The sequence below is a fragment of the Pomacea canaliculata genome, linkage group LG11 (assembly GCF_003073045.1).
Source record: "Pomacea canaliculata isolate SZHN2017 linkage group LG11, ASM307304v1, whole genome shotgun sequence".
NCBI classification, from domain to species: domain Eukaryota; kingdom Metazoa; phylum Mollusca; class Gastropoda; order Architaenioglossa; family Ampullariidae; genus Pomacea; species Pomacea canaliculata.
This window is the reverse complement of record NC_037600.1, coordinates 5,325,263-5,469,441: the sequence shown is the minus strand read 5'-3', so window position 1 is coordinate 5,469,441 and position 144,179 is coordinate 5,325,263. Positions and strand designations below refer to the sequence as shown.

At 42.3% G+C, this 144,179-nt stretch overlaps 4 protein-coding genes across 5 annotated transcripts in view; 3 read left to right on the top strand and 1 right to left on the bottom strand.

The window, feature by feature from the left end:
* LOC112575513 (folylpolyglutamate synthase, mitochondrial-like) overlaps positions 1 to 7,038 on the top strand; it is a 10,175-nt gene extending 3,137 nt beyond the window's left edge. The window contains exons 3-14 of the mRNA XM_025257435.1: positions 1,008 to 1,136; positions 1,805 to 1,923; positions 2,339 to 2,453; positions 2,694 to 2,936; positions 3,187 to 3,264; positions 3,444 to 3,594; positions 3,896 to 3,979; positions 4,249 to 4,346; positions 4,514 to 4,566; positions 4,781 to 4,856; positions 5,025 to 5,088; positions 5,283 to 7,038. Of these exons, the coding sequence (XP_025113220.1) occupies positions 1,008 to 1,136; positions 1,805 to 1,923; positions 2,339 to 2,453; positions 2,694 to 2,936; positions 3,187 to 3,264; positions 3,444 to 3,594; positions 3,896 to 3,979; positions 4,249 to 4,346; positions 4,514 to 4,566; positions 4,781 to 4,856; positions 5,025 to 5,088; positions 5,283 to 5,737 (1,665 nt within the window). The 3' untranslated portion in view covers positions 5,738 to 7,038. The remainder of the gene's footprint in view (positions 1 to 1,007; positions 1,137 to 1,804; positions 1,924 to 2,338; positions 2,454 to 2,693; positions 2,937 to 3,186; positions 3,265 to 3,443; positions 3,595 to 3,895; positions 3,980 to 4,248; positions 4,347 to 4,513; positions 4,567 to 4,780; positions 4,857 to 5,024; positions 5,089 to 5,282) is intronic.
* Positions 7,039 to 8,100: 1,062 nt separating this feature from the next.
* Positions 8,101 to 14,251, top strand: LOC112575514 (folylpolyglutamate synthase, mitochondrial-like). Its single transcript, XM_025257436.1, has 13 exons — positions 8,101 to 8,154; positions 8,628 to 8,756; positions 9,132 to 9,250; positions 9,512 to 9,626; positions 9,818 to 10,060; positions 10,290 to 10,367; positions 10,599 to 10,770; positions 11,095 to 11,175; positions 11,296 to 11,393; positions 11,564 to 11,616; positions 12,033 to 12,108; positions 12,736 to 12,799; positions 13,176 to 14,251. The coding sequence occupies exons 2-13, from the start codon at positions 8,652 to 8,654 to the stop codon at positions 13,475 to 13,477; spliced, it is 1,506 nt and encodes a 501-aa protein (XP_025113221.1). The 5' UTR covers positions 8,101 to 8,154; positions 8,628 to 8,651; the 3' UTR covers positions 13,478 to 14,251.
* Positions 14,001 to 24,857, bottom strand: LOC112575512 (folylpolyglutamate synthase, mitochondrial-like). Its single transcript, XM_025257434.1, has 13 exons — positions 24,608 to 24,857; positions 21,056 to 21,187; positions 20,750 to 20,868; positions 20,316 to 20,430; positions 19,859 to 20,101; positions 19,500 to 19,577; positions 19,136 to 19,280; positions 18,542 to 18,646; positions 18,217 to 18,314; positions 17,840 to 17,892; positions 17,552 to 17,627; positions 17,069 to 17,138; positions 14,001 to 16,470 (listed from the first exon to the last, which is right to left on the bottom strand). Exons 1-13 carry the CDS (start codon positions 24,845 to 24,847, stop codon positions 16,121 to 16,123), a joined length of 1,824 nt encoding a protein of 607 aa, XP_025113219.1. The 5' UTR covers positions 24,848 to 24,857; the 3' UTR covers positions 14,001 to 16,120.
* Positions 24,858 to 58,710: 33,853 nt separating this feature from the next.
* On the top strand, positions 58,711 to 118,907 carry LOC112575396 (LIM domain transcription factor LMO4-A-like). 2 transcript variants are annotated; one of them, XM_025257249.1, is made up of 4 exons: positions 58,711 to 59,201; positions 83,176 to 83,458; positions 108,302 to 108,539; positions 115,270 to 118,907. In XM_025257249.1, exons 2-4 carry the CDS (start codon positions 83,214 to 83,216, stop codon positions 115,276 to 115,278), a joined length of 492 nt encoding a protein of 163 aa, XP_025113034.1. In that variant the 5' UTR covers positions 58,711 to 59,201; positions 83,176 to 83,213; the 3' UTR covers positions 115,279 to 118,907. The 2 variants fall into 2 exon arrangements, with proteins under 2 accessions (XP_025113034.1, XP_025113033.1); XM_025257248.1 differs by having other exon boundaries at positions 58,717 to 59,934.
* The last annotated feature ends 25,272 nt before the right edge of the window (positions 118,908 to 144,179 follow it).

The window sequence follows — 144,179 nt, the reverse complement described above, 5'->3', positions numbered from 1 at the left end:
TGAAAGAACCAGTCTGATAGTCAGTAAAATAAACGTCTGCATTCCGCTTGCTCTTTGAACCGCTGAGCTGTCTACTGACCTTACATTATAGGGAAAACTTGAAGCTTTTTTCCACTTAAATGAATGATTAATTCCAGCACCAACACTAGCCGACCTCATCCAATTTCAATCCACCCGAGCTTGAAGTAAAATCTTAAAGAAGTCGCCATGCGTGGTGCGGAACACTAACAAGTCTTTAGGAACAGAATCAGCTAAACAGATCCTCGTCCTCGTGCTCTCTGGCGCACAAAGCATGCACAAAGAGCATGTCAGTTTTTACATGGTGTTCTCCACGCTCTGTTTGACCTGAAACACTTCACGACAACGATTTTTTTCCCTTCCATTGCAATAAATGATATAACAGTTATCGTCCAGTCCTTGGCTCCATAATACCTTACCTCTGAAATATTCATCCGCCTTGGAGTCACAAAATGTGTGCAAAGTCGGGACATGGACATGAGACTTTTTATTGACAAATAGGTCATTTGATGATTTTGCTAGAAAGTTTCATAATACTTGTAATTTCGTTTCTCTAAACCATGATTTTATAGCTTGAATCGGATGTTTGTCACTACAATAACTATATTAATAATTAAATTCTAGTTGCGTGTTTTTAAACGACAGGAAAATAGTTTTTTGGCCTTCATCCACATCCTCTTGGACTTGTGATCTTAAGTCATCACTTTAGATAATCTCTGTCAATCCTCATTTGCTTCGAATTTAAACAATAATGAAAATATTCCCGTCCAAACCACAAAGCCCAAAGACACAACGGATTAAGACCTTCTCAGTCTAACATACATGTCCGTCATTTTGTTTGACTGGAATTTAAATAATAGGTCAATCATAACTAAGTTTTGCGATGTGTATTCGGATTGAAGGTGCGCAAGTAGTCTCCAGCCCTGAAAAGCATAGTTGACCTCTGAACCCTTTTAGGTCGTTGATTACCGCCCCTTTGCCTCTTGCAGGCGGCAGTGGCGACACTAAACTCCATGCAGACCGTGGCCACTGCCAGCCTGACCACAGGAAGCACCAAAGAAGACAAGAAAGCTAAGGTCAGCCGTGTGGTCAACTTTCTGCAACGTGTGGGATTGTCGGTGAGTGTCTAGCGGCCTTTAGTCCATACCGATTCCCCATTTCATCCACTTATTAGTCACAGCCCTGCAAATATTGCAGGAAAGATGTGAAGTCTTAGAGGTCATGTTAGAATATGGCTGAGTTTATGTTGTCATTGTTACGGTTAATGGGCAAGTTTCAAGTTGATGTTAATTAGCTGTGTCATTTTTCTGATTCTAAGGATTTGACATATCCTGATTTAATATTGATGAGAATGTTGATTTTTGAAGTTTTATGAATCCAAAGAAAAAGGAAACTAATGCTAACATATTGGCAACTGACATCTTGCAACAAGGAGAAGCGGATAACAAAGCTGCTAATGATGGTTCGATACCCGTTTGGCGCAGGGTTTTCTCTCATATTTGATCCATCTGTTAAATAGGTATCTAACCTCTTAAAGGATTTGAGAAAAACAGCTAATGAGAGAGAGGAGATATACAAGACAGGAACAGCTTCGAACACTTCATATTCTGACAATCGATGTTAAGAAACTAGATTTACCTTATCATGTGCCAAAAGGAAAAAAAAAATGTCACTGGGTCTGAAAGATATTTGAGATAAGGATTAAGAGACATATAGAATAAGAAAATTGGACAACGAGAGAAGGTAAGTCCACATCACTAACTTTTTTATACTTTCCATATCTCAGGTGGATGACATCGACAACCTGTCAGTCATTCACGTGGCCGGCACGAAAGGAAAAGGATCCACGTGCGCCTATGCTGAGAGCATCCTCCGCCATCATGGCTTTAAAACTGGATTTTATAGGTACCAGGAGATAACTCACTGTGCCTGACAGAGTCTCGTCTGAGTTCACCTAATAACTTGTTAAATATGTTCAATTCATATATGACAAGTACATTCAAAATAATGTTTTAGGCTTAGTCATATACAGTAAATAGGGATTCTTTCAGATTAATTAACTCACAAGTACTTAATGAACAGTTTTAGTAAAGTGCTTTGTCATAGTAAATATAAATTATTAGAGAACAAACTACAAGTCGAAATCCAATAAACTTATTGCCATTAAATAATCAAGATGATGTACGTGTAGAAGTAAAGAATTACTAAAAGATGTACTCTACGAGGCTGATTAATTCAATTTTAAAATAAAAAGTAAATGTGATTCAAAGGGACTACAAATCTCGCATATCGACTAAATTCTCTGCCTTAATGGTTTAAGTTCTCCTCACCTGGTGGAAGCCAGAGAGCGGATTCGCATCAACGGACGACCTATAACCAAGGAAGTCTTCACTTCCTGCTTCTGGGATGTCTACACCAAGCTTCTCAACACCAAGGTGAGCTACGATCATTTGGTGACAGCTGGGAATGAACCAAAGCGACACCTGACAGTTAGAATTTCATTCATGCATTTATTCTCTTGGATGCATTCTCATGTCGTCATTGGGAAAGTAAAAGGTTTCTGATGTAATGTCTTCCTTTGTCCTTTCTTTGTATACTCTTTCTGTTCTTTTCTTGAATTTAGGTTGAGGTATGTATAGTGTAAATAAATTTATTTTGGTTTTCTTTTTCCAAAGGATGAGAATGAGGGCACCATGCCTTTGTACTTTAGCTTCATGACCGTGATGGCCTTCACCCTGTTCATGAAGGAGAAGGTGGACGTGGTGCTGCTGGAGGTAGGAATGGGGGGTGAGTACGACTACACCAACTTCGTGCGGACCCCCGTGGCATGTGGCATCTCCTCCCTGGGGCTGGACCACACGGCGCAACTGGGACACACGCTGGAGGAAATCACATGGCATAAGGCTGGCATTTTCAAGGTTCAGATCTTTCTAAATGTTTACCTCCCTTATACCTTCACGCAACGATGCCTCGTCCTATGAGCACAACGACCCCGTCTTCTTTCTCTTCTCCCTACTTCTATAGTCACACCTTATCTTAATATGCGCAGGTGTGTTGAAAAGAAAGGTGATCCCGTTTTCTGCTGTATTTCATTTATCAATTTTTGTATCGACCTCCATTCTTGCATCATAAAGAAAGTTTCATGAAAATGCTGGGTGTCTGGTACAGAAAGGTGCTCCTGCTGTGACAGTTCCACAGGAAGAGTCTGCCATGCAGGTCATCTTGCAGCGTGCCCAGGATATTCAGGTGAACTTTTCAGACACATCACATTTAGCTCATTTCCGTGAACAAAAGTGTGCCCCTCACTTTATAAAAATAATACCCTGATCCATTTTTTTATTTTGGTAATTCTGTTCCCGCCCACTGAAATATCTGTTCGTTCAGGTGGGATGTAAAGATTCCCAGCTCTGGTATCTTTGTTGCAGTGTCCATTGTACGTAGCAGAACCATTGACACAGGAGGACCTGAGAATCCACAACCTGACTCTGGGCATCTCAGGTGACCAGCAGGTGTACAATGCCGCGCTCGCTCTCCATCTGTGTCGGCTATGGTTCAGAAAAAGGGAAGGAAGAGAAGGTATGATTCACAGCTCGGGATAAATAAATATATGTGCCGTTAAACACATCGCAATATAACTTAAAGCTGGAATAACAACAGAATGTCAACAATGGAAGTTTTGTAACTAATTTTATTTTGGTCTGCACGAAATGGAGAATTTGAAACAGCATGAATACAAACTTTTCCAGCATACGAGCAAATACTTCCCCTTAATCTTTCATAGGTGCTTAAACAGTTTGTTATCATTATGTCGAAAGAAAACATGGTTGCTGACCACGTGACCTTGTTTACCTGATGCAACATCCCTTATTTGTCTTAGATAAAGCTTCACAACTCTGCGTTAATACAGTGGCTGCCATACCTCGTCTACACACTGGAGAACTTACACAAAAAGTGGTGACAGGTAAGGAAGAATTGCTGTGAAAAAAATCAAACCTACCCATATAACGATAATCCCTTAGAACTGAATAATAATCATCATCATCATCATCATCATCATCATCATCATCATCATCATAATCATAATAATAGGATTTCTATAAACCTTAACTAACCATCAGGGCTTGTATTCATGGACTTCGTTTAAGTAACCGAATAGGGAAGCAACCGTTAAATCCTAACCAACAGTAAGACTAGGGTGGGATTATTTCTCTTTAAATGTCCTTTACCCAGGTCTGTCCCAGTGCTACTGGCCAGGACGAGCTCAAACCCTTAGAAAGACAGGTGTGACATACTACCTGGACGGCGCTCACACAACAGAGAGCATGCAAGTAAGCATTTAAAGAAAATAAAAGAGCGTGAGTATGTCTATTTTAACTAGGGTAATGGATTAGAAATATTAGATCGCACGATAAACCCTTGGGTAATTTTTCTTGTTCAATGAGAAACACGTTTTGTAAGCAAATATAACTGGGTCAGAATTTCTTTGTGCTTGCAGCAATGTGTTCGGTGGTTTATGCAGGCGGCGAATGAAGAAGCTAAGCAGATCACGTGAGTACCGCTAACGATTGTCAAGTGTTATTTTCTCTTCTTCATTTTGTTGTCCACGTCCTCACCAACCCTGTGACACATCCCTTCTCTTGCTGTGTCTTGATTATTAATTTATAACTACTTTCACAGTTAATGAAATAATTACCACATAGACCATAAACCCTGATGCCACTGTGAACATACATAAAGACAGGTTGTGCCTTTCTTCTCTTAGCGGCAGAGTGTCTCGGTCGCTGGTCTTCAACATGACAGGTGACAGGTCAGCCAGCACCATGCTTCAGTATCTAACGGTAAGATGTCTCACCTGAAACATTATTTCTGATCTGTGCTACGAGGTCTCGCCTACAACATACTTTCGAATCTGTGTTATTTGTTTTAGGATTGTATGCGCGCAGAGTATAACCTTTAGGGTCATTAACCCTGTGTTATCTGACATTTTGTCTTTTGTTCTCCACAAGCTTTGCGGTTTCCATAGAGCTGCCTTTTGCCCAAATATTCCATCCAGCGCCAAGATTATCCCAGGTGAGATATATGTCACCTATACATCATCGTCGCCACTCTCATCGTCTCATCCGTTTGCAAGCGTTGTTGGCTCTTGTTTCTGAAGCGAGAGAGCGTCAAAAGAATGGTTGAATGAGTATATATATCGAGAGCTGCTATTTATTTATTTTTTTTATTATTTTTTTTTTTTACTAATACCACTTTTTGTCTTGCAGATCAGGTCAACTTTAAAGTATCCAAGACAGCTATGCTGGAGAACTGTGTTTCCTATCGCAAGGTTTGGGAGGATCTGCTCTCCACATTAATCGCGAAGGACGTCAAGCATTCTTTATGCGATTCAACAAAAATCATTCACACCTGTCCAGCTTGCCCGCCAGACTTCAGCCACCACACCTGCACCTGCACCTGCACCTGCACCTGCCTCCATCACAAGCAATCATCACCTGTCCAGGTGTCAGGAGGACCTCGCTGCGTGTCGGCCACCTTCCCGTGCATCTCCACGGCCTTGAAGTGGACCTCACACGACAGGGAGCCCTCCTGCTGTGACGTCAGTGTCCAAAACGAGGCTGAAGTGGCAAATAATGTAGACCACGTGCAGGTCTTGGTTACCGGAAGTCTGATTCTGGTGGGGGACGTTCTAGGCATCATTTATCCCACACTCAATGACTGAGTGTACGTGTGAGAGAGGGTGAAGATGATGATGTCTCGTAAAACGCAACATATCAAAAGTAACTGTAGACAAAGAAACATTTAAACACTAGAAGAACATAGAGAAAGATATAATATAGTCTGTATTTGTTTCAATTACATTCTTCATTTTCAAGGTGTAAAAATATTATCCACAAGCACTGATGGTTACTATTGCTCCATGTACAGGCAACTAAATCGACGGTAGTTTAGACATATCATAGTGCATCCTCGCTCAAGATACTCAAGCTAGCCAAGTTTAATATATTTCATTAATATACATTCTCAATATTAATATACACACATGTAAGATTGCCGCTGTAGAAAAGAGGAATAACCGAAGCTATATAAATGGCTATGAAATCACAAACTTTCAGTAGCTCTTGTCACATTTTTATACGCAAGTCTTATTTCCTTGTTGTGATGACCGGCACTAAGTGCACCACCTGAGGTGATTTCAGATGCAGGAAACATACCACTATTGTACAGGTTGCTTTAAAAAAGGTTATGTTTAAAATAACTTCAAAAAAAATTCTTTTCAAGAAATGTTAAATTTTTAAAAATCAGATATGACATCCAGTCTGTGCTTTAATCACACCATTACCTAGTACAAGTGATGCTGATAGGTTAAGAACTAGCCTAGATAGTTAAATCTTATAGATACAAAGATTGACAATCAAAAGTCTAGGAACAAACACTTGCAAAAGCACGATATGCACCTGTGGGGAAGAACACCTCCAGATATTAATGTCATCAGGTGCAGTCAGTCTTTGTGGAACATTTCCAGTAAAGAGTAGTAAATGTTTGGATATACTTTTGGAAAGGTGCCCAAGTCGTACATGCCACCTGGTATCCCACAAGTGATCGTGTGCATACGTGGTAGCAATATACCTGCTGTATATCAGTTTCGATCAAGTGTAATCACTACAGGTGTCTGTTAACAAGTTATAGGCGAAGTCGTAAAATAAGAAATCGAACTCGCAGACTCGTGATTGCTTTCTGGGTGACAGATTGAATTGCTGGGTTGTATCGATGTGTGTGTTTTTATACGTGTGAGTGTGTGAATGAACATGTGAGGTTGTGTGTATTATGTCTATTTATGTCTATAAATGTTCAGCTGCTCAGGATTATCTCTTTCTTGCATTCTCTGTTCTCATGAATAAATGAATGAGTGTGTCTGTACGTGTGTGTAGGTGTTCATGTATTATTGATGCTCTCTGTTTATCTGTTCAATTTACTATTTCTCTCGTTTCCTTCTTTCTTTCTTTTGCTCGTTTTCTTCCCCTGGTTCGTCTCTCAGTTCTCTCCCCTTTACTTTTTTTGGTCCTTTTATCTCTTTTCTATTGCTTCTCTTTTATTTTTCTAACGTGCTCTCTTTCTCTCTCTCTCTCGCACACACACACACATACAACGAAAGAATAAGTTCCACAAATGTTACTCCAATGTTTAGACCTTGATAACGTCAGTGGTTTACCTTAGGAAAGACGATAAATAAGGGTATTTATCCGGGTATAAAAAGTAATTTGATTTTGAATAAGAGGGCTAGCCTCTCTGATAGTTCTGCACTCGTAGAGACAGGTAGGCGACGAGTGGTTTGAAGGCCCAGAACTAGTATCAGAGCTGTCCATGTCCTTTACTTCATCAGCGATATTTTCAAGACAGCTTATCTCAGTTCTCGACCTACAAACACCCGGCTTTTTGCTCCAGGACTCAAGCTTACGGGTGTCATAAATACCCGCACATTCCGTCACGTCCTCACATTTAAAGTGTTAGTGTGTGCGTGTGTGTGTGAGAGAGAGAGAGAGAGAGAACAAACGCGATCTAAAGAAATTGTTCTGCTGTAAATACCAAGCTCTCCTACAGATCAACTTATCAATAATGAGTAGATCAGGTAGACCTTCAGACAACAGCTGGTTCTATTAAGAGATAAAAAGACCAGATGTGTGGAAGGTTTTTATGACAACAGTCACGTGTCCATAGATCGTCTTCTGAGCCCTTGACAACGGTGACGTAATCATAGTGGGATAAACATCTTGACTCTCGGGAATCTTCATTAGTTTTTTATCCGAGCACATTGAAGTGTAACGAGGCCTCGTCGTCTGGATGAGAATGTAAGTAGTCGATAGATGGGTTTTATTGACATATAAACTTGTATGTTTGTACAGATTTTTAGGACAGTTATTATCCGCATGTTTATCTTTTTTTACAAGTTTGGCACCCATGACATCAAGACAAGTATGCTAATCATAAGCCAGGCTTTCATCTCGGGTGTTTGAACCAAGCAGACAGACCTTTGACCTCTCCACATCAGAGCTCATTCATGGCTGCTAATAACCTGCACCCACAAGATGTTTGCTCCAGGCCAAGAGGCTAAGGTTCCAGCAAAAAGACGGTTACGAGGTTGCAGATTTTGTGTTTTGATAATCCTCAAATACTATTTTCCAAAACTAATAGAGTTACTTAAAATTATTTAAACACAGATTAGAAAATGTGTTAAAGTCGAAATAAGAGAAAGTTATACAAATCAGTTACCTTTACATCAGTGTTGTATACATAGGTTAGGTCAGTGTGCGTTGTGTAAAACGAGAAAACAAAAGGAATCGTTTTGCCTCTTTCTACATTCTTGTTGGATTATGATCGCAAAGCAGCCAATCAGCATCTTCATCAACTATATCTCCTTGTGTGTTGCGGATGAATTACTGGTAAAAGAATGATGCTTGTCTATCACTAAAATCGCCAAATAGAGAAAGTCAGAGAGCAGTTGCTGACCGTGAAAGTCTGGAGATAATCTCCTAACCCATAATACACACCAACCAATTCGCAGATTGCCACCTATTTGTATTTGTATTTGTATTTGTATTTGTAAATGACAGATCGCAATCACCATCCTCAACACCATGCAGACCGTCACCACAGCCAGAGAAACCTTGGGAAGCAAACGGGAAGCAAAGAATGATAAGGTCAGACGGATCATGAACTTCTTACAGCGTGTGGACTTGCCGGTAAGTGTGTAGAGGCCTTTAGTATACTCCTCTTCATTCTACCTTCTCACCACTTAAGTTAAGGTCGTTATAAACTGTTATCCCCCAACACTAGGACCAAAAAACCCTATTTAGCTTGTGAGATATCTTCAAACACCGCTAACCACCGAGAGCTCGGGTACTTAATATATTATATATAATGACTATATTAGCATCGTCATGGCTACAGACAATGAAACAGTGAAACTTATGTTTGTTTTCTGATTTGATATCTCGGATATTTTTCCTGTGTTTATGTAAGAATCATGAATTTTTTAGAGTATTGTATCTCTAAATAAAGAAAGTGAACAGGTGGAAAACAAATTTTAATGTTGATTTATGTTATCCACAATTCAGTTAGATGACATCGACAACCTGTCAGTCATTCACGTGGCCGGCACGAAAGGAAAAGGATCCACGTGCGCCTATGCTGAGAGCATCCTCCGCCATCATGGCGTCAAGACTGGCTTTTACAGGTGCGAGTAGATAATTCGGTGTTGTTACCTCCTCAATAGTACATAAAACACACAAGATAAAAACAAACCACCAAACCATGAGTACAATTTTAAAATCGAGGACAAAAGAAATATGCATGGCTGATGATGCATCTGATGTCCAGCTCAGATGACATATTGATAGGAGGGTGAATTACTCTTAGAAGAAAACAGTTAGCCTTACAAGCAATCCTTACTAACTCCATTAACACTAATTCTAATTCACCTGTGTCCCTGGTTAAGTTCTCCTCACATGGTGGAAGCCAGGGAGCGGATTCGAATCAACGGGCGGCCAATAACAAAGGACCTCTTTACCTTCTACTTCTGGGATGTCTATATTAAGCTTCTCAACACCAAGGTGAGCCTCCATGTTCTGTCGACAGACAAGACAAATTAAAGCATTCGGCTGATATCAATGCTGAATTTTATATGTATAATTATTAACAGAACGTGCACTTGCATCCGTCGCTGTTTGTGTGAGTAAATGCCTTTGTTTATTGAGATAAGAGTGGAATGGCTAATACAGAATTTACTTTTTTTATGTTGAAGGAAGATAACGAGGGCACCATGCCCTTGTACTTTAGCTTCTTGACCGTGATGGCCTTCACCCTGTTCGTGAAGGAGAAGGTGGACGTGGTGCTGCTGGAGGTAGGAATTGGGGGTGAGTACGACTACACCAACTTCGTGCGGACCCCCGTGGCATGTGGCATCTGCTCCCTGGGGCTGGACCACACGACGCAGCTGGGACACACGTTGGAGGAGATAGCGTGGCATAAGGCTGGCATTTTCAAGGTTTAAATCTGTTATTCATCACCTCACCCCCATTACCACCACAATCGTAGTCATCATCATGACGAACCTCTTATTTCTTTCTTCCTTCTTTCTTCATGTTTTCGTATTTATGGTCCAATGTTCATGTAATCCTTTCTTCTCAACCACAACTTTTCTCAATATCCGCAGGTATGCTTGCAAAAGGAAGCGATTTTTTTCTAATATTCTTTCTATCATGTCTTTGGAACAGAGAGGCGTTCCTGCTGTGACAATTCAACAGGAAGAATCCGCCATGAACATCATTCTTCAGCGTGCCCAGGAAATCCAGGTTAGTCCCCCCATTATCAGCACGTGACGTCAGATAATGTCCCTTGTGTTTTGATTGGTCCTCGTGTAGTCGTGACGTCAGTCAGGGACTTCCGAGACCAATCAGCCTTGAGTGTATACTATAATCTATTCAGTGTTCTATATTTATTGTGTACATATCACGACACATTACTGTTGCCATAAACAAAGCTACAGTATGTTAAGTTCGTGAACTCTGACCTCCTTGTGACAGTGCCCGTTGTACGTGGCGGAGCCACTGACAGAGGAGGATCTGAGAACCCACAGTCTGACTCTTGGGATATCTGGTGACAAGCAGGTGTACAATGCAGGACTGGCTCTCCACCTGTGCCGACTGTGGCTCAGACGAAGAGGAAACGGAGACGGCACGTTGGGACCAGAAAATGGTAATAAACCTTGTTTAAATCGTAACAACAGATGTTTAAACGTGACTAGAACACCTGATAGAATGTTAATAATACAATTGAATCACGTAACAAGTTTCTGTGTTGACAAATAAGATAATAGAGAATTTAAAAATCTAAGAGAATAACCTCCACCTACCTTCTTTTGTTCACAAGAAACGAGTTCTTAAACATTACATAGAAAGAAGGCCATGTAATTGTTTCCTTAAATGACTTCCTTTGTATTCGAATTTTTAAAAGTTTGGTTTGATTGTTTTTGTCTCTTTTCTTTGTGTTTTTTTGTTTGGTTTTGTGTCCATTTTATAGATGAACCCCACGTTTGCCTTAATACAGTGAAGACGATACCCCGTCTGCACACTGGGGAACTCACACAAGAAATAAAGACAGGTAAAGAAAGAAAATAAAAATACCAGTTATATTGAATGTAAGGGACAATGTGTTTGAGTGAATAGAGGGTGTGTGTGTGTGTATCTGGTTTACTTACCTGTTTAAATTAATTTTATCCAGGTCTGTCCCGGTGCTACTGGCCAGGACGAGCTCAAACTCTCAAAAAGACAGGTGTGACGTACTACCTGGATGGAGCTCACACAATAGAAAGCATGCAGGTAGATTTTAAAAAATAATTTAAATAATAAACTCTATACTTATGAATTCATAATTTTATTAACCAAAGTTTCATCATGAAACCTGCAGCTAAATTCGCATTCTTATTCAGTCACAAACCAGTTCATTTTAACCTAGTTTGATCTGCCTCTCAATTTCCTTGCTTGTGCAGCAATGTGTGCGATGGTTTATACAAGCTGCAGATGAAGAGGCGAGACATATAAAGTGAGTACCGCTTAAGAAGAGAACGAGGGAGGGAGAGTTTGACTAATGTAGAGAGGGAGGTCGGAGGTGGTGTGTTGTGTGTGGGATGATATGGTGGACTATATAAGAGAGAAATAGAGAAACCTGAGGCTTCAGGATAAAAGATTGAAGTACAAAATATTGTCTTTATTGGTAAATTATCTTTTGTCTGTGTGTCCATCTCTCGCCCATCCCCTACAGACCCATGCTTTTTTTTTTTTTTTTTTTTTTTTTTTTTTCTTTTTTTTTTTGCGAAGTGATGACTGTTTGCTGATATCTCTGTTATTCCCAAATATCACTTAGCGGTTGAATGCTGATGTGATTAAGAACTTTTTTTCGAGATCTTACATGAAAGACAGACAACAATTCTTCATTGACCATTTATTTTCTACTCTTAGCGGCAGAGTGTCCCGGTCGCTGATCTTCAACATGACAGGTGAAAGGTCGGCCAGCAGTATGCTCCATCATCTTGTGGTAAGATGTCTTCTCTCAAACATGACATCCACTGCTCAACTTCTAAGATGTCGAAAGCTTAATGAATTGTCATGTTTGTTATGCTGTGAGCTGTCAACCTTTGTCCCTTAACTTTTAACCTTCAAGTTCCTGTAGAACACAAGATCCCCCATTGTACTTGTGGTGGGACGAGTCCGACTGTATTTGATGCTCATTAACTGGTGATTTTCGGGGACATCTTCCATGTATTCTTTGTGTTAGACATCTTCTGTCACCATGGCAGTAACAGGGAAGAGAGATACGTCCTAAGACATACATATCATGGATTTAATAACACTTCTGTACGATCTTTGTTTGTCATGTCCTCATGCCGATGAACAAACGGTGTGTTTCTACTCCATGAGCTTACTCTCAGCTTTCATGATTTTATGGTCAATCTTTATTCTTCCTTTTAATGAATAACTTACTCTAAAGCTATGCACAAAGGAAGTATACTCTTTGGGTCTCTCTCTTTTCAGTGATTTTTTTATCATTGTTGTTATTTGCATGTAGTTACTGAGAGCAGAGTTTTCCAAGAATTGTTGCTAAATATGTTTTCCATGATTCCTTGCAACAGTACCTAATGTTTAGTATTTTATTTTTCACAAGCCTTGCGGTTTTCACGTGGCTGCCTTCTGCCCAAATATCCCATCTACTAAAAAGGTCATAGCAGGTGAGATATTTATCATGTGTGCATCATCATCTCCCCAGCTACCTTATCGTTGTCTTCATTAAAACCATTTTCATGTGTTACAGAGCTTGTTTCTAATTTTAGAAGTATGCACAAACCTAAATTTTGGAGACATAATTAAGGAATCCTCCCAAACAAGTTGTACTTACAATGGCAATTTTCTTGATGGTACACAATGCGACGATTCAGCCATAAACTCTTAAAAACACACAATATGTAGCAGTTTTAAAAAAAGGAAAGATCGGTAGAAACAAAATTATTTTTTGATAAAATATTCTTGATTTACGAATGATTTCTACCCTTGGTCTCACCAGCTGATACCTTTGGGGAGGTTTTTATTCGCTGGTCTGTTTTGTAGACCAGGTCAGCTTCAAGCACCCAAAGACAACGATACTGGAAAAGAGTGTTTCCTACCGCCAGGATTGGGATGACCTGGTCTCCAAAGCAGAGGAAGGGACTAGCTGCCAGTCGGCCAACTTTCCGTGCATCTCCACGGCCCTGAAGTGGGCCACACACGACAGGGAGCCCTTCTGCTGTGACGTCACGGCCACCGTTCAGGTAGCAACAGGTGACCTCCATCACGTGCAGGTCTTGGTCACCGGAAGTTTGATTTTGGTGGGGGACGTTCTAGGCATTATTTATCCCACACTCAATGACTGAGATTGGTACAGGAACTATGGAAAGGCCTCTACACCTCAGTGAGTTGATGGCAGGCCAGAAGGAAGGTAGGGGCTATACAAGAAAATGCCATCCACAGGCAGAAGGAACAGAAAATTATTCACGAGCAGCAGAAGTATTAAGTGTATTTTTTTTTTATTCATTTTTCATAGTGTGAACATTATGTATCTTGTTTCCACTTTTTTTTTTTTTGATACTTTTTTCTTAAATGTGTTGCTGGTTACTATTTTCTCTATAAACTCATTTTCTAATGTTTTGCATTCCAAATGTACATAAAAAGTTACTTTATAAGACTGGATAAGTCTTTGATTTATGATTTATTTCATTAGCCTTTTCCTATTTGTCTTTTTGTTCTGTTGTTTATGCTTCATCTCCTTGTAAGTTTTGTTCTTGTCTCAAGTGGTAAGAGCAAGCTCGCTTATGGGAATGAGCTATATAAATCTTGCATTTATAACAAGCAGAAAAAAAAATATTTAAAAGTACAGAATATGACAGACTTTACTAGTAATTTTTCAATATTTCTTTTATTTTAATCTTTCCACTCATCCTTTCTCTCTCATACACTTTTATTTTATGTGAAACAATATTTCAGATAAATAATAAAATAACGAAATGGAGCAGTAAGAAAGCATTTAAACCAAGCGCATGTGCGTGTAGAATTATATAAATATAATCTTGATAAAAATTATTCAGTTAAGTCCTGCATCAGAATGACAGCTTAACTGTCTCATCATTAATTCCAGTACTGGCCACAGGAAAAAAACATGTTTAAATTGACTGATCTTTTCCTTAGGTCGCTGCTAAATATAGCCATCAATGTTTATGAGTTATATGCAATAAAAATGCATAATTCATTTCAAGAATACAGTACATATAGATCAAAATTAATGAGAACATATTATGAACTAAAAAAAACATGTTTATGATACAGAAGGCCATGATCCTGTTCATAATCATTGTAATTTGTACCTGAAATTTACACCTTGCATAGGATGTAAGCTTTCATCTAACAGTTAACAAGCAGACATTAGGAAAATCATGTTAAACATAAAAATGTTCTATGCTGGACTGTGATCCTTGCTCTGATAATGCTACTTCTGTTAAACATTCGTGGCATGAAAACAATAATAAAAGCATGACAACCTTTGAAGTTTTAATTCTAGCATGGTTATTACTTTTAACAGCCATTATTACTTAAATATAATTAAAAACAGCATCAGTAAACAGTTAATAATATTAAAATGTTTAGGTAGGCTGAAATATTCAAGATGCTGTTTCTCTGAACACCACTGAAAATCAAATCTGATTTTCAATAGTTTCCTATAAAATCATTCCAGTCATCAAACCAAGTGCTGTAAAGGTTCAAATTTTTTAAAAAATTATTTTTAATATAACTTATTATACATATTATACAAAACAGTCATCTTCTATTTCATGAAGATTCAAATGTGCAGACACACAGATGGCTTTTTAAAACTGCCGGTTACAAGATCTTTACAGTTGATTGGCAAAACACAATTTAAGCATTATTTCATCATATGGACTCTTATTTTATGCCACAGATCTTTCTTCTACAGTCTCACTCAATCAAACACATGCATACACAAACATGCACTCCTGCATTTATTTTCCCACAGACTACAAAATGATAATATCCACCAAATATCACATTTGTACTTGAACCAAGCAATAAAATCATACAGAAGATCACTGAAACAACATTATTTGTTTTAACATATTTGTTATTCACACTGTTACTGAGCAATGTTTCATAAACATGCACAGTTCAAAATAATAAAATGAGTGTGCGAGATCCTTTTTATGTAACCTGTTCAATATCATTTTATTAATAAAGAAACAGGGTTGTGGAGATATGTACAATATTTGCACCAGACAAATCAGGTATAAAAAGTCAATAGATCACCTGCATACAATGACATGAATGACAATGGGGCATATTAACACAGACTGAGTAAAAGACAGGCAAAGGCCACATTTTAGGTAAACTGGATGGAACGACATTTCACATTTACAATAAACAATGACAACAGTGAAGCTGCAGTTTATTGCTGATGGTAATACCACTGATCACAGGCAAAATTTGATGAAGTTTTTAAAATTGTCACATCTTATAAGCTGTACCATACCAAGCATGTTAGCGACAAAGAACTTGGTAAGGGAAGGGAAGTAACCTACAAGAGCAATCTGAAATCCAAACAATTAGCTGGTACTACAATTGTCAACATAATGATTTTTACTTTTAAGAAACATTCATCCTGCATTAGACTTGGAAATAATCATGTTCATTGTTATAAGCCCTGTGCTAAAGTCTCCTTCATTTGCAAATTTATTGAGATGAGGATCATCTTTCTTTTGTGTGTAGTTCTGCTCCTTTCTGTGCAACAGGTTAACACTGAAGAAGCCCTGCACTACATTAAAACTTAATCCATAAGTCATATGGATGTGTACAGCAAGTGGCTAGTGACAACAAACAATACTGTTAATCACCTTTTAATATCTGTGAAACAATTAAGATACAACACCCAAGAAGACACCCCTGAAATTTATTAATCTGCATATCGTTATGAATATTATGTTCAGCAGTGTCAATATTGTGTTGCAATATCACTGTGCATCATTAAAGTTTGGATAGATAAGCTCCAAAACACCCCCCACGAGGTGTAGGCTGCCTGTCACCAGAACCTGAACATGGTCAGGACTCTCATCAGCTCTCAACTTGGAGTCATCTTTGTTTCGTGAATCAGCTGCTGCAATACTTGAGAAAGACATGTCTCTGTTGAGAGTGGCCCATTTGAGGGCTGTGGATATGCAGGGAAAATTGGCTGAAATGCACTGGGCTGCATTACTGGCAGCCGAGGGTAATGAGTCGGGCCTCATAAGATCATCCCAGGTCATTCGATTGCGTGCACTCGTCTTCAACATGGTGTTTTGTTCCACAGTCAGATTCATTTGGTCTGCAAAATTCAGGTATTTAAAACATAGCTGATCAACATAATGGACCAACGCAGGTTGGGGAGCAGAAGCAGGGAAGAAAAACTTGTTTTATGTGGCGCTAGCACCAACAGATACATAGCAATAATGCAGACAGCTCTGTAAATATTTGCCACATACAGTAAAAGAACAGAGTGCTCAAAATAAGATCTGAAGCTAGGACAACCAGTCGTCACTGAGCTGGTGACAAGTGCTTAACTGTTGTGTCAGAGGACCACACCACATAATGGACCAATCAGATGCACACATATAGAGAAATGAAATGCTCTAAAAGGAACCATCTTCACACATCTAAGCATCAAATATGTTTGTTACCTGCAAAGTAATACATTTCTAAAGTAGAACCCTCATAATTAATTCAAAGTGGGATTTCAGTACCAAGTGCATTTCAAACTAGGTTAACAAATTTGCACTTTATTACATCACCAGAATCATTTATAATATTGAACTAAAGGTTACTCAATGATTAATATTTTTTATATAACTGAAATTTCCTTTGGGAATATGTCCTCACAATTTTCTTTTAGTCAAGAAAGAATAAAAGTGCATGTTAAAACTCACCAGGAATGTTTTCACTGGCAGTTGTAGACAAAATGTTTGGGCAAAATGCTGCGCTATTAAAGCCACATCCCTAGAAATAAACGATACAAAAATGAAAAAAAATCCATAAGCAATTTTCTGTGTACAATGATACTTTATTGCTAAAACTAAAAACAGTATGACCAACACACATTCAAGTGGACACAAACTATGAGAAAGTGCTTTGTGATAAGTAAGTTTTCTTTAATAATCTCAATCCAGTAAGACTGAAAATCCATGCATTGATTTTTTTTTTTTTATTTCTAGCTTTTGTCTTTGTCGTTCTTTGTTAATTTTTTTCTCTCCATTCATCCTCTTTTCTCACATACTCTCTAAAATATGCAATATAACATGCATATACATTGAAACATGTAATATACACATTCCAAAAAACTTAATATTATTTCTCACCCTCTTCCTATTAACAGTGAACACGTTTTTTTTTTCAAAACATCCAATTCTCACCTTTAAATATTCGAGTAATGTTGACACAGGCCGATCTCCTGTCATATTGAAGACAAGGGAACGATATACTTTGCCCCTGTAAAATTAAATACAGTATTATTAAATAGAATTATTAAACAGAATATTTCTGGTTATTTAGTAACTTCTGTGAAAGATTTAGCTGTGATCTGCAAAGTATAACGGGAAAGAAATGAGTTTTAACATTCTGCTCATTCATTGAATAGGCAACAAGCAAAACAAGCTTAGCCTTCATTAAGGTTGCCTAAATAATGACAAAAGTATTTTTACCCAACAACTTCTTTTTCAGTGTCTGCTGCCTGCAAAAACCACCTCACACATTGCTGCAAATAGAGAAAAAAAATGCAGATAATCATTTTTCAGTAAACATCAAAATGATCAATTCTTACTGTCTCTGGCAGGGGTGAAGCTGGGGAAACAACAATTTTTCTGGCAGCGATCAGATCACTGAAGAATAATTTAGTCCAACAAAGATCTCTTAAAAATGATTCTGCATGCACATGAAAGCATAAAACTCAAAACAAAAACTAAATTCTAAGAAATGTACACTCGTAAAAATAAATACTAAAGAAAACCTTCTAGATCATAAAGTAAATTAAATAAAAGACATCTTTATCAAGGTAAAATTAGAATAATTTTTATATTACCTGCATGCTGTCAGTGGTGTGTGCACCATCAAGGTAGTAAGTAACACCTGGTTTACGAACTGTCTGATTACGACCAGGCCAACTACACTGGGACAGACCTGCCAAACAAAAAATTGAAAAACCCTTATTTTATCATTATGTAAATGCATCAAGCATGCAAGAAGCTACCCATTAAAATAAATAACTCTTACATGTCAGTTCCTTTGCAATTGACAATGTTTTTGTTTAACCTCCCCACCATCCTATTCCACACAGTGAAGAATGTATGGTAAAGCAAGATGTTTGCAAATAAGAGGATGCACACATGCACACAAACACATCTTACCAGTTATCATCTCTCTCGTAAGCTGATGTTTGTTTAAACGAGGAATGCTGGAGATAGATGTCACTTGTGGTTGGTTTTTCAAGTGGTATATCTGACCTCCGAGACCTGAGCCAAAGAATGTAATCGATTATATGACTCAGAATTTCTAATGGCTACTGTCCTTAACTGTGAAATACTCAAAATACTTTTCTGAATGAAGTAAAATAGGATTTTGTCATTTATGTAAGTTTCATAAGTATTACCCTATATATTAACAATGTGTGTGTAAACTTGATCATTGCAGCAGACACAGAATTAAAAAGAAACACATGACTCTGGAAATAATCATGATTTCTGGATGACTTATCCTGTACCTCTCCCTGTTATATGAGTTAACACTAAAAATAATAGGCATTACTATAGACTTTACAGGACCTCAAATCCTCAAATTTCCCAAGCCTCTTTGGGTTGTGGGGCAAGGGAGATAATTTCCAAAGTAGGTGAAGGATCGAATTTCTGTAGTAACTGCCGATTTGTTCAGATGCAAAGAAACTTCAATTTTTTACATATGGGTGCACACCTAAGGAGAGAGCCAAAAAAAAAAGAGCTCATTACCTGGATTTCTGCTGTTCAGCCACACCTGGCAAAGATGAACAGCTAATCCTGCATTATACACCTGTCTGTCCCCAGCTATCCCTAGCGTCAACTTGTAAGCCATCAGATCTTCTGCAGTTAAGGGTTCAGCCACGTATAAGGGACACTTTAACACAGCACATGCAAGGAAAACATGTTAGATGATGTAACAGTTCAGTAACACAGACCTTTGATATGATGCCAGGCAATTTGTTAGTTCCTCGTCTCACTGGTGCCTTCAGTACTGATGGCACACTATCATCCATCTAAGATGCATCAACAAAAGACCACTATGCAAAATTCACTGAAGTTTTGTCAGGTAAGGGTGCAAATATGAACAACATACCCCAATCTCCTGAGAGCGCTTCAGGATCACATCCAGAGCCAAGTCAGTCTGTGGCACTGTAATACCTGTGATTCCAGCCTGTTGCAGAATTATCACATAAAGTACATATTATATTTATTTGCCCTATTCAAAACCAAAATTAAAACAAGACAAAAACAAAAATGCAAGAGCTACCCCTTTTGACTGCAAATAAAAGTTAAAAACATGCAAGGTCAGCAGATTCAAAGCCTACACTCAAGCCCCAAAGCAAAAATTTTAACAAGCAGTTTTATTTTTAAAAGTAAATAAAGTTAATATGTTTTAAGATGGAGATAGGTATTCTCTACAATACCTTGGATTGCATACTAACTAGCACTCACCTTAAAGATTCCAGCCTTATGCCATGCTATCTCCTCCAGTGTACTACCCAATAAGTTGGTGTGATCAAGGTCCAGCGATGAAATACCACAAACCACTGGTCTGCGGACTACATTGGTGCTGTCGTACTGACCACCAATGCCAACCTCAAGAAGAACTACATCCACTTTTTCAAGAACAAATATATGAAAGGCCATTGTAGTCAGAAAACTGAAATAATGGGGCATGATTCCTTCATTTTGTTCCTGAAACAAAGCAACCTCTCGATAACAATAAAAAAAAAGAGGTGGGGGTGGAAGATAAGAAAGCCAAGAGGAAATACTGTCAAGCTTGTTTTTGATATACATGTACAACAGAATAACATAGAAAGTTTTTTTTAAAAAGTGACTTAAAGAAAACTAGTGTGAGTGGAACAGCGGAAGGAACCGTACCAAAAATGAAAGAGAGAGGAAGATTTACCTTTGTTTTAAGAAGTTTTTCATAAACTTCCCAGAAACAGGAGCTGAAGGTGTCTCTGTCTACGGGAGATCCATTGATGCGTATCCTCTCTCTGGCTTCAATCAGGTGTGGGGAGCTAATGGGTAAAAAAGAAAACAGGCAAACCGTCTATCATTCACAGATGACAAACAGGTGTCTTATCTGCTGCTAAACACTGCTCCCGTTTTGAAGAATGTGGTACTCCAATATTTAAATTCGATCAGAAAATGATAGGGAAAAGAGAGTTCTTTGATGCTTTAAAGTAACAAGTACAATATAACAGTATTCTTTGTCTCTTTGTTCATAACAATATCAACAATGCATTACTGCAAACTTTTTTGCTGCAGCAACTTAATCACCCCACAGAAGACTGCGATGTTTGCGACATGTGACACCAAATGGCTAATAATAATTACCTGAAAAATCCTGTTTTGTAACCATAGTGACGCAAGATGCTTTCTGCAAAGGCACATGTTGATCCTTTGCCTTTGGTGCCAGTGATATGGATTACAGACAAATTGTCAACAGCATCCAGCTGAAACATTAATTAATTTGTCATTCATCAGCCTGTATATTTACATTATATATGAATGAATAAAAAGATGTTTTATAAAGGTTAACAAAACTCCTCCTTTACTAGTCAGTCATCTCAGTAACAAGAAGAAAAAAGTTATTTTGTCAAGTAGGACCACGAACTTATAAGTTTACTTTACGAAACTCACAGATAGTCCTACACGGTGCAGGAAGTTAATCATCTGTGGAATGTTCTGCTTTCTTGCTTCATTGCGGTTTGCAAGAGACTTGCGTATTGTTTCTGCATTTGACTGTAGCGAGTTTAAGGCCACAATAGCTTCCTGGAAAAATCAAAGACAACACTGGCTTATAACACCCTTATTAATTCTACGCTAATACCTTTAGGAGCTGAGAAACAAATTTGAAAACACAAATCAAATCTAAGCAAAAAAAGAAAGAAAAGATATCAGTAAGAGTAAGGCACATAACTCCTTAAATACTCACTTTTGCAGTTTTCTGTAAGCTATTCTATTCTTTGTCTCCCTTAATTTAATGCGTAAAAATATCTTATTAGGGATTAGATGAAAAATTTATAATATACATAGAAAAATGGTTCTTGCATTTTTAAGCACACTGTATTTTGTCATGCAAGCCTCAACTATCTGACACACTGGTACATCTTCTGATTTGCTTCTCCAAAAATGATACTCAGGATGGTCACTGCTGGCCGGAAGCTGATTTTCCACACCGGACAGGATGAGGAGGGGAATGGGTATCTGTTCTAAGGAAAACACTTCCTGGCTGGCTGACGTGCTAGAAGACTTCACCTCTCTTTGGCCAAAGTGGGTCAGAAATGACCAGTCATTCACTCATGTAAACAACACACCAGTCCCTCAAAATAGGCTTGCCATGACCAAAAGCAGCTAGATTGCTGATGCTTTAAAATGGAACAGATTAACAGTTTAAATTGTTTTGTTAAAATCAAAAACGAATTAATTTTTTTTTTTAATTTTCAAACTGTTTCATTGATTATTAACAAAGGCTAAATTTTGACAACACATTAAAACTTCAGCATAACTCTATGATTACATAGCAAATCAATTGTAACTAGGATAGTTAAGCAGTTATCCAAAATTAACCATTGAGTGTTTTTCTAAGTTCTACAAGGGCACAAAAAAGATTTCAAGCTCAAGACTTGCATATGTCCTTATTCTGCAAGTGCTCTCTGTCTCATTTATTTATTCTTATCCCTTCATGCACCAAACTTATACAGCAATACACTCAAAGTAACTGAGTCACCAACGAAAGCCACACATACAGGCAGTTTACAAGAAACTGGAAATTTGCCAGTTCTAAGATTCTTTGATGAGTCGTGCACCAATAAATCAATAAAAAAAATGTTGAACAAAACCACCATAAAGTTAGACAGAGATAAGAATTTTTTCTTTCCAAACCAATCAAGTGTCTGCAAATTAGAAAAAAAAAACTACCACTATATATCATGCCTCCCTTAACAACCACACAAAACAAAACACACAATGAAGCTCAAACAAAAACACAGATTACATTTCTGAAAACTTGAATATATAAGTATTGATTAAGCAATGTAACTCGTTGTCTGTTGCTGTTTATCTATTGCAATTCAATTCTGCTAAATGTAGCTCTTGGTTTATTCCTGCTAGTAACCAATGAAGCACAATTAAAGCAAAATTATCACATAATTATTCACATGCTCTTCTAGAACATTTTGCACCAAAAGAATGATTCTGCCTTTTGATAATTGATCATAATTCCATACTCACTAATACAAATTAATATGCATGCAGTACAAAATACAAGTAGGCATTATGTGTTCAGACACTTAAGAATGCACCACCTAATGACAAAACAAGGAAGCTTTCTTGACAAGTTGCCTTGTGTTGAATAACAGTCCTGATTCTGTATTGCTTCTATTTGAGGATCCCATATTTAATTCCATAAGGCATTTAATATTACTTTGTCTATGATTTCAACAATGCTTTTTTAAACCGCACAGAGCATTTAATAAACCAATAATTTGATGAAAGCTAAGTACCAAAGTCCCATTCTGTACTTATAATGAAATGGTGAAATAAACTATCCCAAGACTGATAAAAGTCCTGCACTTTTTTCTTCTCTACTTTGTCCATTTGGAGAAATAAAGCACACAAGACATACACACATGCAAGTAAACAATTCCATCTTATCTGACTAGATGAAAGAAAAACCATAAGAAATATTGATGAAACTAAGAGTGACCCATGCTCATCCACTTGTATACATTCTAAATGTGCTTATGAAAAATATGGAGCTGCACACCAAACAGATACCTACCAGGATGTGATCAAAGGTCAGAATTTAAGAACTACACTTTTGTATAACACAACACTTCACTACTGTCCTCTCTCAGCATCCCTTGCCCCACCAGCCTCCTTCCAGCACCAGCTTTCCCATTCTAAAATTATTGTGACAAATGCCTAACCTCGACCTTATGTAAGTCGAAAATTGGGTCAATGGCATCACATTTCTCTCCATTTCAAATGCACTTCATTGCAAACTCACTTTAAAGTCCAGGTGGTTAACAGAAGAATTTAACAAAAAATGTTGATTCTAGATGCTACATTTACCTAAAGTATCTTTTCTCCAATTACACTAATAATCTATCTTGCACTACTGCTTTAACTTGGAGGTCAATTTACACTTGTTTGCCACTTTAAAATACTGTTATGACCTAATGACAATTTGGCTGTAGTGACTGAAAATGTTTAACAAGTCTAAGTTTATGTGAAGTTTATGTGAAGTTATTCCATTAAATTTAAAACACAATGTTGGTATAAGGTCAAGCAATTGCCCTTTTAAAGTGTTCCTTTTAATGAAATGTCCAAAAGCAAAGTATATACAATTTTCTGAAAAATTAATGCTGTCTCTCTGTCATTACATTCTTCTACAAGGAAAAAAATTATGCGTATACTTATTGATATCTTTGAAAGTCTTAAAAGACCTGGACATACATTTAAGCAAGCATTCAATAATGGCCTATGTTTACATATGCACAGTAACCATGCTATTTTAGTATTGTATAATCTCCTTTTTATTAAGGGCCCTGGGTGTAATTAGCGACAGTCTTGGTAGCCAAAAAAAGAAAAAAAAAATAGAGGAATGGAGCCACCGTCCCCTTCACTCACAGGGTATAGCCTGTATGTGAAGTTACAAAAGCCTTCATCTCAAGCAGGATGAATGCTGTTGCACTAAACAGATATGGCATGTGTTACTTTGGATGTCAGTGACATTTCCTATCTACACTAATGAAGATAATGTCAACAGAAGTGTATCTTTACAGGGAATTTGACAGCTGCGATAGAGAATGTATGTAAACAGGATGAAAATTCCAAAGGTGAGGTTCATAAACTAAGATTAGTTTCCATTCAGTTAACTCAAAAAATCATTAAATAAGACGTTTTAGGTTTTTCTGTTTACTAATGAAAAATGTGAGCATAAATAAATGTTAAGAACTAACAATGCCTAAACTACGGTGAATGAAGTCTGGAAAATTTAAGTTGGTACTGAATCACACACACAAAATCACTGTTCGTGTTGAAACACAAAACACAATCCTTAAAAAAATCCACACACACACGCGCGCGATTTTTTTTTAAATGCCTTCACGTGTTAAAAGCGACTGCAGCACCCTGGTTGTCAAGCACTCAGACTAGTTTCACTCAGTAATTCCTGCGTTTGTTTACCTCGTATTTTGACGTACGCTGTAAAACTGTCAATCCATTGGCTATTCTGGCGTCTGCTACGGGACCAGATGCCATTCCTCGAATAGATGATTCACGAGGTGAAAGTGATCGCTTCAGTAGCAGACGATTCTGTGTGTTCGTTGTTGGCACGACAACGCTGTGCCTAACGCAATCAGTGGAACTTCCCGCCAGTTGACGACCATAGGCGAGAGCCGAATGAAAACACCCACGTGCCGCCATAGTATTTATACCAACCAAGTAGAGCCCATCAAAAAACAAGTTTCGTAAAATAAATGATGAAAAAAATGTCACAGTGGTTCATATTCCTTCAAATATTTATATTTTACTTATACGCATGACGTATAACTCAAGTTTAAAAGAGTATTTAATCACATTAGGTATTTCTTCTAAACTATCAAAACCGAGAAGAATATTAACGTAACAAATATGATATAAATATATAAATAAAACAAATGAGTTTATTTGGAAGAAAGAAGCACTAGAAAATTTTCACAATTTTTAGCGGATCAAACACTGAACAGTTTCAAATTGTTCAAATGGAATGTACACTCTATGGCAAAATTACTGAAAGGGAAGCTACTACTAAAGAATAATGCCAAGAGCATTACGTGTACAGTCCCTTGCACTAGAAACTAAATAGGTTACACCGGAAATATTTATATTGATTTGCAGTTGCTTTAAGAAGTATACATTTTCGTAATTCAGATTTAAAAAATAGCTTAAGAGGTGAATATTTTCAAATGACATAAAAGAAGTAGTGTTGATAATAACGACAGCATAGTAATCGATATAAATTCAGCGCTCAGTTAAAATGTAGGGGAGATAAAGGGATTGATCCCTAAATGCAAACATTAGAAAGGCAGTAGTCTACCTTACACTGCATGCACTCTGCCATGGGGTCAGCGGGGATCTGCCGGACATTTCGACATCATGACTGTAAGTAAATCTAGGTGTATGAATATCAATAAATACTATAATCATGATCTATTGTACACTTTCTTTTAATTATTCATATCTTAGCGATCCTTGCATTTTGTTTTGTAGTTCTTTATTGATTAACATAGCTTTCCCATCGTTAGGGCGATCAGAGAAATCAGGGCTCTGTGCCACAAACAACATTGTACTTCACATCATCCAGGTTAATAAAAACGCATATTATTGTTATTGTTTTTGCCGGTTTGCTCGCTCTGTGCATGCATATGTGCGTACGAATGCGTTCAAGATTTAATGCAAACAATATTTTAACTCGTTGAAGTCGAGTTTGTAATTTTGTAAAGATTTTAGCGACACATTTGTGACTAGTGGCACCCATATTATTATAGCATGTCATTTAAGCCGTGGTAGATATTTGTGTGAAACGTTTGGTCTTTTTTATATGATGACGATGCGTATGACGATAATAATAGTAAACCTATTTTATATCTTTCTTTCTGCTAGTCTTTACACTCACTCACTCACTCGCTGACTCGTGCACGAGTGATCAAATGAACGAACAAATTGCTCTCTCTCTCGCCCACTCGCTTCCTCGCTCATATCTCTCTCGTTAAAGAGTCAGTCACGTTCGCTTTTGCACCGTCTCCCACAAAATTATCGACAACAAATCACGCAGCCTCGTCAATTAATAATCAGTAACATCGATAATTACGCTCCAAAATGCCTTCAATTACAGCAAACATCCGTTTTAATGCCCGATCGTATATTTTCCCGACTCTGTCATTTTAAGAGCCATGCCAATGATGCAACATGCTAGTACTGCGATCTCAGGCCCAAGCAGGGCCTCCAAGACTTGCGGGTCAACTTCCTGGCACCAGGGGAACTCAGATTTCTGCATGCGATGACATTTAGAATTGATGATAAGCGCTACCGCGGTCATTTACGTGTCGTGGATGAAAGTAGAAGGCCGCCATTGCTGGGTGGTTTATGGCGCAGAATGTTCGCTGACCGGTTGGTTCTCGCGAGCAAACGCGCGATATTATCGTTGTTTTGCTGTGAGGAATGAGCGACAAACGACGCGTGCCTTTGCATTGATCTAATTTTGATTCTTTCTTTGAGGAAGGACAGACGATTAAAAACTTTTGATCAGAATGAGGCAAAGAAAAGGGAGTTGGGGTTTTTTTTTAATGGTGAAGGGCTTCAGAAGATAAGGGTAGAGAAGGGGTATAGGGAGAGGACAGAGAAAACAATACAAAACAAAAAAAAGGATAATAGGATAGATGTATGGAAGAGTGGATGTTTGATAGATAGAAAAAACTCATCTACTGAGAATTTTCTGGGCAAGCTGCCAGACATTTTTTTTCAGTAATTTTTAAAAGGGGGAAAAAAGTGTGGGCGATAACAAAACGACGATCTACATAATGATATGTCAAAGCTTTTCGCCAGTGACGTCCCCTGTCCAAAGTATGATCGCTGAGTGGCTTCCCTGCTTTTGTCGATGTGAATCCATTATTGATAACAAGAATACGCACATTACACAGTCTGCGTGTCCGTCTCATCATACTATAACCAACTACATGATTAAGCTGCGCCTGTAACAGCCGTTTGAAGAGGGAGGCTGTCATTCCTTTGTGGGTCCTGTGAGAGCCAACTACAATACGAATAGCTAATCGATAAAATTGTTCATTATTTTTTAATTGTAAGGATGGCTGGCGGTAGTTGTGCAGAATTTTCTAACGGTACTGGCTTGGTATTGAGTTTCGTTGAATCATAAAAGTATCCATCGTTGTTGGAGGGGAAAACGTCATTCTCGGACTGAAGAGCTCCACAAAGAAAAACCAATTTCCGCCCAACATCGTCGTGGACTCAAGGGAACTAACCCTCTTTGCCAGCCTTGACCGTTGCCGTAGCAATGGCTTCGCGAAAAGGTCGTCGCTGCAAAGGGAGAAAAACGGGATGAGCCCGTCGCAACATCAACTCACAGCACTAGCATCAACACCAGCACCAGCACCGCCGACAATTGTGATAATAATATCCATTCACCATCAAAAGCGACAACTTTGTTCGCAACCATTCGTTCAAAAACAAAATCGAATAAAAACTTAGAGGATTAAATCCTCCCGTTGTTGTCCTACCCATCGAGAGACTTGCAGCTGTTGGTTGCCTCCATCACCCCGATACGTCCCAATGGAGGAACAGAGTAAATACATGAATATTAAGGGAACAAGCTAATCTACAGATGGCTCAAAACATGAAAAAACATCGAATGAAAGAAAAATGGCAGATGCTTCCACCAGCACTAAATTCTCAGGAGACAGACTCATAAATTCCCCATCACACACGGAACACAGCGGCGTGAAATTGCAAACAGGCCGAACTCGCAGACCGCCAGACTTCTGTGGGTGCGGAATGTACACTGGAGGACCGTGCGTGGGCAACTACAGGATCTGATACATCTATCAATCTAGTTCAGTATCTACCCAGTCACGGAGCTATCTAGTCAAGTATCTCCCTAGTCAAGTGTCTACCTAGTCTATATAGTCACCTATCTATCCAATGGTCGCATTCTATTACGTTTGTCTGCTTGCCTGTCTGTGGTTTGTTTGTTTTGGGGGGTTTTGTTTGTTTTTTTGGTTTGGGTTTTTTTTTTCTTTTGTGGGTGTTTTATTAGTTTTTTGCTTTGTTTTTTGTTTTTGTTTTTTGTTTTTTTGTTTTTGTTTTTTTTGTCTCTCTATCTCTCCGTTTGTTAATCTTCTTAGTTTTCTTCCCATGTGTATGTCCGCTCGTTTGTCTCTTCGTGTGCCATACGTACACGTCGGCTCAATCAGGTCCCTTAATTTTTATATCCTTACCAATGTTGATTTCCAAGATAATTTAATCTGCTACTTCCGCTCATCACCCGGCATAAACAGTGGCTGTGCGCGTGCTTAATGCCGGGCTGGAAGCTATAATAAACAATCAAGCACGCGTAGACACAAGCCGAGACAAAACTCATCAACGTTGTCTGTTTACTTTTCTAATCAAAACAGCAGTTACCTTACAGCAAGCCAGGTAATCCTCCACAAACTGCCTCGTTTTCCTGCATTGCCTGAAAGTTCATATCCCGTCGATGATGCGTTAAAGTGTACATAAAAGCCTGTTTCCGTCTGTAATGTATAGGCGCAAGATGTACTGAAAAGATGATACAAGCCCTCGTGTAAGCTAACCCACATTAGAACTATTTGAGGGTGTGGCACGTGCCTGAAGAGCGGGCTGGTGGCAGTGTTTCGTGAAAATAGTCATTATAGCTTGCATCATTGCCATAGTCCACGAAAAGGGACATTGAAGACTTAGGTCAAACGGAACTCTGGCAGAACAAAGGATCTCTCTCTTCAAAGTCCTCTTCCCCCCTTTGAAGGCTGAATAATTTGCACGGAATACGAATTGGGAGCTGGATGGGATGGACGGGAAAGCGGTTGTCTGAGACGGCAAGGGAGGGCACTCTAAGCAAGGGTCGAGGGTATTTGATGTGATTAAGTTTCAAGAAGGTAAACAGCATCTGTAATGAGCTCACAGATGCACAGCGAACGGCGCTCTCGCAGAACTGTTGCTATGTGAATGAAGCTCAGCTCCACCCCCTGACCCTCTTTGGTCTCCGGACCTCGCAGACCAGAAACCCTGGAAATTGTTTCTCTCCCCTCCAGCAATTCTGTGTAATTGAGGTTCAATGCAAACTCACCAAGAAGCGAGTAACAACAGTCTTTTCCCCTTCAATTTATTTTCTTATTTCCTGCCTCTGCTCTGGCCGTAAGTCGCCCTCGTCCCCCCTGTCCTACGCCTGTTGCGGGACGTTGAATGGTGGACGCTTTTCCACCGGCCTTCTGTGAATACCTCCGGGGCTCTCCAATTTTCTCTTCCTGGTTCTTCCTCCGTTCCGCGGCCCCGCACAACACTCTTCAAGCAACTTAATTAACCAAAGACCCCTATTGCCCAGAATTCCAATTTTACTGCCAACCCTACCTCTAAATCGTTCTTTCCTTCTCTGAACCCCCACGCGCGTGTTACCTCAACCCTTATACCCTCGGTTCCACCCCGCTCCACCCCACCCTTAACGCTCGGCTCTAACGTTTTCGTCCAACACTCGTCGTGGAGTGCGTCAGCTACACGTTTCGCAAGCCGTCCTTATCAAGCACAGAGGCAGAGCAGCCTTCATTACGGCGGGCTCGTGTTGATAAGGAACCGGCCACGGTGCTGGGCAAGTTTTGTCAATAAAAGCTTTAATCTAATCGACAGAAAATGGAGTGTAATTGCTTCGACCGCGTCCAGCCTCTAATCCATAGCCGTCTGTCCTGCAGGCGGCCAGCGAGGGGGAGGCACGTGGCAGATGAACACGGACAGAATGCGCGGCTTTCTCGCCTGGTCTGCTCCCTTTCTGGCTGGATTCTTTTTAATTCATTTCCCCTTTCTCTTGTCTTTCTCTTTCCTCTTGGTCTTGTCCTTCATTTTCTTATTGTCCTCCTACTTCTTGTTTTATTACCTTATTACCTTTCGGTCTCTTCTACTTCGATTTATTTGTGTCCTCTTGCTATTCTCTCCTACTTCTTTGTTTTCTTGGTCTTCTTTTTCTTGTTGCCCTCTTCTTTAACTTTTTTACAAGTTTTCTCTTGTATTTATTTAAACTCAATACGTGTCTTTTCAGAATAGAGCATTCATACCCTGTCCCCTGGACGTGCAGAACGTGTCTGTGTTTACCTGTTGTAGGTAGAAGTGCGCATGTCTGGTATATCTGATTATCAATGCATGGCTGCTAGTTATTCTGTTTACTTTAGTATATATACATATATAAAGCGTTCTGAGAATATTATTGAAAAAGAGCTTTATAAATGTTCATTATTCGTGTCCTTCTCTTGCACTTCTCTTTCTTTTACCGTTGTTTTCTTCTACTGCTCTTTCTTACTTTCCTTATTCTATTTTTCCTCTTTATTGTCTTTTTTCTTCTTTTCTTCCTTTTCTATTCCCCTTCTCTTTCTCTGATCTTATCTTTCGTCTCCCTTTTTTTTTTCTTCTTTTATGTATGTGTGTGTGAGAGAGAGAGGGAGATGATCACTCGATGTGACCTGAGAAATGTGTCGCTCCACATATTTTGCCCCAGCAATGTATCTTGACAGCGTGCATTGAGTAACCCTGTCGTTAACATAAAAATAAAATAAACATAAATTTGCTGAGAATTTAGCGGAACATAGCGCTCTGTCCATTAGCTTTTTACAATGCCTCATGGCTCGACCATGTGTGCAAATTTCAGAAGCCATGTGCAAGGTGAACCTCACTCTCCTTCTCAGGCTTATACTTCAGACTGTTGTTCACCCAGCAAAAGACAGTTTTCTCGGGGGTTGAAAACAATCTAAATAAATTAACCTATTGAATATACAATATATATTGCATAAAACACTTCATTTCTTTAGTTAAGTAAGCATCTTGTTTACTTGTTCCATCTCGTCCGTAATTTGTATTCAAAAATGAATTGTGTCCTTTTTTTAAATTTCTTTGCTGTTTGACCACGTGATAGCGGTGAGATCAGCAAATTACTATATATTCCTTCAGAGTATACATATCTGAGATAAAATTACCCCAACAGTATCCATTCCAATTCCTTCGGTTGAAGACCACCTAAACGGGAAGAACTCTTTGGCTCCTTTGGCATTTAGAGAAACAAAACTGACTATTCTCGCATTCCGTTTTAATTTGAATTGGTTAACAAACAGCACATTGGTAGCATTTTACTTTTATATACCCTGTCACTGAAACAGTGTCGTTGTTGTTATCTAAACCAGTCAGAAGTAAGTAACAACAAGCTTACTATGCTTTGGCTACCTAGAAAATTGTATCTCCTTCCCACCATCTTCCTTGTCATCAGCCTCAATCCCAAGTTACTCAACGCAAAGAGAATCAGTAATTTGTTGGGGTGAGAAAGGAAAGACAAAGAATAAGTGTGTGTGTGTGCGTGCGCGCGTGTGCGTGTGTGTGCATGTCCGTGTGTGTATTGCATGGATGGAAGGGATCGGAGGACATGCCAATGATTTTGTCGGATCCGCTGCATTTAATTCGTGACAGCAGCCCTCTGAATTGTTCGCACGTGCGTGCGATTCCACGCGTGCTGGCGTTCGCACGCGCTCTTTCACAGATGGCGCTGCTAGAGCATTCAGTGACGCGTGCCGCGAGCTGCGCGTTCTGCGAGTCCTCGCGACACCTGACTGACGCCACTTCCTCCACCTAGGAACGTCAGCAGGGGAAATAACTGTGCTACGACTTAATCAAAGCTGTCTTTATTAAAAACTAACGGACGTTTGTTGTAGGGACTTGTCTCTAAATAATAATGTCACGTGACATGACTGTCGTAATGGAATGAGGTGTGGGAGGTGTGACCGCCCTTGCTTGATTCGGAGCTTGCTTTAGGGATGGAGCCCATCTCCTCTCACTTGGGCGGTCAGGTGGTACAACGGTTAGCGCCTGTCACCAATACACCGAGGATTAGTTGGCGTCGGTTCAGATCTCGTCTCGGGTACTTTTTTTTTTTTATCTACATGTGGTACCTGTTTACGAGCCCGTCTGCTTTGCCGTGGAATAGCTACTGGCTCAGAATAAAACACTAATAACCCTCATCTATCTTCTCTTCCTCTTTTAGTCACCTTCCCAACCTTTTATGAAGTCGATTAAGTAGCTGCTCCACAGCTGGATTTAGTAGGAGAAAGTTCGCTGCGTCCGACGGATATCGAAGTAGATTATATCTATCTCTTCGGGTTTGAACCCCTAGCTTTTCCTTTAAAAAAATAACTCTGCTCTCCCTAGCGAGTTAACCGATTTACACGGCTAGAGCACGATATCGAGTAAACAGGTTTATGAGTTAAAATATCAATACGTACGGTAATATTTATAAACTTTTTAGGATTAATATATTTCATTTTTAAAAGAAATTTACAGAAAACAATGTAGATACAATGGTGTGTGTAAAGTGAGAATGCGATCAACAGACCAGGGAAAGCGAACGAGGAAGCGAGCAAAGAAGTCGTTGATCTCTTGTTTCAGCCATGGAAGTTGAGTAACCTGAGTCAGACCTTCATTATTAAACATCCTGAGCGCGGTCCTGTCCTACTTTTTACCACAGTTACCACGAGAGTGGCACACTTTCTGCAAACTGAAGCCACCCAACTCGACACCCGTCCGAATCTTTCTTTTCACAATTTATTCTAATTAGTATTACTGCTCGTCGTATGGCCCTCGGTAATAAAGTATTGTCATAGACATTGTCGTTGACATTGACTTTATCATTGCTTTCATCATTGCAATTGTTTTCATGTTTGTCATTGTCGTTTTTGTTTTCCTTGTCCCGGTTAACACCTTTTTCGCTGTCACTGTCTCTGCTTACTTCAAGATAAAGCAGAATAGAATTACAGCTACACGTTAGGCAACCAAGACCCACAGCTTCTACCCTCGCCATCTTTTTCATCCTGCCAGTCATCACGCTTTTCTGCTCCTAGCGGCTAACAGCAGTGAACAGCCTGCGTGCTAACCTGGTTGATATGGGCAATTATCAAACTCTCCCGCCAGCGCCACCTTCATCCCCGCCAGCACCTCCACCACTACTAATTTTTCTCCCCTCTTTCGATTTTTCCTCTCGAACAATCGAATTAACTCGAATCGCAAGTTTCGTCAAGGGTTGGTAGTGGTGGTGGTGGTGATGGTGGTAGTGGTGGTGGTGGTAGTGATGGTGGAGGAGGAGGAGGAGGTGGGACGGAAGTGGAGAGCGTGAGTAAAGGGACGCTACTCTCGCCGCAGCGCACGCCACCGCCCGCGTCAAGTCTATCCAAACAGCCACAATTACCCGCCCGTTCTGGGCTGCGTGTAATTAGCGGTAATCGAGTCAAGCGCGGGGGTTTTATTAGCCCGCGGGCTCGCTTGATTTACCGTTTGGATCGGTTCTGGCGTCTGATCCTTCTTGCCAGACCTGTCAGAAAATCAAAGAACCAGGCACGCTCGCGCGTGGGTTACCTCCCTTCCCCTAACCCGACCCCTTCTCTTTTTTTCCTCCATTTCTCTCTGGCCATTCTCACTTCCAGAAATGCGGGCCCGCATGTAAGCTTTTGAAACGAAAATTCTGGAAGCCCTACAAAGCCCGGCTCACGCCGATGCAGGGACAGGAGGAGAAATGAAAGGGGTGGAGGGGTGGGTGGGGTTGAGGGTTGTCGGGCCAAAGAGAGAGCAGTCAGAATAATTACCGCCTCGATTCCGCCATCGGTCATGGGTGGATTTTTTCTTTTTTTAATTTACGGACCATTCGCTCAAAGAGTGTCAATGTCGGATGAATATAGTTAATCAATGGCGGCGATACAGAGATTAGCGTTGTGTTTGAGTTACCTGACTCTAGTCGTTCGTCGCAAATTATACGGCTGGCCTTTCAGCCCAGGACCACACCAAAGCTGGTAATGACCCACGTGAAAAGGAACTACGCCAAGAATCATGCTGGTTGTTCGATTCCACTGCGAGGGTGGAAGGGAAGAGAGGTGCAGGAAAAGTTTGGGAAAAGGGAGCGAAGCAACCGGAGGCGGAGGTGGAGAAAGGGGAGGGAAAAGAAGGAAAAGGTGAGGATTCAGGTGGAAGACCGGCGCCAGGTAAGAGATCTGTGATGTTTCGACATCAAAAAGATGATGACAACGTTTTGTCCACAAGTGTCTCTACGCACAATGTCAAAAAAATTTTCATTCTGAACTGGTGATGTGACTAAGATATTTACCAAACCTAGAAAAGGCGTTTGGTGGTCTCCCTTTGTACACTGACTCTCATTATAGGTAAGGAGAAACGAACGGGTTATCTCCCTTAGTGACCGCAAACTGTAATCTGTGACAGTAAGTGGTGCAGCGTGTAAAGTGCCTTCTGCTGTCTTTTACATTTCCTGATAATTTTTATTCCACATCTTCAGGGTGAGCGTGGACAATTTGTCCGTGTAAGCTTTGATTGAATCGGCTTCAAAGTTCTAACCACCTTTACCTCGACCGCTTTTTTTTTAAACTTACTTCAAAGAAAAGGGAAGAAGTGGAAAGTCTGAGATATGTAGTTCTTCCACTAATCACACAACAGTTAAGTGAAAGACTTTGGAGATATAATGCCAAGCTAAAGTGTAGAGATGACTTTATGCTTCATTTCTGTTAACAGAAACATATCTTGCTTTCTGATGATTATACCTATCTACGATGATGTTAAAGGGCTAGACACACCTTGAGGTCCCGAGACACATGCGCATCTGTATATGTCTTCTGTCCAGAGGTTCTATACTTGCGGTAAGGGCTTCATATTTCGGTTTTTCCCTTCAGACCTCCACTCCTTGGGTTCCAAAAACATCTTATTGCAAGATACCATGGCTTGAACGGTATGTGATTCATAAACAAAATCTCCGCCTCGCATTTTATATACTGCTAGCAGAGGTGACCCCAAGCGCCCTCCTCCTCAGCCATGAAAGTGACAAGCGAGTTTCGTTTAGATTCTCCTCTAATCATCGTCTCTGATCGCCTCCTTGTCACGCGGCATCTCGCGATACTAAACCTCAGCACCGTTAGGCTCGGCTGATACCTCGTCACATCGTAAACTCGTCCTCCGACCGTCAAAGTCTTCACGTGACTGCCTAGCATGCAAGGTGTGATCTGTAGCCTCATAACATAGCATCACCCTCCCCCTCTCTCTCTCTCACATACACTCTCTCTTTCTCTCTCTCTCCACCCCTCCCTGTTCTACCTACAGAGGTCGCCTGTGGGGTCTTGTTTATTAGCAGTACCAGACGATGACAAGATGCACCCGAGGCATTTCGCCTGGCTCCTGTCGCCTTCTTAATGGCTTCATTGGAATCATTGTCTAAACATTATCGCCGACACACTGCCGGAAGTCAGAGCCGAGAAAAACCTTCCAGATACATCCCACATGGTCTGTTGTTAGCTCCTCACCGATCCTGGGGAAGCCAGCTGCTTGATTCTCTTCACCGCCACCACATCACCTCCCCTCCTCCTCATCCCATCCATCTCTCAGAAATCGGTTGGCAAGGTATACAAGCTGCATCTGTCTTTATCTTAGCTTGCGGCCACCAGTTTGGAAACAATATTTTGCATTGAACACTCTTCTACAAACCATTACCACAGCTTTTTGCTGTATTTAAATGCATTGTGCAAGTGTAATTTATACAATGGGGAAACTCTTTAGACAGATCATGGAGAACAATGGGACAGGTAGGTTAGAATAAATTATTTGTGAAATGTTTACATTCTTAAAGAAACTTTCAATAAGTTCCACCTGTTGTACTTAATCTTAATCCACGCAAGATAAAGTTAACGGTTTATTTTTTTTTTAATTAGAATTTGTTGATCAATTCCAACCAATTAATCCCAACCGCATTTAGTCATTCAGGGCTACTGCGGACATTTTGAAAACAAAGTTTTGTAACTACTCAAAGTTATTCACATCATGAACGCTTACATAAAGCATTTGGCTGGTCCTATCTGATCCGTTAGATGTCAATCAAAACCCAGTATTCAAAGGTTCCAGTGTAATCGTCATAAACCCAGCCCATGCCACGTAGCACTTGCCGATCACTTATCAGCGTCCGTGTCATCAACGTTACGCAGTCATCCAAACCGCAGACCCATGTGCGCATGCGCGTACAAGATGGGGCAGCGATAACCAGCTCTGGCTTCATGTCCTCCGTTCTTCAATAATAAAAAAAAAAGGTCTTGATTGACGGGACGGATCATTCGCTCGAAAAAAGATGATCGTTAAACTGTAATTGGGCTGATTTAATCGGCCATTTCATTAGACATGTCGACCTCCATCAGCACGGACCTTGCCTTTGGTTCTTGTCCATCCCGTCAAAATATTTAGTGGGCTATCGATGATGGATGGCTGGTCTGCGCAGGCGCACTTACGAGTGTTTAACCAGGCCACTACATCCGGGTTCGGATCTCGTTAGGCGCGGCAGCTGTGCCCACAGACTGCAGACGACAGACGCCAGGCTCGGCGACGAGAACAAGGAAACAAGGGATTAATTATTTGCCTCCAGTATCGCAACTTTTATCTGAATTCTTTCACGGGAAGAGGAAAAAAGGGAGATGACTTTCAAGTTACTTTTCGGATCTGATCATCTTTCATCTGGAAAAATCTGCGAAACGAAGAGATTAATCCAGAAGATAGGAGGAGACAGACGAAGGGACAAGAGGAAAGCTAAAAAAAAGAATCAGACACACGAAAAATAAATGCAAATGAAATCTCTTACATAGATAAAGTAGGATTTAAAAAAGCAAAAAAAAAAACTAAATATAAATTTAATTTTGAAATATTACTTAGGAAAATCGGCCGAAAAGTAGAGAACCGTGATTAAAGATTAATGGGATACATTTTTCCCTAATGATTGGGTAAAGTTTAATGAGAGATACTACTTCTCCAAGGTTTTAAAAACGCTGACAACACAGGTGTCAGAACTGTGAATTAATATGTTTGGGTTGTCACAGGTGATGGGAGAGCTGTAGGTTAATTACAGGTATATAATTAACCCATACGAAGCATCTTAGGCGGATTTTGTCGTGACATTTAGTTTGAGAAAATATAACTTGTTAATATTCAGGACATAAAATGTAATTCACCATCTGGAAAGGAAAAGGAATTCATAAGAACAAGCTTCAAAACAAGCAAACAAACAAACACACATAAGCAGCAACCATCTGTATAACACAATATACACACACACATATACAAAGAGAGTGATATCACATAGAGTCATCGCAAGTTAAAGGGAAAAAGGGAGTTCACAAAACAACTCATAAATATTTCTGTCTTATCTGATATATACTGCCACCCTACTGCGAAAACTTTGAAGCAAGTGCGCTTTTAAAATACCTTGGCTCTCTGATTACAGTTGTTATCGTGGGTACTGGCATCTGACATTGACAGTATAACAGTTTTTCTACCCCACGGAAAAAGGAAATCCATTTGTAACTGTCAGCGACACCAGCCCTCGGCTATCTCTATGGCCAGGTACCTAGCTCTGGTAACTGTAAAACCTCGGATCATCAACCCCCAAACCTCCTCTAGCTCCCTTCCCCAAAAGAAATTGTCAGGGTGTAACGAAGCTGTGGATTTACGGGTGTACATAAACCCGATTATACCAGCAAGAATACGCGCTGTTTTTCTAATAGTATGATAACATCGCAGATAACAAAGGTTGGGGATGGTCTTGATGAGAACAAAGCTCATGAGGGTGAGATACTCAGATCTTTTCGGCTCTTCGCTGATAGGAGAGCTACCAAGCGGAAAGCTGCTGCCAGAGCATGGAAGCAAGATGGCTGCTCAGATTTCCAGTGATAAAGAAAACTGCAAGAAGGCGAGTAGTGATGGTGGTGGAGGTGATGTGGGATTTCGTGTTCATTCGCAAACTGCTCAACTCACCCACCTATCTCAAAACAGAAAATCTAACAATCACTCCAAAAGTGCAATGAAGGCAAATACATGACAACGGTTATAACAGACATTTCTTTGGTTGCTGACGGACTTGTCCAAGAACAAACTAGAAGTCTTCTTTGACACTTGGCTAAGTTTTAAATGTTGGTGTATTTTTCTTAACGGCAGAGTAATGTTCAATGCAAGATTTCTCTCTCTCTCTGTTTCCCTCTGTCTTTCTCTCTCTCGAGGTGGGTGCGTCTTGGTGGAAGATGTCCAACTGTTTAAGAAAGTTTTATCTAAACACTTGTCGAACTGTTAATGTCCCACAGCATCAACAAACGCAAACAGAAATAAAATAAAAATAAAATATTAAAAATAAGTAATTCACTTGATTTTGCCAGCAGATTCGAAACTGCTGAAAAAAACTAGCTTTTTTACTCTTTTTTTAATTTTTTTTTTTTTTTTTGCTGAAGCAGACTTTGCTCTCTGAGAAGCATGCAGCTTTTACCATTACCACGGACATTCAAAGCATTTAGTTGACGGCAGTTGTAGAGTTCCTGGAGCCATTTGTGCTCGGGTTTGCACTTGACTCCTATTAACATCACCGCCAGGAGTAGAACCTGTAACTCTCGCAGGTCCACGCGGTATCCGATGGTAGATATCGCCATGCCACCTTCGTGCAGCCGGCCCCATCACTTAACACCTTTGTGTCTGGCCACGAGCGGCGTGGCAACTGTAGGCGGCTGTTGTGTAATTGCTTTAATGACTGCTTGTGTCCGTTGCTGTCGGTCTAGATGAAGGCTGCACTTAAAATCAGTTTGGCGAGCGACTTGGCGCTTCCAGGCGCGAGATTACCTCCTCTTTAGTTAACAAGGTTGCGGTCCTGCGAGATGGCGCTCTGTTGCTGCAGATGGTCAGGTTAGGTCAAGGCTGTCTGGTGAGTGTCTTCAGGGAAATCTGCCCAAAATAGAGCAGAATGCCAGGTTACCTTATCTGGGTATCGTAAGGGAATATTTGACTACCTTTTTCATTTGGAGTATTTTTTAATCAATACTTATTTTTATTTTACATTATTATAAGGTTTCAGAGTATATTAAATTTACATACGCATTACTCGTTTGGTTCTTGCATGGCGCCCTTGACCAACTGAAATGACAAGAATCGAAAAGAAGCCCTTTACATTGTCATAACGAAGCCGAGCGTTGCCATGCCTTGTCTAGCTATAAATAATAGTGGATTTATATTACTCAACAGTAAATAAAGCATTGTTTAATTTTTCAAAAAAAAATCCGTTGAAAAATCAAGTTCATATTACACGGATGTCGGCAAGCATAGATGAAGGTTACAGTCGATGTAGGTGACAGAGGGAGAAATAAAATAGAGATCGAGAACAGAGTTGCTATGACACCTACGACAACAGAGAAACTGTTGGGAGGGCACAATGGACTCCGGAAGTAGTCCTGCAGTACGCAGTGTGTGTGTGTGTATACACGGGAATCTGGTTTGTGTGTGTGTGCATACGTTGTTTGTATGTGGGGAGGGACCATCCACGAGGAAGACAGCCAGCGGAGGAGTCGATAAATCATGTTATCCCCCAGTTTACTTTTAATCTACGACAGCATGTCACCAAGATGAATTACTATTTATTTTAGGATGAGAAAATATGATAAAGCAGAACCAAGTAAAAAATTTATTTTATTTTGTCTGACTTTTTTCGTTCTCTTGTTAGACTTTCTTTCTGTTCTGTTTTCTCTCTTTCAATGTCCCGCTTTCTCTCTCTTTCTCTCTACTTACGTTCTTAATTTCTTTCTTAATTTTCATTCTTTTTTTCGTCTGTATTTGACTATGTGTTTTTGCTTTGTCTTCTGCCTCTTCTTTCTTTCTGTCTTTCATTGCAGTTTTCTTTGCAGATTTTCTTCATTTTCTCGCACATCTCCTGTGGCGGACAACAAACTCTCGTCAACTCCAGGTTTCATCCATTCCAGCTTCTCTCCTTTCTTTGCTCACTCCTCATCTCCCCTACCCCCAACCCTCACCAATCTCATCGACCGAACAGCTTTATTTGTCCCTCCCACGCTCCGGCGAGCACAACTCTCATCAACCTGATGTAGTTTGCCCACAAAATCCAACTAGCCGCTGCCGCCTGTCCGGGGTCCATTTCAAATTAGAGAAGATGCGCGCGCAGGCTAGCAGATGGGGGAAGGGAACCCTCGCTTCCCCTTCACCAATTATTCCTCTTCGTCTCTGCAACCCGGCTACCCGACTACTTATTAATTGGGGTAATCATTCCGAGCTGGCCGGCTTCTCGTCCTCTCCCTTTGTGGCAAAACAGTATCCGCATGGTGACCACTAAACTCGAGAGCCAATCACTCTTTCCACCATCTCCATTTTTTTCTTCTCTCGTTTCTGGTGTTCATTTTCATTTTCTTGTTACCCTCCCACCAAATTCCCCCTTCCTTACCCACAACTTCCTCTCCCCATAATGTTACTCTGCATAAAGTTTAATTGTTCGATCAATCTCCTGAAAAATGTTCCCTTCGCCCTTTTCACTGGCAATTGTTATCTGCATCCTACACCTCTAACTCGGTTAGGCATCGCTCGGCGGTCTTCCAGAGCAGGAATGTCCGCATTACCCATAAGGCTTTGTGTGTAGAAAAAGTGGAAGGAAACAGAAGGAAGATGATGGTGGGGAAGTTGTGCATGGACATGTCCCATGGAGCGACTTTGTTGAAAGTGTTTGGCGCAGAGGGGAGCATGGGATGCCAGACAATCATATGTTTGGGGAGTCGGGTCCTTCGTCTGATTCGCATTTAAAGTTTCTTCCACCATTTTCGTCTCAGATCTCCTGACATGAAGTTTGCTGTCTTCTTTCTGTCTTCTGACCACGTGACCAAGCGCATTGTTTGACTGGTCGGTCAGCGGAAGGAAGGCGCGCACCACAAAATTGCGACATCCGGAACATGTAAATAACAACAAAGGAAACACGTGGCTCACTCTGTCTCTCTCTTATAACCCTTTCACCTTGGAAGAGACAGAGATGTTGCGACGACAATCACGTGTCTTGAGAACGGCTGCGAGGAAAGCTGGAGGGAGAACTTCAGCCTCGTTAGGTTTGAGTTTGTGTTTAATTGTTTGTGGCGCAAGTACACTAGGTAAAAAGAACAACTGTTTATACCGGGTAGCGAGGTGTCCAGCAACACTTTTTTCTTATTCTCTCTCATTCTTTCTTTCCTTCTGTTCTGTAAAGGAGGTTGAATTCTCCCGGTACGACTGTTTGTGGGATATCGTTTGGGCAATCCGGTACCGTGGGAGCGTCATCCCCCGCCCATCCACCCCCTCCATTATAAGACAATAAATAATTATAAATATATTTGAACGACTCCTGATATTTGTAAGAAACCGTTTCTGAAGTACAGTGACCCAACAGTTCAAGATCAAATAAGAATAAAGGAAAAGTTCCCTCCCTCCATCTTCCTCCCTCCATCTTCCTCCCTGCTGAAAGATTATCATCATTATTTCTCATTGTCGGTATCGCTGTTGTTTTCACGATTACTACTTTTACTCAGGATTGTCATCATGTTATCATCCTATCCTTGCCATCATCGCCATCAGGCTCATCAAGATCAAAGTTCCTAAAAAGCGGAACTATCAAATTTCACAAGTGAGTTTTCGTAGTAATCTCATGAGAATTGGGTACAGAGGAGTGGGGGACAAAGGTTAGGGGTGGAGGGAGTTGGAGGGGCGATAGCAGGAGGACATAGAACAGGAGAGTATGTGGTGGGATGGAGGTTGGAAGGTGTAAGCCGACCGTTCGACGTCACTCAATCCATACGTGCGGCCCCCCACCCCCCCGTCCCCCCACCTACCTTCCTTCAAAAGAACGACGAACAGGCGCGAGAGAAAAAGAAAAGTTTTCCGAGTTTTCAATCAAAGAATGCCGCCGCGGCAACTTCTCTCACACGCGTTGGGCTGAAAAGCTGGCAAAGCGAAAGCGTTGTTGGGGTAGGGGAGGATGCAAGAGTGGGAGGAACGAGGCTGACAACTTTCTCCCCCACCCCACCACCCCTACCACCCTACACCCCTCCCCAACCCAAGACGGGAGGAGCCAGGAGAAAAGAATCCGTGTCTGACGCGGAGGAACACGGTGTTAACGACGGCGCAAACAGCCGTTTTCTTGCGCGACCAGCAAGTGAGGCCGATTACAGCCCCTGGCTATACCCCACCACCCGTCCTCCTCCTCCTCCTCGGCCCTCGTTCTCTCCCCTCCGAAAGTCTCCCAGGCCCTACCCGTGCCTGGCTGTCCGACCAGGATTTATTTTGTACAATGAGGTGCACGTAATTCAATAAAACAAATAGCGTGCAGGGGGAGCCCAACCGCCGGCCCGTCTCCAATTACCACTAGCGCGCTCCGTGCCTCTCCTAGCGTTTTTTCTTCCTCCTTGCAGTGGAGAGCGTGCAAGGGGCCCGCCCGGAGATAATTCCAGCGTCGAGAGAAGCGGGCGGTTTGCAATAACGTTAGCATCGATCCACTGGCGGCCGATTCGTCGATTGAACAAGCTTATTAAGATAATTGACACGGAAAATGACAGACAGAAAATATCCTGATATGAGAAAATTGGTGTTTGTAAATTCTATTTTCCCTTCTGACCCTCGGAAGGGACTCCTGCTTCACCCCCCTACCCCTTCTCTTCTGAAAGATCGGTCCACATAAAAGAAGGACGATTGAAATTCCCATTGCCGTCCGGACTGACCTATACACTACCTTTTCTTCGGTCTAATCTGCATTTTGGGGTTTTTTGTGCTCCGTGGCACTTTGGACATTTTTCTTTGGTTTGGGCGATCCAGCAGACAAGCGGGTTCCTTGGTTTTGAAAGCACTTACTGGAGGAAAGGAGGAAAGTTTTCTCGTAAGTCTAGAAGTAGGTACAGGAAGAAATTAAAGATGAACTTGGACCAGAATGACAGAGTTATCCTGCAGTTTGTTTTATCGTACCTCCACCTGAAAATGTCTCTCGATACAACACTCGCTCACGCGGGGTGGGAACAGGAGGGGGTCAAAGAGCGATGGAGGGAAACAGTGGATGCTTCTTTGTCAGCATACGCCTTTTGCACACAATCTTTCCATTTCGAGCTCAAGTATTCTATGTTATTATAAGACCACACTATCAAAACGATAGCACTATACATATATATATATATAAACACATCATATTTATTGGTGTGTACGTGTGCGCGCGCGCGTAGGTGGGAAAGCACTTGCATAAACTCCCTGTTATATGTCGGTAGCTTATCTCACAATAGAAAATTGAAAACTGAATTAAAATAGTAAAATAAGTATCTAAAAGGAAATTAAATTTTTTTCCAGATTTTAATCTGCTTCTCAAAAGCTTTGATTAGTAAAAATTAGTAAAATAAATTTCTAGTTCATGAAAGTCATCGACGTATTTAAAGCGACTAGGAATCAATAGAGAGGGCGACATAATTTAATCATATCGTTTTACACCCCAAAAAAAGAGGAGAATGACTCAAGTTTGCCATCAACACATATATGGTAATAGAGAAGGAAACGAAGCCAAACAATTGGTTAATCTGACGCAGTTCAGCTGAATATATTCGTTTCTCCTTTTTTAATAATTTTTTTTCTTTTTTATCTCTAGCAAGGGTGTGAGCCTCTGTCGAAGTAACTACAGAATATCGTAAAATTGTTGTAAACATATTCCAATTATAAACAAGACCAGCTATACTTGTATAAACACATATATCAAGATATATATATACACTTAAAAACACATAATTTAACAACAGAGAGAGAGGGGGGGGGGAGATTGATCTTCTACTAATGCACCATTACAATAGACCTGAATACTAAATATATAAAATAATGACATCTTTACCAAAAAATAAAAAAAAAAAAAACAACAACAACAACAAAAAAACACGACCCATGGTCAACAAAAGAAAACGTAGATGGTTAGTACCAACCGTACGATACCCGTTCCTCCCAGTCACACATTTTCACCACCCAAACACCCGCTACTCATACACGAACTCAACCTTCCAATAAATTGAAATAGAAACAATTCTGTGAGAGTACAGAAAAAAATTAGAAAGAAATTCATTGAAACTTGAGTTTTGTAAGACCAAGGATAGGAAGAACTGATGAAAGTCATTTTACAGCTCGTGGCAGACTTGATGTAGACATTAACCAATACCCAGTGAGTGAGTGAGTGCAACTTCCTCTGGACGTCAGCAAGCATGGCAAGGACTCTCAGGCAGTGTGTTTGCTTATAAAATTATCCCAATTTCCCAGCGGTAGGTGTCGCGCGAGCTCAGCCGTGCCTCTCTGCCCCCCGAGAGCGGGCTGGGCGCCCCTAATGAGCGAAGCGGCTCGTTGTCAGTTTATCTTTACGCGAACAAATTAGTCCGCGGAGAGGCCAGTTATGAGCCCGGCCTTATTACAGCATCGTTAGCGGCAGGCCGGGGCTTGGGCCAGCTGTCTACCACTGCTGCGTAATGAGCCCTCCGCCGGCCGCACGCGCGTGCGCAGCCCCCGACTTCCTCCCTACGCAAGGTGCCGCGACTCCTGTGCAACCCTCGATAGTTATCCACCTTTTACCTTGTCCAACCCTCTGACAAACTAGTCTTCAGTTTTCTCTCACTCTCTCTCACACAAGCACACACACACACGCACTATTTTTTTCTCTCTCACACACACACACACACGCGCGCAAGCATACACACGCACTTTTTTTTTTTTGGTCGGATAACGAGGGCTGTTACTCTGCTCTCTAAATACAGGTAATTAAGCCGAGTTACCTAGCAAACAAATCCGGTTTCCTCCACCCGACCACCTCATCTTCTTTTGCACCGTATTCCTTTTCTGCTACCCTCTCGTCTGACAAGCAATTAAAGCTTCCCGCATAATGTATGAAAAAAAAGGCGAGAACGATGTTTGTTATCACTGAAGCGCACGTCAGCGACTGGTGCTGCCAGGGCAATGTTGTCGGCGAAGGTGTGCCGCTTCTTTGGTGCGAGACGGCTCTGTCACGTGCGGCAAGATGTAATTTCATTTACTGAAGAGTTAGTTCCTGGCAGGGGGTTGTTGGGAGGGACGACCGTGGGTGTGAGAGAAGGCGGGGATGTGGAGGAGGAAGGTTCTTGCAGGAAGTAGCTGTCACTCAATCGGCACACAAAGATAAGATTTCGCTTTGTTTGAATAAACGGGTGCGCTGTCAAACAGTCAATGACAAGGTTCAAGCCGTAATTAACAGAAATTTTTTTTTAGAAAAACGAGTAAAATCATTTAACGAAAAAAAAAGATTCCGAGAGGGGAGGAAGATGAAGGTAAAGGCGGTGTGAAAAGACCAGTGAGGTCAAATGTCAGTGTGCTATTGAATGAATGTATTATTGTATTGAATATATTAATATATATATATGGTAAAAGGAGTGAAGGAGTGAAGAAAAACAATGTTTCTTCGAGTGCTCTCTCTCTCACACACACAACACACCCAATGTAAACTCACTCTCCAGTCACTGATCAGACAATTACTACAGAATCGACACATGGACCGCTTCAGTCACCCCAGTGTGCCAATTATTACAGTTATTTGTGTCCTTTCTTTGTCATTCTTACCGTCTTCTGTGAGTTGTTATTCCCTATTTATAGTCAGATTGATAGAAAGTTATTTTAAGACTATAAGATTATCAAAGGACAAAGAAACAGAGGTGGTTATAAATAACTCCTTCCTAAGAGTTCAATGGAATATAAATTTTCTTGTCTCCGTGTAAGTCTGTTTCTATGTCTTCTTCATTTCTGTCTCTGAGTGAGTGAATGAGGAAGAAAATGAAACAGGCTTCTATTTTTACCTGTGTGTGTTTTTGTCTTTCCATGTTTGTCTCTCTCTTAAGCTAATTCCCTGGCGATGGGTTTAGGCCTAGTCAATAAAAGAACTCTCCTGTGCTAATAGCAAAAGGCACTTAACCAAATATCAAATCTGTGTCTGGGACACATCAAGTCCTGACACACAACCCAAGATTTACTTTGAATTACCACTTCAATTACCGCTCAGCTTACGTAGTTATAATGCCAGGGATGAAGAGTAGTCCAGATCGATGAGACTCCTGTCAATACTGTTTAATACAGTCGCCAATGCTGTCAGCATTCGCTTAGTGCTAGTTTCATAAATATTTCTTAAATGACCTTAATGAAGAGACAGCAGGACGAGAACAGAGGCCGCCGCCGCCGCCTTGCAGGTAGAGAACGGATGCGCGCAATTAAACGCACGAGTGAGTTTTAATGGAACGATTTGTCAGTTTGTCATTTGTGGGGACTGTCTCAAATAGACTTCGACTTGTCTGACGAGAAAAGCGCCGACGATTTGGCTGCCAGACGTGATGAACGAGTCCTTCGCGAGGGCTTAGTGGTGACGGCTGATCACATGGGTGATCACGTGGTACTTTTGTGACCTCTAGCCGTGACGGATTAGCTGCGTCGACGTTAACATCAGAAAGCCTTCAAGCTGATAACGAGTAGCTTTGTTAAGAAGGAAACAACGAAAGAAAAAAAAGGAAAGAAAGAAAAAGAAAAAGGACTAGCAGAACAAGTAAATTAATGAACAAAAAAATTCCTCAAAATAAAAAAACAAAAAAACAAAGTAAAATAAAAAAGAAAGTGACAAAATGTAAGAAAGACTAAGAAATAAAGAAATCAGCGAAATATGAGAAAAAAATGAAGACAGGCAGACGGACGGAAGGTAGGAAGCTGTGGTGGCTATTTTCGCTATTCGTTAAACTTTAACAATGTGTCCCCCGCCAAGAAAACCTCCCTGTCCAGTCCCCCGCAGGAAAAAAAAAGGATCTTGATGTTGAAGTTCAGCACCACCTTTCTCACCTGAACAACAAAAGTCAAGGGAGGTCTTCACCAGCCCCCAAAAGGCAGCATCTACCTCACAGGCGCAGCATGGCAGCTGGCAGAGCAGCGGTCACAGGACCCTCCCCTCTCCCCCACCAGCCCCATCTTATGTGTTGCACGTGCGCTGCTGTCAATTTCTGCCGCGCGCATGCGCGTGGCGGCAACACACCATGCCCTTAATTAGCCCCTGGCTGCCGAAGATTTAATGAGCGCGGGATTGGTGTCTTTGTGCTGGGGCCCCCGGATATTGAATGGCCTGACGCATGATGCGTGTTACCGAGAACACCAAAGCGCCATCTTCTGGCCATTCTGAGAACCTCGGACGGCCGTGAGATGCAACACGCCTTAAAGACTACCCTGAGGGCAAAACTATTTTCAAACGAGATACTAATTACCTAAATGTGAGCGATAAACCTATGTTCCGTTCTGCACGAGAGGCAAGCCTTTGATCGTTGCAGTTATCACCTGGGTTTTTTTTCTGAAAGAGGTGAAGAGACATTTCCTGTGACATCAGAAGATTTCGGCTCGCAGATTGGCCAACCTCTCATCACCGTTTGCTAGGAGTTGTCTACGGCTGAGGATTTCAGTGAAGTGAAACGGTACAGGTTTTCTTTTTATATATATAAAAAAATTCACCTGGCTAGGAATCGACTCAGCAACTCACAAGGCTCGCCACTGAAGCCAGTCTTGTCATGCCTGGAACACGACCCGTCCTTTTTCTTTAAGTTCCTCATCCCGTGTCCAGGTCGGCGTGGGGTCATCCACCTTCGGAAGAAGTTCGACGAAGGATGGTCGAGATGGTCGATCCGAGTGAAGTGTTTCAGCCGGACCAGCTTGCTGCTGATAACTTCCCGGCATTTTTGATTTCATTTATGCTTGACTCGGGTGAGCCTTTAACCTCCACCATTTTTTTAGGAGAAAGGAGTGGGGGGATGGTCAAAGTTTTCTAAGTCACAAGAGAATGGATGCAACAAAACGTACAATGTGGGGATGTGGACGGGAGGAAATATTTCACGTAGATCGGGAAGGAGGAAAGTTTGAGCAGATTCCGCGGAGGGATTTGTGATCTAGCTGATGTCACTCCGCGAAAATGATGAAAAAGAAGGCTAATCAATGATCTGCCCTTTTTCTGGCCAATCAGCGCCCCTATAACGACGCCATTACACGGCGCGTGATGTGCGCGTGTTTTGTGCGGTTAATCATTTTGCATCACCGTGCCAAACGAAGATCTGTGGTCTAATTTTTTTGATAAATGTGTTTGGAAGGGTGATGCAGTAAAACAAAGTGTTGTTGGTAGCATAACTACTGGATTGATGATTAGTCAGCTGGCAGAATGACTGACAGATTAATAATAATAAACATGTGATTTACATAATCACGCTCATGAAGGAGCATGCTCTCAGTGGGAGACATGGACAGCATACGAAGGATGGAAGGAGAAACAGACAAGTAATAAATGTGGATGGCAGATGACGGATGACAGACAGGTATCATCAAAGGTTGGATGAGGAGGTGGATGGGTATCTGGACGGACTGGAGTCAGAACAGAGGAATAAATGCAAGAGATGCAAATCAACAAATGAGAAACGTGGAGTACCTTAGAGTGATTTCCTCCATATATCCATGAATACATACATTCTCAGTATTTACAGTTTGTCATGTGAACAAATAATTCTTGTGCCTGTGTGACAGCACTTGTGCCATAACTTCGATCGATCCCTTCGCTCGGTTTAAGCCATGAAACAAAGGTGTGAAGTGATGAAACATGTGGCAACTTCCCTTTTGTAAATGTTCACCGACCGTGTCAAGCAAAGCCTTTACAAATAACAGTTCCATAGTTTGTGCTTTGTTTTTCCTTTGTTTTGTTTTGTTTAGTTTTTGTTTTTTTAATTTTTGTTTTGTTTTGTTTTGTTTTTTGTTTTTGTAATTCTCACCTTGCCGGTTTCCTTTGCACGTCAGTTACGGAGGGTGGCGGAGGATGTTGGAAGGATGGGTCAAACTTGGGTCTCTACATCCACCCCATCTCTCCCTCCCCACCGGATACATGCAGTAAACACAGGATAAGTGCATTGTGAAACTGATAACTCTCATTAGGCAGGGAATAAACAAAAACATTTGTCGTTGAAACGCACTGCAATTTTTTATTATTATTTTTGTTTCCCGTTTTTGTTTGTTTCTTCCTCACCTCTCCTTCCCCAATTTTTTTTTTTTTCCTTCTCTTCGGTGCATTTCTATTTGAAATTGTCCACTGTTGTTCCTTGTCAGCCACGGCTGAGCTCCCTTTTGTTTATGTACGTCTAATGGACAGGATTTACTTCCCTTCTCACGTGGCGTAAATGAAAGTTTCGGTGAGGTTTGCTTTCTTTTGGCGAGCGACAGAGACGCCTCCTCTCCCCTTGCTGCCTTGTGCTGCGCAGCACTTTGTTTTGATGGTCTTTTCTAGTCTGTTTGTGATCACAGTCCAAACAACAGAGGCGCACGAGCTTCAAGCTTCGTAAACAGACGCCAAGAGACGTGGTGAAAGAGTGAGCGAGGAAAGCGATTGTGCACGAAAGAAAGAATAATTGGATAAAACTAGAAAAGTCGGGAGAAAAAAATAACAGAAAGGATGAAGAATCCTGAACAAATAATCAAACAATAGATTAATGTCCTCTTTTCAAAGCAGAGCCTGTAGGAGTGATCGCATCTTGTCTTCTCACATCGAGGGTTTATGTTTCCCCCTTTTCTGGTTTTTGTTGCAGTGAACAATATCTAGAATCTTATTAATGCAAAGAAGAGTTTCATTAAATATAACAAAACTTTCAGGTTGTATAACATTAAATTCAGAAATTATATTAACATGCACAGCCCGGGTAGACGGGAGAAGTTAAACAAACAAACAAACAAAAAAAAAAAACAAAGAAAGAAAACAATCAATGAATAAGTACGTAAATAAATAATAAATGATAACAAAGTAAAATATAAGAAAAACAAAAAAGCAATGAATGAGTACTAAGTAACTGAGCGAAGGAAGGAATTGAAAAATTAATGAACACACCTACGAATGAATGAATGAGAAAAAAATGGAAACAAACCACATGCGTTATTCTCGGCTTTGTTTTGTTCTTCAATTCATTTTGTTCTTCTGTTCGTTTTCTTCTTCTGTTCGTTTTGTTGTCTCATGTCTTGTTCATTTCGTGCCGTTTGTCTCTTGCTGCGATGCGATCACTTTTTTTCTTTTATCCACCCGCTTTGTTTTCGAGTTGGAATAATTCCGGGTGGGCAGGCCAGATCTGAGTAGCGGCGTCGTCCTGTTTGCTACGTCACAAAGGTCCCGGATGTCCCCCAGCGCGCGCTACTTGTTGTTCCAGCCATTGACTTGAAACAAAGCCAGCATCATCTCCGCCATCTTTCGCCGATCGTTCCGTGACGACTCTTGATTGTCTCCAGAGTAAGCTCCATTGCAAAGGGCTGCACGTCCATTCTTCGGTAACTGTTGTCATCGATTCTCTCCCTTGTTTGAGGATCCACTGTGGTAAAGTGTGTGGGGGGATGGGGAAAGAGAGGGGAGGAGAGGGGATCGTGGGAGTACATGCAAACTGAGAAAATGGAGTCGTTTTTCATTTTTCCCCTTGTGAAATCAATACACTCAGGACTACAAAAGTGTTGATACAAATGTTAAACAAGTGTATTCCGGACTCAGTTCTCTGAAATAATTTAATTCAGCAGTCATGCAACTGTTACCAAGCAAAAACTTTTATAAAAAGAGACAGAAAAAGCCCCTGCCACCACCCTGTGTGGTACGGACACCTGAGTTTGAACTGATGGGTTGTTATTGTAACAAACTACACAGCCTCAAAAAATATTTTGACATTATGTTCAGAGAATCTCTTTAGTCATTGAAGTCAAAGGTGAAGTTTTAAAGACTAAAATCGATGGTGAATATTTTCGAACTTGCAACACATCTGTAATTGATAACCTTAAATTCATATGACTTTAAAATTAAAGATGTATATTTTTTTATTAAAAAAAAAACAAGTTCATTTGGTGTTGAAAAATACTTCCTCTGTTTGTCTGTCTTTCTGTCTGAATGTCTGTTTTAGACGCTTTAGCTGCCAAAAAACCTAATTAAATGAATTTCATGCAAAGATCAGATAATGGATCTTTCTCGAAGTGTTTTCTGTTTGTCAGAAAACATCTCCACCTTGCTGATATTCCTTACTTTGTCTGGGCGAGTATTGAGCAGAAGGGGGTAGATTCAAATTACAACTCCTTTTGTAAAATGTTCGGATCCAGTTTCGCACGAAACCTCAGATGTTTATAAAACCACGTGAGCCAACCACACTGCCAGCTCGCTCAGGTTCACTCGTACAACTGTCGCTGGTTCGTTATATTGAAATTTGCCTTAAAAGAGCAAACGATACGGGGATTTACCCACGCTTCCACCTTGCCACCCAGGCGGGGCAAAGATTTCCTCGCTAATGTCGAGTTTAATCAAAGCCTGTTGTGGCCCTTGAAAGCCCGCCTGGCGAAGCCCTGGCACCGGTGGCGCTCTAACGACTCCGAAAAATGTCGCAGTTGCTAGCCATCATTTGATCCCCTTCTCCGCGATGTATAGACCTGTAATGAGCACGACACCCACCCGTCACATGCAATGTCAGGCCACGCACGCCAAAGTAAACCTGGATTGGATTTAATTTCGGATTCTTGTCCCCTTATGCGACATTCTCTCTCTCTCGTTCTCTCCATTATCTCTCTCTCTCGCGTTCTCTCCATCCATCTCTCTCTCTTTGCATACATATATAACAGGACAGCCATAGCACCCGGATTAGTTGCATCGCCATCCACCACGCAAATTGCAAAATATCTGAGGACCACTCGACCTGTCTTACTGTGAACAGATGTTCCCCAGTTTTAAAGGGGTGAATTCACACCAGATTTTCTTACCTGTAAGAGCGATGGCATCTTCCTCACATACGCATAGTAGCTATAATTAATCCTATTCTGGTTTCTGCTGTACGAAGGGCAGTGTCTGGAATTGTAGGCAAGAAGAAATTCCACGAAATAGGGAAGGACATCAAGGGTGCACTGTATTAAAGGGAGATGTGATACTAACCTTTAGTACCAATGAGAAAAAGATCTTTCTAGAGTTTGCCTTGTCTAGAATTACCACCGCGAACAAAGTACTGATATGATTTCTCTGTAAGTGTCATTTTTATTTTGGATGCTTGCTCTCTCGTTTACTCACTGACTTGCTCACTCATAGGCAACCGAGCGCACTCACACGCTCATGTACTCAGAAAACACACACACACATGTATGCACTCAAGTCCTAGTGTTTTAGAAGACTGGTATCAACAGGAATAAAAACGTGGATGACAAAATGATTTCCAGCCTGCTGGAACCCCTGCCCTGATGTCTGAGATCCGTTATGAGAAACATGTGAATGCCTTTGTTGTTTGAGGTTAATACCGTAGCGAGCATCTTAATTTGTGAGATATCTGCCGAGTGTTCGCTGGCAGTCAGCCATAGTACTATAAAGAAAAGAAGCCATTCACTTATGGCAAGATATTCTGAAAAAAAAATCTTAAAGATCTTTTTCTTAGATAGTGTTCTCAGATCATGAGTTGAAATAAAGTTTAAAGTTCGGGAAAGGAAAACCGAGTGCAGAGAGAGCGCACGCGCACATACACATATTCTCACGCTCTCGGGTTGACACGCTTGCACGCACGCACACATAAAAACATGGGAAGGAGGAGGCTGTGGGAGGGAGAAGAATACTTGTTTTTCTGTAAACACTGCAGCTTCTGTTTGTTTCTGTTTTTCATCTCGAATCTGTGCACATGCATGTTTTGTGCTGTGAGGCTTTCTCGGTGAGTCGTTCCAAATATTCTCACGCCGAGTGAGTGAGTGAAAGCTGTTCAGTGGGTAGAGTAACAAACAATCAAGGGTTTGGTTCTAGGTCTGCTGGCATCTCCATGCTCGTTCCCCGCATTTCAGACCTTTCTGAACTCTGCCAGTTGACATGCGATGAACAGTCGTACAACATAAACCTTCGTCTCATTTGTTCTTTGCTGATAACTGACGGAAGCAGCGCGCTGTCAACTCACTAGTTTCTGTTTTATTTTATTGTTTTGTTTATTTTCTCCATTGAATACAGAGTTAGTTTCTCAGTATCACATTAAACACTAACCAGACTAGTTCACAATGGACCTGTTTGTGATTGAACAAGCACACAAGCAACTGCACCTAAGCAATGTCTGATTGTCCGTTTCTTCGCGATGTTTCTTTTTTCTTTCTTCTCAATTTCTTTTTCTTGTTCATTTTTTTTTCTTTACATTCTACCCGCCCCGCCCCTCCTTTCTCACCCTTAAAGAACATTTGAAATCGTGATGAAAGCGTGAGCAGAACTCAGAGCTCAAGGGAGCTGATTGAAACCGATTGGCTGCAGCCAGACTTTAGCAGGTCTAATGAGCAAACAATGCTGCTGATTCTGTCCTTCCACCGCCAACACCCCCTTCTATCCCCTCTACCCCACCTCACCTTCCTCTGCCCCCAAGCCCCTCGTCTCCAAAACGGATGGAACTAATAGAGCGATGTACAAACAGACGTGATTGCCGACGAACGGCAAGGCAAGCGACTAACGAACTCTTACAGACAAGGGAGACCAGCATGCTACGACTGGGAGCAGCAAGGGCAACGGGACGACGGACACGAGGAGGAGGGTGGGTGAGGTTGAATGATGGGAGGAGGGGCGGTCTGAGAGAACGACAATTCTTCTAGAATATTCGAACTATGAAAAGGCCTGATTAAAGAGGTGGAAAATTTTTTTTAATGATTTTATTATTTAAATTTCTGGTTTGCTTACATATTTTGTGATGTCTTCAGAGCGTCATAAAGATTTTAAGATTTTTGCTTTCTTCTCGTTTCTTACAGTGTTTGCTGCTCGCGTGTGACTGTTAAAATAAATTGTGTTGCACGTGTTCTTTGTAAAATCAGGATTTAGGTCAAGTAATTTTCTGTCTTGGAATCTTTACGGGGCTTTTTATGCACGGCAGTTACACGAAGAATGGAGAGACTGATGAAAAGATATAGTGAAATTTAGATAGTTCGTAAAAAATACTCGTTGTGACACACAATTTCTCTTTATTGCACACGGACATATCTACAAAATTCAGTCATAGCTGTGAGGTAATATCACTCGTTAAGTCTATTATATGCATGCCAAACTGGATTATTTGAGGATTTATTTGAAGTATTATTGGTGTAACATAAAAATAAATCGCATTTATCTAATGTACTGACTCATCTCTTTTAAGGAAAACAACAACAACACCACACACATATATATATATACATACAAATATAGATAGAGACAGAGAGATAAACACTTGATATTTTCATGTGCAGGTGACCAATCAGTTTGTCTTTCTAATATGTAACAGCGTTCTTTAAACCTGTTTAAACTGCTTACATCACAAACGAAATTGGTTTCGAAGTTCGCACTATTGGAATTATAATTCTGTTTCTTGTTATCATTATTTTCAATATTAAGTATACAAATCTTATTTTCTGTACTTACACAGTCGACTTACTAAAAGACGATATCGCATCTCTGCATTATCATGATGTGTCTGTTGACATCTGTGTATTATGATTTTTCTGGGCGTTTAGCTAGAGAACAGCAGCGTGGTGTACTCACCTAAATTACTCCTGTGAGTGGTTCACCGTGTGTTTATGGTAAAGAAAGGAAGGTAATCCCCAACAGTTAGATCAAAATTGTCGATGCGTTCACAGCAAGAGACCATTAATTAAGTAAGCGTCGTGTGCACAGGCTTTTACAGAAGTATTATGTAATGCAGACGGTTGTAAAAGACCAAAGAGAGCCATGCATGGACATCAAGGCTGCCGCCGCCAGCGCAGGTGTGAACGTCGTCTAGGGCAAGGTCCTGGTGCGACAGTCGCGTCTGGAAGCTGAACAGAAAGAAAACATTCGAAGGCTTGTCACACCTGCCCAGCGGAGCTTAACAGTGTGACCTGGAAGAGAATCACATCTATTCGGCGATTTGTAGACTATGGAGACATTTTGATGCTTGGATAGAGAACCCTGACGCAAGGGGACAGTCAGCGGCAACAGACCGTCAAGACTGCCAGCTGTCGTCATGAAAACTTCAACGACTACTCGGGTAACTAGGGTAACTAGGGTAACTTCTGAGGTAGAAGTCCAAGACCTAAGCCGGCAGGAGAAGATTTGTTCTCAAAGAAGGAAAAGCCGTCTATGTATTTGCCGAGCTCTAAAGCATCGCACTTGGGAGGATTAAGTGGCATACGGGGGAGTTCGTTCGGCGAGTGTGCGTGAAGCAGTCGTCCAAGAAGTCGTGAGATGTCCCTGGACTGGGACAGCACTCGGTATCCGTGTCGCCAGGGAGCACTGGTATCTCTTTGATGTGGTTGGTGGACTGAGATGGGAAATGAAATGACGACGACCTACTAATCATCTCATAACAAAGTTGGACTCGCAACAAAGACCACCTTAAGTCGCTTGTCTGTTGTTTTTCCTTTATTTTGTTTTGTTTTTTGGGTTCCTTTTATTTTGGTGGGGTAGGGAAGGGTTGATATCCTTCATACTCGCTGCTGAATGCATAGATGTAGGTTTTCAGACACTTTATGCTCTAGCGTGCTTCGAACACTATGGTGAATCAGGTGTATAAACATGTTTCTACTGACATCACCATCATCCATCATTTATCATCATCATTTTGTTGTTGGAAGTAGTTGTAATAGGAGATTATTAATAGAAGTAGTGAATTTAATAAGAGTTTCTGTTACAGCTGCTTGACGTTCCGGCTTGTTATATTACACTCAGTCCATAACATTTCTACATTCATAAAATACTGTAACTGTATACCAGCAACGTATACTCACGACAAAACACAAATATTATTCGGAAAATGTAAACTAATATATTGCTCTTCCAAAGAAATCAGCCATGGACAAATTAATTGTAATATGGTTTTTATTTTATAGACATTAATTTGTCTACCACCGGTCGATGCAGTCTTTAATGAAGACAATTTCAATTGTTAACACCAACAGAAAAGAGATGAGACATGAAGGACTAGATGAAGTTGTATTGTCTGATTTCTTGATGATAAAATTTAAAAAAACAAGGACGCAGATGCTTGTAATTACGAAGAGAGCTCATTGACTGTTTGAGGTTCGTGGAAATCTTAATTTTCGCCTTCACCAACTTCATTTAATGTCATTTAGAAGAAGTTCCTTATCGTTATTTTCAAACATATATGTATATACTAAATCACTATTTTTTTCTTTTCTTTATGAATTGTTTTTTCTTTTTCAATCTTCTTGTAGCCTGCTCTTTCACGTAAAGTCTTCTAGTCTTCTTGTTATGACCGGCATCTCGAAATAAATTAGTGAAGACACACACACACTGACCTGACTCCTCCATTACAGGTTTATCCCCTTTCCGTAATTATCTCTAACTGCTTTCTTTTACTTCTTTTCATCTCATACCCTTTTAATACCTTTCTGTACCGAATCGATTTGTTCATCTTGGTCAGGTGTTGTTCTCCTTTATTCGCATTTGGTTGTCATATATCCTTTAATGCTTACGCACTTAAGCCATGCAAAAATTAAAACAAAGAGAGAGAGAGAAGAAGATAAACAAACCAGGAGGGCAATGACAACTTCAGGGGTTGGATATCGACTAAGATATACATTACCCCTACAAAACACACACACACACTCCCTCTCTCTCTCACACTGAACAAACAAACACATTCAAACCGGCTATCAATTGTAACACTTTTATGATTTTACTTCTGACACCTGTCCGACTGTTACAAGTGTCTACATCAATGAACAAAGAGGACAGTGTGAGCAATGTGGGAGGTAGGGAAGGCAAGGATGATTATTGCAGCTCAGGTGCTGTATCTGATATGCATTTCTAAAAAAACTTTATCTTTTAAAGTGATTTATAGAAAGCAGACTCTCGTTTGTTTCACAATTCTTGCAGAGTTCATAGAGTATCGTTCGCACAAGCTCAATAAATTAAACCCTCGGTTGTGTTACCAGCGGAGTAGTGGCATCAGGTACAGATTTAAATGGAGAGAGGCGAGACAGAAGAAAAGGTGTTGGGAGGCAAGTAAGGTGAGCAGTATCAGCCAAAGATGACGACAGAGATGAAGATGTCTGCTTGCTATCTATCTGCCTGCTACCTGTCTGCTTGCTATCTATCTGCCTGCTACCTGTCTGCTTGCTATCTATCTGCCTGCTACCTGTCTGCTTGCTATCTATCTGCCTGCTACCTGTCTGTTTGCTATCTATCTGTACCTCTTTTCTGCCATATGCAGAGGGTGGAGGTTAGTTGCACTATCGCACTGTTCAGAGAGCAGTGGTAGGTGAGAGACATAAACCATGAAATAACCTATAACGGTCTTTTGGAAGAAAGCAGATGATGCTCAGAATGACAGTTTCTTTAGAAAGTGGTGGTGATCGTTGCTATGTCATTTCTGCGTGTACCCTACATCCTTCACCGACACATCATCAGGAAATTCAGGTGTTGGCATAAATGTGTGCCTTTCTTTAATATTCTAACACCTTCTGTCCCTCAATTCAGGATCAACGTCTGCATGACCCCCTTATTCCTCCCCTCAATCAGGTATCCTCTTCCTTTCATTATTATTTTTTAATATAGTCTTTCCTGCTTTGTTTTTTTCCCGGATTACTTGTGACATCTCGCATTGAAACATAATTTATCACACAGTCATATCTAGAGCTGATCTTCGATTCGTCTGCGAACTGTATCCGAGGTTTTGTCAGCCTTTCCACGATAAGGATTATTCCAGGCGCCGTAATTTTGCAGCCCCTAGCAGCTACTGCGCGAGTTTTCTCCCGTGCTTTCATCGCCGGCCGATGCCAGCGAGCGGACGATCCCATCTGGTGTCCCTTTGTTGCACTAAGCACTCGCTTTTACGGAGTCTCATCTTACCCTCCTCCCAATCCCTCGGTTTTTCTTTCTTTATTTATTTAATTTTTTTTCTAAGCTTGTCAAAACATGGATTTTGCAGCCGAACCGGCCGTCATTAACTCGCTGGCATAAATCAGTTGCGATTGACGGCGGATAGATGCCAGCGATAACGGGGAGTGACAGAAGAGATAACATCGGGCTCGGCAATGAGCAGCCAGGCGGAGAAGGTTTCGCGTTAAAAACACGGCTGAAGTGATACACAAACACTTTATGCCAGCGCTAATTGGAAAGGTAAACTGCAGTTTGTTGGCATAACCTGATTGCCACAACTGTCGCCTCGTGAGTCGATAAGAGCGGAGAGTCCAGACTTGCAGACGCAGTGAAGTGGTCTTGATGCCAGTGTTTCCTTCTCTCTCTCCCCCCAAGACCTGCACTGAAGGCATTAAACAGGGAATAATTGGCTTGGGCATTGCTAGCTTCCATGACAGGACCTAATTAGTGACTGAGAAGCTGTATGACCTCCTTTACTCCGAGTGTTAAACGTAAAAAAAAAAATGTATAACTTTTGCTTATTGTATTACCCTCGTAAATAAAGATTTGTTTATTGTTCAGTCAGTATTACTTTCACCCGCTTCCTCGTTTTGTCGTCTGCTTCCAACCCCTGTAATTGCTGCGGTAATTCACTTCCCCTCCCCCCTTTCCCGTAAAGTGACTTCGCTAATGCTGTTCACCCCTCGGAGTGACAATAGACTCGACCAGTGAGACGTTATCGACACAAGCTGCGTTGTGATTGGCTAGCAGGAAACTATTAGGCTAGAATGGACCATTCATCGGTGTGGTCTGTGGCAGGCGGACTAATGAGGCAGTCCTTGCATGCGATATGACAAGCGGAATTACACGCACAACCCCCGTCGTCTGTACACGCGGGCTAAATTAAAGATTTGTTCGCCGAACGGCAGTCCTGCCTCTTCTCTCTCACCCGCGCGCGCGCGTGCTTTTTCCCCCTCCCAGTCGGCCACAAATTTCTGCGAAACGCAGAACATGATCACTAGCTCGAGCTGCACGAGATACTGTAGCTTCTGAGAGCGAACAACTGGCATCGCCTGTCCCAGCCTCTTACAACGAGACAGGAAGCAGACGACAGTTTCTGTGGTAACGTCGTTATTGTGACATTGTGACTTCAGACGGTTAATTAAGAGAGTGCGGGAGATGGATACTCAGTGATAAATTGGATGAAGGATTGTTAACTGTTCATTCAGGACCTCGTGAGAACACAAACAACCCAACTTCTCATCAAACAAGTGTGTTAAGGTAAAGAATAATTAGCGAGTACCTTTGTTCTCAAGACAGACGATACTCTGTTGTAATTAAACCGTCGATTTTCTTCCTGTTTGGCCGCGAATCGGAACAATTTTGTTTTCAGAAATCTTGTGTTTGTCTACCGTGGAGTATTTGGAACGGTTACAAGCCTGCCAAGGTCAGACAAATCGACTGTGTGGTAAATGTGACATACTCTCCTTTTGGCGGCAAGTAGACTGCTCCCTGTATCCAAAAGGCTGAAGGAGGATAAAATCAGGGTCATAAACTACCGCTGGCTACGGATCTGTCCAAACGATTGATTGTCCGGGGAGAGATGTCAAGCTGTCCTTTCACTAAGATCCCACAATAAGGAGTGACGAGCGCGTGACAGTGGGAGAAGGGGAAGGAGACAGAGAAAAGAAAGGGGTAGAAGAAATAATAAAAGCGAAAGGAACTTGTGTGTCGTACACAGCACACAGGAAGTCGCCAGTGTTACATGCCTTGCCGAGCACGACAGACACAGTTTCGACTCGCTGTGCTGTGAGTGAGTGGTGGTGATAAATAAACACTCGCGCACGCCTCGATTAACGAGTGATTGCTTCGCTGGGTCTCCGACTGTCAGCAGCACGTGGTTGGATCGTCTGTGTCGGACAGGATTGAAGTATCAAGGAGTAGGATCGCAGGGTGCTTTGTATGTTTAGTGCTGAGATTTGGATGGAGGTAGCCACACCGTACGGACTTAACGGTAAGTCAGTTTTGTGAATGCGTGTATGTGTGTGAGAGAGTGAGTAGGATGAATATTTCACTTTAGAGAGAATGAGGACATAAACATCTTCAGTTACCAGCACACCGAGGCTTGCTATCAGCTTGTCAGACGGGAATGAGATTGTGTAAGCAGACAGCCGGTTTCGTCAACACACACTCTGCCTGTGTACATCGATGAAAGCGAAGATGTAAAGCGACATTTCGGGGAATGGAATCGTCTGCTGGTAGGGAGGGAGGTAGTTGACAGTTCGTGCCGTAATGTGGGTTGTTCCCCCTTTCATTGAAGAAGTGCGTGTGTGTGTGTTCGCGCGCTTGTGTGCATAGGTGTGTGGGTTTATAAATGTGTCCAATGTGAAGAGATCCAATTTAAGGACGCCTACAAGTAGATCGAAGGAAAAAAAAAACCCAGCAGCAATAGATGACTTCTTTAAAGAAAGAATAAAATCCGGAGTTGGATTAGTATTAACTGGAAATTGCGGTTACTCGATGCACCTGCCGTTGATTAAAAGGTTTACAGGAGACTGCGACTGTGTGAGAGAGAGATTCTACAAACCAAACAAAAAACTACATTTTCTTGTCAGCAACACCGACATCTGCCTGCCAATTTGTGGCTATACGGAAATTCCTGCATAACAAAAGCCTTTCAAAGCATTCGCCTGGTCTTCTGTTCTTCGCTTTTGTAGACCCTTTTATCAGATTCTCAATTTCCAACACTTATGTAAATACCGCTTTAAAGGAGTAGTATCAAGTACCAAGCAAGGCGGTAACGCAAGAGTTTAATAGGAAGACGCTAGAGTGGAGTGCCTGGCATCCCTAATGTATCTCTCCATGTGTGGCTTAGGGGTGTGGGCTCGTCCAGGCATGCTGTAAGTTTAAACAGTTTAATGAGATACAGGGTCTTTAAATTAAGTGCAGGGACGGTTGAGAGTGATGTACCGAATCTACTTTCAAAGGGAAGTCATTAGCATTAGAAAACAGTTCATCTTCACAAACGCAGACAAATGGGAGGAAACAGACTATAAAGAAAGAAGTTTTAACAGAGATGCTCCATGGTTGTTGTTGTTGCCTCCGTGACCATCTTTCTGTCAAAGGCTGAGTGCCGGATGTCAAACCTGTTGACTCATGCAATCCGACTTTCTACTTATCTCCACTTTTCTCCTTATTGAGCTAAGATGAATCATCAACATTTAATTTCACATCGCTTCAGTATCAATCGTTTGTGTCGAACATGGCGGCGATTTTTTAAAATATATTTTTAAAGGTGTAAGATTGACAATTGGATTAGTTTTTAATAATTATTATTTATGTTCCAAGGTGGACATCTGAAACCACACGGATACTCGTTTTGGATGACAGATGCGATCTCTTTTTGTGTTTATCGTGGCTGTCTCTTCTGTAGATGTTATAATGGGATTCCTGTCGTGATAAGTAAAATATAAGCGCAAGAAAGTGGTTTGTTCGTGGATAAATTTTAATCAGTCAGCGCCCAGATCAAAGCTGCCGAGTCTGGGTACAAAAGTTTCGAATCCAACAGTCAAGAGACAAACGTTGATCGGGACATGCGCAGTCACGTCCAGAACGACAGCCATCTCATCAGCACGAGAGAGGGACGTGGACTTTCGTGCACCTGGCTGTCCCTTCCAGTCTTTTGTTCTCAGATACACTTCCTGCTGCGAGTCTTGTCTCTCTCTCATTTTCTCTAAGTCCTCATGATTAAATTAGCTTGAATGTTCCACTTCTGTCCACCATGCAGAGAATGGAATAGGATTGTTTTCAGTTGTCAAGGCTTAAGTCGGTGTACATCAAAGTTTAAGTTCCAATTAACCAGGCTAGAACCACCGATCATCTGTCTCTCTCTCCCTTTAGCCTCATCACCACCACCATAACATGTCAGTCGCAGGGCGTTTGATGCTGGCCTGGTTATTAGAAAGTGCTTCCACCTAGCAGTAAATTCATACTGTGGATACGAGGAGATGATAGGGAATATTGACCAGATAAAAGCTTTGATGCCAAACCGCCAGGTGTCGTTAACAGAAGACTATGTCCAAATGGCAAGATCCAAACCTGGGGATCCTTTAGGATTCTCACAGGTATGGTGACAAGGGAGAGTGTCACCACTGCACTGCCGTACCACCTTGCCAGTTGGCTGCCACCAGACGGCGCGAGAAGTCACAGAGGTGGAGAGACACGTGGTTAACTGTTGCGGTCCCTGCGGACTAGGCGGTGGTGGCGATAGCGGTTTCACAGCAGTCAACAGAACCTTTATTTTTGCTCCAGAGGTTGCACATAAAGGCAAGTTTAATGTTTTAATGGATAAGGTAGGGTCACATGTCACAGAGCTTGATTGCTTGGCTTGGATTGAAAGCTTCTCGTTATTTCGTGCTCTCACTGTTAGGACGATATATTACGATAATGAATAACAGCAACATCCACAAGTAAGCAAACCTCAGGCGAACAGTTAATTTTCTAATTACGACAACAAAGCAAAGAGGTGATACTATAATAATAATTATTATCAATAATTAAAATGTTCACTTCAAAGACTTGTCGGTATGAAAAGAGAGACTCGCAAAACAGTCGTGACCCGCAGCACTGTTGCCGAGGTTTGGTACAAAGGCGTAAAAGCGTGCAGTGTAAGCCTGCATACATCACAGTCAGATACATGATTCATTGGAAGCTTTTCTGTAATCATCTAGTTGATGCATGCCCGTAATCCCAGGCTCTAAATGTGGTGTTAACAATATCCGCTATACCATACCAAGAACCTTAACTCCGAGAGTGCTGCACTCGGCGAAGTCTCGAAACCCGAGACGCCTCATAGAAAAAAAAAAAAAAGAAACTAGGGGAGGATAACCCATAAGACTCACAAGTTTTTTTTACTTTTACCCCCACTGCCTACTTTTTTTTTTTAAAGAAAGTAAAACTACGGAAGAAAGAAGAATCAATGGGAGTTGAAGGTGGGAGAGGGGGGAGCATCGAGAACCCATTTCTGGAATTGCCTGCGCGACTGAGTCAGAGAGAGAAAGCCTGGCTATTATCTCCTGCGGACGGTTGAGGGAATTAAGTCATCGGTCGCATTGTTGTTGTCACAGGCAGAATGCTTTTAAAAGGCTCTAGAGTTGAGTAATGCTGGCGCGGAGCCTCTCGTCACTCGCAGAAGATTTATTAATGGCGCGCACGGCACAGGCTGGCCGGGCCAAGGCTTTCTCGGCTGTTTGAGGAATCAATTTGGTGCTTTCAGCGGCCAGAAAGCGGCTCCGGCTCTTGCTGGAATGGAAAGTGTCAGCCGTTCGCCGCCAAGTCATTCCTTACGGGCCCTGCGCGCGGCGCGCGCACCGTGCCGGGTTTCCGTTTTCGTTGACGATAAAGACGTTTGCGAACCTGTGTTGCGAAGTTCGTGGGGATTACGGACGGGCACGCGATTTCACTCACCTTCAGTGCCGCTGTTTTCTTTTCCCTCGACGACTGTCTCTCGTTTTCGTGGGACACGAGATTTTCATGTACAGGGATGTTTCATTGGTCATTGTTTTCTGACGGTAATCGAGTTTTGTTTCAAATAAAGACTTTGTTAGAACCCTCTTTACCTGGTCATTCTACTTATCTAGTAATCCTTCTCAGAAATTTCGTCTGTCGTGGAGAAATAGAGGGAGAAGAGTATGTTTATTTATTAGACCATCGTCCCGTATCAAACAGTGACATGACAGTGCTAGAGAAATATGACAAGTAGGTTATATGGAGTTATTTACATTTAATGGTAGATGTGCTTATTTTGTACATTTTATTATTATTGTTCTGAGCATCATTTCTCTAAATAAACAAACAAAAATAATTTACAAAATAGCTTAGAAAACGAGCCTGCACCACACGTCTATAATCCTTCCTTTTAATGGCCTGGACAGGTAAACAACATCACATGGTGCCAGACATGGGAGAGGGGCACACGATAGGGGAAGCGTCAGTTGAAGGAGTTTTCCTTGCCTGTGCGCCACACGCCTGTCGTAGCTGCCACTTAGTAGCCAGATAGCTGATTGCTTTGTGGTCCCCAGATTGCCTCCGTATCACAGAGCGGCGGGTCGTGCCCTGCTCTGCCCTGCCCGTAATGAAAGCCTGCATGAGATCGGGTTCTTGTCTTGTCCCCCTTCCCCCCAAAACATCCTCCCCCACTACCTTCTCTACATCTCCTATCACGCCAGACCCATCTGCTTCGCCTCCTGTGCGATCCCAACGAACCCCCGGCGCCAAAGTGCTCTCGAGCGCCCTCCGACCGAGGGATAATGAACAAGCAGCATATTCAGGGACCGGAGTACGGGCTGTTTAGTTGTTTATTTAGATCAGCCAGTTGGGGTTCGTCGCTGGCCCCTCTCTCACACACACATACTCTTTGCGAAGGACCGGGGATGTGGTTCGTTTCTGGCCTTGTAGCAGACTTTGCTGGGCAGTGAAAGCGAAAAACACAGACGAGCGTGAAAAACAGACATTGGCGAGAGGGTTTTGAGGCTAGCGGCGTCGGCGCCGCTACAAGGTCGTGCAAACATTATCGAGAGGTTCAATTTGCGAAGAGAGAGATCCCCCTCCTCTCCTGCCTCCTTCGTAGTTTGTTATCAGATTGTCGGGTGGGGGTGGATAGGCTGGTAAGGGTGTGTGGGATGGGATGCTGCTGCTGGTGCTGCTGGTTGTAGTGGTGGTAGAGGGGGTAGGATGGTGTGAGAGAGAGAAAAAAAAGTGTGGGTTAATTGAAGATGGATTTCCCGATAGGAGGCAACGCCGACCTCGCAAAGATTGGTCGTCACGGAAAGTGTTCGTTAGTCCATGACCTGCACGATACCGACACGTAGCGGGGAGTGTGTCGGGTCAGTGGAACAGCCAGCGGTGCGTCAGCATGAACTCTGAACACACAATCATTGTTTATGTGTCCTTTGACCTATACCCCAAATAGGCCGCTGATTTTTGTCTAATCTCATTTTATTTTTCGCAGCTGTTTTCGTTGTCAAAAAGAATTTGAATTGTTTGCTCTCATCCTACAGGATATGACGCACCCGAGACAGGAGCAAAATAGTGTCTGGGTACATACACACCCGGTATTACTCAATCCTTGGTTGTTAACAATGTTACTTTTGATACCGAAAACAAAGAGAGAAAAAATACCAGCCTGGATAAATATTTATGTCCACATCAGGTCTCATCTTTGTTCCTCTGATAAACGGAAACTTTAGCCTTGTCAGACTCCCGTTATTCATGCAAATGTCCCGGATATTATTATCTGTTTAGATTGTGGTATTTCCGAGCGTTGTGTGGCACAGCTGTAAAAGACATCTGTTTGATATACAGAAAATGATTTTATCGGGGTTTTGCGCAAATACGAGGTTAAAAAGAAATTAAACTGTAAACTGGAGACAGGACGTCGAGGAATAAACGTTATTGCAAACAAAAACACTTCCTTGCATAGTGTTCTCGCCTCCTTTGAGCTGGCTGTGGACTCGAGCACGTGGCGTCCGTTTGCCAGCGAGGGTTAATTAACTCTCGCGCGTCATCACTCTTGCAGCATGTCACGTTATTCCGAGTGCGGGATTAATTAATGACTGGCGAAAGGGTGTGTTCATTACTGATGTCGGCTCATGGGAGATGGCGACTGCGGGACTGGCGATAGGACTTAGCTCGCCACAGTCGTGCTGGCGAGGGCTGGACTGATAAATTGCCGTATGCTTTTACTGCAGCTTCCTCCATCTGCCAGAGTGTTCTCCCTTTGATACGATCGGATGTGTTGTTTCACAGCCATCCGTATCCAGTGTGACTAGAACTTCGGCGGCAAGACTAATTAAAAACAAGTCCCGAAGCGAGAAGTCTTGAGGGATCATGGACCTCTTCAAGTCTGACTGCCTTGAAAACAACTCACGGATTGAGACATCCATGAAACGTAGGGGAAGCAGGGTAGGGGGTTGGTGTTTAGTGAGGGAAAGTTTTTTTAAGGGGGCTTGGGGTGAAGGTTGAGGTGGGTGGGGTGATGAGCGGAAGTCACTTAATAAAACACCTGTTGTACGCCGACAACTCACTAAAAGGTAGCGGCAGTACACAACACGTGAAACCCACGTTTGGTTTTGTGTTATTGGTTGATCCAGCCCTCCATTTGCATAGAAGAAATACCCCATTGTACAGCATAATGGCAGAGTCAGGTAAAAATTATTATAACCTTTCTGTCCGTTTACCTGTCAGTCTCAAAAGATGGAAAACCTGATTTATCAGCAAAGAATGAACAATTCGGAAAGAGGGACTTCGGATCTGCCTGGCCACAGTGAACCACTTTTGTGTCAGTGTCCACTAAGTTATGGGAGTCTTCACCTCTGAACTTAAAAATTTTCTGCAACTTTAAAAGTCATTGAATCTCTTTGTCATGAATAATATGTTCTACCTGATCCACCTCAAAGTTTTTTGCACACCACCGGTTTGGTCTGTATACTCTCGGCACGATTTACAGTATCAGTTATTTACTGAATCTCTTTCATTTCAGTGGCGTATAATTTTATTTGCGCGTTTTTGTATTCTGAGAATTTGATCAACCTTTAGACTACTGTCGGAGTCAGTTATCACAAACACTGATCATAAACCTTTATTCAACGTTTATTTTGACATTTCGCAGGATAGGATGACACTATCCAGACCAGTCGAGATTGACTTTTATTCCTTATTACTTTTTTTAACCATCTGTTAATCGATTCTAAATGGAGGGACCGTTGAACAAAAGAAATATCAGGTCGTCTTCAGTTTCGCTTTCACACACAGTTTACTACTGGGCAAGGGACACAAGTCTGGAAAGTGTTACCTCCCCTTACCACCACCATTTTTATAGCTGCGGAGTACAGACAATGCTGATCGTGCCAGCCTCGCGACCGGCGCAGCCAAGGGAGGTGACCAGGGCCGTGCAGGCGAGTTTTCCTCAAAGACCTCTGACGGTTCCGGGTGGCGTTAGATCTTGTTTACCCTGACTTAATTGCTCCCTGCGAACCCGCATCCCGACCTTTTTCTTCCTCGGCTAAACTGTGTTTGGAAGCACCCGGCTGAACCCCTAGCTTTTTTTCCTCCTTTTTTTCATACCTGCCTGGCTCTCAGCGCAGTCAAGGGGCGGTTTTTTTTTTAAATTTTTATTATTCGATTCTCGAGTCTTCCTCCTCCGCATGAATTCTCCACCCACCCACCCCTCTCAGAACCTCCATGTTCATGCGGTAACCCGGGGTGCGCCCACTTTCAATTACGACAACAGTGTTAAAGTGGTCCCCGTGTCCTCCCATTCACTTCCGTCGCTGGCTTGGTGCGCACCTCATTTAATTTCCTTACACCCCCAGGTGCTTTGGTTTGCCTTCTGTCACCCCCCTGCTGATTGGCCGTTTCGTCACAGCTGCACACCGAAGCGAAGGAGAGAAGGAGAAGGATAATGGGGTACTGGGGACAGCAGCAAACCCTGTTCTGATGAACACCAATTATCGTCATCGTCGTCGTCGTCTACCTGCCAGACCTCGTTAAGTACACGCGAGTAAAGACCAGCACAGTACAGTTGTTTGAACCATTCTGGCTGGATCAGATGAGACCGAAAGCGACAGTTGGTGGCGTGGAGGTCGGTTTGGTTTCCATGGTGATATAACTGCGATTCCATAGGATTGGACGGACTTGATCTTCGTACTTTGTCAAACCCTCTTTCTCTCTCCGTATTTTGTCCGTCCTGTTGGCTTTCTGGTTGCCTGGGTGGTCGTGTGATGACGGGGAGAAACTAGAAATGGTTGGTATTGTTAAGTACTAGTTGCTTCACCGAGCCTGTTCTGGCCAGTTGAAGGCGCTACACTGGGAGTCCAAAGAGTGGAACTGGTGTGCGAGGCATCCACAAGGAAGGAGCTTGTCATCACCATTTCAAGGTCTCACGGGTGAAGGAAACTGACTCTTATCGCGAGCGCGTGGAAACCACAGCAAGGGCGTCAATGAGGAGATAAAAGGTTGTCTCCCTTAACATTTCGGTTGATGGAGAGTGATGTGTTAGATATCTCACTTTACCCTGGGCCATATTGATGACGAGGAGGAGGGGGCAATCTCCCTCCCAACTACTTTTCTCGCCATCCAGCTGCATTTCTTTCCCCAACTGCGGGAATAGATAACCATTGACCCTCTGACAACTGAGGGCCAGTGGATTGCGCCTCACGGGAATCGAACCAGCTAGTCTCTATACCCGAGCGACAACGCTCAAACTTCCTAGTGTGAAGATAGTTTGTGGGGAAGGGAGGTGGGCTAGAGAGAGAAAAGATTGATTTTCGTTTGGAAAGAACAAAAGCTGATCAACAAATGAGAGTTCTTTCTTGCTTTGATCTCTGTTAGTTCCCACCATTCCCATCTCATTAGTTGTAGAACCCAAATTTATATAAGCCCAAGTGAATCCAATTGAGTGATACACATTTTCATTTAGAGCATCCCAGATGATGAAGGACTAGAAAGCAGAATAACAACATCGACAAAAGAAATCTCATAAAGCTAGCGGATACATTTTATGGTTTCTAAGAGTATTAGCACAGGTGTTTCGACCAGGTTTCTCATATATTGTCAGGCACATTAAACACCACTCGCCTAGCGGTTCGCAACAGAGAAATCAATATGTAATATGTCAGAGTATAAAGTAAAGGCTTATTAACAGTTGCTTCAATGTTATTTCACTCTTGTCCTCTTCCTCCCCAGTGACAGCTACACTCTCTTCGCTTTAATTTCAGGTCTTTGAGCACAGTAATATTTCTGTGGGTTATTAATATACACAGCTACAATTTGATGCTGTTATTGGTTTTCTGTATTAGTTTTCTATTAGAAAATCCGCGTCAGTGCTATCTGACCCTCATAAAAGAGTAAATGGGACTTGTTTTGAGAAATGAGGAACGCGGCACTTAATTACACTGCGGTGGTTCATAGGAGCTCGGCATGCATTGTTTGCAAGGAACTAGAAAGTGTAACTGGAAGAGAACCGAGTGAAGAACGAGTGTTGTTAAGCTGAATGCGAGTATGAACATGTTTTGCAGGTGGATATTACTGGTAGCCAGGTAGAATGTAGTCGAGCGTTAAAGGCATGATTACATGTTTAAGGTTCCATGCTTTGGTTTTGAATGTATGAACTATATTTATCCTCTTTCTTGCCACCTTTGTGTCTCCTTTTTTTTCTTTCTATACTCTATCCTTTCCTTTATTTATCCTTCTTTATTTTGTTTTTCTTTCTGACTCTTACACATGCTTCTTCACTTTTATTATCTCCCTGAAAGTAGCCCCTGTTTACAGAGCTGAACTAGTTTGCTATGATATATCCTCTTTTGCGGATATAGTGTAAAACATCAACAGTTCTGCTTCTCTTTCTCCCTCTCTTCCCCATCCTCCCCAGATGAAGAGGTGTTATTGGTGATTTTAGCAGAGCCAGCAACTGAAGGTACAACATATTACTAAACTGGCCCTTCTGAACACTTATTTAGAAAGAGCTGAAATTGAGTCGTGCCCAAGCGAAAATATGAACCCTAGATATCAGATTCTTACGTGTATTGCGTCAGTGGACAGGAATACAGACAGATGGACGGAGGAATTTATTTTTTGTTTTGGTGTTGTGGTTTTGTTTTTTTTTGTTTTTGTGGGTGGGGGTGTTTTTGCAGCGGGTAGTTCGAAGCTATCCGTGTAATGGCACGACTTTAAACATCCAATTACCTCCTGCTTTTCAACTGGCAGAACACGTCTGTCCGCGCGACCTGGAGAAAGGGGGGACCTCAAGAGAGCGCTTGGCGACCGTGTTTTACCATTTCTAATTCCCCTTTCCATTGTGCTGCGCTTCAGCTTCATTAAAAGCGCATTTAGTCGGGGACCCGGGCCTCGCCTCCTCACATTTGCGACGCCGCTTCTCTGCCGGAGCCAACTGCTGCAACATTCTTTGAGTCTGGTCATTGGTGAGTGTGAGAGTGTGAGAGAGAGGACAACGAATGTTGAGAGACACTGCTACAGGGTGTGAGCCTGAGGAAGACATTGTCACAGTGTAATTATTCCCCATTCCCTCTTGCATTCCCCATCTAGTTGGCTTCTTTCACACTTGCATTCCCCCAACATATTCAAAAATGCGTGCTTGGCTCAAGACCAGCAGACTGTTAACAATAATTATTCATTAACCCAATGCCACTGACTGTATAGCAAGTGCAGGACAGGGGAAGTGTTCCAGGAAGTAGGTTTCACAGCTTGTAGCACACTAATGTATACTGCAGTAAACTGTGAAGACCTCTGCTGCATGATGGGAAGTTTGGCGCCATAAACTGTGCGGACTGTGATGCCAGTGCAGGTATCTGAGACAGCCAGTGGCGAGAGTAAGAGGAGCACGTGACCTCTTTTTTCAGTTCCCTGAAAGAAGATAGACGACGGTAATTGGTCGGCAAAACTATTTTTTAACGGGCTGTAAAAAATAATTACTTCTTCGTTAGCAGCGACTCATCATTCGATGAACAGGCTGACCTAGAGTCAAGTGTGGATAAAAGTGTGTCGCTGGCAGGTGTGGAGGAGGGAATAGGGAGGAGGTGGGGTAGACAGCGAGCGAACGAGTCGCGTAGCTGCTTCTCTAGAATTTTGAATCCGTTGCCGAACATAAGTTTTCGAGAAAGGGAAAAGATATCAAGAGCACATGTGTTTCACTATTTCGCTGCATTGTCGCTGCAAATGAATGAACTTGACTTACACGAAGCGGTAGCTCGAAACCTGGCAATAATATCACATCTGGCGAAGCCGAGGACTGAACTAGCAACCAAACAGCGGCCGTTGGCATTTACCTTTGGCCCATGCCATGTACAGTACCATCTGCTACTTAATTGCACTGCAAGGGGTTGCCTCCGCCTTGTAAAAACCCTTTTACCAATTACTGATTTGACCCTCTGACCGCTTGGCAGCCCTACAGTAAGATCACGAACTTGTTTTACTGGACGGCTGGCAGACGATCCCCCATTCCCCTACTAAAACTAGACAGGTGTTTACAAAGTTCTGGTTTATTCACATTTCAGATTAACTACTATAACGAGGCAGGTTTGTACAAAGCTTCCGGGTTACTCACATTCTTTGTTTAGGCTCGCCGGGACTAACAGCGAAGACCTTCGGAAGAGGCAAAGCGTTGGTCTCGGCAGACAGACAGCAGTCCACCTATACACGTGTGTGGTAGGATGGAAGAATGGAGATGTTCTTCCTTAGCCACATATGTCAGTGTCAGCTACAACTTTTTCTTTCTCTTCGGTACTACGTTACAATGTAAAAATAGAAAAGAGGCTAATCGCAGTTCCGAGCAACCTTTTGAAGTCTCCCCCAAAACATTTCCAACCTGGAATTCTCGGGCCATTATTATGACCGTCACAGGACTACTGAATGGGGTTTGACGAGCTGCCGGGTGGTGCGTGGATAGGGGTGGGGCAGGGGATGGGGTCGGGTGTCACAAAGAAAAGGAAGCTAACTGGTTTGTGTGGACAGAACGGTGCATGTCTCAGTTCCTCCTCACCCTCTACCTTCCCCCGTCTTTTTTCGTCAATCATTTCCCTCCTCACTAGCACCGCATTCCACATACTGCGGACGCCTTATGCTGTAACTATTTGGATGGATGTAGTAGAATAACAAACTATCAGGTTCTTGATTTTCAATTGGATTACTTGCTCTGGGATAACCGAAGCTCGTTGACTTCGCTCGAGGACTCCCGCTGACCCTTGGGCCTCTCAGGTCAGCGTTACCTGTCGTTGGGACCTCGTCTCATGCCACCAGTCTGATCCCTCGTCGTGTTAATTATCTTTCTCCCACCTTCCAACACCACCCACCCACTCGCTACTCCACGCCTTCCAAGCTGTCGCTGGCAATTTAGTAGGGGAAATGAAAGATTGGTTCCGCGTGGAACGTGCGAAGTGAAAGCAAGTAGAGGGAGGTGGGAGCACGAAGCCTTGGGCGTGCAACTACATCACAGCCTGCTGGTTGCGGCTTGTTGCAGCAGTGTCTGCTGATGAGATGGGTACAGTAATGAATTAGTTTCACCTGGCAGGTGGGTGTTGTCTTCTTCTCGGTCACTGTTTGCTACACTGAGGCCAAGCTTCAAGACAATGCCACTGTGGCCTCCAAGCTTTATTTTATTTTAAGAGATAAATTTAACATGGCATCGGTACGATCCGCCCTTCCACCACTAACCACCGGTGCTGTGCACCCAGGGTAGGACAAAGAAGCAGGAGTTAAGCTTGCGGTAACCCTTACAAAAGTGTAGAGGGCTGAAACCGGAGGTACCAGGGTAGTGCTCCTTTTGGCACACTATGTTTGGTGAGGGAGGCTCTTGCCAAACTGGAAAGTTGTCCGTGACCGGAAGAGGCACAGGGGGCAGCCGTGGTTCATCTTCCGTTAAAGTTTCTAACCTTATATGGCTTGCCAGTCCGCGGTACTGCAAAGTTTGACTTGAGTTTGTGTGGTAAGAAGATCCCACTGAAATGTTAACGATGCTCACATTGTGGTGATTGACGGAGAAGGAACCGATTCACCTCCAAAGAAAAAAAAAAAAGAAAAACTAAAACCTGACAGCCAGAGCTTGTGAAATGTTGTCTGTGATAGAAAGTAAATCGCATGTGTCCCTCTCCTTCCTCAGACGGGATCTGAACCCAGGATCATCTCACCTACTGGGCCGTCTCTATATTTATCGAGGGACTTGCTTGGTAACATTACGCCGCGACCGACTTTTCTGTCCAGACATCCTCTGTCACCCGCTTAGTCGTGGAAGTGGTTAGCAGGACCCCGCCGCCGCCGCCAGTGACAACATCATCACACTTCAGCTCGGAGCCGCCACCTTTTTGGTCGGTCGGTGGGGCCAGGTTCTGATGTAGTCGTCGACATCAGGACGCTCAGCCGGCACGGCGGTCTATTGAGCGCCAATTAGGGACTCGTCGTAACGGAAACGTAAAACCTACCTCTTTACCACGTGGACGGCGATAGGAAAGAGGAGTCTTCTTGCCCCTCCCCGAGACCCCCGTCCCCGTACACACAAACCCAATTAATAAGTTGGGCGGCGCGCCAGGGAGTGAGAGAACAAACAAGAGCTAAAAACCTGCCGAAATGGAGGAGGTGGGAGGTGAAGGAGAAGGGTGGGCTGTCCCACACGCATGTGGTGCTCGTTATGAGGCGCGCACCTAATTAACGCACTAACAATGTTTGGTTTATGAAGAAAGAAAGAAGAAAAAAAGAAGAGAAAGGAAGGAAGAGAAATTACTTGTAGTTATCTTCCCTGCTTTGTCATCTCTGTCTTTATGGCAGCACATGTTTGTACAATGGTGTGTATGTGTATGGATGTGTATATCCGTGAAAATTTTAGAAACTGTTGACTTTTATTTTGAAGTAGCACTTTAGTAATATTGGTAACACAACACATTTGGTTCTCTGGATTTTTTCCTCCATAAAATGCATTTTTCAGTTCTTGTTTTCTTACATATCACTTCATCACAATCAGCTCTCCTGGTCATTATCAGTGCACCTGTGGAGTCAAGGACTCCCTTGGGAAACGTAATCTTATTCATGGCATGTGAAGTAGTATCGACTGTAGGGCCCTGACAACCACAACTTCATTTTCTGTTAAAAAAAAAAAAATCGTGTTGTAAAAACAGATTTTCTTCATCCACGTCTTCTGTGCAGTCATTAAACCCTCGCAAACACACTGACAGAATGGTGTGTGTCACGAAGGAAAGGCTAATATTTAGTTTTTGAAAGCTTTTGTTCACTGTGGTGACAAGCGGCGAAATGAGAGTTGTGATTCCCTTTGAGATCCGCCAGTCATTAGCAAACATGGAAGATGCGTTATCTGTCTCTTTATCTTTCACCAACCACCATCGTCGCTGTGTCATCAACACGATGACGCGTGTTCCTGGTCCAATAACTGTCAGGGTCTCTCTCTCACACACAATTTCCCTCAGCTTTCCACGCCCTACCCCCTCAGTTCTCTCTCTCTTCATCAGAACAGGTCCCCAGTGAACTAGCCCCATGTAATGCATTATTCATCTTTTCGGCAGATTGCCGAATTGTCAAGCACCTCATTACTGCTAATTGGAACAGTTTTTGGTGCTCCCATTGTACGGCTTCTCTTGATAGCTGTTTGCGCTACATGATTGGGTACAGTAGCACATCCTCGTCAAAATGTAGTAAAATTACTGGGGTGGGTGGGTGGGAGTGTGTGGGGTAGGGGAGGGGCAGTGGTAGAGGCCGGCGGAGATGTGGGGGGGAGCAGGGTGGGGTCCTGGCTTCGTCATGCCTGGTGCAGTCGATGTTGTTTAGTTTGTCTGCTCGCCGCCAGCCCCCGAGTGTGACTCCTGTGTGAACACAAGACTAGGTTGAGGGTAGACTGCTTTGGCACGACTGCAATCCTGTTTTGTGGTTGTGGCAGACAGATGGTTTTAATAAACAAAGCAGGAGAACAAACGAGCAATCAGCTGCAGACATTCTCTCTATCCTGCTCTTTTCCTTATATATTGATATAATATATTGATATCTAAAAGCTATTTCGTGTTGTGTGAGAGTACGAGCTTACATCTGACTCTCTGCCTCCTTGAATTTATTTATAATGCATACATATAGACACGGAAGCCGTATAATTTTGTAATTGGCATCCTATACTTCTATGTTATTCTGTTCCATGAGAAAAAAATCGGTCAGGACAGCTTCTGATATTATGTTATTATTACACCTATTGATGCATACATATATGGACATGCATCCATACTAACATGCTTTCTGGCATGTTGTTTTTCATACATCATCCAAATGCTGGTTGGGTATTCTCTGTTATATGAGCGAAACAGTTTTCAGATAATCATATTATTACTTCCGCCCAGTCATGTGCATTTTCGGATTTTTATTTTTGCGATGTTTCAAAGTTTCCCGTCGCTTGTTAAATGGGTTTTCTTTCTTTTTTATTTACTGCGGGCAACAGCGAAAACTCACAGACGATACGAAAAGTAAAGAAAACTTTAATTATAAAGCACAAAATGTATATGTATTAACAATATATTAATTTGTATGGTATTAAGTGTTCAGGTTTAGGGGTCGGGTGCTACTTATTCCCGGATGTTCACGGTTGTGCCTGAGAATACAGAGCTTTACCAGCAATCATCTGTTTGGTGTTGAAAGAGTTGAGCTAAGCCCCAATCAGGCACCTGTGACCTGTGACCTAGTCTTTCTGTCTGGTCCTTGTTGACAAGCCACCCTGTCGGCTCTTCTGATCACGTCACGCACGTCTGCTAACAGAGTACCGTTGTGTGGGTAATAAGAAACGACTACTCCGTGCCAACCCCTCCCTCAGCCCCCTACTACCCCTGCTCTCTCTCCCTCCTTCCTACATGCCGCCCCTCCCCTACTACTTCTCCCTCCATGCCGACAGTACTGCAGTACAACACTATACCTTCCTACTCACCGCGGCCTCACGGAGCCCATTATGAGAACTAATTACCAGTGCCCCCCTCGCACCTCCCGTGTCTATAGGCTTCTGTAAGTCGCGCGCATGCACACACACACAGCTCTCAGCACACGGGCGCGTGAGAATATTTCTGGCTGGCTGGAAGGCCGGTTCGCCCAATTATCAGCCTGCTGTGTACCCACAATAAACGCCAATTATTCCTTTGGCAGTTTCCATCCCTGAAGTCGTTGCTGACAGCCCCAGTCCGTTACTGTGCCATTAAAAAAAAAAATATTCAGAACGAGGTCGAGGGACGAAGTAGAGAATACAGTGTTTCGTCAATTTTTTTAACCCTTACATGTATCAAAACGATGTCAGGGGCCGCCATTCCTTTTCCCTCCACTCTTTCCTGAAAAAAAAAATGCTGAGTCTTTATGATGGGCACGACTTTTCCTCCCTCTCTTCTGGTCGATTTTTCCTTTGTTTTTGCAGGTCGTAAATGTTTCGGGTAGTCTCCCTTGTCTGACGGGAGAATGTAACGGCCAGGGTGGGGAAAATGGCTGCGGAGTGTGGTGCCAGAAAACGTCAGGGGCGACACCTGTGCGTTAAGAGCTCTCTTGGCCTCAACGAGTATCTAGCTGCCAGAAAGATTTACGAGCAGCGACGAGCAATTTAATGTTCGAATCCACTAGGGGGGCATATGGAAAGCAGCATGGGACTAGACATCCCCCACTCCTTGCATTCCGCCCCCTAAACGTGTTTTCATGTAAGTGGGGCATTGCTTTGTGATTGGTTCGTTTCCATAAAAAGGAAGAGAAAAATATTTGTAAAAAAGCAAGTTTTTTTCTTCTTTCTCGTCTTTTATATATATGTTAAAGTGATAGTTAATGCTGTCTGCAGGAAACCATCAATCGATTGTCGCATCGTTGCAGCTTAAAGGGGGAAAACATGAGTTCATGTTTAATGAATTAAGAGGATTTATACCTTGTTGTTTCCCATTTTCCCGGAGTGTCTGAGACTGGCAACAAGACACATACCCAGAAGTAGGATGTAGTTTGGTTGCAAGAAGGCGGCAGTTAATTTCGGTTGACAAACCTGGCGTTTCTCTGAACATCAGATCAATTGTGATCCTGTCTGGGGTGCAGACAAGCGGCCTCGGAGGTTACCTGCCAGATGATGATCCTCGGTTTGACTGACCTTCCGGTAGGTCAGTGGTAAAACTCGTGTGTCACCACTGCCATGAGGCTTGTTAGGTCATGGGTTCAGGTGCACGGATTTTCTCTGGATGTGACACCTGTTCTCTGGGCCGGCTGTTAGGAAGGGAGGGAAAATGATGTTCTCCAGTCCCCTTTCCCCTAATCATTCTTTTCTTCCACAGTTGTGTGAAACCACCAGTTGGTGAAGGACTTTTCCTACCAATTAAAGCAAACGACTTGGAAGGTGGTGAGGACTTTTCACCTGAAATTAACTGCAAGAATTATTAGAAGTTCAATTCAGGCATACATTTTCCTTTTGATCTCGCTAAGGGGAAAAAAGGTAAACAATTGGAAAAAATATCTGTTGACCGAAATTAGGTGAAATCGTTGCTTTAGGCGACCAGACAAGTGCTCGATCTTCATTTTCTTTCGATTTTAGTTGCATCGCAGGAACTCAGCAAACGAGAAAAGTGCAGTGGTCGGTAAGAAGGACTAAAGTTTTGTACTATGTATATGGACTGCCAGACTGCCAGAGAGTGAAGAGGGTTCAGACATATGACAATCATTTACAATGTTTTCCTGTTGACAACATTTAATATCAGTCAAAATATCTATTTCTTACTGCTTTTAGGAAAACCCTTCTGACAGTTGGCTGTAAATACTGTAGTGGGGTGAAACAGGAATTCCGAGAAGGTGTAATATGAGAAAGCTAGAAGATCCGTGATTACCCCTAAGCCCCAACCAAAAAGTTTCATTTTCTCCCCACATCTATCCCCTCGTGTGGCACGCAGACGAGGAAGTCGTTACAAGCTCTTTAACAATTAAAGAGATCTCACACAACACACAACGAACACTATTATACTCCCTCTTTACAAGCGACATTTTTGTATAGCTTTTTCTTTCCTCTTTCCTTTTTAAATATGGAAGAAAAGAACTGACAAACCGCTTGAGAATGAACACAACGCAGTTGGCAGTCCTTTAACACTAGAGTCACAAACTACCAGGAATTTTTAAAAAAAAAAATTTTGAAATGACATTCAGGAATTCCCAATCATGCATATGCGACAAGAAGCTGCACTCATATAAATGTTGAATATTTAAGAGAAAAAATACTTATCCCAGGAGAGATGAAACGATTTCTGTGGCTTAGGGGGTAGGGTAGGCAGGAGGCAGGTCAGGAGGGAATGAGGTAGCTATGAGATAAACACCTGTGATGGAGACCTCCATCATGGCTTCTTCTCTTACCTTTTTTTGCTTGCCGCTTGATATATCGGTATTAAATCTTCTTCATCAACATCGCGCCCTCTACCACATTCACATTGTCTTGAGACTTACCTGGGTACCACCCCTTTACTAACATGCTTCTAAATTTAGGCGACTAAAATTATTGTCTTAAAATGTCAGTGACAACACATGCACCTATTATCATAATCATCGACTTTTTATTTCGAAATATTAATTATCGTTATCATCATCATCATCATCATCATCATCATCATCATCATCATCATCGCTATTACCATCATGAGATTATTAGAACAGGAAGAAGAACATTTCTGTCACTCATCCACGTGTCCTTGCGCAAAGGACTCTATACAAGCGGTAGACACTAGTTGACTAGTGTTGTCTTCTGTTGCTAATTAAGCATTAACATTCTTTGTAGCAGTGAGAGATAAAGCTTGTCATGGCAACCCAAAAAAAGCATTCCAATGGAAAAACTAGAGAAGAACATCTCGACAAAATGTGTCTGTAACAAGTAACAGCAAGACATTTACATTCATAATTTCTCATACCCTCGTCGAGGCTGGAAACCCGAGTAGGGGCTGTTAAAATAACAGGGTAGTAAACCTAGCGCCCTGTTATATTCTTCATGTAGCATTTACCTGTCTTTTTCCTCAGAGATGATCATATTACACTATTGCATGATACTGATTCGAACTCGGGTGCACAAACAAACACACTACTCCAGCCATTAGATTTTGGCACTTTTTGTGTTGGCGGAGGGAGAAGGCAGTGGGGTGGATTGGGGGGAATACAATTTTCACACCAAGGTTCAGATGAGCAAAAATAAGGTCGCCCCCAAGCGACTAGCAAGAATTTATGTTTACCTCCTCCCTAAAATAGCCTGTAATTGAATTTTATTTATCTTATGTACATGAAAGCGATCGTAAAGACAAGGTTTTGTCCACAATCGAGCGGTCTTGCTTTCCATGCTACGGTTTATCCTCGCCATTTTGAGTTCCTTTGTCAGCATAAATAAATTGGCCATTTCGCTGATTCTTTGTTCGTACTGTGCGGTAATTACATTTGATGACTTTTATTTTTTTTTTTTATTTTTTGGAAAGGGAGGGAGGAGGCTAGGGGTTCGAGAGGCAGCACCAGATAGAAAGACAAGATGATAAAAAGTGAAATCTGAGATAAATCACTGTTTGCTCTAGTGTTTCCATGGGAACAAGTTTTATATTTTGATTATTTAATTACATATTTTTAAATGAGACCGCGTTCTCCTGCTGTATTTGAAAATAATGTTTTGTTTTTTGAATTGCGTGTTGACGATACTCTTACATTATTTAAGCGAATAGAGATTATCTTCCTTGCCAGCACGCACACACGCGCGCACGCACACACACACACACACTCGCACTCATATACTTTTTCTCTCTTTCCAACTCACGTGCGCGCGCATACACACACACACAGACATGGGAAAGGGAGAGAGATTTGTCAGTCACCTCACGCCTGTGCGCATGCCCGTGTTCAAAAAAAAAAAAAAAAGACGCTAATGAGATCACAGATCTTTTGCCAACGGGTTTCGGGTTCGTTAAAAGCAGCCACGTGATCATGGGCTAGCAGTGCGCGTTGTTAGCGTCTTTTCAAGCCCACTGATTGGGCCATTTTGCGGCTTGATTTTCTCTTGTCTTCCCAGCTCCACAGGTTAACGGCCCTTTCTAGCGGTCTTTTGTTGACGTCCATCGGGGGTACCATCATCATAGGAGTCGCAATGAGTTTATTCGTAGGGAACCGCTCTCAGCTTTTTTTATTTACCTTCGTCACCGTAACCTCCAGCTGTATCGACAGGTGGAATTAGCAGCATGCATTCGCCGACCATCGCAGACTCAATGGGGATAATTTATTGCACCCCCTTGTCCTGTCCCGCCGCCCACCGTTACTTATCACGTGTAAACACATGGTTGCATGTACACTGGCGCCACCATGGAGATAAATATAGTAAGCGGGTAAGAGGGTCAGAACATTTGACATGTTGCTGTATATTCTTCACTTACTACAATTACCTTTTCTTGTTCAGGCTTATGTTGTTGCTGTTGTTGATTTTTTTTTCTTCTTCTTCTACTTCTATACTTTTGTCTTATTCTCGAAATACCATCGAGAGCTACGTTCCTCATGTTTGAGCATATCCTTCCCTCAGTCCCATTTCTTCCTAGCCATCCACTTTCGCATATTCGAAGCAACTTTAGGTGAGCATGGAAGCACATTTTATTCACTACCTGACACATGTGTTTAGAGAGAGAGAAGGAATGAGCAAAAGCACATCAACGAGGAAGGTGGAAAAAGCGAGGCCTTAACAAGGAACAGCTTCATCCCTGGTCCTTGCCTTCTCGAGAACGAGGCTTGGCCTACGTACATCGCAGACCCTAGGGAATGTGCGCACAGGCTCTGGCGATTATGACGAAGTCAATTTGCATCATAACGAGGCCTATTTCCCCCTCGCCTGATTGGGTTCATTTCTCCTGAGAGGGATTAAATCGAGGCTCTTTATATCTCTGTTTCTTTTACTCTCGTGACTATACCAGGGCTCTACGTAGGTACATCAACTTTTAGAAACAGGGACTAATATTATTACTAGCTTTTTCATTACCCTGTTGTTGCTTTTAGTTTGCCAACACGTGCATTTATTTCAAGAGCGGGAGATAGGTGTTAAAAAACTCGTTGTTTGCTTATTATTTCGCCTTCTTTAATAAGAATTGTCCAGTGTCTTTTTTTCTTTTGCCCATTCTCTTTCTTCCACCCCATCACCACCCTACACACACACTGAGAGAGAATCCTGCACGTCGTAGATTGTCCGGGTGCAATTTGTATACACTATACACTTCGGTGTATCATGGGGGACTAGGGTAGGCAGACCACATGACTACACGCTGATTGGTCGATTAGCAACCGGTTACACGTGCATGGACAGATAATTAACATCCATTTGAAGTGCGCTTTGTTTTCAGATTACTCGTTCAATTAGTCCCTTTGGGCTTCAACGGCCTTATCCACACCCTTATTCTCCACACCCCCACCCCACTTTCTCTGTTCCTTATTATTGTAAACTGAGCTGACACTGAATTTTCGCAAGCTTTATTATTAGTATTCAGTTTGAGAGTTGTTCCCCTTCACCACCTTCCGAACGATTTTGTCCGATTCATAGCTCCACAAATCCATTTGCCAACAGATTAGATGGGTTGTACTTGTGCCTGTACCTTTGATTCTTTTTTTTAGTTAGTAATTATGAGCATCTGTGAATGTCTGTCTTTCTCTTTGCCTTTTTCCTTTCTTCTTTTTATGTCTGCATTCATCTCCTGCATACATTCGTCGTTATTTCATGGCTCAGTAAAATACATTATGGCATTCTTGCCAGTCTTTGGTGCGAGAAAGACATCACACCTAGCAAACAATCACAATCCCGCTTAGTAAAGAAGAAAGAATGAACAGCCACCCCTAAACGAAGTCTGCTTCAGATGCGAACCAGCAAATGGTCCATCGACTGGTTCCGCAGCGGGTGAGCCCACGAGACAGATCGAAGAAATAAACGATTTGTAGAGAACAAAGGAGAGGAACGATTCGATGGTAATGCTTGCATGATTCTTAATTGCATGTTTTAAGGGTAGAAATTACGGTTACAAATGTTATTTCCCATATTTTTTTTATAGGTTTCACTTCCGATATTTTAAAAAAATCTTTAAGTATATGTATTAGACCATCCTCCAGAACTAGCACTGCCTGCTTTACTAAAGGAGTGGGCGGGTGGTGAGAAGGGTTGGGTGGGGAGGTAACTGTAAGCTAGTCGCCCCTGATTGCTCTTTTGGGCTTAAAACTCGTTTAGTGGTCCCCGAGGGCTACATCATTAGTTCCTTTACTGGCGTGGAGACGTGAACATTTTCATTATTTCTGGGCTGAGGGAAAAAGCTATCTTTTTCAATCCATGTTTAAAAAATGCATTAGTGCTCGTGCATTTATTATTCATGCGCTCAAAATCCTGCAAGGGCAGAGCAGTACACGTGGGCCGAGCAGCAAGTGAAGTGGTGGCGGGTGGAGGAGGAGGAGGAGGAGGAAGGGTGGATGGTAAAACTAATTGTGGCGCCTTAATTTAACTCGTTTGTGTGGAAATACTGTGTGTGTGGAGGGAGGCGGGGGTGGGTAGAATGTATGTATGTCACTCATTTCTGTCGACTTAATTGGACATTTGCTGGTTGTCGTGCCGTGACTCATTTCTGTCGAACCGCTTTGGTCATTGCCACAAAGACAACTCCAGCTTCCAGGTTAATAGGGCTGGTTGATAGGGAGATTGGGTGAGGGCAGATGCTGACAGAGTCGTGGAGGATATTTTCCAATAAAGAGAATGCTGCGAAAAAAGCGAAACAACGCACATGCGTTCTCACACGCGCGTGCGCACACACACACTCACAAACACGTGCGCTCGACAGGAGGGCTAATATTACACTGAGATAGTTCTAGCTTTTAAACGCCTTCCTCGTAGGAGAGAGTATTGCGATGTTTTGCCGAGGTAAAAGCTGCGTGAGTTATGGCCTCTGAAAATGCCATGGCGATGTTCTTTGTCAAGAGATCATTGATTGACGCTCATCACGCCCAGCAACAATTATCCCTACGTGCCCTCTCGATGTCTTCGGCATCGTCTTGCTACTTGATGAAATGAAAAACACACGTTGGCAGCCCGGGCGAATGTGTGCGTTCCGATAAGAGCAATGAGAAAAACAAACACAAGAAAACAGCGTTTTGTACTCTTTGCTTAATTGACGCAAATGGCACTCGTTTTTTTCTTTCTTCCTTTCTTTTGGTATCATTCTCCCCGCTCCATGTTTTACCTTTGCTGTTCTATATTCCTGCTCCACTCTTTCTCACGCGCGTGCACGCACACTCATTTTATCTTAGTTTAGTGTTAATAAAATGTTTGAACTGATGGTTATTTATGATCATTTTTTAATAATGTATCCAACATACAAAACAGCTGTTGCCTGTCCTCAGTTTTGATGTATAGGGTATTTGTGTGGGTAGGAAGTGGGGGAGATGAGTTTTTCTCCTCCCAGCATGCGAAAATGAAAACATTATGTGTTCCATGTCATGTTTTCAGTGTTTAGCAAGCTCACATCACTTGTCTCTTCTCATCGCTTGCTGCTTCTTGATGAATTCAAACTAATTCAAACTAAGACGATAGTCAACGAATGCTCTGAGACTTTCATTCCTTTTTCCCACATACAACCCCTGTTGATTCCATGTTGGATTGATTCTTGTAACCCCTAACCTGACCGTCCTACTGCATCACACCTTCATTAGTTTTGTTCTCTGATCTCTGTAGGTGACCTGTCCGGCTCGTCCCTGCAACACCCAGCCAACATGGGCCCAGCTCTGACACCCACCCCGGGTGGACCGGTCTCGGCCAACGGCAGCGGAAACGTGGCGGCGAGGTGCTGCGCCGGGTGCGGGGGTCGAATCCAGGATCGCTTCCTGCTGCACGCGCTGGACCGCTACTGGCACACGGGCTGCCTCAAGTGCTCGTGCTGTCAGGCGCAGCTGGGCGAGATTGGCACTTCCTGCTTCACCAAGGCCGGCATGATCCTCTGCCGAAACGACTACATCAGGTAAATACACTTTAAGGTACCACGTCATTGTGGGTGGGTGTGGCCTGCAACATATTTGTGGATTTAGCCAATTTGTGGATTAGCTTTTTGTGGATTTTACCATTTTGGGAATTGATTAACTCTGTGAATTTTAACATTTTGGGGATGTGTGTCATTTGTATCCCAATGTCATTTTTATATATTATTTTGAGGATTCTGTTACTTTGCAGATATCGTCATTTTATGTTATTATTGCATTATTTTATATTTTATCCATCGTGTACTGCATCATTTCAGAGACTACGTAGTTTCGTGGTTATTTTATATTCTTTGGCGAGGTGTACATAACTCGTTAACTTCGTGGCTATTGTCGAAACAAACAGCGAAACTTTTATTTGAAAAATGTGCAAACTCAGACTTAACCTATCTGATACAGCAAGTAGACTAACCTCGTGAGAAGCAGATGCTTGATTTTATAAACTGGTTTAAGTTTTCTCTTTCCGTGTTAATTATTATTTTCCACCATTTTTTAAGACCGAAGGTAAACAGAAATGTTGTCATCCGAGAATAAGTCACAGCAAGGAAACATTCTATCAGGGACGATAGTGACAAATAGTGACTAGAGAAGAAAGATTTTTACTAATTATGGCACTAATTACAATCGAAATCTTGATGACTACAAAGACGATGATTATCTGAGGAACGCAAATGCTTTATTTACTAGTTTAGCGAGGGAGCATGATTAGATAGGGGACTAAAACTGTAATGAGTGTCTGTCGTAAATGTTCATTGGTATTTGCAAAGTGGGTGTGTTAAGTGTGAACGGGAAATGACTGTTTGCTCGAAGCACCTGGGACTTAATCTTCACAAACTTTTGCCTAGACTTGGACACTGCATTCAAGTAAGTTATGTGCAGATTCGCTTTTCATTTAATCAGAATATGGAGATGAGAACTGAGTGTTCGAAGGACATTTGTGATAAATTAAAAACTTGGCTGAAGAGTTTTTTTTTATTTCTTTTTTTTCTCCCTCGTCTTTCTGCCTTTAAAATTTGTTCTGTAATGCGAAAGCGTGGACGATTAAGGAAACCCCTCAGAAACAGAGGTCTGCACATTAATGAAGTGACAGTTAAGCTTGCTTTAATCTCTGACTGCATTAGCAGGGAAGAGCCCATAAAGATCATCTTACATAGTCGGCGCTGGCGCTTTGCAAAGGCTTCTTAAGCACCACGCTCAAGTTATCGTCGAGGGTTTAATGGGAAGGATCTGGATGATTTACGGAGAAGCTTGTGAACCTTTATTTTGTTTGTTTGTTTTTAAAGCTCACAACGAACACTTTAAGATGATTAACACGTGAAATACGATAGCACCAGGCCCACTGTCTAGGGAGGTATCTTGATGATCCAAAACGCTTCGTGATGATGATGATGACGATGATGATGAAGGAATAATAATAATCAAAGATATATGAGGGTGTTAGCCTTCTGTTTTAGCACTTTGCTATTTGTGTTAATTAATATTTAATCATCGGCATCATCAGCATCTTTGTCTGCATACGTTAAAACTGAATTGGTCTTTCGAGAGAGATGCTTAGACTTCATCCTCAGCACTCGTTTTTCATATCAATATTTTAAGCAGTATCAACGGCCGCTAAAAATCAGCCTGCCATTTAGTTTATTGTCAATGTAACTGCGAAACCCGGTAAGCACCTTTATGTTCTGCAATGATGTTGTTTGTGCGCGGAGACTTGCCGAAGGAAGCATTCAATAGCAGGACAGGTCAAAAGTGCAGAACTCCTACATCGCGAGCAAAAGCTTTCATCTCTAAGGATTGTGTTTGTGTTTTTCCCTTCTTGTTTTCCTATGTTTTAAATCCGCAGCAGTAAGTTTATACTTACGCCTTTGCACTCTTCTTTTTAACCGAGAACCATACAGTCTAAACAAAACAAAAAAAATTCAAAAAATATAATTTTCAAGGAAGTTCATATTTTTCTAAAATAACATTGCATTGTTCTTCGTTCTACAGTCTACATCTTAGTGGCTATTTCGTGGATCCTGTTCAGCGCAGTCAGCTTGCCTTTCCAATGAGATATTGTGCTATACAACATATTATTGTTCTTATTATTTCCGTGTCAACATTCTCAACACGACAACAGGTGTGATCAGCGTCATCTCTATATCACGTGCCCAGGTGTGTAGGGTACAGATGAGCGACAGCAAGCTATCTCGTGTTTCTGGCGTACAGTCAGCCAGGATGTTGTAGAGAAGGGTAGGTGAGCTGAGCATCCATGGCAGTCAGTACAAGGCAGCTGTCTGGGGTGAAAAGCTCATTTGTCACACTCACACACACGCGAGAACGCGCCCGCACGCACGCAGTGTCATGTCTGATAACGCCCTTAGCAGCCGAAAACGACATTTTTGTTTTCTTCCGACAACCCACCCACCCAACTGCGACCGAGGTAAAACGCACCTCCCAACTCACCCGAATGAGCCACGCCCAGTATCGGCTGGCTCGTGACCTAAGGTGCACCCAGACCGCTGACGAAATGCGCAGTCGTCGAGGACGTCTAACGAGGCAAATATAACAGAAGTCACGTGGTTTCTCTCAGACTCGGGTCGGGTATTAATGGCGATTCCCCAATCTTTTAAATGGGAAACCAAGTATTTGTATTCTTTTTTGGAGGGTGGGGTTATTTCCGCTTTCGTTTTATTTTGTTTTGAGCCGGAAGTGCTAGATATATAGCTTCCAACTATGCGCAGAAGAGCCAAAAAATCGGCAAAGATTGTAGCTCCACCACAACACACTGACTCCACTCACTCGTGCTGACTGTCGAACACACGCACGCACACAGAGTACAAGCGTGTGCGCATCTGACTGTTGCATCGGTGAATACTCATCCTGTGTCATGCCGGCACTGAGTGAGGCTCAAGACCTTAACAGGAGGACACCATGAACTGCTGATGTACTTCTTTTTTTAACAGCTTTTTTCATCTTTTTAATTGCTGGCATGAGTGCACATTATTACGGCCATGTGTTCTGTTGTGTCAATCCTTTATACGCGCTGTTGGCTAACCCTTTGTAACCATGGCAAACGGAACATACCGGAAGCAGAATGCACATCTTGTGTCACTTAATTGCTCGGCAGATTGTGGGCGTGTACAGAAGTTACCTTATTGGTTTCCCCAGCAGGATCGCTAATTCTCTTTCTCTGTTTTTCTATCTCTCTGTGTACCACGTACAAAACCATGTACTCTCTCTCATTCTCTCTCACTCTATCTCATTCTCTCTCACACACACACCAGGATGGGGATGGGGGCAGGCAGAGAATGGGAAAAGGAAATCGTTTGCCCCTCGGCTAAGGCAGCGGCTGCTACAGGCACCAGATCCCATTAGGAAACAGAGGGCCAGCTGACAAGAGAAAAGGAAAGACAATTAAGGGGCTGGTTCATCATTAGTGCCCGGCTAAGAAGCAGACGCCGCCATATTGACAGGCCCAGCAGTGATGGATGGCCTAACCTACCCTACCCTAACCCCCCCTGGTCGCAACAGTTTTAGAAGAAAACAGCAAACTCTCCTTTGTGGCTGGACTCCACCGCTGTAGGGGGTTGAGGTCGCTAGCTCTGACTCTTAACACCGACCGGAAGTTTCCATAACTATGGGACCCATCTTCTTGTAAGGGCAGGCAGGTCAAGGCCCTCATCGCTGATGTTCTGGCTTCTGACATGGGACAAAACAGACTTCGTTCTCTACCCGTCCACCCTCGACCACCCGTCCACCCTACCTCGACCTTTGCCGACATGCCACGCACCCGCTGTTACACCTGTTGTTGATTCATGTTCGCGATGAACAAAAATTCCAAACGCTGAAACTGCATTTCTTTTCATGTGCATGATGATGTGTCTACCTTGGTGAGCCACGTATATACACATTTTATATACCTGGTCCCATGTAGGTATACAGAAGGCGCATGATGCGAGAATCATTTTTATTATCATCATTGTCCGTGTCGTTAGCTTGGTGACTAAACCAAATCTTGTTTATATTATAAAATGTCATCGTTATGTTTATTTATGGTTTGTAACGATTTTAATGACAACGAATGCTCGCGTTCTTCTCTCTCTCTCCCCACTCACACATAGATGAGTAAGCGCACGCCAGCAACTGAAGCATCATCAAGGGGTCTAAATAATGAAAAAGGCCGCAGATGTCTCAACCATCTGGTTATAAGGTTGACTAATGACATTCTTACAAGTCGATCAAGAGCCCCTCATTCAAATTGAATAGTTGACAAAGATAAAGCATCGCCCTAATGAGGTCGTTCTATCGACGGTTAGTTCTCTCTGCACTCGCCGTGTGTCCACCATTTTTCTGTAGGGGGGACAAACTGCTGGTGTTATTAGAGCGCGAGCTGTGTCCAGCAAATCGTGTAATAGCTTTCGGTGTCCACAAGTAAATGTCAATAGAAAATTCACTAACGGAGTGATGGAGGGAGTGGGAGGGGAAGGGAACCACTCTTATCGCAGAAATTGATCAGAGCAGCCCATTTCCCTCCCGAGCTCGGTTATTTCTTGCCTCAGTTAAAACAATTTTCTGTATTACTTTTACTTAATTATAATGTTAGAATGTTTTGCAGCTGCCGAAGAAGGATCAATACGATGAGTTTGTGTTGCAGACGTTGTTGTAACGCATAACGGTTATACGACATGTTGCCACGTGCGACATGAGAGAAGGAAGCATGGCTGATTATGGCGGTTATCTCTGTCTTCTTCTTGTTGTTGTTGTTGTTGTTGTTGTTGTTGTTGTTGTTGTTGTTGTTGCTGCTGCTGCTGGGTACGCAGAATTGAGAGAAAGCGGGCAAGCAAGGCCCTTCATATCTGACCCATAATTCCTATCATCGTCTTCATGCGCTTTTACATATAACACCTGAGGGGGAGGCTTGTTTTTCATCTTTGAAACGTAGAGTAACCTTTCCCCATGATATAGCCTTAGTTACTGGCAAGACAACTCCAGCAAATTTTAAATATAAAAATAGGATTGTTCTTACTAGATTCACTCACCCACTGACGTCCGCCATGCCCCCGTCCTACCTCCATCCCCTCTTTCCGGTAATGGAGGAGGAAACCCTCCGGATCCAAAGGAGAGGGAATTCTGCCTATAACCGGGGACCAGATGGTGACATTTTCATTAACTGTGTTCTGACATTTATTTGTTAATTAAGGACATGGCTCGTGAGACCCGAAATAAGCGAGCGGACCATGGCCTTGAGATATTATTAACCTGACCGCCCGAGCCTTGTCGCGGACACAGCAGGTGTTGGGGGAGGGAAGCGGTGGTCGGGTGGGGAGGGAGAGAAGAAGGGGTGAGGGCAAAAAGTGTAGACGAAGATTAAGACAAGCACTAGATGTAATAATAAGAGAATTTATAAAGCTTATTTCCCTGTGTGGATGCGAGCTCATGCGCTACAGACTAGGCCGTGAAGACAACGTTACCACAACGTAGCGGTCTCGTCATCAACGAGAACTCGGACTGGCAGCCAGTCAAGCTGGTGGAGGATGGGTGTAGCTTGGTCCATTTTTCGCCACCGGAAGACATTATGAGCGCCATTATTCTGAACCCTTTGAAGTTTGTTGGATGTATGCAGTGAACAATGGAGGGCCAGGAACAGAGCCTTAGGGATCCCTCACTTGACAGCAACAAGCAAAGATGAGATGCCGACAGCTACCACAGACTGGGTGCGATCAGTCAGGTAGGACCGCAACCAATTCCTAGCAGTGCCAGAGAGAAACGTGAAGGTGCAAGAGAAGAATATTCTGGTCGGGTGTACAAACGACAGGGACAGTAAGAAAGCTTGGAGATATCTCGATATATAATACTGTAAGTCGCTAGAAACTTTTGAGGGCGCCGACTTGCCGGATGGTTGGTGATGCTATTGACGAGGACAGGTGCTAGTGGATGCTGGTTGGTTGAAAAGACCATTAAAAAAAAATTCTGGTGAGAGAAGGTTAGCTGTGTTTTACGCCGTTCCAGCAACTCAAGTTGTCTGCTGGGTCATCTTGTCACAAGTTAAAGCTTCAGCTGTTCCCTCACCCATCCACCTCCACCCCAGCCCACACACAGATTTTCGGATTACCTACTTGGCTATTAGTCATGGCATGAAAAAATGTAACTCCCGCAGATGAGGGTAACCGTGTTAAAAACAAAACTAGTCTGAGGAAAGGCAGGGTAATAGCATCATTATATAACTGTAAACACGTGTTTGCGTGAAATCGGTTTAGTCAACTTTTTAAATTATTTTTGGGAGGTATGGGGGGATGTCAGATTTCCCTCCTTTTTTCACAGTCACATGAGAACAAGTCCTCTCAACTTTTGAAAGTGTTCCATATGTACCATACTTTCCATCTTCCTATTTTTATTTTTGTTTGCTATTCACCCCACACACACACACTATGGACTGAGCATGCAGACGGTAAATAATAGAAAAGCAAGGAAAGCCAGGTGGTATTAACCTGATGTCAAGTGTTGAAAGAATAAAGGAGGGTTGGTTAGCGAAAACAAAGACAAGAAACTGTTGGAGTGATATTACAAGAACAGAACACGCCAGCTGCGAAAATCGGGAGGCGAAGAGTTGCAGGGCAGGTTCCGCTGAGTTACTGAGTTATGACATAGAGGGCGCGTGCATCGTCAAGAGAATCCCTTACAAAGGTGCTTACGGTGATGGCGAGTGGCACAGCGGGCCAAGGGAACTAATGCGACATCTCAAGGCCGGAGAGCAAGAATGTGTGTGGAGGGGTTGAGGAGGTTTCCTGTACACGTGGAATAGTGAGGTCACAGGGCAAGCTCAGCAATGTCCATGTCATCACAAATTAGCATCAAGCCTCTCCCCTTTCCCATAATCCTTCACAACCCTGAATCGCATCCAAGTTCAGACCGCATCTGGCGACAAAATGACAATATACTCCGACTACCAGAACAGGGAGGACAAAGAGTTGCGCCGCTGTTACTGAGTTATGACAGAGAGGGCGCCATTGACCCTCTTGTCTTACTTCTCCTTATCATCAACAGCATTATTATTGTGTTATATATTCTTCGACAGTACCAGAAAAGAGGAACACTCCCCAACAGAGTTGCGTGTTGACAATCTTTTTACATCGTCTGTTAAGATCATCCTTCTTCCTCATCATCCTCATCCCTTTTCCAAAATCATGAAATTTGATATCGGTCTGTCTTCCTGGTTCTTTGTCTGCATGTCTATGTTTCACGACAATGCTTGATATCTATTTGGGGAAAGGTGCCAGATCTTGCTTTTCTTGGCACTTTAAATGTCAGGTCGTTTTCGCAAGCTGCTATGAATGTGTCGTCGACAACAACTGCGGCTTTGAAACGACACCAGCTCACTTCCCGACATCAGTGCCTGTACAGCATCGTCTGGCAGGCAGACTGTTTACCCTGAGATCGTGATCTTACTACAAGACAATAGCATTGTGTACTCTGTGGCTCGTCCTTGTGTTTGTGTTGGTAAGAAAAAGTCGGGGAAAGAAGTGAAGAAAGAAAACATAAAGAAGACATGGCAGTAAGCGTGGCATGTGTGTGGGTATGTGAGCTGAAAAGGAAACTTTTGGAAAAATGCTTACACGTATATTTGTGGTGAAAGTGCTTCAACCCAGAAGTGATTTCGCACGAAGGGCTGGTGGAGTAGTGAGATAAGGGTGGAGAATGAAGGAAACGTGGGTGTAGAGAACATAGGACTAGTCTTAGTCACTTCCACACGTTGGCCAGCCGAGTCTGCTTGCTACCATCGACTGTCGATCTCTGACCCCGCGACCTCTCACCTCCATTACTTTCTCTGAGTAATACCAATCAGCAGCCTCTATCGACCGACACTTTTTTTGCCTGGCAAGCGCCAGCATCTTAAGGGTGAACAACCCTCTCCACGAATAGACCAGTGTATAATTTTATTTTTCCGGCATGCACACTAAGTGCTATGCCAATTAAATTCTAGGTTAAAATGTTGTGTAAAATTTTTGTCCCGCGCCTTTGGCGGCCATTTTGCTGGCATCAAAACCTATTCTAGAAAACTGACCATGTTATAAAATCCGAAACTAGGAAACCGTTTGCAAAACAGGTTTGTAAACACGATACGGCGCATGTCGGACAGCAGCTAGAAGGTCCGCTGATTGGTTCAGATGAAAGGGACGATGGTTTTTCACAGGCGACGGAAACACAAGGAGACAGCCACAAGAAATGCTCATTGGAAAGAATTTATTTACTGAACGTTTACGCCTGCGTCTGTTGAGAAAACAGCTGAGACCAAGGACAAAGCCGATGAAAGCGTTTGTCATGGAGAGGAGAATGATCTTGGAAAGATTACCAGTCGGACAAGAAGATACTGCACTGTACTGTCAGTCAAAAACAAATGGGAAAAAGGTATTTTCCTGCAGACACCCCAAGCAGGCGCCATTGAAAAAAAATATTTTAATTCTCAGACCTATCTGGACTCTAGCAAGTAAACGAAAAGAGCCCAAGGCCGCGAGTATCATCCAATCAATCTTCGCAAAGCATTTCCTGGATGAAACCTTGTATTTGCCAGATGGACAGCCTTTTGCACTATGGTGTCCGGCATTACCTACACAAGTTTTGTTTCTGTGCTTTATCAATCTTCTTGCCAGTTCTTCTTCTACTTGTCTTGTTGAGTTGGTGAGCGTGAATCTCTTGGCAAGATGATGCTCTGTGCAGAATCTGCATAACGCGGAATATTTGTTTATTCTGACAATTTACTATTGTTGAATTATAGCAAGAATTAAAAAAAGGATAGCTAGTGCAACTAGCAGTTCCATGAATTCCAGATAAAGACCCTCATAGCTTTGTGACCTTAGAGGCAGTGACTGCAAGTGGCTCTTTGTGTGGTTGACAGACTAGTCTCTTCTTCCACAGCCTTTGTGGACAGGTTTCCCCACCCCGCGAACCGGTTAGCTGGCGGCAGCCATTCGTGTTACTAAGAATAGTTTAGGGTAGGGGGCTCCGTTTCTAGTTTAGTTTCAACAGTTGTTACAGTTCTATGCCCAAGGGACAAAAGTACAAAAGCACAGTGAACAAGAGAGTTCAGTACAAGCATGGTGAGGGAACCAGCTGTTCAGTGATCAAATACACTTCCAGTTATAACAAGCTGCGGCAATTATTATCAGGAAATATGAAACTAGCTTGACTAAAAGGACTGAATTTGCATATATATTTGGTTTTATTTCATTACATCCATGTACATAGAATTATAGCTGAAAGTGTTCAGACAGGCTCTCCCATGTGTGTGTGTGTGTACAAACACTCCCTTTTCATGTGTATGTATGTTTAAGATACTTTGTAAATACATTACTTTGACATTTACTGAAGTCAACTTTCAGACACTTTTGAACAAGATGAAATTTTCTGATTCTGCCATAGCTATGGTAGGAGTTGTGTGTGGTTTTTTTTCATTAGGGTCCACTAAATAAAGGAGGCAGGCTCTTAAGTAATTAATGGAAATTAGGTATATTAAATAAGGTAGCTAGCATTAGCTGCATTTGATGTCGGATAGTAATTAGTGCAAAATTGAAGAGCTTTTTGTCATACTTGATATGAATAAAATGTTGTAGCACTTAAATTCCATGGTTCTTCTTAGGAATCCACAAACTTGGCTTTATGTAGACCACTACAAACCATTGTGACCTTCACTTTGCAGTAATAGCTTTTTCCTCCATCTTTTTCAGCTCAGGTTTTCCATTATACATTTTAAAATCCTTAGATAGTCTGGTAAAAAGCTATTATAGTGATGACCATGACTTACTGAAGTGAGGACATTTAATTTCTACAATTTCAGCATCATTCAAAATACCATTAGGGCTTGCAGAAAGCCAAGAGTATACTTCATTCACTATCATCCCTGACTTCTCTACAACATAACCCATGTCTACTAAGCATTTAAAAGTCGGTGGTTTATTTTCTTTTACCTTTTTTTGTAGATGAATTTTCTCCTAAAGTGGAATAAAAACGATTACTTAAAAATCTACCATGTATAATGGTATATTCAAGTATATTCTTTCATTGGAACCTATTTGGCAGGACTAGCTGTTGGTCTGATCTTCCAGCCATCATTCCACATTTTGCAAACACTTTGTAATATTGTTGCTTGTGCAAATTGAGACACAACATAAGGTCTTAGGTTAATAAATTCACAATAGAATTTGAAGCTTTCTACTGGTTGTTTGTTTTGTTGGTTTTTCATTGTTTTGGTTGTTGTTGGTTTTTTTCTTCTTGTTGTACACAAGTAGCCTCCAGCATCAGGGTAGATAAGTCAGCATTGAGATTACAGAGATTTTAGTATGAAACAAGTTACTTATAGTTGCAAACAACGATTTCTTTGAATTCTTTTTGTATCAAGCATTGTTGCTTTCTGAGAACATCCTCAGTCATTACTATCTCATCATCACAGTCTTTACCATATTCTGCAAATGTCTTTTGAAGGTAACATGAACCAGGCGCTTCGGATCCTGATTCCTCTGTGTTCCACCATTTCATTTTTGTTGCATGTAGGTGCAGGAAATTCTTGTAAGAAGTCTTGCAGGCATATTCCACTTAAAAGAAGATGCATGTACAATTTTCATAGGTACCTTGAAATTAATGTTTTACTAAATGATATTGCATGATACTGGGACGGAAGCAGGTGTGGGGCTGTGGTGGTGTAAAGCGAGCCACGGCAATGTCAGAAAAAAACTACCCTCGCCATGCTGTCCACGAACGGTGTTCCGATGAATGATAAATGTACCATACCCGTGCAACCAATATCGGCAGGGCTTTGGGTTTCGAGGCGCTAAACCAAGGGTCCCTGGAATAAAATTAGTTCGAGGACGGGTGGGAGGGCAAACGGGCAGCTGTGGGTAGGAAGGCACACGAAATCACCGCTAGAAAGCTTTTTAAGTCCCAGGAAATGACGGCAGTTAAAGCTGGGTAACAAAGGTCCACTTGACGGCCAGTCGACCGGCCGGAGCCCCGAGCAGTAGGGCCGCAAGGTCGTCATGCCAACGCGATTAAATTTTCCCTGTAAATCCCTTCTCCGCTCTCCCCGCCTCTCCCCTTTCCCCAACGAACACCAGCGCCCTCTGTCACTTACAGGTCTGTTTGCTGGCGCCACCTGCCGATGATTAAAGCTGCGCCCCGTCACTCGCGGCTCTTTCAGGTGTGACGTGGGGCAAACTTTCATTAGTTTGCTCGGGGGCGGGAGGATTTATTGGCACGCGACTGGAGATGAGACAATGGGGAGGTGAAGTGTGGTTAAAATTAAAGCTCAACACGTTTAAGACACAGGTAAATACTCAGAGTAACAGATACGAACTCGGACTCTCTCGGCTTGCATGTAGCTGCAGACGGGTTAAACAGCATACATACAGACAGTCGCCATTACAAACCAGACAAATATCTAAGTTTTACAAAGTTTTTATATGATAATCGTCATGTGAAAACTTTAGCAAATTCGGTCCACATTTCGTGCAATTAAAATCGAATCGAGACTATTTCTAAGATAGTTTGCGCGGAAACCTAAGTCTGTATGCTGCCAAGGGAGCGAACTGCAGCAAAGGGGATAACTCGCTACAGTAACAACACCTAACACACAATATAAATGCACCATATAAACCATACATTAAGTCTTGTTAAAATGACAAACACACACAAGGAAAGAGAACTTCCCTGGCTGCACCCGTGTCGAGTTATTACAGCTGCCCAGCTGTCATTAGACACACCAGCTGTGTTTGACGAGCTCCATACATCACCTCGTTAGGGCCAACAGGAGTGAAAAAACACGTCGGCATAAATTTCTTTCGAGTATTATTAGACTTGTTACTGTAATTGAATGTGGTGCTAAAAAAAATCGTGGGTTTTTTTGTGTGTATTTAGGCCTGCTGGAGGCTGAATTACCCGCTTCTTCAAAAAAAAAAAAAAAATACCGCGGACTGGGTACCAAATGTTCACTGTTGTACTGTGTTGGTGGTAATTTTCTTCATTTATTGTATTTTCTAATGAAAGGTTCTGCACTTGTTTCGGTAGACAATCTGTAGGGCGTCTTTTGATGTGTGTATCCCTCGAATTTCGACAAAGACTCTGAGGTCGTCAGACGGCTTCCACAGCACAATCTCAACTGAAGACTTACTTGGACACCGGGTAGGCAAACTGCCCGATGCTGTTTTGTGTAACATCTTGGGGCATGGGAGGTTTGTAATTACTGTTTCACACCTACGTTGAAAAAAAATTAAAGCAGGGAGCACCCACACACACACGCGGGGGATGGAAGACTTGTAGTTCTTTAGCTTTTAGTATTTGACGGTGAGGTTCGGCTAGGTACTTTTCAGATTTATGGAAATATCTTGTACTAATGTCAGTACTACCCTTACAGAAGTTAATAACAACAATAACAGTTTGCATACTGGTTGACAGTGCAGTAAAATGATTGTACCCATCCTGTAGAAACACCCGATTCTTATGTCGATGGACGTTTCACTCCCCAGTAAAGTAGATGTTATGTGGTACAGATACTAACATTCAACACAAATCGTTGATATTTAAGACTACTTAGGAAGCAGCCTTCTACTGTCAACGCTGTTTGCACACCGGGTAGGTGATGTACCCTCTTGCACAGCGAATAATGTAATATCTCGACAGGTGACGAGCGCGGACAGTCCTCTGTATGTAGCGCTTCTCTTACTCGCCAACCTCTGCCCTCTAGTGAGTCCAGTGAATACGTGGGAACAAGATGTCCATCAACTGGACACATTTTCAGGTCAGTGAAAGAGGAAAGCGTCCAGCAAAGCCTCCTTCCCTACCCCCTTTCCGACGCACGCGTACGCGCACCCACGGCAGTTTCTACCCATAATTCACCATCACGCCCTGCACACCTCAGAGATTTCCGGTCCCTTCGCTTTTCTGCCTCGTCTCATTTCCGGTCCGACTTTTTGCTGGCAACACCGTCACCCATCTATCCTTCCCTCCTCCTCCACTACACGCCCCACCCACCCAGTCACACGTTTTTCATTTCTCACTTTCTCTGTAGCTGCTTTCCATCTGTGCGCCCTACCCACCCCTCCCCTCAAACTTTCACCCGCACACCCCCGCCCTTTACTCCAAACAGCGCGAACCATTACGAGTTGGTCCAATTTAGCACGGGACAAGCTCTGTTGACACAAAATATCATCCACAGACTTTATAAGGGCGAGACTTCGATCCGGGCATTGATTCTTGCTGTATTTGCCGTGGAGGTCCGGTGGCGCGCGGCCGTTGCTGCCGCCGCCGCTGTTGCTGCTGCACGGCAACAAACGAGTGGCCCGCCCGTCCGCCAGGAGTGGAGGTGCTGCGCAGCGCACACGGACACAAATTTTACAGTCTCGTTTCTCAGGCTTGCAAGACATGAAGTTTTTGTAGCGCCAATATTCCTGCCATAAATTTGTGGTAATTAAGTGATCCAGACTTTTTTATGACAGGAGCGGGAGGAGGTGAGTTCGAGGGTGGGGTGGTGGCAAGCTAGGGTTTGTTAGGGACTTGCGTTCGTTTCCATTGTGGTCCTGCTGGCCCGCAGTTGGCGGGTAAGGCCAGCCTGCTCTCCGGAAGAAACTTTTTTTGTATATCATTATTTGCTAATTGTTTTTCAGAAAGTCATACCTGGTTCTGTAAATGGTGGTGTAGGTAAATCTTTGTTATCAGTTCGATCATCTTGTCCCGTCTTTGTGCAACTGTGTGTTTGCGTGCCCGCGCTAATATTATGTGTGCACTTAGGAATGCTGCATGGTTTACTCAGGGAAGGTCACTCCAGTTTACTTTCTTTTTCTTGTTTCCCTGTCCTTCAGTTGTCGTCCTTTGACAGCTGATCCCCCAATGCAAACTGATGCGAGGGTGATTAACTGCGGAGCTAAAACAAAAAATCTTTTAGAATGAAAGTTGGCGCCTCTTCCATTCTGCAATCCTCCCTTCTCCCCATTTTTCCCTTTTTTTTTTCCTTCTCTCTCTCATGTTAGGTTCATCCTCCGCTCTCTCATAATCTGCCTCAAAGTCCATGTAATTTACCCCCCACATGATTCGCACTATCTACTCATGTTGCTTGGAGACCTGCTAGAGGTCGTCTTAAAAAGCCGATGTACTCCGATTATCTGCAGTTTTAGGGTCCTCTCACGCCAGACTGGATTGTCTTTTCCCCCGCACCACCCTTAGGGCCCGAGACCAGAGTTCAGTCCAAGACGGTAGGTATTACTACTGGACTCTAGGGATCCAACACATAAGGCTTGGATTTCACAGTTCAGACTGTATAGAGGGTAAGCCCCGGCTCAACCAGCGATTTCGAAGTTTCTGTAAAAGCTGAAGACCTATCTCCCTTGACATTTGGTTTTCCTATTCCATTTCCATCTTTATCGTCTTTTGTTTCCGTTACTAAATCCACCAGCACCTTATTGTCTTTTTATTTCCAAGACCGTACTTTATATATAATAAATACTGCTGTTGTATTTATTAAAATTAAACTACCACTGGTACTATCTCTACTAATCCTGCTACGTTTTTATTGGGATTATTTTTGTGACAAATGAAGTGAACCCGTTCGAACAAAATTATTATATGAATCAGCCTCGTCCCCATGGGCTACGACCGAACGATCGTATACCGTCCATCTCCCCATTCGTCCGGACACACTTTCTCTACACGGGAGTCCTACAAGCCAGCTGCAAGACAGTTTTGGTTTCTGTGGCATTCTTGATTGACAACAGTTGCGAGCATCATCCCCGTTTCGATCGTGAAACCTCAAGGCTCGTGTTTGTGACAAGCGATCCTCATCTCCACTCTCGCTCTCCCTCGCTCTCTCCATTTGCAATTTCCCAGGCAGCCGCCATCTGTAAATTGCGAGCGGCCTACCTAGCACACGGGGGTTCCATCCTTCACCAAACAGTAATAACTATTGCCGCTAAATTAATTGAATTAATCTGCCCGCTCGGCTGGGGCAACGGCGGGCGCAGCAGCTGTTGAACTAATAGCCCGCTTTTAATGGCCGCCACCAATTCAATTAGCCTCGCTTTCGTTTCTGTGGCTTCCCTTCCCTCCTACACACCGGTTCTTCCCCTCCCCCCACTCACAACTTCTCCATGCACAGGTACCTTACCCCTACCTACGTCTGTCGCCTCCTTCCTCATCCCTCCTCCGTGTGTGAGATCTTCCTCCGGCTGTACATTCCAAACTGGGTAGAAATGTGTTTGTGTGTGCGTGCGCGTGAATATATGCTTTCCATTTTTAGTAGCTGCGTCAGAACCGTTATCAACAAAGCTAACTTTTGGCAAAGTTTGTATTTTGTTTTTTCGCTGACATTTAGATCGTATATCGCCATCATTAATTGCGGTCTGTGGGATAAACTTTTAAAAATTACTTGTCATGACCTGGAACCGCTTCCTTTACCCAGAACGCGATTTGCTTGCATTACCCGGGATGCACTGCGACCTAATCGTGTGTCTCTCCTCTGTAGGGTCTGAATGATCGATTCGATGCGTACATTTTATCGAGAGTACCAGATGCAACCGACACTGCCAACAACAGCAATGTCAGCGGAGATGGGAAAAGATGTTGAAGACGATGTATCGACATATTTAAGGACTGCAGGCGATGGCGGGATAGAGGAAAAAGAAGCCTGAATAACAGATGGTTGACATCGCTACAAGATTACCATGGTGCGCCATCTGGTGGTGGTCTACCTGCCCGCAGCATCTGCTGACACCGATACCTGCAACATACGCAGTAGTTAAGGGCGTAACTCGGAGCAAACGTTCGCTCTTCTCCCACTTCTCCGCTCCCACCCGTCAACCCCTCGCACGCTGTCTATCCACCCGACCACATAACCATCCGCGGCCGTAAGAAAATCGAACAAAATTTGCGAAGAAAGTTCTGGACGACTGCATTCAGACCCTCGCGGCACTCGTCCACATGTCCCGATCTTTATCTCTCCCATCAATTAATATTCTGGTTGCGAGGTTGAACCATAATTATCTAGATTTTTGTTTTTTGCTGAAGTTTATACATAAATACTTCCTTTACACACAACACAAATTAATTTACGAGTCCTCTGCTTCCTTATAAAACTTTTCCATCGTAAAATCGGGGTATCCTGAAGTTTTTTTAAATGGCAAACACTACTTGCAGGAAGCTCGTTCTCTCGTCTAAATACTATTGGGTATTGAATTACAAGCTGATCACGTGTGTGCGTGTGTGTGTGTGTGTGGTTTTTTTCCGATTAATTTTTTTCTCTCCAATGTTCCTACTTCGAATTCAACCAACGAATCAGATATCCCGTAATATGATCTGTTACAAGTCACTGTGCCCTAGACCTCTGTCTGTGCACTTTTGATGTTAGTAGGTAATTGGCAAAGGAAAGTATAGTGACACAAAACAGGGGTAATATATATTGTTTCTAATCTGTGTGTGTGTGTGGAGTGGGGGGAGAAACAACTCGCAATGATCACAACATAACCAGGATGTTTATGTGCGGCTATGATGTGTCATCCAGTTACGATTTCAAAGTGTGTGTATGTGTTAGAGAGATATAGATGGTTGATGCAGGTGTATATTTCATGATGGTACACGAGTTTAGTCAGATGGCAGTCGTGCCCACTTTTATTTCAAAAATAGACTGAATTTTCTTGCAGTTTTCCTCTATACCTTATCACATTTTTTTTCTACCTGTCTTTTATTCTGTCAGGGTTTTTCCACTTTTTTTCTTAGATAATTGGTAAGAGAATCATTTTCCAAGTTGAGGTTTTAGGGGAAATAAGTTCCAACAGCAGTGAACGAGTGGAGTAGGTCTTCATTCAACATCGAACTCGATTGCGACAATAAATCGTTGGCCATGCTATAAGGTGCAGAGAAGCCTCGTCTTGGTGGGAAAGCTCCTCTACTAAACCTATCTCCAGCATAAGAGAGCGCCTATCAGGGAAGTCACCCACGCGGCAAAGCAATGTACATCGCTATCGTAATGACTCCGCTCCCAGCCTTTCAACTCTTGCTATGTGCTGTTGCTTAATCTTAATGGGCACATTGGTGATTACGCTGGGGCTGCTTTTTTCATTTTCCGCTGGTTGCCTTCTCACCACCGAGTCCCTAGCGCCGGACCGATGAAGCGAGCAGCAGACAAGCAACGGCTGATAATTCCCCCTTAGCACCGACAAGCGCTTTCTCCTCCCCACCTCACCCGTGCCGGGGTATGCGTGCGTTGATGCGCGTGCGTGTGCGAGTGAAGACCCTCAGAGATGGTGGAAGAGTGTGTGTTTTGGGGGGAAGGAGAGATAGAAACAGCGCAGTGCAACAAAGAGGGTTAGCGGGTAGGCTGCCGAGCTAGCAACTATGTCACTTCAGAGCAGTCAACCCTGTAAACAGGTGCCAGATGCTTAAAAATTATGCCCGAGACGAGATCTGAACCCTCAGTGTATCTGCTACAAAGAATGCTTTATTTGAGAGAGCGCATAAGAGTAGGCGGAGAATAGCAAACATTTTGTGTATGAGACGAGATGAGAATTGGACCCAGGACAGTCGATCTTCAGTCTTGCCGATGGGCGCTGAACTCTTGTGCCACCAGATCCCTTAGACAAAACTAATCATGCAACTTAGTGTAGTGAACCCCTGTCTTTCAAGCTCACATACAACACGAAGAATAAAAAGAAAATCCACGTTTGATGGCAAGTTTCACAATTTTAACATGTTTTCTCTGTTCCAACAAACGACTCCGGAATGTCCACCAAACGTGGGTGTTATTTTCTTCACTAATGCAGGTAAGGGACTTTCTTGCCTGTGATAAACGGGACCCTTAAGAGCATTTTGTCGCATGCGGACAGCTGAACACAGGGCCTGCCAGCGAACCAACCAGCCAGCGAGTCCAGGAACATCAAAAGGACGCGGCGCGTTGTTGACGATCTCCACAAAACCGGTCCCCGGGGTGCCGTAGACTGGGTGCTTGTCAGAAGCATCAACAAAATAACGGAATGGACAGAAAACGGGCAGAAGCTGGAAAATCCTCGATATAACACGACGACTGATCACACTGCCCTGAAATAAAAGAGACATTTCTTGGCTGTTTCTTGGCCAGAAACTTTCAAAGGATGTGAACCGTCAAGGCACCATGTGTTAAAGTGGGAATGATGGGGATGGTGTTTGGTCTGCCTGTATAAAAAAAAAACTTTCTTTGCCAACATTTTTTTTTCTAATTTTATTTTGATGTCTGATCGCTTTCATGCACATAGCTGTTTTTCTCATTTGCAGGCAGCGAATAGATTTCTATGAGATTTTTATCATCTACCGAAAGTATATTTTAAAAATAACTTACAGCTGCTTTAATCTTCTTTAGGAAAAAAAAGAGGGTTCATTTTTTTTCTTCCTAGACTGAGAGCGCTTACAGTGCCAATGTTATCAAGAAGGTTTTCACATTAAAGTTAATCAAAATCCTCCCTATGTGTGTGTATATATATCATACGAAATGTGTATAACATCTTGAGCCGGATCTCGGAATGGCTGGCGGTGTCAAAGTAAGAGCTGAGAGTGTGGTTCGTGGAAAATTTACAGCTTGCTTTTTGGCCATATTTCGTTCAGCAAAACGACTGAAGAGGAAGGACAGCTGGTCTGTAGTAGTCTGAGTCATTTTTGTTCTGCCGGATGGTGCTAAATGGCCTTAGCTTCAACAAGACTAGCTCCACCTAGAGAAAAGCTTAAGGAGTCCATGATGGATGTGTCTAACCCTAACCCTGTTCTTTTGTCATGAAGTTTTTACTGTATATCTCCCTTCTTCTGATACTGAGTGTGAAAGAGATGTTTATGTTCTCAGAATGTTTCAAGTTCGTACTTTGTTTTAAATGTTCATTTTTATTTATTAAAATGTTTACGTGTTTATTGTTATTGTGATTTCATGCGTTGTTTTTGTTTCTAAATGTCCACCATTAAGCATGATGCCACCTCCATTCAATCAGCAGAGCCAAGAGTGTTGTTTCTCGTCCCCCTTTTGTCCATGTCGCCCTCATCCGTCACCCAACTGCCGGCACCTTGTTGGGGAGGTCGGGGTAGGTCACGTAAAACAAAGCACGGGTGGGTTCCTATTTAGTCGTGCGCGTGTCACACTGAATTTTACCAGCTGGTTTGCTGTGGGGTTTCGATAGTAAATATCCCGTGGCATCCAACCACACACACGTGCATGTACGAGTCGACCTTTACCCCTGCCGCCGGTCACCGCTTGCCGCTTCGCTGTGTGGATTCTTTGACAGACGCCGCGCGGTAGAGCGGCAAACGCACGCCGCTTGTCAGTGGCGATGGAGTGCAGCCTGGTTGTCATCTTCATTTACATATAACACAAACAAAAGCTGCCAGCCCTCACGTGGAGTCAACTGATATTTTGCAATAAATGTTGGAAACGGAAAACAAACTGGCGGGGTGGCGGCATTAATAAAGACGGATGTTTTGTTGATAACTACCATGATAGGGAGAGTGTTGTTTTTATAGCCTTGTTTTCACCGAGTTTTTTTTTTCTTTCTTGTCTTTTGCATGTTCTTGCTAATGTGATGAGCTTTTTTTTTCCCTTACTCTTCATATTTCTTTGTCAGTGCTATTCTTTAGACATTATCTAGCACCGCCCATAACAAAATAGCAATCTCACAATTCTTCAGTGATTTATTTAGTTCATACCCAGATATTAATGTCTTGCATCAGAAAGATTAACACATACATTATACATATACAGCATAAGAGGATGCACATCAAGCGGGGCACAGTAAACAGAAGCCATGGCAAGGAAATGTCATAAAATAAATGCAGTGGGGGAGTTAACTGTAGGAGTGAGGAGGCGGCAATCGTAAACCTACGAGATTGTGAAAGGTTGGACATGATGTGGCAACGGAGCAGACGATAGTTGCCCAACTCTTGAGCCGCTCTGTCGCTCCACACTGCATCACGTTTGTTACATTAGGCGTCAACATGGCGCTGGCGCGTGCGTTTCGGGTTTTGTTATTGTTTTGGGTCGTTAACACCGTCTGCCTCTCTTATTTGTTCTACCACCCACACACACAGTTCTTCCTCCATCATAATTACATCACAGGGATAGCAGAGTTCATTTTGACAAGAAATTATTAATACTGACAGCTGAGAGAATAGCACAAAGGAAGTTTCCTGTTAAATTTAAATTCAAACAAAAGGGGAGGCCATTCCCGAGACTTTATGGTCGTAGTGAAAAGGAGGGTGTTAATGACTCCCACCGTTTGTGGCCAGCTTTGTGTGAGGGCATTGCCCGTCTCCTTTTCCTCCCTGCCATGTCTTCCCAACCTATAAAGAGCCAGGTACCGTTTCCTATCAGGTGGGATCTGCAGGGGGTTGGGTGCAAAAGGTCACAGGGATATTGAAGCAGCGAGTGTATGTGTTTGAGCATTGTCGCTGTAACTACTACACTACCCGTTTCTGCCATTAAGAGACAGACTAAAAGATCCTTTATAACATCATGTTATTATTTACTACATTTCTCAACCTCTCCTAGCTCCCCCACCCGACCTAGACATCGCGACAAAGACCATCAAACCCTGACACCTGTTGCCTGTCCTGTTGCCCTCTAGGAGAAACCTTATTGTTGGACTTCAGTAAAAATCCTTGACTATCTTTCTTGCCCCACAGATATTGAGATCATCGAGATGGTTCAGAGGGCTTTCGCCATGTCAAGAACATATATTTATGAAGTCTTTTATTGTTTTTCTTTATTCGTTTAAAAAAACAATGCCAGGAATGATGGGGTCTATTGTCTGTTCTAAATATCCCTACATAAAAGACATTCTGCAAAGATGTTCAGCAAGGAAAAAAAAAAAACTCAGTGGCGGTGAAGATAAGGAACTGTGAGTGGCTTACTGTGACTAGACCACGACTTGAGTAAGAAAAAATTCGAATCTCTCCTGTTGTCTTTTTGGTTGGGTGGACAGAGGGGAGGCAGGTTCGGACGAGCCAACCTCGACTTAATGTGAATAATAGCTACGGTGGGCTGATGTAATTCCAGTTCTGTGTGTTTGTATGTGTTCATCTCAAAGTGACTGCACCTATCCAGGACTCTGGGGACTGTAGCGGCAACCGTTGACGGAACGTTTCGGCTGTCGTCCCAGTGGAAGCGACACTCGCCAGCCCTCGCCAGCGTCCCGGGAAGCATGGCGGCAATAATTTCTCATAAAGTGTTTCGCCACGCCACCCCATGCGCGATCAATCGGCGAAGCGGCGCGGACACTGTTATCATTTTTGACCGATCAATTATTCATGGTCGGCTCTCTCTCTCTCTCCCCCTCTCGGCCGCTACCTGCTGCCATCGTCGGCGTCGCTTATGTTGATGTAGTTATTGCTGTCGCTGTCGCCAGACTACGAGACAGGCCGCTTTATGGCTAAAGTGTCAGGGCAAATTATGGTGGGAAGAGAGGCTGGGGGAGGAGTTTGGGGAGGGATGGTAGGAGGAAAGAGAGAACGTGTGAAGCAGTCCTGCGGAAATCCGCATGAAAGTGGTTTGTTGGAGAAAGAGAAACTTCTGGGGGATGGGGATGGGGAACATGGCTGCGGGATCGACAGAGAGGAGGGGGAAGAGAAGTCGGAGGGGGAGTGAGAAAAACCGAAATCTCTACTTACAGACTAAGTGCATTCTTTACTGGAGTGGGACTTTGGTCTGGCGGGAGTACACCATCGTGCTTAATAGCATTAGTGACTTTATTACTCGATATTCAGGCGCCACCCTAATCACAGCTCTATGTTTGGCAGCCATTTTCACGCTGTTACTTTCGTGCTGGCAGCTAATAAAGATAAACTTGTGTCGAACAGTGTTCGTCAAGGGTTTCCACGTAACTGGCCTCGATAGTCTCGGTACAAAATTAAACGCATGAAGAACAGAACGAGTAATGGCGAGACTTGTCCAGTCTGCTCAGTCCTCTAGTTTCAGGAGAGAAAACTGGCGTGACGGTTTAAACAAAAATCAGAAACAATATAATGCTGAGTAAAAATGATAAAGGATTCCAAGACAGACATTTCCTTTTTAAATCGGAATAAGAGAAAAAAAAATTTTAGTCAATACAGTCACCATTTAATAGATTATCTATTATAAGGAGGTCAATTACAAAGTGACTCAAAAAATTAATAATAACAGAAAATATTTTGAAATGTTTTTATAAGGATGAGGTCTAAGAATGTATGAAAAATACTTCGAAGTCTTTTTTCTGAAATACCAAAGTTAGAATTCGAGCAATGCAAACTGAACTCGTATAATCCAGACGATCTGCAAAACCTAGGAATGATCATGTTACGCCCTCGCCCGCCCTCTAGCGGTTTGTATTGAGTACTAAGGGCTGCCACCGTGCCACCCTTGGGTAGTTCACCCCTCTACCCTACGCTGCGGAGAACTAGACCCCGGTCCTTCCATTGTCCGCGTGGAATATGCCACGCCTCATTACAGACGCCGCATAAAAGGTCGGGAGGGGCTCCTTCCGCTTCCGCTCGTTGCGCTCGTCTGGTCGAGTGTGATGAAACCTATCATTTTAAGAACGTCTCCGTTTGGGAACTCGCATCTTTTCTGGACGTTAATCGCTCTCGAGACGGGCTGAGAGTGTCTGCCGTTGATGGGATGGTGCCAGTTTGTAGCTTGCGCGTGGAGGATGAAGTTCTACAGGCGCTGGAGACAGATGGCCAGACCGTTTGCCCTTTCTGACCTGTCTCAGTTACAGCGAGAGCCGCACAACAAAAGGAGCTTCCTTTTCTTAATCTCTTGTAAGCTTGTCCGATCCTCCATCTTTGGCGGCGGGGCAGAGCGCAAAGAGAAACGGTTTGTGCTTGAAGGGGGCGCCACCTGTTTTTGCCTCACAGCCCTTCTGTCTACAGCCGGAACCGTGTATTTTAAATTTGTGATTGATTTCCGATCAGTGGCAGCCTTTTAAGCACACGTGCTTATACAGGCCTGCAGTTACGCACGGTCACGCACACGTTTGTTTTTTAAGGGGCATGAGGTAGGGGCTCCAGGCAGTGACCCGGTGCCAACCTCGAGCTGCCAGCTCTCGTGCGATGTTTTGTGCGATGACCACTAGGTTCTTGCGACTCCCTCGATGGACTTTCGAGCTGTCAGTGAACAAGACTTCTGACCTATGCTTGTATTTTATTTTTTCATAGAAAATTACATTTTCACTTTCTTGCTCCAAGAAGATTGCCGTGCTTGTTATGACACTGGGTTTTTCGCTCTTTCATTTTATAGTTGAGCATGTCTAAAATAAAAGGCGAAGGAAGCACAGCAGTCGAATCTGAACAGTTATAACTGCATCCACGGCTCACTTGACTCTTTCTTTCTATCCTCTCTCTCTCTCATGCTCGCTGTTTCCTTCTATTCCAGATCTTTCATTTAATGAGCGTCTTAATTATTCAAGGCAGGAGAAAAAATGAGTTGCAATATCTTTTGAAGCGAGGGTCCGTTTGACAAGAAGCACTTGTGCAAACACAAAGCGGCGAGGAAGGAACCACCAGCTGAATCAATAGAGCGAGCGTCACACGTGGAACATTTTTACCTTCTTTCCTAGCTTTTCCCTTCGATGATTGTTTCTGACACAGGCGGGCCCACTGCACCACTCCAAGTACCCCGGCCATTGCAGCACATTCCCCAAAATGACATTCTATTGCGTATCCAGTCTTAAGATAAACAATCAGACGTGCGGAGGTTGGTGCGCCCACTGATGGAGAAAAGATAAAGGTCTGTTAGTTAAAGGATCGTGAACGGTTGGAGAAAGACTTTGAATATTTCTATTAATAAAACATCTCCCTGACAACAGGTGAATTGTTATATTTCGCTGTTGCTGAAAACGGCGTGGTAGACTGTCGGGTAGGTGTATACCCGACTCGTGTGTACTCGAGCAAGGGGTTAATCGTGCAGTTTGTGGATACACATGATTCATCAATTGAGCCGTTTAACTGTTAGAAACTGTTCACTATTGTTGTCTGTCGGGGGGGCAACAGCTCGAGGAAATCCGAAATACATGCACGCCCACACTCAGGACACACACGAAAGCATTTAGTACTCTCTCTGTGACAGCGTGCATGTGTGGGAAAGATGAAGATGGTCAAAGAGAGAAGGAGTGCATAAGAAAAAGGAAGAAAGAGATGTGAGTTTGAAGGCATCGGCAGGGAGGAGTCGTGCGAGTGGTGGTGACTGGATGGAGGGGTTTGGAAAATTAAAAGTTTTGTCTGTTTGCTGTCTAATTCACGCGACACAGACTTTTAGCTCGATGGCTTAGGCAAAATTTCCGTTTGGCGATTAAGTTCCTGGCTTATTTTTCCCGAGGGCAATTTTCTTTTGGAGCGAGTCATGCGATTCCCTCGAAAAATCGTTAAGTGAAATTAAATTTTGAATTTTTGCAGGTAGGAGAATACTTTAACCACATCCTTTTTTTCGGGTTTTAAAAATTTGACATGTGGCAAACTTCCTTACTATGCTGGTCGATGGGTTCTCTAAACTCCACATGTATCGTTCTGTGTGACTGTTATCATTGTATGTACATAATATTATGACCCACACCGTAATATTTATTAAACACAAACACATATTTGGCGATGGATGCCAAATCAAGGAGGCTCCTTACGGAATGTGGATTGCAGACATTCTTGATGCTTTTAAAACTTGTCTTTGACTACTTAATGTGTGTTTATTTGTCCGATTCGTGTAACTTATTTATTACTGTTAATTAGGTTATGGCTTTATTGTTTGGGGAAGAGAGAGAGGTCGCTTACATATTGATCGTCTTGCGCCCATCCTTCGACCTTTTGTTGACCTTTGCCCTCGACGGTTCTGTCTGTTTCAGACTGTTCGGCGCGGTTGGGTCGTGCATGGCCTGCGGTCAGAACATCCCCGCCAACGAGATGGTGATGCGCGCGCAATCGCATGTGTACCACGTCAAGTGCTTCACGTGCGTCACGTGCCGGAGCCCCCTTGTGCCCGGGGACCGCTTCGGGTTGGTCAACGGCAGCCTGGTGTGCGAGCAGGACTATCCTAAGGTCGTGAAGGGGCACACGGCACTGCCTGCCCGGACGACACACAAGGTAAGAACGAGCGATGAAAGGCACTGAACAAACGGTCTAAAATACTGCAATGGGGGTGTGCTGAAACTTGGGGTAGTCACTAGACACTCGCTGTCTTGCCGTCCCCTTCCACCTCATACCTCCATCTCTCATCCAATGTCATACAAAGTATGGAACATTGATCGACACTTACCAAGTCAAGACAGGGCAAGAACGGAGCGAGTCTTTCTCGAGAAAACGCGAGAAATGGCGGGCTGGCTGGCTGGCCACGTGGATGAGATCCGCAAGCCTCGAGTTGGAGGAGAAAGGACAGAGCAGTCAGCGGAGAACAGATGCTGTGATTTCTGCCTCACTTAACTCGATTAGAACCAACATCAGGGTCTCCAAAAACTCATCGGGGAAGGTCAACAGGGAAATGGATTCCATTGTCCAACCTTGTCTGTTTCATTATCCTTTTATATTTTTTTCATTTTTGGAGTGTTCTTCAGTTGTATGTGTTTCCAGTATCATTTGTTTGTGTGTGTGTGTGTTGCAAGAAACGCTTATTTTCAGTGGATTTCATTTCATTCAAAGATCTGTTAAAACAGTTTGACTGACTATTATTCCGAAGAAATTGCTTTGCAAGGTGTCATGGCAATCTGCAAGTGCTTCTGTCGTTAATGATTTTAGACTGTTGAGTGAGTACAGGCTTTTTCTGATGTCTGCATTAATAATTAAAGAGTCAAATCACTTAGCCGAACTAAAAAAAAAAAAAAAAAAAATCCGTGGTTGAAGTTTTAAAGCGAGAGTTCTTTTTCCCCTGGAACAATTGTTTGGATCATTTTATCTTTCGGTTATTATGTACTTACACTTACTATATTATATATTATGTTTATTTATTATGTTTATTTGTTAATTATTTATAACACAACATTCTTAAAGTAGTATTATCATATACTTATTTTAAATTATTTTGTATTTTAAAGAATAATTACACAACTATAGTTGATTGTTACGTTTATAAATTTTATCACTAGTACACTTGAAAATGTTTTTTAAAATATTTTTCGGCATTTGGCTGGACCTCTGGACGTTCAGTTTTTTTCAAGGAATCCTTTGTGTGGCTGCAGAGAAAAAAAAATTTTGAATTTTTTTGGTTCATCGGTTTTAAAAGCAGTGTAGTTTAGTTATAAAGGGGAATGTTTTAAACCATTGAAAGACTAGCTGACAAATATTAGCCATTACATCTTGTTGTACTCGCATAAGTTTACTGAGAAACCCTCGGGATATGTTGGATAGAGACAGTGAAGGAGTGTTGCTAAATTTAGACAGTAGGCTATCAAAAGTACAGACGGAAGGACCTGTATATGACATGCCCGTTGTTTTGTTTTGTTTTGTTTTTCCTCCCCTCTTGCAAATAAAAGCTAATCAGCCTTTCAAACAGTCTCGGAAATCGGAGACGAATGATTGAGCCTTGTCATCTGGACAAAAGAATTAATAGCAAAGTCAGTAAACGAGCTTGCCGGAGGTTTTTCGCCCCCATCCCTTTTTTGTCCGGTTGCTTACCTTTCGCGCATACGCGAGTCTTCTTTACCTGTCTTCACACAGCACCATACACCTGCAATTCCAGCACACACAAGCTGGTGCTGCGTACAGGTGTATAATTACTTTCAGGCTGTTCTTTACTTACATTTCTTTCAAACCTCTGCCACGTTTTTCTTGTTCATCTTTCTTCATTCTTCTCCTCCTTCTTCTCTAATCATCATCGTCGTCGTCGTTTACTTAATTCTCAAGATTTTTTTCTTCTTTTTTTCCTTCTTTGTCTTGAGATAAGTTCATATTAAGTTTATATAATTGTTGCAGGATGAGACCTGATTCTGCGGAGTGAGACAAAGAGCGTTGTTGACTCTTTAGAGCTTTTGTTGTTTCTGCCACACCATGAGGTCATCAGGAAAAAAACAATCCCTGATATAGGTGTTGGAAATGTAATCTACTAGTCGGAATATCAGTTATGCAAGGCTTTAGTCAGGAATGTCAGCACCCGGTCTTACTACCCCCCTGCGCGCATGCGTGTGCGAGCTCGTCCTGTACTCTAGAACCATTACTACTTTCGAGATCGATACCGGTCACTTCCACAGACCTTTTTATTTCACTTTAAACTGCGTTTGAGAAAAGACGACAAAGCTTTTGATAGCCTGCTTTTGTTCCTGTTGCTATGGCAGCATTCATCAAAAGAAGCAATCTCAATATACTTATTATGGCTTCGATGGGACTACCGTTATAACTTGAGTCGACATGCATCTTTGTTTCGCTGCTGAATGTACATTTATGGCACCACTTGATAAGAAACAAAGGTTTTAAAACCGACCTCACAGAATACAATGGCTGAGAAACTAATAGGTTCACATTCGCGATCTACAGACCTAGCTGCCTGCTTGACTTCTAATGGTTTTCCAGAGATTTCCTGTTGAGCCCTTGTTCATCATAATAGGTGCTTTTATGTAAGAAGGATATAGTCATAAATGCAGATTTTTTTCTAGCTTCTCTTAGGTTATTTGGGTTAATGCATCGATAAGGAGCGCTGAAGTACGAAAAAGAGACTTTTCTACTTCAGTTTTAATTTTCTAACTGTGAGATATAAGAAGATACTTGTAATGTACTTCGAAGTGTAACATCACCAACATCAGTTCCCGACTAACTTCTCAGAGGTTTCAGTGCGAACATAAACTGGATTTCAGGCAGTCTGATGAGACTAAAGCTTAGCCTCATCAAAGTTTAGCCTCTTGCATAGTTGTAAGAACGAAACCCAACATCCGGAAACACATTAACTAATTGCTGGCGCAGAAATTCCTAATGTCAACAGTATACTTACCATTATTTTTTATGCGTATGTATTCATTCAATTCTTTGGGATGTCATCGTCGTCAATCCCATGCTGGAGCCAGTAAACAGAGAACAATTCTACCCCCACAGAAGATTTCAGATCCTCCGCGTTTCGTCTTTGTGTTGGTTTGGCGAAACCGGAAGTTCACTCGCTAAGGTCTCGTTATAAAAATTAGCGCATGGAAACTTCGTCTGTCTGAAGTCCCTAATGTAACTAAACAACTGAACTTAAAGGTTCGACCGCATGACCTGCCTTTCTTTCCATCATGGCACGGTGACGAGGTTCACGCTGCTGGGAATTATTAGTCTGGAATCTTAACGGTAACGAGGCAGAACACGACGTGAATGCGCATGTCACTTCTGCACATCGTCGCTGGCAGCATAAAGCCCAAGACTCCCACGGCTGTTGATACAGTAGAGGAGGACGATTGCACAGGCATGCTGGAAGGAGGTTCGAGTCCTTGACTTGTGGGAATGTCCATGCCAAGGGCGTGAGCTGTACGCGCACGAAACCGTTTCTCTTCACGTGAGAATAATTTGCTCGCGAATTTCAGTCACTGGCAGGACACGTCAGCACAGGCAGATAGATACAGCTGGCGATGTCTGTACCGACTCCTCCTACATGAAAATAGAGATTCCTTTAAAAAAAAAATTCTTGACTCACCAGTATCGAGTTTGAAGGAGGCCATGCATCGTATCAGTCTTAGTTCGCATGCGCACTTCAATGTCTATTTTTAACACCTGAAATAATTGTATCCCCAGTTTGTCAAACATCACGGGTGAAGAAAAGTGAGCCAACCAATATGCGCTTAGCATCAGAGGAAAACCGGATCCCTTGACTTTTACTATTTCCAAGTCGTCTACTATTACCTGTGGGCCTCACCTGCATAATCTCGCTATTTCTGTTCTTGTCGGTTTTTGTGTTGCAATCCGATCTGTGTGCACCATCAACTGATACCACCTCTAGTGGGTTTTTTTTAATTCAACATGCCACTCTTAATAGGTCTGTGCTGTAACAGCTGGGGTACAACTAACCGGAAACTGTTTTAAAAAACAATAAAATTGTAAATATTTCTTAACAGTGTCGTGTAGTAGCGACAGGTATACATGCAGTATCCAGTTTCGGTATTATATGAATTTGTTAAAAAAAAATTGTAGTGAGTTTTGATTTGTTTGTTGACAGTACGCAACTTCCGGTTGAGTAATGTAAACACCGAAGTTTCTCAAACGCAGTTGAAAATGAAAGAAAAAGGTTTCTGGCATTGATCAGTATTGATCTTGAAAGTGGTAATGAGACTGCGCGCGGGTGGGCGGGTAACGAGACTAACTGTTGCAACAGGTATCTGTTTGAATAAGGGAATGCCAGCAATACGAGGTGTATGGAGTTATTCGCGAAATATGAGCCTCAGATCGTGAAAATGTTTGTGAACATTATATTTGTGTAAACATTTTATTTTAATCGGCAATTTTTTGTGGGTGAAGGGTATTGCAGTCGTCTTCCAATTATTAAACGACTACAAGCTAATTAAATGCTGAACAAACTAAAAAAAAAAGTACGACTGATCTGTTGCACATTCAGACTGAGACTAATTTTCTGCGCATGCCCAGTATGACTGCCTCCAAACTGGATAGTGGTGTAATAAAACATAACGGGCGTACCCATGGCTACGGGATAATACTACGAATGGACACTAACTCTACCAAAGTATCTAACTTTTTAGTAGCAGAAATGACCATTTTCCTCGCAGCCATGTTCTCTGTTCTCTGAACACGCGCTCACGCGCTGAGACATAACAAACCAATAGACAGAAGTGGCCTGACGGGAAAGGTTCAGTTCGTTTGTATCAACAGTGAGGATATATTGCAACGTCGGTCTACGAGACATGTTGAACAAAGTGGACAAAGAGCTCGGAGCTATAAAGAGGGATTGAGTGAGGCGAGGAAACGAAAGAGAAAAAACAAAACAAAAATTAACGAGAAAGAAAAAGAACCGTCAGACGGTTTTATGACAAGAGTTCATTAATCAAAAGGTGCACCCGGCAACATAGGGTGGCGATGAGTATATGGCTCGGGAAACGCTGTTTTTATCATCGACATTCCTGTCGTCGGGGTTTACCTCTCAATTTTTTTTCTTTTTTAGTTTTTCCTGGCCTCTTCCCTGTTCCCCCTCCCTCACACACTCTCCCCCTTCCTTGGGTTCAGAGAACGTGCGCATCCATCAAACGCAAGTATCTTTTAATGCCATGTTTTGCCGCCGCCTTTGATTGTTCGCTAAGCGAGAAAACAGACTGAAAACTAGTCACGCCTTAAAAAAAAAAAAAAGGAAGAAGAGCTGGAGGAGTCGTGCTGGAGTTTGAATCCTCTATGTGTGTGGTGATGGTTTGTCCCATAGAAGCTTCGAGTATTCCAGATGTTACCAAAAAAATTTGAGTTTGTTGGAGCTAGGGGCATTGGGGATGTGTCTTTTCAGCTCCGAGATTTAAAGGGGGCACAAAAGCGTTGAGGTGTGTAGACACGGGTTCAGTTTCGTCTAGAGGGGTCAAGTTTTATACTAGTGGATCCTCCATCGGAGCTCCGGCCGTGGGTCCCTCATGGAAAAGGCAGGCAGAGGCAGGCTGGAGAACATGTTGCAACTCGCCCAAGCTTGAAGATTGACATTAGTGTAGAGCTCTAAGGACGAGCAGTCACGAGGTAGAGTGGAACCCCCGACAGCGAGCAGGAGGCGTTGGTGGGGAGGAAAGTTCGGGGTTAGATGCGATTTTAAGGTGCTTGGAGCCGAATAGTTTGATATTGAAGCAAGTGTGTAGCAAGTGTGTCTAGGGTGCGTGGATGCATTTGTCATAGGTAATGCGCATGCGTACTCACCGTTACATCCGGTCATCACTTTTAACTCCTGTAGGTGTAGAAGAGGAAGAAGAATGCCTCGCTTGCCGTTTCTGTGGGTGGACGGATGCACTGAGAGTCTGGGTGGTCAGGTATGACTGGAATGGGACGTGGATCTTTTAAGTAGATGATGGACCGCGCGTGAAACCTACAGTTTATATAAATCATGCTGTGTGGAATTTAGTTCCTCCCACTTTCCAGCAGAGGCCTAGTGTGTGTGTGTGCGCGCGCGCGCTTGCGTTCGTGCATGTTTATTGAAAAAAAAATGAGTTCCGCACACGAGGCCACTAATAACTGTGTCCTGCTTTTCCTGTTTCTATCCTAAATCATTGTTTTAAAACAGAAGGATTTTTTTAAAAATTTTAAACTGCGAGCCACGTTCATGAAATATGCATTATTGTTTCCTCTAGCCTTGCTTTTATGACAGCGCCATCTTGTGTCTGGCTACGCTTCGTTTGTCCACCCGTCATTTCCGCTTGTAGCCTACACTCATTTTGACCGTCAGTTAAGAAAATTAAATTTGGATATTCGAGAAATGGACCCAATGGCCGTGTTGACTGTAACTTTCAAGCAATGGTGCAGTAGCGTTTGCGGCATGATACTTTGCAGAAATGAGCGAGATGCTCTGGTTTTGTTTTTGTTTTTTGTTTGTTTTTTTGTTTTTTTGTTTGTTTGTTTGTTATCAAAGACGTTAGCGAGAAATCTTGCAAAATTTGAAAGGATGTTTTTTTCGTTGGAAGTACAATGGTATCTTCAGAAAACTGTAATAGCAGTGATGATGATGATGATGATGATGATTTCAATAACCTTAAATGTAAATAAAAGGTCGAAACAAATTTTATCAATTTTCGCTTAGTTGTTTACGTGACCTTATAACCCATTTCTATTTTTACTCATTATTTATTATCCACTGCTAATGATGATCAACATTTGTCAGGAAACAATTTGAATAATAAAGATTCTGATAACCATCTCATCACATTTTTATTTCTGTCTTACTCAAAAGGTGTGTTGACCGCCGGGCTCCAAAGAAGTCGACGAAGATGGGAAAATGTCATTTCCGGTCACGTGAAGGCTGGCCAAGCTGGGACTTCAGCGACTGAGCTGCGGCACGAACAACTTGCAACGCACCTTCTCTCATTGTTTCCCCACCCGATGACGCACCCGACATATGGCACAGCGCCCTCTATCGCTACACGGCACAAAAGCGCTGCCCACGGAAGTGACGTCATTGTTGAACCTAAAACCTTCGTTTGTGTTTTCTTCAAGTGCCGAGGAAGTGGCATCTTCTTCAAAGATCGACTGGACAGTACAGCTGGGTGGAGGGAGACCCAGCTCAGACTGACCTTTAGTGTCCAGTGCATTAAGGTCGATACACGTGTACAGACTGCACGTGCTTTGATCACTGTAAGGGAGCCATGTTTTGAAAAAAACAACAACTACAACATATAAAATAAATAAACAGTTGCGAATTATCTCTTACAAATACGGAGATTGGATTTCTCAAATTAGCATCATGTTTTCACGTCTGTCTCTCATCTGCTTTCCCTTTGTCCCTCCATCGTTCCACTTGTGGATGTGTGAACTGTTAACTTTTCAACCCGTGATTTTCTATTTCCTTGCACTAAAAAGCATTGACAGAAAGAGCATTTTCAGTGTGGTCATTTTGCAAGTGTTTTTCTGCGCTAGAAATGTCGAACAAACCGACAAACAAATCGGAAGGCAGTAGCTCTGTGGGAGGTGTCCTTTGGAAGGACAGAGAGACTAACACATGTGCACTCAACATTGAGTGTGCGACACTAGATATTACTGCGTTATTATTAATTTGTGTCTCGTTGAAGTGTACACATTATGTGCGAGTGTCTCTTTTTCATTGTACATATGGGTGACTGGGTGTGTGTGTGTACAGAGGTGCTGGAGAGTGACAGTCCACAGCTGTGTGCACAACTCGTGTTAATGTGTTTTTGTGTTGCAAACGGTCTCACCTGCACACAGCTTTTTGAACCTCTTGCAATAGTTTACCTGCCTCAGTTCTGATTCGCTTTCATTTCCTTGGCTGTCCTCATTTCTCGATGTCGTCACGAAGCTGATGTCCAAAATATTAAAAAATACAAAAAATCAACAATGGAAGGTCACGTGGACCGAGCAGGGTATGAGGAGTTTGTGGGTGGAGGCAGGAGGCTTGATTATCATAGTTTTATTCTTAGCTTTTTGACTGCAGTAAATGTTAGAATAACTTTAAATCGAAAACAAAGCCATTTTACATTCTGACTTATTGTCCTGTTAATTTTGAACGAGATGCCACGTACTTCTGGCCAATATCGCATCGACAGTACCCCTCCTCTCCCCCCAAAAAATATCAGTTGACAGGAACTGTTTGCATGACATAATTTGTTTCTGGCCATTGAACAAGCGAGTACAAAAACAGCTTTTTTTCTAATTATTTTATTTTTTAATTTCTTTTTTTACTTGTCTGCTGTGATGTCGGGGACAAGAAACTGGATAGAAGCCCGCTGTGATGTGAAAGGTGTGGACAAGAGAGAACACCCGCGAAAGAGTGATAAAGTGAGATGATTATGGGAAGGAAACAATACTGGCAGATAAACAAGTGTTGATTCGGACACTGACTTACTGGACTGACAAACCCTCAAAGCGGATTTGAGAGATAAATAATTATGTTTTGGTTTTGATTTCTTGTATGTGCGGTTTTTTATTTTTATTTTTTGTTTTGTTGTTTTTTGTTTGGTTGGTTTTTTCCTTCTTTTTTGTTTTTTTGTTTGGGTTTTTTTTTGCTTTTGTGCCCTATCGGTCGTCGGATTGTGTGACATGTTAATAAGGAAGGGTAAGGGGTACGAAGATCGGTCATCATGACCTTTTATAGAGATTTGCCTCTCGTGGACAGGAGTGGGCTACTCTTAGATACATATATTTCTCTGCTAATCCCCTGTCCGCCTTTTTTATACACATTTTCTAGTGTTTTATTAATTTTTTTTATTCCCATCCTATCCTAGTTTCATTCTTGTGAATTTTCATTTTTGTATTTTTGTATTTTTATATTTTCGTCTGTGTGTTATCTCTTTTCTTACGGATGACAAGTATCAAGGTATGTAGGCATGAAACTTGCACTCGCTTTTTTCTTTTTCTTTCTCGTAAAATGTTGCATTTTTCTGGCAGTATTACTAAATCTTGTATTTCCCGATGGAGTAAAATGCTGCGCTGAAGCTAAGAAGAAAGTAGGGATGCCTGAAACAGTTTAGGGATGTGACGAAGGTGGACATGCATCCTTGTCTCAGTGATGGCAATGACTCACCCTCAAAGACATCACTTGGACATCATAACAAAGGGCTGCAGGGTGTGATCATGGAGACAGAACAGTTGCTGAGCAAGGATCGTGATGGTGTGGGGCAGTTGCGGATGGTTACAGTGCAGTGACCAGACATTTCAGCTGATGAAGGAAGTGTTCAGAAACCTGTCATTTCTCCACCCAACCACCCGTCTGCCACGGTCAGAAAGTAATGTGATGAGTATGGACAGTACACGAAGAAGTCAAAACATTGCTAACCGCTTGATTACACCCGACTGTGAGATCTGCACGTGACATTGTGTGTGTTTTGTGACTATTTTTGTCCAGGAACAGCAGCCAGGACAAAACTAATGACACAGACGATCGCAGATTTCCATTCGCACTTATTATTTTTGTTAAACCACTCGTTCGTGGGACGGTGTTGATATACCACATGATTCGTCTTCGTTTGGTCATTGACCTGTTGTCTTGTCCATTCACCTTGTGTGCATGACTTCTTCTCCTCCAACACCACAGGCGGCTGGTACCAAAAGGACCTGGCGTGCTGGGAGGCGGCCACATCTGGATTTAAGTGTTTACCTGCCTCTGTGTGGAGGAAAGGAGGCGGGACAGAGCAGCCGGGGGTAAGGGGAGGCCTCGTGACAGAAGCACAGTCTCGGATGTCAAGCCTCTGTTTGCTAGGTTTTTTGGAGGCTTTTTCTCTTTTTCTTTCTTTCTTTTTGAGCAGTGGCCTTCAACATCTAGTACACCACAACCAGATTCTTCGAGGAGGACTGAACTAGTGAAGGGAAAAGGAGGTATGATTGTGTCGACAGAAAGAATGTCAGTAAGAACGGTATGTTGAGAAAAAATAATGGATGAACAATATTGGCACTGAAACAATGTTAGCTGGAACAACTTGCTGCACGTGCGTGTGTGTGTGTGTTCTTTTACCCGCCTGCTGCAATCCATGCCTCCAACTGCAGATGAAATCGGAAAGCTTTTCGCTCAAATTTGCAGGCTTTTCTTAAACTTGTTTTTCTCTCACATGTTCACATTTTTTTAACGTTTCTTGCTGGTGGACCTGTGTTGTGATTCTGCAAGATAAAGAGAGAGAGTATGGGCAAGATGCTTATTTCTTGTGAACAGACTTCACGAAATCAAATGTTCAGACATTGAAATGTTCAAATGTTCAGACATTCACTTTTCAGTACTGCACACAACGTGGAATCCGTTTTTGTGTGAACCGCTTTGGTGTCATCGGTTAGTGCTATTTGATTAATCCTTGTTTATGTTCCATATGGCGATGAAAATGTTTTCCATTTCGGATTCAAGGAGCATTAAACTGTTCTGTACAAGTCGTCTTTATGTGTGAAAGGCTGCAAGAGACTTGGGTGAAAGTAGAAAAGTGTCGCCACTTCGCATTGGTTGTCTTGTGATTCTGTTAAAAAGGATTTTGTTGTGTATGTACGCATTTCACATGTTCTTTCTTTCTTGTTTTGTTTGTATGTTTGCTTCTTATTTGTTTTATTTTTTGTTCTCTAGTGTCTCTTCCCTTGTTTCTTAGCTTTTCTTTTTATCTTCAATTTTTATTTTTGTTTTATCTTCTTTATTTTTATTTCTTTTTCTTTCTGTTTGCTTTTTATTTATTTTTGTCTTTTTCTTTCTGTTTATCTTCTTTATTTTTGTGTTTCCTTTTTTTTTTTTTTTTGCTTTTCATCTTTCTTTTTATTTCTTTCTCTTACTTTTAATCTTGTTTAATTTTATTAAGTTTTTTTTTTTTTGCTTGCTAGTTTGTTTATTTTTACTGACATTGCCATACTTCTTTGTGTAGACCTTCTGCGACCGCACTTACATATGTTTTATCCATCTAGCCATCTATACATATACATTTGTAACAGATATGCATTCAGCTTACAAGAGTCTTCATGCACTTGCCCCTCATGACCAACACGGATCCTGTATCCCCTTATTAATGTCCAAGAGGCTGGACACGATTGATGAGAGCCAGCATGCTGTGCAACTCGACAGTCTTGCAGTTGCAGCAACCACATGGAACAAATCCAGTCAAGTGCGAATATTACGAACGGTAATCGCATTATCTTCTTCAACCACATGACGTCACGCCCCTCGTGCAAGAGAGACTACCCATGCCGTGGTAGAGTTCACACGTTTTGATTGGATGATCCGAAGAGATCACGTGTCAGGCACTGAGGTGCATATCACCTCGCCAGCTTGAACCACGTTGAGGGAGGATTGATTTGTTTTGTTTTTAACGTCCACTAAATCGATCCTTGGCACGCGGCTAAACAAACAGATATGTGTTTGGTAAACTGAAAATGAAGGACTAGTACTTAACCAATCGCCATTGCATACTGAAGTCACTTTTCGTTAATCTTTCCTAGGTATGCGCTTGTATAAAGGGATGTCTTTAATATAAAATAATCGACATGAATGGGAGGCACAGAAACTGAATAATTCTGCAACTATCGAGCAATCACAGCGGCAAGGAGCAAGTACTCCTCCCTACACTCTCTCTTCCGACCTCCTCCACCCACCCAACCTCTCTCCCCTCCCACTGCCTCCATCTTGTTTGCAGCAAAATCCACCCCAGCCGCGTCTACCCTTTTATAATTGGGGGCCACACCCTTCTCGAACGATCGTTGGCATGGCTATACTTCATCTGAACGAACATTATTGAGAGACCTTTAAAGTAACACCGCCGACACGAACAGAAAACAATCCCATCGCTAAAGACTGAAAGTTGGCCCTCGTCTTGACTGCACCTTTGTTATTAAGAGTTAATCTCCGATTTTGCAGTTAACACCAGAGTAGGGAAATGGAGGAGGTTCCTACAGAAAAAAGATTTCTTGACACCACACGTTAATTTTCTGTTAGAAAGATTGCAAAATAGTTCATTGAGTATGGAAAATAGAAGTTCAAAAAGCAGATGCACTATAAGAAATTATTTTTAAAAACGCAAAATTCAGCCAAATCAGCGTTTGGTGGGCTGATATAAAACGTTGAACATCAGGGAGGGAAGGGGTTAACACAGAAGTGTTAGCAGAGCAGTTCGTACGAAGTAATGGAGATTGTCATCTGACTTTTCACAACTTCTGATTTGTGTGCCAGCACCCAAAAGCGACCTCCCCCAACCCTCCTCCACTCGTCATTAACACGCTCTTTACTTTTCTTTTCAATTGCTGTGCACGTTTAAATGTATGAGCGACTGATCGGATGGACAGAAGTGTTTGGGTGTAATGATTTTTTTTTTTCATTTGGTGTGCGTGTTTAAATAAATGTGTGGGCTGAAGGAACAGAGAGAGGTGCTAGGGTATAGTTATTTTTTTATTTTTTGTAAGAACCATGAGCTCAGATAAAAATATGCCCGCATTATTATTATTTTAAAGAACGGAGACAGGTGCGATTAACAATCAGCAAATGTGCAAGGAGGGGAGAGTACCCAACCACCTACCCACCACTGCAAGAACTACTCAGAGAGTATCATGACTGGGGAGGAATCACATCGATGAATGCAAAGCTACTTCCAGACTTACAAACTAACTACATCTCGGTCAAACAGCCATCCACACGTAGAGGAAATAGAAGCGTGCCCGAAGCGAGATGCGAACCCGTGACAGCCGATCATCGCAGCATTTATGACAAGCGTTTGAGCCACGGATGTGGTGATGAGGTGTTTGCCTCCGGGTAAACAATCTACATTGCTTGACAACGTACATACATCGGTCAGTAACCAGTCAACTTGTCTGTCTGCCCGTCCGTTCATCCATCCATCAGTCCTAACCCACCACCAACATTCGTCATCTCCATCATCCACACCCGACTCATTCCTCACATCCTCTGGCACACCCTCGGGTGGCGAAAGCTGAACGTCAAAGCGAAAGCGATGCCAACTTATATAAAAGTTCTTAAAAGCAATAAATCAAGTGGCACGAGTCGATGTCATTGCACGGCTTCGGAACAAGGTGGCCGCTGGCTGGGTGGTCCTCCCACCCCAGTCCCCCTCGGCTTGCATGTCTGATCGATTCCCATAAAAGCCATGCTGTGTTTAACACGACCAGTCCTCTTTTCCTTAACTACCCGTTCTGTTCGGAAAGGAAAGCCGCATATGTCGTGATGACTGCTTGATGTAGAGAGATAAATGCAGTGTTTTTCTTCGTTTGCTTTGAATTTTATTTTATTTTTTTTAATTTTTATTTTCGCCTTTTTAATCTTCAAAGTACCACGACTGGACAAGCCTATGGTTCCAGATGTCGCCAACATGTCTCAAGGTATGTTTGTTTGTTTGTCTTTTGTGATGCGTTCTTCTGTGTGTGTCAGGTGTGGTTCATGTGTTCGTTTGTCTGCATGAACTACGTTTGTCTGTGTGTCCTATCGTGCCTCATTGCACATGGAGTCCCATCATTACAATTAGCTGCTGGGCAGCCAAAGTCGTTTATACTCAATGCCAGCTGAATGGCCAGGCTGTCTTCAGTGCATGTTATTGCATGGAAGTAATGCTACTTAATTGAGGAAGAACCTTCCCGAAAGAGAAAAAGAAAGCTCGAAGGAAGGAAAGAAAAAAAAAGGAAGGAAATGACAGACTGAATGAGTTTAATAGTAAAGACAGAAATGGCTCACGTCAGAGAACAAAAGCGGAAAATGTTCTTTGACAAAAAGAGAAATCGAGATGGTATCTTCTGGGTGAAAATGCATTTCTGTTCTTATTTCAATTTTTCAGTTTTTAACTCATACAACAGGAAATTGTTTGTTTAAAATCTTTTATCCGATTGTTATGTCTAATGTGTTTATGAGAGAGAAAGTGTTTGTGTGTGCGTGCAAGAGAGAAACAGAGAGTTCGTACGGTCTGTCTTTTGTCTTTTTGTGCGTTGGTATTGCTTGAGTGAAAGGTGGTTGGCAGGTTTTCCTAACTGTAGAAAAAAAATCACAATCAGATAAATGGAGATTGTTAGATTTTCAGACGCTTGTAGAATCTTATGATTTTTGAAAAGTGGATACAAATAAAGGTAGTCCGGTCGTGTCGTGTGAGGTGTTGGAGACCGCAATTTTCTCGGTCAATATGAGGACGGCGTATATCTCTGCCTATTTTTTTTATTTTATTTTTATTTTTATTTTGAGGTCTTAAGGTACTCATTCAACAGCCGGGTCAACTGGGTGAAGCATGCTGCGACACATGGGTAGTATTGACCGCCTCCAGCATGCACATTTTCCTAAATCAGGAGATGGCTGGTAGATGCACCAGGTGACCCTGTGTGATGACGCAAGCAGCCTACTCGGTGTCGCACAGCACGTGCGACTCTACAGCCTACACAAGCCATGGCGGGGCAAAGTTTGACCCTAACATCCAGCACAAGATGCGGGATAACGACTGAAATGGACAGCCAAGCGGACAGATGTAAGTGGTCCATCGTGTGTAGAGGAGGGCAGGTAAAAAGCGATCGGAAGGGGCAACCAATCTGTTCTCCTTTAACTCCCCCCCACCCTTATTAGATTCTTATCACTGCTTGGTGGGAAGATTTTCGAAGACAAACGCATCGACGAAGGCTCGTCGATAAAGAGCAATGGTGTTTTGAAGTTCGTTGAACTTGTTTCGCAAGAAGTTTTCTAAAGTAGTACTTAGGAATGAAAACAAAATTTAAAAAAAAAAACCCTGCTTGAGATTTATCTCGGGACCAACCTGGGCAAAACACTTGGTACCAAGCTGACAAGAAGCGCGATCAAACTGACATGGTGTGGGACCAAGTGCATTGTCCTGAAGACACACTGATCTTCGCATCAAGGAATCCAAGGACCTCCAAAGATCTGGATCCAAGCCATCAACCCTCTCTCCTCCCCTCACTTCACATGTCCCCACACGCTCTCTTGTTTTTAACTATTTGCTCTGATGCAGCATACTTATGTTCCCTGACAATTACTAAGTACATATATCATCACTCTTCTTTACATAGACTTCCAAGAACTTCAGGAGATCCAAAGAAAAACAATTGTAGAATGATGGGTGAATATTTTCTCCAGAAGCAAGAACTCCGGACACTGGTAAACTTCAGAGTAAAATTTCCTTCAGAAAATATAAAACACAAAAGCGATAATAAAACAAAACTTTCGTGCCATATATCTCTCTTCCAAATCTACACTGGCTTGTACTCAAGGGAAACAAATTTTTCTTCCCTTGCTTCGCATTACCCTTTTATCTTTCTTTCCTTCTTTCTCATCTCAGGTTTTTGTTTGTTTGCTTTTTTGGTTTTATTTGGTTTTGTTTTTTTCTAACGCTCTTTTAGCCTATGCCGTGTACCCACGAGAATCTCTTCTCATTCCAGCTTAATTCCTTCTGATAGAAAGAAAAAAAAGAAGACGAAGAGAAGCCTTGCCTTGATTAAAGTTAATTTCAACCGACTAATCAAAGGCTAACACTAACATGGCTTCCTCTCGATAATGGCTCTCATTTATCACCGTTTATTAACACCAAGAGATTTTTTTTTCTCTCCTTCCTTCCTGCGATGCATGTGCGTAAGCTCAGCTCTGATTAGAAAGCAGAGGGAAACCAAGCGAGTTCTGGTGGAAAGGCACCAAGGGAGAGTAATCCTTGAAAATGACGAAATTTTAACACCTCATCCACTCTTTCCTCGTCCCCCTCCTCCCCCCGACATCTGTCGGTTCTGAGGAAAAATACGGAGGGACGGTTCATTACGAGTAAAAGTTCAGATTATCTCAGCGTGCCAGACTGCGAATGATCTCCCCTTTTTACACTTGAAAAGAAGCCCATAGAATGTAGAATTCGACTTCGTTGCCACTTGGCGAGGCAGGGAGAGGAGGAATTGGTATTTTGACCCAAGCAAGCAGCTAAGGTATATCACGGCAAAGCAGTTAGCCCTGTAAACAGATGACCACGCAGAGAAAGAACAACGTGCCCGAGACGAGATCTGAACCCAGGACAGTCGATCCTCCATTTTGGTGACGGGCGCTAACCACTGGACCGACCTACGTCAGACGAGTCAGACTGACTGATTGAATGAGTGACTATCTCTCACTCCTGCTTCCTTATATATCCATTATTACATCATCTTCTCTTTCAAACTGTTTTAACAGACAAAAACAGAAGTGCGAGTGTCCAGGTTAAAACTACCAGTGATGAAATGCATCCCAAACTCACACTTATAGAGATACAAATTTCATGAAAACATAATAAAAAATATTGTAAACAAAGTTTTCAAGTACCAATTAATTTTTTCTTGATTGTTCATGTGTTGTAATTGCATTTCATCGCATAAAAGTGTTACTTTGAAGACTGGCACCATTAATGAGCTGATTGGCCGATTTCTCTTTTTTTAAAAATGTACCTCAGCGACAACAACCTCCTCACCAGATCGTGACCCTCAACCAGTCCCTGACCCTTCCACTCTGACGAAGTGCATCTGTTTTCTTCCCGCCTCGATAAAAATTGTACCTTGGGGACAATATAAAAAAAAAAAAAAAATGAGAAAAAAGATGGAAAAGGGAATAAAGGTGGGTGTCGAGCGTAACCGAGCCGTTTCTTCTCAACATGGCGGAAGGCTCTAATTAGCATACTCCCAGCGTGCCCAGCGCCGGCGGCTATAATTAGCTCCACGGCGGCGCCCTATCAGAAGTCGTCCACTGTGAAATGCGCGCCTGTTCTTGCCTCACAAGATGGCGTTGAAGTGGCCGCCAGAGAGCGCCACGGCTGCGTTGTCGCGCTCAAAAGAGCGTGTGTGATCGTGGCGTCGACGTCGTCGTCGTCGTCGCACCGTTTGGTCCAGAGCACAGTGAGCAGTGCTCACACGGAGCCAGACACAGGCACAAAGCGTGTTAGGGGGGAGAGTTGGGGTAGGGGGTGTCTGGGGCAAGCAGTAATTAGCGCAGGAGAACAGTTGGCTAAAAAAAAAAAAATAAAGAGACTACTTTGTTGGCGAGGGCATAAAAGGTGCACGCATTTACTCCTCGCGCAATCGCCGAGCAAAACACGCGAAAGGTTAGCCAGCGCCTGAACAAGTTACGGCTCAAAATGGCTGCCGACACGTGAAGAAAAGAGCAGTAGTTTGCTATGAAAACAAAGCAAGAACCGCGAGATTAACACTGATGTAACCTCCCATGAGAGTTTATCGTAACAGCTTGCCTTAAACATAAATAAAGACACGAAATAACAACCGTGGAGTTAGGAAGTTCGTGGCTCGTGCGCAAACGTGCAACATCTTGAAAGAAAAGCAATAAAGTAAACTGGAACAAAAAGCAACTCTGGGGTTAACGCCAGTTCAAATGCGTGCGCAAACTGGCTCCAAAGAAATTAAAAAATAAAAATAGAGCAACAGCTTGGTTCGGAAATAACATACACCAACGATGTTGTGAAGTTAAGGACAGAACAAGACTTCATCTATCAATCCATCACTCAATCAGCGACAGTGTAGGTGAGCAAAATGGTGTTGAAGACGGTTTAGAGAGTTCCAGAGAGACTAAATAAAAGTTTAAACTAAACTAAAACAATGCAGGCAACCTTATTATCACGAAAGGTTAACAAACGTCAAACAAACAAACAAAACAAACAAAAAACAAACAAAAAAACACCAACAATTTTGTGAGCGAAATATTGCTTGTCATTTATTTTAAAAAAATACTAGCTACAGAATTGTTAAAGCCCTGTTTGTTTTGAAGTTAAAGAATTATAAACAAAGAAACCTGTAAGGCTGACGCCAGTGAGGTTTCATGCACACAAGACGTTAACATTGCACGACGAAAGCAAAACAAAATGAAGCAAGACACAAACCGCCCTCGGTTAACGTCAGAGCAGATGTAAAAAAAAAAAAAAGAAAGAAAAAAAAGGAAAAAAAAAAGAAAAAAAAAACAAAAAAAACAAAAACAGAATTGCGCGTGAAGCATCAACAGCAGCGCAACAGCTGGCGTGCAGCAAGACACAAGCAGCACACAGGCGCAGCAAGTGCCGGGGGCGCCAGACACTAACCTTACGTAACAGCTGCGCGTTATCTGGGCGCGCGTGAGCCCCGGTTATCACGCAGCCACCGCACGGCGATAACGCGCGAGGCAGGCTGGGATCGCCGGGGTTGTGCCATGCACGCGCACCACCGCTCTGCTACTTGACGCCAGGACTAAATCACGCGGGATTAACGTATCTGTTAAATAATCAAGCCTCGCCATGTGCTTGCAAATTATGTTTTAAGGGGTGCTGAGAGAGGAGAGGGGGCGGGGCGACAGAGGTCGTGACAGAACCTGCTTAAGATGCGCACGAGCAGAAGGAAGCTTGACGAGTGCTAGAAAGTTAAAAAAAAAACAACAAATAAATCAAAGTTTAAAAAAGCGTTTATGATTAAAGGACAACCCGAGTTAAATTAAGATCGAAGTCTGGCAATGTACTGTGATAAGGTAAAGGTGGTCCTATGACCTTTACAGGTACTTAGGTTTAGCCTCCATTCCTTAGCTCCTTACCTTCCACAAACTCTGTTTGAAGTCAAGACAGCTTGGTCAGCTATATAAAGTGAGCTCGGCTACAGGGTATCGAACCAGCGCACCTCTGGGTTCGGACTCTAACCGCTCGGTCATTCGCTTCCCCAAAATGAACTGGGGACTGAGCTTTAAAGAAAGCACAACTATTGAATGTTCTTGAAGGCTGTAGTTGAAAACTAACTTGTAGACTACACTGAAGAGAGGAATAAACTAATTTTACTGTAATTTTACTGCCATTGGCAGTTTCGATAATATATTAATAATGCGTTGCCTTATCAACGAATACAATTTTGCGACGTCCAGGAATCAGAGGTCTTTATTAATTATCATAAAAAGTTTTTTTCGTATTCTAATAAGTTTTTATCTTTCAAACGAAACACAGATTTTTTTCTCGCTCAGCTCTGTCGCTGGTATAATGTAATACATTAAACTCTCAAGTTCAGCATCAAGTTTCAGGGTTATTGATCACGTGGTTGAATGCACACTGTTGGAAACAATGAAATGTTATGTTTTCACAATGATATGCTATATGTTCCTATATTAACGAGTTTCCGAGTAATTTTCTGTGTGTTTACCCAAGTTACAATAACAGTTCCTTTGTGTGTGCACAAGTGGGTTCTATTTGCGACAATGATGATCGATGACAATTGATCGTTTGCAAAGTATGGTAATGTACATGTCATAATCTTTGAAAGGCAATAATATTTTAAGGTTCTGTGGAAAAGTGGTTTGAGAAATAACAATGTTTTTGGAACGCGAGGGCGTGACCTATGTCCTTTAAAATGAGTAACGATTCACATTCACGCACACGCGCGCGCACATACACACACATTCCACTCGCCCACTAGCATGTACATAGTTACACCTCTTCCTAGGGTGTCATAAAAATTGTGAAATTAATTTTGTATATATTTGACAATAGATTAACAGTGTTTTTGTTTTCTTTTGTGTTCAAACCTCATAGAACATCGACGATATCTCGAAAAGTATGAAAGGAAATATATTTTTAAACCAATCATTGAACACTAGTCCCACTTATGTTTTCGTACTGTTCAGTTTTTACTCCGCAAGATCCACATTTATGCCCTTAATCTGGACTTTCAAGTCTCCAATGGGTCTGGAAATGTGCACAGAAACACACCCGGGATACTACCTTCCGGGGTACTACGTAGGAAATCGGATGGACTATGACCTGACAGTTTGAGATATGGGAGACAGAGACGATCATAAATAGGTTCAAGTATTCGCTGGCAGTCTGGTTGGTCACGAGTTCATGGCTCTCATGGGCGCCCTTGCCCTCCGCCTCCACGTTCAGTGTGAACTCCATCGCTAGGGTCACTCGTACGTTTGCTTGTCTTTAAGTCGCGAATAACAAAAAAACGAATAAAAAATAATTTAAAAAAATCGGCGGTCTGGTCTCATTTGTTAAACTCTGTACGTTTTTTCATCGTCTGTCCCTCTTTCTCTTTTTTTTTTCCCCCGATCGCATCCAGTCCCCACTGAGCTCAACCGGCGACGTCGATTCAAGGAAGAGAACTCTGATGTAGACGGTCGCTGCCACATAAATCAGGGGACGCTATCCATCCTTGGAGACGAAGGATGGGCGATAAGGGAAGTAAGAGAATTATGGTGTATTTGTTGGCAGGAACGATGAGCATTCAGCTAACGTTCGTACCTGAAATGCGATTGATTTCCATATTACGAATATTTCACAGCTCCCTCGAGCGACGAGGATTTAATGAAATCGACAAATAGCAACGGATGGCAGAAAGCACACACACACACACAAACGCACACATATACACACGAACGCACACACACACATGCAAAGCAAGGCCATCACAAACACACACACAAACACACACATATATATATTCACGAACGCACTCATACGCACGCCAAGAGAAAATCAGAAGGAGAGAGAGAAAGAGAGTGGGCGAGCGAAAGAGAGATAAGGGAGGCGATTCACCTTTGTAAAAAAAAAAACGTTTCCCCATAATTACTTGACCAGCAGGATACCTGAACATGTTGACATTTTACAGACCAGAGTAAACAAACTTTTAAAAACGAAAGGTGACGAGTGTCTTGGAGTCCGGGGGAAAGAAAAAGGGATGCTTACATCCATTTCTGTCAGTTTCGTGCAATTATTCATCCATTTAATTACAAATACACACGTACCTTATGTTCTGAGGGTTACATGGACACATTATGCATACATAATTCTGGCAATGTCATTCACAAACACACACACACATGTAAACACTCCTCCCCTCCCCAACACGTATATACATTTGAATCCTCGACGGGCATTTCTCAAAGTTACAAATAATATTCTGAAACATGACGAAATAAATTTGTTTGTCGAAGTGATGTCTGTCTTTCTTTAACTCACATAAAATTTCTATCAAACTGTCCTTATTGACCTCAAAGTATCTTTTGCCGTCTTTTTCCTCAGCATCGATCTCAGCGCATGCGCAAAAGAATGCTGGAACGTGTGGGCCAGGTGCTCGAATATCGAGAGAGAGAGAGACAGGGAGGGAGAGGAGCGAGGGAAAACATCAGGGAAGGGGGTTTGGGGTAAAGAGAGAGGTTTAATATGCTTTTAGGTGTAAAGCGATAGCGCGCGAGTTGTGCAAACAGACCACTAAAAGCTTACATCTATCCGCCCTTTTGCCAAATGCATTTGCCATTAATGCTTTTTTCAGTGCGCAGCCCCTCCAGTATGCGCGCGCAGCCTTGCCAAAAGATATTACAGCTCGAAGGCTCCACGCGCACTCTCAACTCAAAAAAATCTTTAGCGCAAACACGCTGATGGGTTGAATGTAACGCGTGCTTTGTGCTTCGCGGCGATAAAATGAAACAACCTAGGCGGCCCTGCCCCCTTCTTGTCCAACAAAGAAAAAAGAAAACAACCACAGCCACAGCAACAGCAATAATAATTACAGTAATAACAGCTAAAAATAAAAATCTGGTTGCCTGGAAGAAAACCTAGAACCTTCGCGATAAATTCTGGCAAAATAAAATGAGTGCGGAGATATGTAATTGTTGATGTCGAAAAGTGCGGAAAGCCTTGATAAGATCTAGCAGTCGTGACATGGCAATGCACGATTGGGCTCTAAGCCTAAGCTTCCAGAAAATAGGGGTTTCTCAATCGATTACTGGCAACTATTGAATTCTTCATTTTGTTTTTGTTTTCTTATTTTCGGTATATGTACTCAAAACAAGCTGGGTGGGGAGGGAATAAATGAAGACAAGATCGTTACATCAGTTTGGTGTCCTAGTAACTTGAGATGTGTAGGAGGAAGTCAAGTAACCAAGATTTTCTTTTAAGTGATGTCTTTAGTTGGTCATTACTTTTAAGGAAAGTGCAATAATTTCACAATATTTTGTCATCCTCTTCCTCATGATCATGATGACGATTACGATGAACTGTTGGGACACCGTGGAGTCGATGGTGTGGAAGGTCGGTCGTTTGTTTGGCTTGTACTGCCAGCAGTCCGTCATCATCGCAGTCGTCGTCGTCGTAACACACATAAACTTATTTTTTTAATAAACAATAAGTTCTTGCAGACGTTTTAAGAAAAATACCGCCCATGGGCAGCTTGGGGTAAAAAAAAAACCCGATGTTGTATGCATGCATCTTCATCAGTGTCGGCATGAACGGCCTGACGGTGTCGCTGTTGACCGCGTGACTGAAACAATTCAACTCGCCTGTGAAGCGCGCCCTCTGCTGGTCTGATGACGTCATCGGAGTACATTCGTGAGCTGGGCGAGCTCTCGAGCATGTCGTTGGCTTGCTGCTTTGTTTAGACAAAAGGGATGAGATGCTGTAGCCCAGGGCATCCCCCTACTGCCCACAGAAGGATCAGCTTTGAACAGCTTCGATCCTCCGTGCTGCAGACCTGACAGGCTCGTAGGATGGTTCGCTCCCAAACTTTCGCATTGACTTGAACCAAAGGGCATACTATCCTTGCATCATCTGTGTCCGAACAGCAACGCAGCTGCTGTTTCACATAGGTCCTGTCCAGTGACATCTTTCCTCGTTTCTCTTTTCATTAGTCAAGGCATCAGTGTCGCCCCTCAGGGTTTACTCAAAACACACCTTCAGATCCAATTGACAATTTTTTTCCAACCAATGTCTTAGACAGACAAGACTAAAACGATGACAGGGACCACAAACACTCGTTGGACATGCGAAGTTTAAGGTTGAAGGGACCGGAACCTCTCAGTTTACTTTACTTTCGGTCCATAGTTCTGGTGGCAGAAGCTATTCCCATGGTGAGGACCCCTGTACTCTATATCAGACTCTGTCTTGCTCCAGATTGCTCCTCGAAGACCATTGTTTACAGACTTCAGCTCCAGGTGGCGCTATTTTTGGCCTGATGACACACATGTGACAGAAATGACGAGGTAAACACTTTGACCTGCCTCTGCCTATCTTATATTTTAATCAGTTACGAAGACATTAAATCTTGGCAAACACCTGAGACTTGCTGCCAGGTAAAAATAACAAATGGCGGCTTCAATCAAAGTGTGGGCCTCAAAGAAACTTCTTGTCTTGTTTGTTTGAGACCTCGTCATGGATTCCAAAGGGAGGAGCTGACTGTATAGCAACACGTCAGCCTGGACATCAGGGTGGGCATCGCATGTCGCTTAGTTCAAGGTGAGTGGTTAATGACAGCTAGTCAGCCAAACGGTTAATGATTCGTTAGGACTTTAACTGTCTGTTGAAAGATAACGATCAAACCAGCCCCTCGGTGGTCGACTGTCGGTTTACAGGAAAGTAGCGGTCATCAATCAGAAAAAAAGCTAACTATCCAACTAGATAAATAAATTGACAAAACATGATCACGCAGACATGAAGACACGTGCAAGTACACGCATCTGTGGATAGTCTTTTTTTTCCTGCATTGTTTGATGCGAGGGTGTGTAGGAGTGTTGTGGGTGTACAGGCAGGTTCGAAGTGTTGCGGGATTAGCATGCGGGATATCTATCATCTGAAGATGAGAGAACTAAAGAACCAGAAAGTGTCCTGGAACAGCACGACTGAACTTGCTGTTGACGACAGACAAAAATGGAGGTCCCTTGTTGATGCCTTATGTACCATCTTAGTTACGAAGAGGACTAAGTATCATCTGAAGATAAGGTATTTTACAGAGGCTGCTTCTAGTGCAGGATGAGGATGGCTTCAAGAGGTTGAGAGAGAAAGAGTGTTTGTGTCGGTGTCTCGGCCTGAGAGAAGGTAACCCAAAAAAATAAATAAAAAAAAAAAGCCCAGGTTCCAACCTACCCTTCCTGTCGTTATTTATGATCACCTAGAGACTCTCCCCTTTCTGTAGCCCTTCTACACATTCCCTAAAATTTTTAATCTCATAGAATTCGCGTGACTATTGTTGTTGCTGATGATGGTCAGGTCTCTGTCGGCGCGTGCTAAGTGGTCAACTTCCCTGCACATTTGCGCACACTCTGGGCTGAAAACAACACTGCGAAGGCGTGCGGAAGTGACGAAATGGTGAGTTTTTCTCAGAGCCCGACTTCAGCGCCCCCACTGGCTTTATTTAGAACATGGCTTTCAAGTACTGATTACGTACGGCTGCGGCATACTCCACCCCTGCTCCTTGCTCTTAAGGCGCTATCTTTGAGGCGACTGCTTGCTTTTATTTTGGAGACTTAAACGAGTGTAGCATGACAGAAGAAAAGAATGAAGGGAAAGTGAGGATAGGAGAGTGGGCAGGTGGTGGGTTAGGGTAAGGAAAGGGGTAGGTAGAGTAGAGAAAGAGAGAAAGTAGAGAACTGCTTTTAAGATTCGATTTTTGAACCTTTCTTGATATCTGGCCGTTATGGAGGATAACAACAAAAGGAAGCCAGATGTTAGCAATATGGTTAAAATGCGGGAGAATTCGCTTTCAAGATGGCTAAGAGAGAAGATCAAAGAAACAGAGATGAGAGAGAGGGAGTGGGTGAGGTGGAGAGAGAAAGAAAGAATAAACTAGAAAAGAGAGTTGGTGGTGTTAGTGTCTTCAAAAATGGCTGATTGATGTTAGAGTTGTTTTTCGTGTTGATGGGTTTAGGCCAGAGTTGTTTATCTGCATGAGGTTCAAGCTCCTCAAATCTCACCACGGTAGTATCTGTGATAAAGGTTTAATACAGTGATAGGTGTGTTCATACTCTGATCCGTAACGCACTGTAGTATTATTCTTTGAGTACTCATTGAGTCCTGTGATGCTGTCGAGGATGTGTCCATCCCATTGGACGTAGCGTGTATGAAAGGGAGATAACTGACTGAATAAAATATAATGTAAGGAAAGATAATGCATTTGTCCTGAAGATTGTGGAACATTCTATGTCAAGTGAGTGGACAGATGACGAATACTGATAGCTGGAAATAATTTATGCTTGTCTTGTCTGAAGTCTTTGGTCCAGAACATAAAACAATTGAATAATACAATTGATTACATCTACATTGCTTTACGACGCTGCTAAAACAAAACAGTTTCTTCGAGGACAAAAGCTAAGATCCAGTGGCAAATTATCAAGTCAAATGCTTCGACTTTTAATCATTGATTTTTTTTTCGATTTTTTTCCCCCTATTACAAGATTTTCCATGTTTTCTTTTGTTGTTGCAGGACGGCATTACTGGAACATAAATAAACAGTTAAATATTACGACAGGTCACGTTATTTCTGGCATGGTCTGGAAAAAGCATCGGATTGGCTAATGGTATTGTGTTTCCTGTCACGAAGATGAGAAGGGGGTGCAAGCCATGCCGAGGGATTTAATTGGAACGCGATCTCTTTCTGACACCATCTCTGTCATGCTGCTATCGTTTCTTTTTGTCGCACGTCCACGCTTTGGCTCTAAGTGGGTTGAAGCGGTTTCGGAGCAGCACTTCGATAGTGACGTGTAGAGCTGCTAAACATGCTTTGAACAAGCATCCATCTCTTCTTTTTCTTTCCTTCTTTCCTTCTTATAAAACACGCGCCCTCTCTCTCTCTCATAAACACAATCGCACGGAGAAGGAAGAATGAAATACGAAGTGAGAGAGAGGGAGACAACAGGGAGAAAGCAGATGATGACACTAGGAGCCGTAACTGTAACTCTAATGGCGGATATTTCAAAATGTGAAATTTGAATTGATTCCACGGCAAAGAGACATATACTCAGTTTACGGCATGAGAAGTCCCTCGCGACTGCCATGATTTGAGACCGTCGAGGTGCTGGAGAGAAACAGAAAGGGGAGAGAAGAACTCTCCTTCGGCCGAAGTAAATGAAAGTCAGTGATAGCAGACGGAGGATGGAGTGAGAGGAGGCAGAGGGAGGTGGCTGTGGCAGGAAAGCAATGCATTAGTAGGTGTTTGATCGCCAGAGCTCCCGCTTCGCGGAGCAAGCACTTTTGACCAGCGCCACTAACTCTGAATAGATGGCGCGGCAGTCAAAGAGGTCGGATATCGAGTAAGTGAACGAGGGAGAGAGAGACAGAGAGATGGAAAGGAGAGAGAGAGAGAAAGACGGTGATTCAGACAGAAAGCAAATAGAAACGGATGATGATGACGATGACGACGACTGATGAATAGAAAAATACAAACAGCACCAGACGAGAAATGACAATGGAAGATACTAGGCAGACGCATAACTGTCATAACTGCAAACACACAGAGTACAAGTACACACATGTGCAAAAACATGAGAACAGACAACTTTTCAAAAGTCAGTGATCAGTTGGAGGCCACGTCATCTGCTCGCAAACCCAAGTTGAACACAGTAGTTCGCAAGGCTGCAGGTGCCACCGGCTCGTTCATAAAACAGTGTTACCTTAGCCTACCCTTGGTGGATCGAAAAGGGAAATAACACGGACAAGTTAATTATTCTAATTAGGTGTCTAGAAAAACTTGGTCTTCGTTCGCATCCTCAAGAGTGGAGACAGAACACAACGAGACTTGAAAGCCGAAAGCAGACCTTTCTTCTAGTAAAGTCAATTTTGTCTAACGACTAGATGATTTTTTTTTTCTGGTCTCGTTTATTGACTTTCCATCCATCTTAGTGTTTCATCTATAATGTGTCTGCCTGTGTACCTGGTGCCCATAGCAGTTTGCTTACCTTTCTTTGTTTGTGTGTGTGTGCATGTTTTGATGTTCGTATATGTGTATATATTTATGCATGTGCTTATGAATAGATGCATTTATGTACGTATGTACGTAAAACAAAACGACCAGATCCCATGTATTATATGGGTGTGACAGTATGTGATATTTATTGTGATAGTGTGTGATATTTATATAATAGTGTGTGATACATGTGATATACATATGTGTGTGATATTGCGTGTTGATGTGTGTGTGGTTATATTATGTGTGAGACATATGTTGTGATATATGTATGTGTGTTTGTGGAGAGAGAGAGTGAATTGGTCAACCTTCTTACCCTCCTAGTGCTATTGTTATCAACCATTCGAAACTGTGCTCAGTTCGTATCTTCGAGTCCGCGCCTGTTTCCATGAACACAACACAATGCTTCACGTCTGTTGCTAACCTTAGCCTTAACCTTATCCTTATATCAAAATGTCGAGAGAGCTGTGTGGTATGGACCAAATAAGCACCATGTCGGTGGTAGCCATTCCTAGATATCTTGTACATTGAGAGGGGCATACCTTGGAGGTCCAAGTTCTTCTTTTATTCTTGACCTTCCACCCGGATATCATCTGTAACCGTTGGCCACATACACAGAACCTGAGGGGTAGCCCTACGCCTTTTGAGCTCATACCCGCGGCAGATGGGAGGTTCTGGCCACATCCGTAGTTTTTCTCTCTGTAATTTTATTTCCAAATGCACCATTGCACTCGTGTCGCGGTTTGGCGAAGATTGTCTGCTCTTGTTCTGGTGCACATGGCAGCAAAACCCAATTACATAAACGCTGGATCATGAAACACGTAATGTACAATCTGCAGGATGATATTCTTTTGTTCTGGACAGATATGATGAATATTTATGGCAATAACTAACGTCTTTGAACATGAAATTAAAACTCCGCTAAAAACAGAACGAAACGAAACCGCTTCCTCAATCATATGTCACGTGATTCTAGCTGGCGATCCGCGGATCCCATTTGCATTTTCATTTCCAGTTTACGAGGCTGATTTAATCATCGGTCGGCTTCTCTGCTGTTTCCAGCTTGCTAGAAATTGAAATTTAGAGACAGGAAATGGAAACCACGTCAACATGACTGAAATTTAACTGTAACCGCACGGGCTCCTGGGAAATATATCCCTCTGGTTCATTCCTCGATCTGATGGTTTATTCATCAGACGGACTTTTATCATACCCTCCTTCTTCTTCTCGAGGGTCCCTCCTGTCCCTCCCACCCTTTTAAAATTATACTTTTCATCTTGTAACAAATGACAGATATGAAACTGATATGAAATCCCCTCGTGTGTCATCCCCAAACGATATTCTCTGCTGTCGGACTTAACAAAGAGAAATTAATGCCAGCGGCCTGCGACTTTTGGGCGCGAGATGACGCGAGATTTCTTTACCAGAAACAAGAAATTGGAGACCAGATGGACAAGCACTATCTTCTCATATGGCTGTGCTTGCTCAATGATGATGAAATAATATTTCTCCTCATTGAAAAGTTCGCACAAGCAAAAGGCCACCAGATCGCTTCCCGATTTCTGCCGAGAAAAGATAAATATGAAAAGGCATTAGGGAGTTACCTAAAGAGCACAGAATGGGACTTTTGTCTGAAACTTAGTTTCCGAGACTTCTCTGTGGACTTGGTTGATAAACATCTGTGGAAGAACACAACGCCTGCTGTGGAGAAGCTTTGTTTTGGGAAACATTTTAAATGACTTCTTTCGCAGTTGATGCAGACGATGGCTGGTACAGAAGCCAGTCAAAAACACAGCAGATAGACGGAAAGAAAGAAAATAAGAGAAAGAGAGATTGATCGGGAAAGTTCATAAGTCAGTAAATCCTGGAGAGAAAGAGAAAAACAAGGATGAAGAAAAAGAGAGACAGATACAGACATGAAACAAGAGAAAAAATGAGAGGGAAAGAGAAATAAAGAGATTAAAGATAACTAGAAATAAACTACTAATAGAAAAAAAAAACAGAGAAGAGAAAAATAAGAACAAGAAGAACAGAAAAAGAAGAGAAGAAAGTAAGAAATGAAGGAAGAGAGAGACGGAGAAAAGAAGGAGGGAAGAAAAAAAAACAGACGCACGCACAGAAAGAAAGAACAAAGGAAGAGAATAAGAAAGAATGAAATACTATTATTGCAAGACTATGTAGGTTGGGTTCTAGCCTCTCCCTATTCCTCCATTCATGTCACACACTGATGAAGTGCCGTCTGCGTAGGGATACGAACACGAACGTGAGTCAAGTCACAGATGGCGGCACTATATTCTCTCCTCTTCCTCCTGCCCAACAAAAAGAAATGTTTAAAAAAAGTTGAAATCCAGTGAAGTACACGGTCGATGTCATTACGGTTTTCGGTTGAGGTGGTCGCAGTATTTTTGCAGTTAAATTATCTGTGATTTACAGACATTAGACACTCTCGTGTCTGCTCTAGGTAAATTGTGAGACAAAAACAAGTTGAAAACCAGACGGACTGCGGTTACAAAGCGAGGTTTATCAGATCAAAGAAAAGACAGAGGTGAAGAAAATGTGCTCAACAGACACAAAAAAATCCTCTTCCAGTTTACTCTTTGAAGTCATAATTTTTTTTAATTCCTTCTGTTGTTGAGTTTCCAGAATATAAAGACTATTTCAACGCCGATGTGAAATTAAGTTCGACTGATGGGAAAAAAACAACTAGCAAAAAACAACTAACAAAAAAAAAAATAAAAAAACACAGAGTTGTGATGAGATTTGTATCAAATTAGTCTTGTTTCTGTTTTTATTTTTAGACCTTCCGCTAGTGATGTTATTGAAGTTCTCAATCATTAGAAATTTTTTAGTCACATGTTAATGAGCTACCACAACCACAACCCTTATGTGATCTACCTCTTACCAAAACTAAAATGAGAATTCTGTCAGTGCTTTGCTCTCAGATTTTGTAAAGTTTGAAGCTTAAAATGAATTACTATTCTCGTTTCAAAATTACTTTGCACTCTGGTTTGCCTTGAAGTAACATTTTGTTTCCTATGGTTACACAAAAACTAACACCAAATGCTTTTACCATCTGTTATCCTTCAGGTCATTCTTAACAGAGACAAATGTTGTCAAAGTTTTGTCTAAGGTTGGAAAGCTTTTATACAAACCCTATTCCAAGAACTTTTCCAAACTTGGTCAAACTTTCGCCATATCTGTTTCAGTTAAGAAGGGTTGTTAGGTCCATCCTCTATACTCAGGTGTGAATGAGTCAGCACCGTGTGGACAGGCCGAGTGTTGAACGAATAACAGCGATAGCATGAGTAATCAGGCCTTTTAGAAATAGTTTAGAATGTTCCAGAGGAGTACAGTATAATTAACCACAATCCCTTTGATGCAATTTACTGTCAGTTATTGTTTCATTTTCATATTTTAAACACAGTGCCGTGACATTCCCCTTTTTTCCTAATTAAAAAAGTAGATATTTTGATTTAAGACAATCATATGTACAAATTGTTAATTGTAGTTTGTATGCACTTTGATGTCTAAATATAAAGTGTATAAAAATAGATTAAATATAAACTTATATTGTCTCATTATCTTAACAGAGGGCTGTGCCGCAGTCTTATAGTAATTATGCGTTAAGAATCGTTAAATCCGTAAAAAATCTAGTAACAATTTTTTGTTATTTGTAAAATATTCGAAAAATTATTTGTGAACTGTTTGAGGGTAAGGATACATATGATTATTATTTTGGGAACGTCACAAAACCCCAAAGTAATTATGTAAAATGTTTCAGTAGAAACTAGACAAAACAAAGTTATTTTTTTTCTAAGTCCACTGTAAACGCTACTATTCAATAATAATAATTTACTGCCATCTGTCAGTGTTACCATCAGCTGCTATTTTCTGCCAATGTAAGACTTCTACTGCTGCTAGCTCCAAGAAATGCCAAACACCCAGTGAAGATGTCAGGGTGGATTTTTGAGTATCCTACTCACGGCACCAATCGCACGCACGCGCACACACCCTAACGATAAATATTTGGACGCGCATCAGAGCAAACTTGTTCCCTTCCACCGAGAATGAGGAGTGTCCCAATCAAAGATCAGATGCAAGGAGGATATTTCGCTAATTACGATCCGTCTCATGCAGGGCTGTGTGCTCTGTGCTTGCAAAACTGTGCAATTACTTGCCGCAAATTGTGTAAAGTGGTACAGTTGCTCTGGGGTACACAGGGTGCGTGTCCGTGAAGATGGATAGAGTTCCACGAGTTTGTGTGTTTTGATTAGCTAAGGTTTCCGTACTTTTGTAGTTGTACACAGTAAATAGACGAAGCTTGTTTAAAGGCCTACAAGAGTGCGAAAAAAGAATTATTTGAAACGAATAAGGGGAATCACTTCCAGGGTAATATTGCACCAAATCCATTGCCCGTACTTTTACATCACCTATCCTTCTACCCTTCTAAATATTGAAAGAAAGTTTTTCCTTTGAGCTTGAAAAATAATATCTTGAACTAAGTTCAACCCATTTTGTGGACATTTCATTTCTTCCCAAAAGCGCATCGGATTCGTTTACATGCATGATGAGATAGAAACCCCAGAACACAATAATCTGCAATAAACACAATAATAAAACCATATAAAGAACAATGCGTTTAAAAATGAACTAGTTATGACAGAATTTTGAAACATCAATAAACTTAAAAGAAATTAATGCATGCTAAAAGCATAAAGTAATTATGAAAATATGTAGGAAAATATACAAATATTATTAAACAATTAAAAAATAAAAAAAATCAGGTATAAGAACTGATAAATAAATGTTAAATATTTACGTTATCAAACAGGAAATATAAATGCAACATATTTTTATAAACTTTGAAATATAACCACGCCGTCGGGTGCATATCTTTCTTTCAATCTTACTTTTCTTGATTTGACATTCTTTTAAACCCGTATTCTAGCAGCTCCATATCAGATCACGTTCCGCTCACTGGCAACAGAACAAAGAACACGAGTTCGAGAACGAGGCTCCGGCCATTTCACTATTCTGACGTCATGCACATCGGACATAAATCACTCGATGGCCAACAAGGCAAGCGCACTGAAACAACCATCAAAAGAAAAGTATTCCAGTAACTACAGAGAAGCACCAGCCGTTCTTTTGTTGTTGTCTCGTGATCTGTTGCATGGCCTCTTGCCACGAAGAGGGGGAACATCGGTTAGTTATCTTTTTGTCGGACTAGTGTCTTTTTTTTTGTTTTGCAACTGTGATGAAAGGTAGAACTCTGCGCCCAAGATTTTGTTTCTTGTTTTTGCGATAATGTGGCTTCATTTAAATGATGATGATGATGAAGAGGAGGAGGAAGAGGAGGAGGAGGATGAACTAATTTAACTATTCAAACCTGAAAGAAACAAGGAGCGTCGAAGTTCAACATCCTTCCAAGTTTTCGATCAAGCCATTTTGTGAATAAGAGTGAATAAGGAATAAATATTCGCTTTAATAGTTGGAGGTACCATATTCTCCTTTTCAAATTTCAACATCACTGTTATGTTGTTACACATTAATTTTGCACATTAATCACTTTTGTAGGCAGGCTGCACCATAAGATTTTATTTTCCTGAAATGGTCCTCGCATGCGCATGCTCCATTTTTATAGTCCATCTCTTCCCAATAATTAACAAAGTGCCGATCGAATGTGCTTACTCTTGTAAATTTTAATTGTGCCAATCTATAAGGTTGTTTGAAATCAATTTAGAGAATTTTCTCTAAGAAAAAACTACTTTCTAGCTAAAATTACCTTCCAATATGGCGTCGCATATATTCTCGGCGTCATCTTACTATACGACTTGACATATGTATATATAGTATATAAACATGATTGTGAAGTGATATAAAATAAATTTCGATAGATAATTTATTCACTTCTGAATGCAGCAGTTCCTCTCCTAGATAAGTAAAGAGTTCTTTGATAAAGAAAGTGTTTAAAATAACGGAAAGTTCAGTTGTTGATATTCAACCAACACTCAAACTTTATTTTCATACACCGGGGGTGAGTACGGGGTATTTTCACATTTACTTGAATAAAAGGTTTCTTTTACATATTTTTGACAAAGCAACAAAAAGAGAAAAATCTTACCATGAGCTCTTGGTGATTCAGCAAAGACATGTTTAGAAGCTGCAAAATGTCATTGCGTGAAATAATTTTTAATTACAGAAATATGATCATTTCCCAAATGTACTATCACACTGTAATTCTAATGTTTAGTTACATTTTCTTGAGTGTAACAGACTTGAAAAGTCTTTGCAGGGTACTTTTCCCCCTTCGATTAAAGAAAAAGAATAAAAATGTTTAAAAAGATAAAGAAAATTAACGTGTCTGTAAAAAACAAATTATTCTCATTATACAATTTCCCGGACATTTTCGTGAGTCTTTTTTTACCCTTTAATCTGCTTCTTTGTTTGAAAAGTAAGGTCTGTCGTGATAATCATTTGTTCTTCTTTTCATAGGAATAGTGCTCCTGCCGCTGCTCTTTCTCTTTAAAGACCCTCCCGAGTGCAACCTTTGATTAAGCTGTAAAATTATTAATTCTAAAAGTTCACAATTTCTCTAGCCAGTCATGGATAGAAACTTTTCATTAATTTTAATATTTTTGACACTGTGTTAGATCGTGAATTAGGAAGGTAGGTGTCAATCTGTTCATATTTCATCGACATGACAGTTTATCATGGATGTGCGATGCTTCGAGTAACCAAGGATTTGAACTTAATGATGAAAAGGAAAGATGGGTGTCATTCAATCAGATTTTGGAGAAAATATCTCGATTTCACCGTTTTGCTGCAAAAAATAAATTTTGCTTCCAAATGGGTCTTTAAGAAAGACCACCCGTCAAGTATAACATACAGAACAGGACATGAATCACTCATTCCACTAATTCGTGCGCAGAATCTTTCGTCGAAGAAAGCGCTCTGTTTCTTTTTTATGGGGATTTTTTTGTATGTGGGGGTTCTTTGTAGTTTCCAGAGCATCCAAAAAAGAATCTGCTTTCTCCTAAGACAAAATAGTCGGCAACGAAAATGTGACAGACATCTGATATTTGCTGGGTCTACCTCGCTCTCTAATTACATTTATTTTGTGCAAACGAAGGGAACAGCGGAAAACCTCGAGTGCAGAGAAGAAGCCAAAAAAAAAAATTAATCACAATGGGATGATTTTTGAAGTTCTCTTCTAAAGTTCTTATCTTAATGACTTCCCTCTTCGCATATCTCCCCTTACTTCTCACTACGCCATTTCCATCTATTTATAGCACAAGAGGCGCTCTGGCATCTTCAATTATCATCCTGGGGACTGGGTAATAGATAGCCAAAGTGACTCTCAGTCCATCAGCCCACCCCACCCCGCCACCCCTTGCAGCTCACTTTGAGTCGGTAATTAGTGAAGTGCGCAAACATCGAACAACAAGCTTTGGGAGATGGCGCGGATGTTACACTGGCTTTGCCAAAGAGGAGGGGGCGGCGAGGAAGGGTCTTCTTTATTAGCTGACTTGAGAGTTTTATATTGCTTTTAAGGTATGAAGGCAGTGCTGTACTTGGGAAGGTTAAGATTTTTTTCGAGAAGGTAAGGTTTGTTAGGTGTGTTGATTGTTCATTTTTGAAACTCTTAGAGAAAGGTTTATACGGATGTATGCGTGTGTGTATGTGTGCGTGCGCGCGATTGTCCACGAATGCGAGATATTTATATATAAAGGATTTTTTTTTACATCTGTCCACCATTCTTCCTGGCTTCCTGCTCTTCTGCTATTCTGTCTGAATGCACATTCAACTTTGTTGTCATTTGTACAGCGAAAAATGTATTGAATGTTACCCCGAACTACGAAATGTGTCGTGGTGAAACAGTTCCTTAACATTTTTCATGTTTTGCTAAGCTGAATATAAGATTTTCATATCACGATATGTATGTCTTAGTTTTGTGTATTTGGCACAATAAAAAAAAATCTGTACATGTGTTATATTATTACTCAGATTGAGAGAAAGCAGCACTCTAAGGAATTGTTATCTCTAGTCGTAAGATTAGTTTATTTTATTATTACTCAGGGAGATAAGGATCAGGTAGATCCTTTAGTGTAAGTCGATGCTTAGCTGAAAGAATAGGTTGGTCAAGGGGCAGCAATAGTAGACATCGACTTAGAGAGTTGTAGCGCCATCAGACGAATTAGGGGGAAAGACTTTGCTGTGGATTCCTGCACACTGGGGAATGCAAGGAACTGGCAAGGCTGACGTCCTGCAAAACGAACGATGTCGAAGTCACCATGCGTTCTGAAGCACCAATTTGTTGAAATAGACTTTAAAAACTGTTTTTATAAGTCGCAAAATGTGCTTTTTTCTTGTTTTTTCTTCTTTTTTTAAGCCGAAAGGCATAATAGAAATCTGCAACATCGCAACTCATTTTCTTCGCAGATAGCATCGAACAGTCGTCCTGTCAATGCTGGCTCTCACTGGTGCTTGGCTTGCACGTGGAATAAAGCCAACTAGCAGACGATAAATGAAAGAGAAAAAAAAATCTCCCTGGAAAGTATGCTAGCAGCGACTTTCTGTCCAGCAGGTCCATGGCAGCGCTAATGGATAGAGGAGAAGAGAATGTCCATTAGACATCAGCAGGATCGCGCCATCGTATCAGCGCTGTGGAGAAGCTCTCGGAAAGTACGGTAATGGACAGGCTAGGGTGACAAGAGCCAGGGTGTAAGTGGCGACAGAGAGACAGAAAATGGGATAGTAAGCAGACGCCGGTGAGAGTATGAGTGTGTATGGGGGGAGGGAGCGAGGGGAGAAAGAATGGGAACATTTGTTTGCGCGCTCGTGCGCGTGTCTGTGCATATATTCTTGCCTCGCGCGTTTGCATGTGTCTGTATGTGTGTCTACTTCGTGCTTGTGAGGTTTGTTGTATGGGGATGATGGTGGACGGGGTGAGTGGGTGCGCACAGGACTAATGTGAAACTTTTAACGAAGTGCGTTTGTCACTGCATTGTGAAAGTCGGTTGAGGGGAGAGTGAG

Excerpts from the sequence above, each read along its gene's own strand:
- LOC112575514 (XM_025257436.1), top strand. The coding sequence starts at position 8,652 with ATGCAGACCGTCACCACAGCCAGAGAAACCTTGGGAAGCAAACGGGAA. Across the intron at positions 9,251-9,511 it reads GTCAAGACTGGCTTTTACAG|TTCTCCTCACATGGTGGAAG; the intron begins GTGCGAGTAGAT and ends TCCCTGGTTAAG. Across the intron at positions 10,061-10,289 it reads ATAAGGCTGGCATTTTCAAG|AGAGGCGTTCCTGCTGTGAC; the intron begins GTTTAAATCTGT and ends TCTTTGGAACAG.
- LOC112575512 (XM_025257434.1), bottom strand. The coding sequence starts at position 24,847 with ATGGCGGCACGTGGGTGTTTTCATTCGGCTCTCGCCTATGGTCGTCAA. Across the intron at positions 19,578-19,858 it reads ATAAGGCTGGAATCTTTAAG|GCTGGAATCACAGGTATTAC; the intron begins GTGAGTGCTAGT and ends ATTCTGCAACAG. Across the intron at positions 18,315-18,541 it reads TACGAGAGAGATGATAACTG|GTCTGTCCCAGTGTAGTTGG; the intron begins GTAAGATGTGTT and ends TTTGTTTGGCAG.
- LOC112575396 (XM_025257248.1), top strand. The coding sequence starts at position 59,883 with ATGTTTAGTGCTGAGATTTGGATGGAGGTAGCCACACCGTACGGACTT. Across the intron at positions 59,935-83,175 it reads CACACCGTACGGACTTAACG|GTGACCTGTCCGGCTCGTCC; the intron begins GTAAGTCAGTTT and ends TGATCTCTGTAG. Across the intron at positions 83,459-108,301 it reads TGCCGAAACGACTACATCAG|ACTGTTCGGCGCGGTTGGGT; the intron begins GTAAATACACTT and ends TGTCTGTTTCAG.